General features: G+C 39.5%; 10 protein-coding genes and 3 pseudogenes across 11 annotated transcripts in view; 8 read left to right on the plus strand and 5 right to left on the minus strand.

Moving 5' to 3' along the window:
• Positions 1-1,040: 1,040 nt before the first annotated feature.
• Positions 1,041-2,723, plus strand: LOC143630546 (pentatricopeptide repeat-containing protein At1g08070, chloroplastic-like). The gene is made up of 2 exons (XM_077099532.1): positions 1,041-1,541; positions 1,626-2,723. Exons 1-2 carry the CDS (start codon positions 1,041-1,043, stop codon positions 2,721-2,723), a joined length of 1,599 nt encoding a protein of 532 aa, XP_076955647.1.
• A 624-nt stretch (positions 2,724-3,347) lies between these two features.
• On the minus strand, positions 3,348-6,200 carry LOC143631758 (formin-like protein 5). Its single transcript, XM_077100414.1, has 4 exons — positions 5,925-6,200; positions 5,103-5,583; positions 4,820-5,019; positions 3,348-4,742 (listed from the first exon to the last, which is right to left on the minus strand). The coding sequence occupies exons 1-4, from the start codon at positions 6,133-6,135 to the stop codon at positions 3,730-3,732; spliced, it is 1,905 nt and encodes a 634-aa protein (XP_076956529.1). The 5' UTR covers positions 6,136-6,200; the 3' UTR covers positions 3,348-3,729.
• Positions 6,201-23,496: 17,296 nt separating this feature from the next.
• LOC143630552 (uncharacterized) lies at positions 23,497-24,755 on the minus strand. Its single transcript, XM_077099542.1, has 3 exons — positions 24,541-24,755; positions 24,106-24,460; positions 23,497-24,012 (listed from the first exon to the last, which is right to left on the minus strand). The coding sequence occupies exons 1-3, from the start codon at positions 24,753-24,755 to the stop codon at positions 23,497-23,499; spliced, it is 1,086 nt and encodes a 361-aa protein (XP_076955657.1).
• A 6,850-nt stretch (positions 24,756-31,605) lies between these two features.
• LOC143634624 (histone-lysine N-methyltransferase ATXR2-like) lies at positions 31,606-36,704 on the minus strand. Its single transcript, XM_077102657.1, has 14 exons — positions 36,509-36,704; positions 35,964-36,049; positions 35,666-35,892; positions 34,962-35,074; positions 34,821-34,852; positions 33,869-34,026; positions 33,710-33,797; positions 33,351-33,399; positions 33,155-33,209; positions 33,011-33,080; positions 32,863-32,932; positions 32,671-32,747; positions 32,528-32,584; positions 31,606-31,867 (listed from the first exon to the last, which is right to left on the minus strand). Exons 1-14 carry the CDS (start codon positions 36,666-36,668, stop codon positions 31,757-31,759), a joined length of 1,353 nt encoding a protein of 450 aa, XP_076958772.1. The 5' UTR covers positions 36,669-36,704; the 3' UTR covers positions 31,606-31,756.
• LOC143630562 (pentatricopeptide repeat-containing protein At1g71460, chloroplastic pseudogene) lies at positions 36,693-39,688 on the plus strand (annotated as a pseudogene).
• Positions 39,689-40,358: 670 nt separating this feature from the next.
• On the minus strand, positions 40,359-46,751 carry LOC143634636 (peroxisome biogenesis protein 22-like). The gene is made up of 8 exons (XM_077102666.1): positions 46,550-46,751; positions 44,985-45,209; positions 44,858-44,905; positions 44,703-44,759; positions 41,129-41,230; positions 40,990-41,055; positions 40,802-40,903; positions 40,359-40,567 (listed from the first exon to the last, which is right to left on the minus strand). Exons 1-8 carry the CDS (start codon positions 46,643-46,645, stop codon positions 40,466-40,468), a joined length of 798 nt encoding a protein of 265 aa, XP_076958781.1. The 5' UTR covers positions 46,646-46,751; the 3' UTR covers positions 40,359-40,465.
• Positions 46,752-52,848: 6,097 nt separating this feature from the next.
• Positions 52,849-56,001, plus strand: LOC143634646 (putative zinc finger protein CONSTANS-LIKE 11). The gene is made up of 4 exons (XM_077102674.1): positions 52,849-53,797; positions 53,866-54,081; positions 55,109-55,434; positions 55,710-56,001. Exons 1-4 carry the CDS (start codon positions 53,240-53,242, stop codon positions 55,840-55,842), a joined length of 1,233 nt encoding a protein of 410 aa, XP_076958789.1. The 5' UTR covers positions 52,849-53,239; the 3' UTR covers positions 55,843-56,001.
• An 8,168-nt stretch (positions 56,002-64,169) lies between these two features.
• LOC143634657 (tyrosine--tRNA ligase 1, cytoplasmic-like) lies at positions 64,170-67,081 on the minus strand. Its single transcript, XM_077102680.1, has 10 exons — positions 66,995-67,081; positions 66,208-66,355; positions 65,846-66,135; positions 65,645-65,741; positions 65,435-65,540; positions 64,963-65,045; positions 64,738-64,883; positions 64,564-64,669; positions 64,424-64,483; positions 64,170-64,338 (listed from the first exon to the last, which is right to left on the minus strand). Exons 1-10 carry the CDS (start codon positions 67,078-67,080, stop codon positions 64,318-64,320), a joined length of 1,143 nt encoding a protein of 380 aa, XP_076958795.1. The 5' UTR covers position 67,081; the 3' UTR covers positions 64,170-64,317.
• Positions 67,082-93,765: 26,684 nt separating this feature from the next.
• On the plus strand, positions 93,766-94,604 carry LOC143630573 (uncharacterized). Its single transcript, XM_077099555.1, has 2 exons — positions 93,766-93,838; positions 93,916-94,604. Exons 1-2 carry the CDS (start codon positions 93,766-93,768, stop codon positions 94,584-94,586), a joined length of 744 nt encoding a protein of 247 aa, XP_076955670.1. The 3' UTR covers positions 94,587-94,604.
• A 2,414-nt stretch (positions 94,605-97,018) lies between these two features.
• Positions 97,019-100,608, plus strand: LOC143634667 (SURP and G-patch domain-containing protein 1-like protein; annotated as a pseudogene). The gene is made up of 7 exons (XR_013153900.1): positions 97,019-97,566; positions 97,844-97,964; positions 98,073-98,179; positions 98,445-98,579; positions 98,982-99,288; positions 100,177-100,355; positions 100,438-100,608. The product of XR_013153900.1 is annotated as an SURP and G-patch domain-containing protein 1-like protein (transcript).
• Positions 100,609-101,527: 919 nt separating this feature from the next.
• Positions 101,528-112,643, plus strand: LOC143631769 (transcription factor CPC-like). The gene is made up of 3 exons (XM_077100422.1): positions 101,528-101,648; positions 102,553-102,637; positions 112,467-112,643. The coding sequence occupies exons 1-3, from the start codon at positions 101,594-101,596 to the stop codon at positions 112,552-112,554; spliced, it is 228 nt and encodes a 75-aa protein (XP_076956537.1). The 5' UTR covers positions 101,528-101,593; the 3' UTR covers positions 112,555-112,643.
• A 5,703-nt stretch (positions 112,644-118,346) lies between these two features.
• On the plus strand, positions 118,347-119,184 carry LOC143631780 (uncharacterized; annotated as a pseudogene).
• Positions 119,185-141,626: 22,442 nt separating this feature from the next.
• LOC143630584 (protein terminal ear1-like) overlaps positions 141,627-144,179 on the plus strand; it is a 12,283-nt gene continuing 9,730 nt past the window's right edge. Inside the window, exon 1 of the mRNA XM_077099563.1 lies at positions 141,627-141,634. Coding sequence (XP_076955678.1) covers positions 141,627-141,634 — 8 coding nt within the window. The remainder of the gene's footprint in view (positions 141,635-144,179) is intronic.

The raw sequence follows: 144,179 nt of genomic DNA on the forward strand, positions 1-144,179 counted from the left end.
AAAAGGTCGAAGACATCGTCGTCGACAAATCCGAGCACACCAAACACACCCTCCGATGCTCGTAGCTTCTTCCTGGACGACACGGTCAATTTAGCCGACGATGTTGATATAGACGACGATGAAGAGGTAGAGGAGTTGCCTCGACCACGCGGGAGATCGAGAAAAAATAAGGGGGAAGGTTTGTCGTCAACACGATTCAATACGGAGCCTGTTGAAAAAAACGAGTTGGTCGGTCGTTTGGAAACAAATGTCACCGTAATAGGAGCCGACCTTAGAGCATCCAACAAACAACAAGAAAAGCTGAACCAGACGTTGGAATTAAAACAAATGAAAGATGACTACGAATCCCTCAAAGCGGAGGGGTTTCACGAGGAAGCCGCATTATTGTTTCAACGACGACGTGAAAAAATGCGCGAATATTACGGATATTAGTTTCTTTTTTTTAGTTATGTTTTTTTTTAATTTTTTTCTTTAGTTATGTTTTTTAATATTTTTAGTTATGTATTTTTTTTAGTTATGTTTTTTTGTATTTCTTTTTAATTTTAATGCATTTTTATTTAATTATTAAAATAAATTGGTTTTTATTTAATTAGTTTAATTATAAAAAGAAAATAATAAAAAAAGACACTGTAAGCCCAACTTGTAGCTCCTACACCATTACACCCCAAAAACAAATTTTCACTCCATGCTGACTGGGCGCCACGTGTCACAATTCGTCCCCGATTGTAGCCCCTCCCATACCCTACACATGACCTAAAGATGAATTAAAACATTTATAATCACCTATGATTGGAGATCTTCAACAAGGCCTATAAAACCCAAAAATGAAAAAGACAAAACATATGTTATGCGGTACTTGGTAGTAACTAGTGGTTAATCCTTCTATGAAATTGTCATTGTCGTCGATGATATGTGGTAGGCCGTTTGGTACATAACCAAGTTCACATATATAAGCGCTGTAAAAGAAACTCTTAGACCGTGTGTAGTAAATTAACGCCAATGCCATCACCCTTACGTCCCACTGCACGGTGTTTGGAATCATGAGGCTTGTAGTACGCATGTTCTCTCAACTTCATCAACCCGATAAAACAACTTACACTTACAACGCACTGATACAATCCCATCTCTCAAATTCAAATTCAAATCCACTCCCACAAACAGCTTTCGAAATATTCGTCAAGATGAAAAGACACGGGATCAATTGCGATAATTACACATACCCATTTGTGTTAAAGGCGTGTAAGATGATACGTGGACTGTGGGAAGGAAAACAAGTTCATGCAGAGGTTGTAAAAAATGGGTTTTTTAATTCGGATGTTTTTGTGCTAAACGGGTTGATTGGAATGTACTGCAAGTGTCGCCAGATGAGGTGTTCAAGGGCTGTGTTTGACTGGTTTGATGACAAGGATTTGGTGTCTTGGAATTTGATGGTGAGTGGGTATGTAGAGTGTGGTGATATGGTGGAAGCACACAAGGTGTTTGATGAAATGCCTCAAAGAGATGTGGTTTCTTGGTCGGCTATGATTGATGGGTATGGCAAGGTTTGCCTAGTAATCTTTAACTAAAACAGTATTTTTGTGTTATTTGATACCGATTCATGTGTGTGGTTTCGTGTTCTTTTGCAGAAAAAAGGTGATGTGATGCGTGCCCGTATGCTGTTCGACGAAATGCCTAAACGAGACTTGGTGTCGTGGAACACGATGATGGATTCGTACACGAAGGTAGGCGATATGGTAGCAGCTCGGGAGCTATTTGATGTAATGGAACACAAGAGTCTAGTTTCATGGAGCATAATTATAAACGGATACACGCGTCACCATAATCCTGTAGAAGCATTGAATGTCTTCAATCAAATGCTTTCTTGTAACATAAAACCAGATAAGTTCTGCATTGTGAGTGCAATATCATCTTGTGCACAATTGGGTGCACTTGATCAAGGAAGATGGATCCACATGTACGTCAAAAAGAACAAAATTACATGCGATATAGTGGTTAATACATCCCTTATTGACATGTACATGAAATGTGGTAGCGTTGAAGAGGGTCGGGTCATTTTTAATAGCATGTCTGAGAAAAAATTGGTTACTTGGAATGTTATGATTTCTGGGCTTGGTGTGAATGGTTTTGGAAATGAAGCTTTGACTTATTTTGGTCAAATGGAGGAAAAACGAATCGATGTGGATGATTTGATATATGTGAGTGTGTTATCTGCTTGTAGTCATGGTGGGTTTGTAGCAAAAGGAGTTGAGATCTTTAATAGAATAAGAAACCCGAAAGTTGAACATCATGGATGCTTGATTGATCTTCTTGTTCGGGGTGGAAAATTGGATCAAGCATTGAGCTTTATAGTGTCGATGCCAATGGAACCGAATAAAGATTTGTGGGGTTCGCTTCTTTTGGGGTGTCGGGTGCAAAAGAATGTTAGGTTAGGTGAATTTGTGGTGAATAAGATTAAGGAATTTGGCGGTGATGATAGTGGGGTTTATGTTTTGATGTCGAATATTTATGCCGATAATGGAATGTGGGGTGAGGTGATGAAGATGAGGGTGGTTCTGTTGGAGAAAGGGGTGGTCAAGGAGGGTGGGAAGAGTGTGATCGAGACGGCTGATGGCGGTGTTGTGGAGTTTGTTAGTGGTAAAAATAATCGGTTGGTTATAAATGATGACATGGAACATGTCCTTTGGAGCTTGTCCAAAATGATGGATTTGGATAGGTTACAATAGGTATTTGAAATTGTTTTAACAAGGTAAGAAACTTTCATTACAAATATGTAACTTGGTAGTTTGATTTGATGATGAGCAATTTATTAATCTTGTTTACTTGTCATTTTAAAAAGCTTAACTCAAAACGTAAACAACCGTCCGTTTCAATAACGAAAGTGTTACGCTTGAGTGAATAGTGAGGCCGTAACTGAAATTTCTGTAAACTCGCGATCCGATGAAAACCAGAATGTGACCTACCAATATATGAAAAATTAATAAATGAAGATGTCTATTTTTCTATTATATGGTAAAAATTAATAAATGATTCATTCCCAAGCAATAAATCATTCCATTTCCTTTATGATTGCTGCATATCAAAAGCTACCTTATAGAAATAAGTTATCATACTTGATGTTTAAAAGAAAGAGAATTCTATTAATGTCAATGGTTTTACACATTACATAGAATTTTAGAAAATGTTTTACAAAAATAGCATTTGCACTTTGAACCCTTCAAACTTTCACAACAAAAGACCTTCAACTTTCTCTTAATTCCATTCAAGCCCTCTCAGAATGATCCATTGTTCAGTGACATCCTAAAGACATGCATGAATGTGATGTACATGTACCAAATATTCATCTTCTGTTTTCTTGATCCAAAAGCATGGAGAAGTTCTTGGTTCTTCCATCATCTTACACATTATATTTGCATTATACACCCTTTTGAATATTTACAATGTAGGACCCTCAGCTTCTCTTATTTGACATTCAGTCCCTATATCTAGAACTTTTTCACATTGTATACCCCCAATATTTTATTCAACTAGAAGCAAGAACTAAGGAGAACCAATAACTCTCTTGGTTCTCTTCTCCCATCATCTTACATATTTACATTCACATTGTATACTCTTCCCTTTTGTATATGTACAACGTAAGACCGCCAACTTCTCTTATTTCACATTCAGTCCCTCTACTCTAGAACTTGTTCATATATACCCCGATATCTTTTATTCAACTAGAACCAAAAACTAAGAAGAATCACTATCTTGCGTCGATTCATCCGAACTAGTATAACCCGATGGATCATCTTTGTTAGACGGAAACAACTTATCGCGCCCTAACTGATCTTCTGTTTGGTTTTTCTTTGCTTCCGACGCGGCTGTTCTTCTTATATCATTACACACGGTATCCAAAAGTATCAAGAAATCCTTAACAACAACAAACAAATGTAAACCCTCGTCTTTTCTCGACTTGCCATGAAAATAATCACCAGTGCTCTTCACGAGAGCCATCACTCGCTTCTCCTCTTCCAACAACCACATGATCTCGTCTTCTGCCCGGCCCACAAACTCGGTCAGAAACTTCTGGAACTCACTCTCTTCCTCCAAGGTTTTCATTTCATTGTTTAGGAAATCTTTTGTTTTCCTTAACATATTTCCTAGTTTCAAAACAGCTGATGTTAAGGTTTCACCATCAATAAGTGCTGCCTTTTTAACATTTTCAAGTTCCTCACTTAACTTTGAAACAACCTCTAGACCGTACCCTTGGTATTGTTCCGAGGATGAACTTTTTTCTCTCCGGGCAGCTTTATTTCCTTCTGACCGGATCATTTCTTGGACCACGAACGACAACAATGTGGTCTTGCCATCGGTGCCTCTGACATCTGAGAGCTTTAATAATGTGTCGAGTTTGAATGCCTGGGCCCCACCGCGAAACGTACCCACGTTCATACGGTTTCCTGTTTTGAGAACTGCTTCTAGAAGTTTCAGGAAGACTCTGCTGTTTCTTAAGGTTGTGCAGGCTACCTCTAAAGTTGCAAACGACTCTTTAACGGAAGAGGATTCCTCGTTAAGTGACGCGATAAATAATAAAGCTTCGAGACGTTTGAATGCAAACGGGATATCGACCAGTACTTTAAGAAAACGTTCTGACGTTCCGAGAAGCTCAAGATCCCCGTTATATGACCGGAGTTTAAGTTCTTCGTCACGGGTTGGTGCCATTTTTAACAAAGTTGAAATAAATTCGACCGGAAGCTCGTTACCTGATGCATGTTGTATTAATATTTTATGGAACATCTTTATCGTATATATAACTTGAAGAGGGTTCAGAAAGAGTTACCTTCCATGATGGCATCAGAGACTTCTTGTTTTGTTATATTTAATGCTTTTAAAAGAATAGCCAAATTCTGTGCCTTTTTAGGCTCGATAATCTGAATCAATTTGGGATGGTTTTGTAGTATTGGTGCGGCTTTTCCACTCTCGTTCTTTTGAGGACCCGTACCATACCCGAATAGATCTTCCATCATCTCCTCATTGAACCTGTCCGTTAAGAAGCATAATTAGTTACAAGCCGTAGTTAGTAGATAGTGTAAATAAGTGTAGTTAGTGGTTGAGAGTCTTACTGGAATGATCCGGCTTTGATATCATGCCACACAATTGACCGGTTAGGACTAGTATTGACTTTATCCCAGAAAAACGGTTTTAACTTTGCTTTATTGGCATCAGAATCTGCAGTGTCATCATCTTCATTGGTAGATTTGCCAGGTGGAGGTGGCTTTGCCATTGGTGGATTAGGCACATTAGCAGCCTTCTTGGGTGGTGGTGGCGGGGGTTGTGGTGCTTCAGGGGCGGGAGGTGGCGGCGGTGGTGGTGGAGGTGGAGTTGGAGGTGGCGGTGGTGGAGGTGGAGGTGTAGGTGGTGGTGGGGGCGGAGGTGGCGGCGGAGGTGGTGGCGGTGTTGTCGTTGGAGGTACGGCTCCTCCTGGTTGAAATGGTAATGATCCATCCTCTGATACTTGAGCTTCAGGCATGGAAGCACCTTTGGTTGATACATTGTTTGCCACATCTCTTGTACCTCCTGCTTTTTTAGATCTCCACAAGGAACCTGTAACACAAAATTATTTAAAGGCGCATCCAAACACCCTGTGTTTATTTAAAAACTGGATAGTTTTAATTTCTAGTTGAAAGAAGAAACTACGCCTTGACCTTCTTGACGTCAAACAAACAGTTTTTGGATGTCAAATTTCATGATTATGTTATGTTTCAACAAAGAACAGTCAACAGAATTTAAACTTTATAAGGAAAGTGAAGCATGTCAGTAATTGTTGGCATGGTGAAATAAAAAAAATCAATGCAATTTAAAATTTTTGAAAAGTCATACGTTTGACCTGAAATGTCAAAGTTCATTATAGGAACAAAAGAAAAGGTTTGCAGCTGAGTAGTTACCAGTAGCAAAAAGACCACGCTCCCTGCTCCCATCATTATGTCTCCTTCTCTTTCTTAGTTTAAAGAAGCAAACCAAACACAATGAGAGAATAGCTAAAGCTGCCACTATACTTGAAGATATAGCAATGATCAACAATTTACGCTCTTTGCCATTGTCTTTCTGCGGCAAATCCAGGGACTTTTCGGTCTTTTCTTGGGGATCAGGATCCATATCTATATCTGGTGACGGTTTAGGCACACGCCTTGGAGGTCCAGGCCTACTGGGAGCCCCTGTCGAAGACGGGGCCCCATCATTCCCCCCTTTAGGAGGCAGGGCCCCTCTAGGAGGAGTAGGGGTTGGAGGCATGGCCCGTCTAGGAGGAGTCGGGATTAGAGGTGGGGACCTTCCAGGAGGAGTCAGGATTGGAGGTGGGGTTCCTCTAGGAGGAGACGGGGGCACTTTGGGAGGAGTCGGGGACCGTCTCGGAGGAGTAGGGACCCTTCCGGGGGGAGTCGAGATGGGAGGCAAATTCCCTCTAGGAGGAGCCGGGGTGGGAGGTGCGGCACCTCTAGGAGGAGAAGGGGCCCCTCCAGGTGGAGTTGGGATTGGAGGCGGGACCCCTTTAGGAGGAGTAGGCATTGGAGGTGGAGTCCCTCCAGGAGATGGGATTGGAGACGGGACTCCTCTAGGAGGGGTAGGATTTGGAGGCACAGCCCCTCCAGGAAGAGTTGGGATTGGAGGCGAGACCCCTCCCGGAGGGGCTGGGTTTGGAGGCGGAGCCCCTCCCGGAGGAGTAAGGTTTGGAGGTTGAGCCCCTCTAGGAGGAGTAGGGTTTGGAGGTATAGCCCCTCCGGGAGGAGTTGGGACTGGAGGCGGGACCCCTCTACGAGGAGCCGGGGCAACTTTAGGAGGAGTAGGGGCCCCTCCAGGAGGAGTAGGGTGTGGAGGCGGAGCCCCTCCAAGAGGAGTAGGGTGTGGAGGCGGAGCCCCTCCAGGAGGATTTGGGATTGGAGGGGGGACCCCACTAGGAGGATTAGGGGTTGGAGGTGGGGCACCTCTAGGAGGATTAGGGGTTGGAGGTGGGGCACCTCTAGGAGGAGCAGGGGGGCCTCCAGGAGGAGTTGGGATTGTTGGCGCCGGGGCTCTATTTGGAGGTAATGGGGGAGCGGGGGGCTCCACCACGGAGATGGACCACTAGCCGGCGCTGGCACAGGCGCTGGGACTTCAACCCATGGATCACGGCGGCGTCTCCGCCTACGTCGCCGCCGCCTCTTTCGTCGACGGTATTTTGGTTTAAGAATTCTACCATTCAACCTCCCATATAGCCGTCATCCTTTACAAGAATTCTTCTCAACAACTCTACATGAGAGTCTGTATAATACTTTGTCACTTCTGGTAAATCAAATTTAATATACTCAATAGCTTCTGTAATTTGTTCAAATCCTTTCTTACACAATGCTGAAACTTGTTCACCCTGTACACATACAACACCTTGATTATCATACTCAATCCAAAAAACTAACAAAAACAACAACAATAGTAATAAATAATAATCATATTTCTAACTATGAGGATAGGGTGTATAGAGGAAGTGAAGAATCATAAAATATTATTTCCTTGTATATTATGGTTGTATGAAGCTGCTTTTTCCAGGATTCTGCGGTTACCATCACCGAAATCGGCCACGGATAAAACAAAAAAAGCTACAAAAATACCTAAACAACATAAGCACCTGGCATCCACTGGCTATAAGACTTCTTAATCTACATTCCAGTTCCATCAATATACAATCACCCCATATTAATTTCAATAATAATCCATGGGCCAATTCAACTAACTATCCTCGTTTGGCGCCAATTCATTCAGAATCTCCAAACGAATATTCGTGATGTTAGTTTCATAATGCAAAACAATAAAATATCACGAATCTGAATTAGAATAACCCTTATAATAAGCACGGGAATGTAATTCATGCCACGAATTCGAAGTGATTTGGGACACTTAAATGCTGAAACAGAGAGTCTAGTTGGATTAAATGTAGGTGCAATTGTGACGGATTTATTACGAAATAGCGTGTGAATTTTGAGAGGAAAAAACCTGTTTGTTAGAAGAAGATCCTCCTGAAGAAACTTCGCTCTTGGAAACTATTTTTGGGATGAAAGTGAGACGTGGCAGATTATTTAAATAGGGGTGTAAATTGTTTATTTATTTGTTTTATATGGATTTATTATGCATAAATATCACGGTTAATTTATAATGGTTAGCTTTAAACAAACAACTAAAAATCCATAATCATAATATCTTCAATTTATATTTTTCTATTTTTACTTGTTATTTTGTAGTAGCTTGTTTCTTGGTCATTTGCTTGGCAAGCCTCGTAACCCGAATTTATACATGGGTTACTTTTTTAGCGTGTGGTATCTCATTATCTAATTTTCAATATGCCTTTTGTAACTTGCAGCTGGAAAATAGTGAGCGTCTTGTTTTGTAATTTTGCTTCTATAATCTGGACTAATATGTCTTTGGGTGATGATTCCTCCTCAGGCCTGATCCTCTTCGGTTTTGGAATTTCTAGAATACCCAAACAAGCTACATTTTGACTAAAAGCAATAAAGTCACTATCCAAGATTCCAATCCATCTTTGCCATTACTTTTTGCGGTTTCTTTGGCTTTCAAGAAACGTATTAGTTTTCAATATTATCCCCCCTTGTGAACCTGATCAAGTTGAAAACTATCAACCGGGAGAGAATTGGAGTCGCTTTTTGTTTGCTTTTGTCCTTGTCCGTTGCATTGTACTTGACTCTAGTTCCTAATATATATGGCTTTCAAAAAAAAACCTACAACATCATCTTGACTTGATGGGAGGGTTGAAAAAGCGTGTTTGAACATGACATGATTAACAAGTGTATAAAATATGAATACATGAATACTACCCGTCTAACGGAGCGTGTCATTTACCCAAACATGAACACATGTATGTTAATAAACGAGTTACATGCACCAAGTCACAAAACATTTATCACGATTAAATATAACTTATACAAAAACACGAATAACTCTGTATGACATGACATGAACGAGGTAGAAATCAAAATCGACATAATAATCCGGTTGTTTTCAAGTAAATGCAAAGCCAGTTAATTTGCGGGAATTTGACTGGAACAACCACAATGTTATTATCAGCTTGGTAACACTCCTCCACGGATATCATCTTTGCCACAAATTATAATTCAATTCTCACTTCATTCTTAATTTACTACACAAATCACATCTAAATACTTTTGGGTTTTGTCTTCTTCATTGATCTGAATTGATCCTGATCTAATCAATAATCAAGAAAATTTGCAACCAAGAAAATGCAATCAAATTCGACAAAAGAAACTAGGAATGAGGTCGAGATCTACGAGGTGCATGCAACAGATTACAGATTGGTACTAGCGAGTGGCAATGACTTGACGAGGATGAGAGACTCGAATGTCAAATGTTGAAATGTCTATGGAAATCTCAATTCTGGAATGAAGATGCGGCTAGTTTTTTTTCGTATATGTGATATGATCAATTATTTAGTAAAATTCAAAATTTCATAGTTACCGATCGTGTCATAAACGGGTTAGGTAGGTTGAACGTATTATCATGTCATAAAAGTGTTGACATGTTTATGACACAAATTACCTGATTAAATCAAACCCAAACCAGCTTAACTTCGTGTTGTGTTAACTGGTTTGGATGCCAATCCTACTTGATGGGACTTTGGGTTGCAACTCTTTAGGCTTGGTTCCTTGGTGTGATATCATTGGCGTTCTTACATCTTCTACAAAGATCTACCACATTCTCTACAAAGTACTTTATGATTTTAAACATCCTATGTATGGGCTTTAATGAATTTTATTGTTACTTATGGATCATTGATGGGTTGCTATAAAATATTTAAAATATATACATGTTCATGCTGTAATTGGCTAAAGATTTTATAAAAGGCATGCATGTATTTCTTATTACTTGTAGGTGGCAACCCCCATTTCACCATGAGTCATGTGTTTTGTGACAAGTCATCTATTAGCATTATCATTAATATACAAAATTTACAAAAACTAATTAATTATGCAGTTGGCAGTTTTGAAACTAACATAAGTCTTGATCTGATTTTTATCCCTCCTTCCATTTACAAAATTTTGATAAATTCAGTTAAAACAGTAAGACAACATGGTAGTATCTGTGTTAGGTTTTAGATATTGTACAAAGGTATTGGATTATACATATATGACAGTTGGATTCTAAACAAACTATTAACTACAAGTATGATCTAATTGGAGATTGAAGAGGTATGTACCCGCCTCAACACCGACCAAGGCGGGTCAACCCACAAGATAAAGACATTATGAAGGCACAAAGCCAAAACCTATGCGCATGGCGCATACAAAACATGCTCAGGCATCATATGCTCAGGCACACATATGCTCGCGCATCACATATGCGCGCGGCGCATATCACATGCTCGTGCATATCACATCTGCCCAGGCACACATATGCTCGCGCATCACATATGCGCGCGGCGCATCAGCGCGTGGCGCATATCACATGCTCTTGCATATCATATCTGCGCATGAAATATCTGCGCGTGAGAATAAAGAGAAGACCTCGCGCATCCTCAGGATTGGCGCATATCACACATGCACATAATCGACCTCGTCCTTATCCAAATCAGGATTAGGGCAACCTTGATTGTGCACGTCAGACAACCTTCCAGAAAGCATCTTTTTAAGGAGTAAGAATATGCTGATGTTGACAGCTGCCAAATGAAAGGTCGACAACTCAGCATGACACATGTGCTACCACGTGATTACAACCAACGAGAAAGCGCCAGGTGTCCCAGAGGACACGTGGCGCAGTGCGATTGGAGGAAGCCAACGAGGTTGAGCCTAATCAGTGGAAACCCTAGCACTATAAATACAGCATCAACTCCACTTTGATGAGGACATTCATACTCAATCATTGACAGTTACAGACATTGATTCACATTGAAGCATATTCAATTACATTCACTAACAGGCAGCCCTAGTCAGTTACTTTCTCATACACAGAGAGAATCACATAATCATACAGAGTAACATACAGTATTCAGCTATTAAGCAATACTCTCCCAATTCCCTTACTCTCACATTATTATCTTCTCCTACACATACTTATTCTCACGCCGGAGGGTTACCCCAAAGAGGACCCCTCTGTCCCTTTCTGAGGGGTAAGTAACGGCGCTGTTCATTTTGTAGGTGGAAGAACACTGATCCAGAAGAACCATCGGTGAAATTGTATAATCACACCCGAGGAAAGTAGATCTGCTACCAGTGAGTAGATCCACGTTTCTTCATTGGCGCCATCCACTGTTACAAACGGCAATCAGATCTAATCAGATCTACAAAAAAAAATCAATCACCATGGTTTCTGGCGTTCATAACGTTGATCAAGTTCTGGAGGATATTGAACGTAGGGATGTTAATGAGGGACAGCAGTTCCTGAGGGGGCCGCGTAATTCTACGCGCCCCACCAGTAGCCGTCCCTTCATCACAACTCCTCACGGGCAGACTGAAACTCCTCCAGACGATCTCACATTACAAAATCTTGCCGGCGCAAAACAAAAAGGACCAATGGGTCCAGAAGATGAAGCTAATGATCCTAAAGAATGGCTCATAAGCGAGCAGCGGCGTCTAATGGAAAAGTATAATGAGATGGTCAAACAGAAAAAGCTAGCCGACCAAACACAAAGGCAAGCGTTTGATAAGCAGACTACAAAAAGGGCGCGCGCCCCGGAAGAAGGACATTCTGTTCACACTGCACAGACTGAGTTCAGTGATGAAGAAGTGCATAGCATGAGGAAGACACGGGATACTCATGCAGGAGGCTCACAGCTCCGCGCGCCTGTGAACATGGCGCCTGGAGCCAGAGCAGATCTGGATCTGCACATGCCGTACAGCCCACCGGTCAGAGGGCAAGTGGACGTAACCACACCCTACAGACCAGCCATCTTGGTAAAACACTCAAAGTTTACTACGCGCATCGCGCAGGCACCCATCCAGCACAAGACCAAGATGCCAAGTGGTCTGGGCAAATATGATGGCACAACAGATCCAGATGACTTTTTGCAAGGTTTCTATAACACGGGAAACCTAGAGAGCTGGACGATGCCAACATGGTGTCATATGTTTGCTCGCTGCCTCACGGGCGCAGCGCGGGTATGGTTCGAGAGCTTGCCGACTGGGCAAATTGATGGGTTCGAGGAACTATTAGAAAAGTTCCAAGCCCACTTCGTACAGCAGCGCAGGCACACGCGCGATCCTGATGACATCATGCACTGCGTACGCAGGAATGATGAAACGATTGAAGATTACATCACTCGTTTCAATCAGGAGTCCCTGGCAATCGGGGGTATAACTGAACAGCTCCTGCGCGTGGCCTTTATACAAGGCGCGCGCAGTGATCAACTCCGCCGAGCTCTCGTAAGCAAAGATGGTATGCCCACCACTTGGGCAAAACTAATGGAAGCATCGCGAGTCTTCGCGAGAAATGAAAAACAGATTGCCCAAGATAGGGCAAGAGAAAGAGCGCATCAGGCTGAATCACCGCGCAGCAAAGAGAAGAGGGCCAAACAGAACTCTGTATGGTCCAGGTTGCAGCCAACAAGTTTTTCTTCCGCAGAAAAGCAAGCGCAACCAAGCTCACCCCAGCCCCAAAAAGATGTTCGTAGTCGCGGGGAGGGTGACAAGAGGGAGGGCGGCAGAGATCCTAGCAGACCTCTGCCAAGAATATGGACTTCCCTCACTAAAACACCTTCACAGGTGTTAAGTACTGAGAATGTCCAATTCAAGCCCCCCAAGCAACTACACTACAAGGGACCGCAAAACAGTGGCAAATATTGTGAATTTCACAAGTCCCCGGGCCACAACACCGACGCATGCCATCATTTAAAGGATGCGATCGAAAAGGATGTAAAGTCAGGCAGGCTGGCTCACTTGGTGAAAAACCCAAGAATAGAAGATGAGCAACCGGAAGGAGCCTCTGCCAACAAGAAATACAAAAGAATCTGTGTGGCTGAGGGGGGACGACAAGGGCAGACGTCAAAAAAGAGAAGCGCGCAAATCCACGGAGATTGGCGCGAGCAGCAAGTTATCTTCCCAAGAATCAGGGGAGGCCCTTCAATCAGCAGCCCTCTCGTCATCACCACACACATTGCTCATTACGAAGTGTCAAAGGTCCTGGTGGACACTGGAAGCGAATCTGACATTATGTATGAGCAATGTTTCAGAAAGTTAGACCCGGCAGACCAAGCGCGGCTAGAAATTGTGAACGCACCAATCTGTGGTGTTTCAAATGAAATCATCCATCCCCTTGGTCAGATTCAGTTTGAACTAACTATGGGGGATGATGAGCACAAGCGAGCCGAAGTTGTCAACTTCTTGGTCTTGCCCACCACGTCATGCCACAATATGATCCTGGGTAGGGGAACGATTGCCCAATTTAATGCTGTACCGTCGCCAGCGCACGGCGCATTGGGGTTCCCGACACCAACAGGCGTAACATTTGTTTATCGCGATCACTTGTGCGCAGTGACAAGTACGCCGCGGGAAGGGAGAATGAAACTTCCAATGGCGGACAATGCGCCAGAGAAGTGGATTTTAAACCCAAAATTCCCAGAGCAAACGGTCACAATTGGCGCTACCATTTCAGATGAAACGAGATTGAGAATGAAAAAGTTGCTCACAAAATACACGTCAGTCTTCGCGTGGCAACACTCCGATATGACTGGGGTCCCGCGAGACTTGGCGCAACATTCTCTTAACACGTTCAAGTCGGTGGAGCCAATTGCTCAGAAAAAGAGAATCATGGGGGATGAAAAGGCGAGGGCCATGAATGAGCAAGTTGAGGACCTGTTGCGCGCAAACATCATCCGCCCGATCCGATACCAGACGTGGGTAGCCAATCCTGTGATGGTAAAGAAAAGCAACGGGTCATGGAGGATGTGTATTGACTTCAAGGACCTCAACAAAGCATGTCCGAAAGACTGTTACCCCCTCCCAAACATCGACGCAAAGGTGGACTCCGTGGCGCCATTCAAGCTCAAATGTTTCCTGGATGCCTACAAAGGCTATCACCAGATTCAAATGGCACCACAAGACGAAGACAAGACTGCCTTCAGAACCGACAAGGGTGTTTTCTGTTACACAAAAATGCCCTTTGGTTTAAAGAATGCGGGCGCCACCTATCAGAGACTTATGGATTCGGTTTTCAATGAACAAATTGGAAGAAATCTGGAAGTCTACGTTGATGATTTGGTGATCAAGAGCAGGGAGGAGAGACAAATGCTCAAAGACATCGAGGAAACTCTTCAGCGCCTAACGGAAGTTAACATGAAGCTCAACCCGAGCAAATGTACTTTCGGCGTGGAAGAGGGGAAATTTCTTGGTGTAATGGTCACTAAGGATGGTTTCGAGGTGAACCCTGAAAAGGTGGAAGCCATCCTTGACATGCCTTCACCATCCACCATGAAAGAGGTTCAGAAGCTGAATGGTAGATTGGTGTCAATCAACAGGTTCCTAGCGAACCACGCCAGCAAATCTACTCCATTCGTTAACACTTTGAGGAACTGCTTGAAGAAGAGCCAATTCAAGTGGACGCCTGAGGCTGAGCAAGCTTTCAGTGAGATAAAAGAATGTCTCATAAAGCTGCCCGCGCTCACAGCTCCACTTCCTGGCGAAACCCTAACATTGTACTTGTCAGCTGGAGATCGCGCTATCGGCGCAGTATTATTGGTGGATCGCAAGGGGATCCAAACGCCAATATACTATGTGAGTCGGGTGCTGACAGACCCTGAGACGCGCTATTCCATCATGGAAAGGTTAGTTTTGTCACTAACACACGCGTCGCGCAAACTTCATAGATACTTCAATGGTCATCCTATTGAAGTTCTGACTGGTTACAACATCCAGCAAGTCTTGCGACGCCCCGCGCTCTCCGGAAGGCTGACAAAGTGGGCGCTGGAGTTAGGTGAACACACGATCACCTATAAGCCCCGTCCAGCAATAAAGGGTCAAGTTCTGGCGGATTTCATCACGGAAATCCCAGAGGGAAAGATTGAAGAAGCTCAGCGCGAGGTAGATCCTCCGCGAGCAAATGATGAAGAAGATGTTTGGAGGCTATTCACTGATGGAGCCTCCAACAGCGAAGGATCCGGCGCGGGCCTCAAACTGGTGGACCCTGATAATCATGAATATACTTATGCTATTAGGTTGGACTTCAAGAGTACCAACAATGAGGCTGAATATGAAGCCCTGCTGGCTGGTCTGCGCATTGCGCGCAAGTTTGGAGTTAAGAAGCTAGAGGCCCATGTTGATTCGTACTTGGTAGCAGCACAGGTCAATGGCCTTTATGATGCCAAGGAGAACACCATGCCTCTATATCTAGAGCAGGCGAAAAAGCTCACTGAGCAATTTGACAGCTTCAGAATCATTCATATTCCGCGCAGTGAAAACAAATCTGCAGATGCGCTGAGTAAGATGGCATCAACCAGTTTTGATCACTTTGGCAAAGATGTCAGGGTAGAAGTAATGAGCAACCCGTCGGTGGTAGCGAAGTCTGTCTTGGTAACCCATACAACCCCTTCATCATGGATAACTCCAATAATGGAATTCTTGAAGGAGGGAAAGGTACCAGATGATCGCGCACAAGCGAGGAAGATAAGACACAAGGCGCATAACTATGAACTGCTTGACGATACATTATATCGACGCTCTTATCTTGGGCCGCTCATGAAATGCTTGGATGCTGAGGAAGCAAGCTATGTGATCAGAGAGATACACGAAGGAATCTGTGGAATTCATGCTGGCCCGCGCATGGTGGTTGCCAAGGCAATGAGCGCAGGCTACTATTGGCCAGGCATGTACTTGGACGCTTTAAAAGAGATCCAAAAGTGCAAAGCATGTCAGAGCTATGCGCCAAACACCATGCGGCCAAAGAACAACTTGATTCCGGTAACCTCAGCATGGCCTTTCCACAAATGGGCAATCGACATTGTGGGTCCCCTACCGCAGGCGCCTGGGCGAGTAAAATTTTTGGTTGTGGCAGTAGACTATTTTACAAAATGGGTTGAAGCCAAGCCACTAGCAAAAATAACGGCCGAAGCAATGAAGCAGTTTATCTGGAGCCACATCATATGCCGTTTTGGCTTGCCCATGGAAATTGTTAGCGATAATGGCAAGCAATTCACTGACAAGAAGATTTCCAGATGGCTCAAAGAATTGCGCATTAACCAAATTTTCACTTCAGTCTATCACCCTCAGGGGAATGGACAAGTGGAACGCGCAAATCAAAGTTTGTTAAATGGGCTGAAGAAAAGGTTGGAGGGAGAATCTCATTCTTGGGTCGAAGAGTTACCTAATGTCCTGTGGGCGCACAGGACATTAAGCAAAACTAGCAATGGCGAATCCCCGTTCAGCCTAACCTATGGGACAGAGGCTATGATCCCAGCAGAAATTGGATGCCCATCCCATAGGGTACTCATGATGAGCAAGACTGATAACGAGCGCGAAAGAAGATTGGACCTCAACTTGCTTGAAGGGCGCAGAGAAGCGGCTATCATCAATGAAGCCAAATACAAGAAAAAGATGGAAAAATATTATAATCAGCGCGTTAAAGAATGCCACTTCAAGAAAAATGATTTTGTCCTTCGAAACAATGAAGCTAGCCGCGCTATACCCCCAGGAAAAATGTCCCCCAATTGGGAGGGACCTTATCAAATCTCAGAAGAATTGGGGAAAGGCGCGTATGCTTTAAAAGATTTGAATGGAAAAAAGATACCGCGCGCATGGAATGCAGCACAGCTTAGAAAATGCTTCATGTAAAAATTCAAATATGTAATCAAGGCTTTTAAGCCATCATGAATGATGATTCGCGCTATCTTTCAATATTTGTTCTATTACCTTTGCATACATGTTTCACACTTCCTTTATTAATTTGGAGCAATATGACAACACTATATTGACTTCAAACCAAAATAAAACGAAGTAAAACATACATGCGCGAGCCTTAGCTCAAACACGTTAACGAGTCTTAACTCTAAAAACGTCAGGGCCTTAGCCCAAAACAAAGAGCCTTAGCTCAAAACACTCACAAACATCCATCTTACATCCCGCGCAGCCTGATCATAAAAATCCCTAAACACAACTAAGGCAAAGTACATGCCAAATCATAGTTGTTGAGGTCTCAGGTCGAGGTCGCGCACGGAATAATAGTGGATATCTGAGTAACACATGCTGACATGTAATGGCTAAAACTCATAATTCCATATAAAAAACGCGCGACAACGAGGCGCAAAAAAGGAATAGTGAAAAGTCATCGCGCGTGTCAGCATAAACAAGATACTGCGAAACCACTTACAAAATAGGACTATGGTTAAGTGAATAATTTCCTTACAACCTTGTTCTTATTTTAACGTGCAAGCATATCTTATATATATACAAGCAAACATGAAGAGATGAATGGAAATGCGCAAGATGTGAAAAAGGGAAAACAAATTTCATTCCATAGCGTTGAAATTTACAAGTATGATGAGTTACAAATTACAAATAAAAATAAAAACATGAAGGGCTTCTCAAGTCTCCACGTTGACATTAGCCTCTTCATCATCCTCATCATCGCCCTCGGCATCTGGCGCAGCCTGCTCCTCTTCATCTCCAAACTGACCATAGTCAAGTTCTTCCTCCTCATTGGAGTCTTCTATCACGACGGTGTCAGGAGCAGATTCTTTCGCCGCGCCAGAACCGCTTGCAGGGGCAACATCCCCCGCGCCACCATCATCGCCACCAGCCCCCTCGCATTCATCGAGCAACTTCTTTAGCGCGCCGAGGTCGGGCTGGTCAGCAAGCGCAGCAATCTGCAAATCAATAGAAAAGTATTGAGTACAAAACACTTGGAAAATTAATCAAGAAAAACTCATTAAGGTCAAGGTACCTGAACAAGGATGGGGATGGGAGTACTCATATACTTCTCCCCCACCGCGGCCATGTCCGCGCAGGCCGCGTCGCTCTTGTAAGGGTACTCGGATGGGTTCTTCTTCAACATACCATATTCGTACCCATCCGTAAACCCTTCAGCTCGACCCACCAAGCGCGCGGCAGCATTGCAGTCCATCACAAGGGCCTGAAACTCGCCAGAATATTTCATCGCCAAAGCGCAACGAGTCATGCCCTGTGACACCAGCCATTGGCGATCCTGCGCGAGGCCAGCAACAGACGTCTCGAGGGCAGGAACCTGGGAGTTTAATAACTCCACAGTTTCCTTGGTCTTTTTTAGCTCCTCTCTATCAGACGCTGCTGCCGCCAAAATTTCTTCTTTTTCCGCCTGCGCAGCATCAAGTGCTTCCTGGCTAGACGCTGCCGTCGCCAGGGCCTCATCTCTATCGGCCTGCGCGGCCGCCAAATACTTCTTCAGGCGCGCAACCTCGCTCTCCAGTGATGATTTCTCAGTGATACTCTGGACGATAGCTTGGTCACGCGCCTCCGCCTGCTGTTCCAAGACACGCACTCTCCGCGCGTACTTGGCAACTTCAGCCTCCGCCACCTGCTGCTTCTCCCGCGCAGCTTGGAGCTCATGCCCGCGCTTAATAAAGGCGGTGTTGGAACTTGCTCGGTTTTCGCTGAGCTCCGCCTGGAGTTTCTCAGCTCGTGCGCGAGCATCAGAAAGGTTCCAGGCAGCCACCTTAGCCTCTTGCTGGGCTGCCACAAGAGCATCGCGAACTTTAATATAATCACGATGAAGCTCTTGGGAGGCAGCAAAGAAAGCCGACCCAGCGAAAATGTGATCGTTGAGCAAGTCAGCGCGGGTGCGCCCCTCCTGATACCTCCTTTCAGTAGGAGGCACGGCATGAGCCCAGAAGTCCTCGCATACGCCCATGGATTGGAAGGAACTGTCTTCATTAATATTCCATCTCGGGCGGTAAACGTGGTCACCTTCCTGCATAACACAAGAAATGTTCTAAGTCATAAAAACATACTTATATGGAAGTACGCGCAGCGGAGCAACAAATTAAAACATACCTGCGGGGATGAAGCAGAAAAGTCAGCACCAACCCCACCAGAAGTCTGCGCTGCGAAGTCTTGTGGCATCGCATGGCTGGCGCGGTCTCCCAAGGAGTCCTCAGCTTGGGCCCCCTCAGCCTCCTCATCTTCTTCAATAGGCCTCTTCTCCTGCGACCTGGAGGGCTCCAAACCAGTCTCGCGGGGAGGGCTGCGTGTAGGAGGAGGCGAGGGAGGTCTCGGCGTCGCCATTTCGGCGCGCAATACGGCTTCCTGCTCCTTTGTAATCCCAATATGGGGAGACTCAGCACTAGCAGGAGCAGGAGCAGAACCAGCGGCGCCGGCAACGGCGCCAGGAGTGTCACCAGCAACTTGTACGCCAGCTACAACTCCTATGAACAAATCAACAAGGAAAATTGGTTTATGACTGGATCCAAAAGAAAAAATTCACAAGACAAATGTGCAAAACATACCTTGGCGCAATTCTGTTCGCGCGGTGAACATCGCCATAAAGTTCATTCTACCCTTTTCAGAGGGTAGAACAGGGGACTTCGAAGCAGCCCCCGGCGCAGCCTCAGCACCTTGTGGCGCCTGCGGCTGAACTGCGACCGTCGCCGGTCCTGCAAACATTCAAAGGGGCAAAGGTTTAATAATAATTCAATCAGATGAAGATAAGCAAAGTATACCTGTCGCATGCGCGGCACTGCTTCTCTCTTCAGCCGCGCGAACGGAGGAGGTGACGCCACCATACCTCAAGTGGACAGGAGGTCTGCCCACTTTCATAGGCAGGGAAGCTAAAGAAACCTTGGTAGTAAACACCTGGGTTTCCTTAGGTCCCTTCGTTTGAGCATGGGGATGAGCGACAGGGGTGTCATCTTTCTTCTGTCTCTTACTGCCCCCTGCGCCAGATTTCCCCTTAGCTTTGCGCTTTAGTAGGGGCGCCTCCTCTTCCTCCTCCTCCTCTTCCGCGAGCTCCAGCTCGTAGTTTTCGAGCGCATCTGCAAATACAAACAACAGAACTGTTAATAAACTTTGGTATTCTAAAGGAATGAGCATAAGTGCGAAGGCTTACCAGGCGCGTCGCTATCAAAGTCAAATTCCAGATCCACTGGGATGAACATGTCATCGAAGCGATCTGGGAAACCAACCTCCCCAGCGCCAAGCGCGACGGAGCCACCCTCCACTTGATCATCATAAGCGGCATGGATATAATCCTTGGTGACTGCGCAAAAACAAGTCAAGTGATATCAGCAAAAAGAATTATGTTCGCGCAGAAAAAGAAATAAAGCAATGAAATAAACTTACACAACCCGTCGACTTGGATAACGGGCTCAAGCGCGCTGTCGGTCCACAGCTTACTCATGCCGACCCCCACCAGCGCCTCCTCGCGAATTTTCTTGGCGGGGGATGGTTCGGTGGTCAGTTTCTTAACCCAGGTGCCGGTTGGGTTCTTAATAACATCCGCATCCGCGGGCGCAGAATCGATCGCGCGCATCGTCATGCGGATGGGGATTACACCAGCCCTGATGTAGAAGAACCTCTCAGACCAGTCATGAAGGCTCTTGAATGACACGGTGCTGCACTTAACCTTCTGACTGCGAGGAATAAAGGAGATCCAAGAATCTTGGATCTTGGGCTTGTAAAAAAATTAAAAGCGCCGAGGGGTGGGCTCCTCGCGCTGTGATTTGCACATGAACTCGAAATGAGTCATGGGCACAAGTCCAAACGGATGGACTTGGGATATATGAATCCCGAAAAAACGTAACACCGCGCCTACAAACCTTGTCATCGGAAGACGAAGGTTGCAGTGGGTGAAAAAATGTGTGTACAGTGAAATATAGCCGGGAGGCGGGTCCGCCGCCGTCTGCCCGGCCACAGGCAACATGCAGCCAAACACAGGGGGGAAACCCTGTGACGAGATGAGGCTGTCGAGATCGGCCTGCCTCAACTTGCAGGGGATTTCATTCCACCTTTTCGTGGCCTTGGTCCTCCCTACTTCCTCCGATGTGGTCTCAACAACCCTCTTCCCCTTGCCCTTTTGCTTCAATGTCGACATCACCACAGATTTCACACGGCGTCTTCGAGAGGCAATAGAGGTGATTGAGGGGTTAGAGGAGTCTGAACTATCAGACATACAACTGCAGCAACAGATAATCGAAGATTCGAAACGATGAACACACTCAAATCAGAATATGAAAGGCAGAAATTCGAAAATTAGCAACAATGAAGATGAAGATAAAAATTTTTTCCTAAGGGCCTGCTTTTATAGGCCCAGGAGAGAGAAAAGTGGCAACTGATCGGATTTCACGCGCCCCCACTCGCAGGTGTAAGCCAACGAGGGCGCGGCACGTGTCCCTAACACTGTTGAGGGGACATAAAAACGTAACGGACCTGCCACGGAGCAGAGACGCGCCCCCACTCGCAGGTGCAAACCAATGAGAGCGCGACACGTGTTCCAGACAGCTGTGCGAGGGGACATGAAAGGCAACTGTAGCACCTCGAGCACACGAAACGTCTGACACGTTTACGGCGCACGACACGACCAACCAACCACGTGTTTGGACCCTTCGTTTCAACCAAATGGATAGAACTTCGCGCAACGATGGAAACAACCAAGAAAACGACAAAACCCCATTAAAAAGACCAAATCAGTAAGTCTAATATCTATCTTACCGCGCTAGCGCGAGATAAGACACACATTAGACTGGGGGGGCTTGAAGAGGTATGTACCCGCCTCAACACCGACCAAGGCGGGTCAACCCACAAGATAAAGACATTATGAAGGCACAAAGCCAAAACCTATGCGCATGGCGCATACAAAACATGCTCAGGCATCATATGCTCAGGCACACATATGCTCGCGCATCACATATGCGCGCGGCGCATATCACATGCTCGTGCATATCACATCTGCCCAGGCACACATATGCTCGCGCATCACATATGCGCGCGGCGCATCAGCGCGCGGCGCATATCACATGCTCTTGCATATCATATCTGCGCATGAAATATCTGCGCGTGAGAATAAAGAGAAGACCTCGCGCATCCTCAGGATTGGCGCATATCACACATGCACATAATCGACCTCGTCCTTATCCAAATCAGGATTAGGGCAACCTTGATTGTGCACGTCAGACAACCTTCCAGAAGGCATCTTTTTAAGGAGTAAGAATATGCTGATGTTGACAGCTGCCAAATGAAAGGTCGACAACTCAGCATGACACATGTGCTACCACGTGATTACAACCAACGAGAAAGCGCCAAGTGTCCCAGAGGACACGTGGCGCAGTGCGATTGGAGGAGGCCAACGAGGTTGAGCCTAATCAGTGGAAACCCTAGCACTATAAATACAGCATCAACTCCACTTTGATGAGGACATTCATACTCAATCATTGACAGTTACAGACATTGATTCACATTGAAGCATATTCAATTACATTCACTGACAGGCAGCCCTAGTCAGTTACTTTCTCATACACAGAGAGAATCACATAATCATACAGAGTAACATACAGTATTCAGCTATTAAGCAATACTCTCCCAATTCCCTTACTCTCACATTATTATCTTCTCCTACACATACTTATTCTCACGCCGGAGGGTTACCCCAAAGAGGACCCCTCTGTCCCTTTCTGAGGGGTAAGTAACGGCGCTGTTCATTTTGTAGGTGGAAGAACACTGATCCAGAAGAACCATCGGTGAAATAGTATAATCACACCCGAGGAAAGTAGATCTGCTACCAGTGAGTAGATCCACGTTTCTTCATAGATCAAACTAACGAGTCAGTGATCAGGTTGAACTAACGACCCTGAATGTTGAACTAAAACCAATACACGACTTATCATCGATCAATTGTACTTTAAGTGCAAGTAGAAATTCTCTATCTTTACATGTATACACGACTTATCATTGATCGATAATCCGTCTCTGGTGTATATAGGGCCACAGTCGAAATGATCGATCCTATGGTTTCCTATGTACTAGCTCTTCTTCATGACACGCCCTGATATTGATTTCCATTAAGTTGTACGATGATGAAGGCAATATATCGCAACATTGTCGTCTAGGCGCCTGCAACTGTTCACAAATAACCCAAACATCATGAGTTTTATTAATAAACTCAACTTTTTTATTTTTAAAAGACAAATTTGTGTGTGACCAATTACCACGGGTTACTAACATGTTTGACGTGACAATTCAAAACCTACTTATTTGTGTATCTTATTCTTGTTGTTTTTCAAGTAGCGTCAAGAATTGCCGCATCTAAGTAGACAGGGGTGCTTATAAACCGTTGAAATCAACTAAACCGCCCAAAGTCCCAAACCAAAGAAATTTGGTGGAATATTTGGCCGGTTTGGGGTTCATTTTTTATGGTTTGTCAATTTAATGGTCTTGTTTGTTTTGGAACTTAGAGAGTACATATTATTATTATTATTATTATTATTATTATTATTATTATTATTATTAGATTATGTGGTTATATATATGTATAGTCTATATATGAAATACATTACCTGTTTTATGTCTAGATTCAACTTTTGGGAATATACTTAACTTCTTTGATTCTTCTTGGAGATGACATGCCATATGTGCAATTTTGTTCTTCCATGATTCTATAAATGCTAGTAATCCCATCTTTCGTCGAGTTCACTCTATCCAAGTGAAACACGGCCGGTCTTCTACAAGGTTCGCGGTGATGTCGTCGCATATCAAAATTAAAAAACGTGTTAAAAACACGATTCTTTAGCCACGGTTGAAATGTAACAGGAGTACGAAGTACATCGGGTACAAGAACATGGACCCCGAAAACTTCAATAGCATAGCCCCATGATATCGACACTGTCCAAGAATACCAACGGTCATAGCATACGGTTTGTTGCAAGATCCGATGAGGATCTTGGTTTGCAGCTTCGTATAGATGGCGTAAAGCGTTTGTTTCCGTCATGTTTGGGAAGATCGGATCAATGCGGTCCGGATGATGGAGAGACACCAATGGGTTCATTGGATGTGTCATCAATAATCCAAATGCATCTCCAGTAACATCCATCTAGTTAAGTATAGAAATATAATCATTAAAATATTAAAATACAAGAAAAGCCAAAGTTAACAAAATAACCATTAAAATATAGTGATTGAGTACCTGGCTAACCAACGGGATCATGGTGATTAATAATAGTACCTGATGAAAACCAGGCTCGTTAGTAACCGCAACCCCAAGCTCAGACAAACACGATGAAATCCGACCATCACTACCATACAAATGTGCATATCGCTCCAAACACGAGTCAAGAACCTTTGCCAAAACCTTAGCCAACGGATAACTTATCGCAAACCCCGCCCCACCATACGCCATAGAAAATGAGAAATGTCGATTTTGTACATAACTCTCCGATTTCGACCCTATGTAATACCATAGATTATGATCATATTTCGACAATGTCTTAACGAGATTCTCCGGAAAGAACAATGTATCATCATCCCCAAACACAAACCACCTAAACCAAAACAAAACACAATTTAAAAAATAAAAACATAGATATATATATAAAAAAAAACCTTAAACAAATCAAACTACCTAGCATTTTTATGGTTTAATGCTACAGTCTCCGAAACCACACGAGCCACCCGAATGGCTGACCGGAGGCCACCATCCCACGTGTAACCAAACCGGGAGGTATCATTGGAGATACAAATAGGAGGCATGTCCGAATCATAGTCGAGAAACGTGTCATTGTCTAATGGAGCATCAAGAAAGATGCAACCTCGCATGTTATCATGGTTCCACCACATGTTAACGTATTCTTTTCATCTAGACCATGATTTCGCGGTCGAGGCAATCCCGAAAATAATATGATGAATGGAAGTGGGGTCATTGGATGAAAGGTCATGGTGCATGGAGGGTCTTGTGTTGGAAAGAATTGAAAACAAGAATGAAGAAATATAGAGGATTAAACAAAGAATAGATATAACCAAAATGAGGGTATTCAATCTAGAATTATATGCAATGTTGTTGAATTTAGAACTCCGCATTGTTTAGGGTTGGAGAAAATGTTTGAAGATGAAATGGGTTGAATTGGACATGAGAAAAGGTCTTTTTGATGATCATGAAAAGTCAAAATTGTGATGATATGATTATGATGAAAATAAGGTTTTTGAAGTAGAATAGAATCTTGCTTGATGGAAAAATTAATGTCAAAAACATTTGAAGTAAAGTGGTTAGTGAAATGATTTGATTTGGAGATGAGAAAAATGTTTGACCACAAAGGTGAGAGTTTTATTTGACGATCAACAAAAATCGAACTTTAATATGAGGAAATGATGTGTGATTGACATAGAAGTATTGACATATGATATGAGTTAATATATTTAAAATGGGTATACTTTTAAATCGTCTAAAGTTACTTACATGGTCTATTAGATGTAGGTATATCACTTTTACTTGAAACCCGTATCCGAACTAACTTGACTCGAAGAGCCCGAACCCGAACCGAAGTAATTCGGATTGGTTCTTGGGTTTGATTTATAAGATTTTGTGTTAACCCGAAAAACCCGAATAAACTTTTAGTTTTGAAATTAAATCTATTTTTATGTATAATATGTTATGTCTTAGTCACTAAAGTTATCAGAATCTGTAATTGACTATAGTCATTCTAATTATTATGGATCGATTTCTTATATAATTCTGTTTAATACTAATAGCAAACCGTAATCGAACAACTAAATCACGCCCGATTGAATACGACTATGATTCGAGTTAGTTTTACTCTTCTTTTGAATTGTTTTATCAAGTTATGTTAGTTTATTATTTGATTATTTATGTTATAAGCAAAGAAGAATATGTTGTTTTAATTTCATCATTGTAGTTTTTTTTTTAAATTGGTTGTGTGTTTTTTTTTTCTAAAATACTCGAAACCCGATTAACCCAACCCGAAAAACCTGAACCCGAATTACCCGAACACGAAAAACCCATGAGAGATTTGGGTTGGGTTTCAGGTTAAGATTTAAAACTTTGAAACCCGAAAAACCCGACCCGAAGAAAACGAACCCGAAGAACACCCGAATGGAAACTGTGTAACTAGTGGGACATCCTGAATATTAAGCAGCATTGACTTACGAACATTTTTCATGTTTTTCTCAATATTAATTGATTGTGTTCTGATCATAAAAACATGTGAAACATGGGTTGTTGTTATTATTATTATTATTATTATTATTATTTCACACGTTTAGATGTTTAATTTGAATTCTAGTAATTAGTTTTCGCGTTTCCAAATTTGACAAAATTTGTCAAAGTTAGATATTGTTATGAAAGTATATGATGTAAAAACATATGATAGATACGATAGAACATATATGGGACCATACGATATTGTTATGAAAGGATATGATGTCAAAGTTAGATATTATTGCTGAGTTAATGGGACCATCAAAATGATCCTAACAATGTACCTAATAGCAGCCTTCTATAGCCTTCTTAGCTATAGAAGACACATGTCTTGTAGATCTTATATAAAATTGCTATAATAAGTCGTTAAGACAAAATGCCGAGTAGAGGGTTAACTTCGAAACAAAATCTTTAGTTTCGTAACGTAAATGCTATCATAGGTGAAAGGGTAACACCCTAAATTAGAGGTGCACAAATCGGGTATTAGAAAAACCTGGGTTCGGGTATGGAACCGGGTTCGGGTATGATCAGGTATTGGAAAATCGGTATTAGCAATACCCGGGTCAGGTTCGGGTCCTGGTATTTGCTTGAAAAACCATACCTTGTGTACTAGGTTCGGGTTGGGTATTGAACCGAGTCTTCAATACCCGGGTATTTGAATATCTTATTTCCGGGTATTGAAAAAACTCGTTTTCCGGCTATTTGAATACCCTATTTTCAGGTATTAAAAAAACCCATTTTCTACATAGATAGTTCCGGTCCTTTCGGATAAAATAAAAGCACTAAATCTTCTTCAATGAAGTTGATCGTCTTCATTTAGTCTCTCGGGTCCTAAGTTCTAATCGTCTTTTCAAAAAGTCTTCGACTCGAACCTCTCGACATGATTTCACATATTGATTCAAAATCGTTATTGAATCTAACCTCAATATGAACCACAATGGACGCAACGAGCTTTCGCTGGGCCGGACAACATTTGACATAACTCGAAATGAACCCAAATTGATGATAATCGAGTTGTAGAACTAAAAACAGTGCCAACAGAAGAGGAATAAGTGTTGTGACTAAAACCAAATGTCAACCAACTATTTTGTACTACTTATGGTGTAGAAAACTAGAGATACATTAAAAGCATATTAATGGTCAAAATTCAAAAAGGACACTAACCGCTATTTTTGAGTGGTATTGGAGGTTTTTTTTTTTTTTTTTTTTTTTGGAAAGATGTTGCTCTAAACAATAATATATTGCCCCAAAAAATCCGTTGGAGAATGGAAGATCATCTATAGGTGCACAAACATTAATACCCGGGTATGAAAAAAACCTAATTTGGGTATGCAAAAAACCCGGTTTCGGGTATAACTAGAACAAGGTTTCGGCTATTATTGGGTTTAGATCAAGTTTGGGTTCTGGTTTCAGCATTGAAAGTCATACCCTATCCGTACCTTACGGGTAGGGTCGGGTTCGGGTTTGGGTATTAAAAACCCGGGTTTAAAAAAATCCGATTCCGGCCTTTTTTTTGGCCCGGTTACGAATTCGGGTTTTCTGTGCACCTCTAGACTGATTGTTTAGTCTCAAAGAGTTCAAGTTTGGCTCATTTTTTAAATAATTCTAGAAAGCTAAAAGGCTCAAACTTGGCTTGTTACAAAATTTTCATACTTGCGATAGGCACATAAACAAATATTATATCATGTACTTATACAATAACTATTGTATTACCTGGCGCGTTGCGTCAGGCATGTCGGTAAAACTTAGACGGTGGTAAAATTCAAGCGTTAAGCCGATAATCGACGTGAATTCGGTCGGTTTTGGTGACGTGCGTTGTTGTACCGGAATTAAAACCACATATATAACAAAATTTTCTAAAAATTGAGGTGGACCAATGTGGTGGCGTCGGTCGGTAAAACGTTGGTAAAACCTGACCGTTGTCGATCCGGACATTTAGGCGGTGAGTCACGAAAATTCGGCCGGTTTCCGTCACATTCGTTATGATACCGGAACTAAAAAACAAAAAAATAATGACGCTCGGTCGGTTTTCATTACGTTCGTTATGACGGCGGAACTAAATAACAAAGCAAAATTTGCAGACTAGTTCGGTGACGCCAAGTGGCTCAATAGGGCACTTGCAGCACCAAACTTATTATTTAAGTTGATGGTTTTATTAAAAAAATAGGTTAATCAACTGCCATGTGATCAATATTTCTGATATCAACTATACAACGTATTGTTATTGGCTACTTAAGCTACTATTCGAGTCAGATTTTGTTTTATGGTTTACGACTCTATTAATTTTAGTTACATTATTTGGATTTCTCTTTCATAACTTTAATAATCTTTCAAAAACATCACCTAAACAAAGATCCATTCAAATATTAACTTTTTGACAAATATAAATTCATCTCAGGCTATTTTGTCCAAATTTGACAAAGACATAGTTAATTTGATATTATTTTATTTACTTGTCGCGTCTATATGGAATCATTGACGTACATTATTACTTGTATTTCATTGCATGTTAAAAAAATACAAGCTATAGTTTGAAAATGAACTGAATCAAATTGTTTCCTTGACTGACTTTAGAATGGAACCGAATCAACCTGAACTTGAACATAATTCAAATATGTTTTTTCCAAATCGAATTCGGATTCAATTCAAAATTTTAATATTCGAATAACTCTACTCGACTAACTCTAAAATTGATTCGTTGAACACCATTAAGTTAAAGCTTGTTAACGAATAATATAAATGCATATACTGTTATTTTGAAAAAAAATAAGAACAAAATCACCAAATCCTATTTTCAAATTATAAACTTATACTTCTATAAACATATTAATAAAAGAAAAAAAAAGTACTACTGTAATATTTTTCTTCACTATCTAGTATCTCCATTCTTGATTTTGCTACTAATTGTAAAAAGAAAGAAACAGAGGATCTTGAAATTGAAACGAATTGACGGAATTCGATCGAATAAACGATATGGGCATCCAAGATTTCAAGTTTTAACAAATACCATATCGTAGATTTGATTCTTGGTTCAATGATGAATTGGGTTTGGTCCGGATGGGACTAATCGTTTCGCAATGCCGTATCTTGGATCGATTTCTTCTTGCTGTGGGTGGTTTGGTGGTAGTGGCGGGAAAGGTGGGCCAGGTGGCATGCAACGGTGGAGTGGGGTGGTGGTGGTGATGGTGCAATGTTGAGTATGGTGATGGATGGAAGTTATTGGGAATATTCCGGTGATGAAGAGGTGGAGGAGTAGTAGCGGTAAGAGGATATTCCGGTGAATGGTTTTCATATTTGTAAGTTTTGTTGGAGGGAGATGATGAATGATGAATGTGAAAATAATAAAATAGGAGGTATTTATAAGTAACGATGAATATGTATTGGGTTTAAATTGGGATTTGTTATTTGAGTAATTTATGTTTATCATGTTAGTGTTTGAGTATAGTAAGGAATTTAAATTGTTTACTTTGATTTGATATATTTTATAAATTGTTAGAGATGATAACATCATAACACGATTCAAAATTAAATTCGAATTGGTAATTCAAATTTGTTTTGGTTGAGTTTTGATTTGTAGAATTGTAGTACAACTAAAACAATGAACATAACTCTTAAATTTTTAATTTGTACGGTGTATATATAAACAACATAAGATGCTCTGTTTTGGTTGAATTTAGATTTTTTTAGTACAATTAAAAAAGAACATAACTATATAAACACATTGGCATATTGAAAATACGTATTGTTCAAAATCCATCAAAATCCTTTTAATATTAATCATCTTTATGTAACATGACATTTTCAACATCCATCCACATCAAACAAAATCCACATGTATGAGTAGAAGAGGTGTACATATCAGGTATTAAAAAAACGCGGGTTCGAATATGAAATACAACTAATATTGACGATCATAAAGGGTCTGATATTTATAACTAAACTAGGTCTATCCATAACAACTAGTTTTATACTTGTCCGGTGGACGGGCTGTTTAATATCATAATGACAAAACTACCTTTGTTTGCGTTCTAAATCAAAAACAATATTTGTTTAAGATAAAAGTAATATTTACAAAATGAGGTAATATAACTGGTCTTTTAATAATAACTAAGATAACAAATCACACATACATTGAACCTAAATTAAAAAACAGAATGGTAACAAAAGCTTTTGTAAGAGAAGATTTATTTTTCTTATAAAATAAATAATATAAATTACAATACAAGAGTACATATTACATAAACATAAAATAATAATGTAACATGATTCAAACCATTATCTGGCAATTGATTAACAAAGCTCTACATGCTACCGTGCTGCTTGTTTTGAGCTTACAAGAACCGGGCATTCTTTGAATTATGTCTTTTGTTTTATTAAACAAACCAGCTTGTTTGTTCAAAGAATTAATATGTTTGTTCCTACTATATGTTACCTGCTTCAATCGTACCCCATATGAATTGTGAACTTGGCACGTTCATAAGCTATACAACATTCTAACTGGCCGTTTTTGTACTTGGTCATCACAACCTCAAGTTCCACCCCACATATAAAATTTATGAAATTGACAAAAGAAAATTAACAAACATGTGTCAATACAGAATGCATATAAGTATCCTTAAATAGTTAAATAATAAAAGCTTTAAAATGGTTAAAGGGGAATACAAGGAACCTGTACTTCACCCTTCGCAGCAAGTTATTGCTTCAAAAGATTACCACTGTAAGTTACCTATTTGACTCTTTATACAAGTCAAAAACCAAGTTGACTTGTTCATAAGTAAACATGTTAAATTCTATTATCATCATAGCACCTTGCTAGAAATCATAATCATAAGCATCATCAAATCACATCACCTTGAATTCAAGCTACGAAACTGAAACTTTACCACCATATAAACGACAGGCTGCAATGGTGGTGCGAGGAGGGGAAATGGACAAATAATTTCACCTTTCATTTACAAAATACTTTAAGTGATGATTAATTCTCAATTCAATATGAAGCCGTGCATTTAACAGATTAAAAACATCCAAATACACCCTAGCTTACCTTAGGTGGACGTTACTTCAATTTGCAGAACTGGTGATTAGGGCCAGAACTCATCAATGAAAATAACCTTCGCTTCCAAAAGCATTTTTTGTAGTTTTAAGGGTCCAGATTTCATTTCAAATTGATCTAACGGTGATAGTTCATTAAAAAGTTGGGAACAATAGAATATAATATTATAATTTGATAAAGCCAACTCCATCTTCCATGCTTCCCCCAACCAGTGATCTGCAGTTCATTTTCTAATCTGACCAAGAAGTATATTGTAGCAATCACTAGAACAGACCTTACTCTTGCAGTTAATAAGGCCTGCCAATTCATGGATTATGTTCTTAGAATAGGAGAACAACCAAACTACATTAGTTGAAGAAAATACGTCTAGAAACTTTGGTTTCAAATATGAGTTTGTAAGAATTTAAAAACAATTCTACAATGGATGAAGCAACTACTGAATAACATTAAATTAAATTCCATTCCTTGCCTGAATACAAGACAGCTGTTGTCAAAATTGCTAAAACACTCTCATATTGGCAGAAACCGTTACGATTTCAGCTTTGATGTTATATGAAAATGGATCATTGTGAACTATGCCTCTTCGTCCACACACCTCGGGCATTTACATATAAAACCATAATCTGCAAGCAATGCTCGTCTCTCTTCCAATTCAAGATCTTCATCTATGTATGATATGGTAACCTGCAACGCAAAATCACATTTGTGTTAAACAATCAAATAAAATAGACATCCTTGAGTGAAATGTGAATTATATTATCAACATGGAGTAAAAAGATTGGGAAATTGGAGGTCCAATGTTAAAAGCCTAATAAATTTTTCTTTCTTTGTCATAGGCTAGCAAGTACCTAAAAATAATAATAATAATAATAATAATAATAATAATAATAATAATAATAGCAATTATCTTTACCATGTGTTAGCAAGTACCTAACAAAATTTTCTTAGGCCCATTAATACTAACCAACTTATTCTTGCAAGACTATAGATGCTTATTGTAGACCCTCCTATAGCATAGCAAAACTCCTTCCCCTTTCATTACGTAACATGCAGTCGTTTAGTTACCAATTGAAGTCTCTTTTAAAAGTTTCACTTTATAGTTGAAAGATAAAATTGCCCCTAAAGATAACTTCTCCAATATGATTTAGGTGCTTATGCTTTCAATTCGACATTTCGTCACGTTATATTTGGTTTTTTTTATAAATCCATTTGTAAGTGAGGGTTATAATTACTGTTTTGACTGATAATAAAACATTTTCATTAAGCAATATACTCCTAAAAATATTGAATTTCAAAAAGAAAAAGAAGTAAACAGATATTTGGAATGAGGAATAATAACATCACCTCTTCTCCCTTTTTGATGGGTTTAGTTGCAATTATGGTTGCTTGTCCATCTCTGTCCTGCAAGTGCAACAAATTAAGAATATTAAATATGTTTGAGAAGATTTACTGAAATAAGATAAATATTAAAATTATAAAAGAAGTACCTCTTCTCGTTTAAAAGCCTTAGCATTCGGACAACATGAATGATTCATACAACTCTGAAGAGGGAAAAATGCCGTACCTACCAAGAAAACAAATAATTACAAAAACTATAATTAAAATAACAGTAATAATATAGCTTTTGTAATCATATTTGACACACCAACTATAAAGTGTTTTTGATTAACTGATATTACCATCACAACAAACTGAATAGTCCTCTCCAAGAGCATCAAGAAAAGGTTGTGTTATTTCATCAACTTTTTTCTGCCAAAGGCATAAACAAAAGGATATATAATCATGCAAAATAGAATTTGATATTATTAATTTAAAAAATTCAAACACCTTTTCAGCTTCTGGTAGATCATCTATGTACAAAAAGTAATCCTCCACTGGGGATGCTACAACCAAATCACTGTCACAAGCGAAAGGTTTATTCATACATGAATATATAACATTTTGATATAAATTATGGGTTAAATAACTTACAGGTTATTTAGCTCAAAAATGCCAATAATATTCCCATATATTTTCAAGGAGAACACTTGAAAGGATTAAGGAAAACACTGAATAATATGTGGTGTTTCAAAAGTAAAAGCTTGCAACATGTTTATTGCTTAAAAAAAGTGAGAGTTAGATGATTGTATGAATATATAAGATTAAGCATGTGTCAGGTCAGGGATACATGGCAAACATTCTTCATCCAGTATTGCCGCCTTCAAGAGCTCCAGTGACTAGAAAAGTCAAACTAATGGTCAGCCAACATTAAAGATGATGATGATGATGATGATGATAATAATAATATCAAGTAAACATGTGATGTATGTTGCTAATTGATTGATCATCCACTTCAGTATCAGGTGTTTTCGCTTATCAATTAATACGGTTCATAAGTCGTCAAAAGTGCATTCAAATAATTTCTCAAAGTGAATACCATTTTCACTTTAAAAGTGATGTTTTGAACAGATGTACTAATTGGTATGCTTGAATTTAGAAAAATGTATTAACAAACCAAATATTATTCAGAATATATTTATAGCGAACCTCAAATGCCAACTGTTTTATTTGCATTCTAAATGAAGCTTCATCAGAAACATCAACATCATCTGGCAAAACAATGCAATCCCACCACCTATATATACACAACTTTATAAGTTATTGCATAATTCCCAAGTGTAAAAAAGGAAAATAAGTATCATGTACCTCCTCTTGTATCCCATTAATATAGGCTTCCAAGCCTTCAAAAGAAGACTAAAATTGTGATTACCTAAACCATCAGAAAGTTTATTTTTCTCTCTGTCTTTATCTTTATTACTTGCTGCTTTCAACTTCTTGTATTTTAAAACCGTACAAGAAATCGCCTGCAAATGAAACCCAAAGAATTCAATAATTTGTCACTCATATGCAATAAATAAGTTTATGTACATTAGATTGCCTGCCATAGTAGTTCTTTTGATTATAAATGAACACACACATACATACATATATATAGGGAGAGGCCCATTACAAAAACGCTAAATTATTGCGAGAACAAAAAAGAACAGACTTAAAATGTTTTTTTATCAGTGGTTCATATTTTTTAAAACTTTTACTTCTTACATACAAATGTCTACATTATGTATAGAAAAAACCATTAAACTAATTTGTTCATATGTTTTTTTATTCATTTTTAAGCCCTTACCTGCACATGTGATGTGTTGGAAATATAACCTACACATGATTTGCATGTGTGTAGCTTTTATAAATAAAAGACTTCTGCTTATATTTTTTTTAGATTATTAGAAGTGAATAAAAACTTTTTAAGATAAAAAAAAATGAATGATTCATTTTGTTCTTCCTGTTCTCGCAAGAAACTGTGTCCTGCCTAGAACCCTCCCTTGACAACCAATCATTTTATTTGTTTAATATTATTTAAGGGTAGTTATGTCATTTATTATATGTAATTTTGTGATTACACACACGTAATTACAAATTTACATATGTGTAATAACCAATTTCCATATATTTGTAATAACTAATAACCAATTTACATATATTTAATCATAAAATTGCACACATCAAATGACAAAACTAACCTCAAATATATTATATATATATAACACAAATAAATAAAATGAATTTGCAAAAATGCGATAGACTTTGAGAAGGAACTTACCTTGGCAGCAAGGATGAAAATATCATTCGTCTCTGATACGAAATAATGATAGAAAGAAATAAAAAACTTAGAAATCAAGGAGAAGAAGGAAAACATAGGACAAAATATGTGTACAAATGGTTAATTATGTTACACCCTTACCATTAGCATGTTGTATGAACTTTGAAAGTGCTTTACTGCTTAATGATTTGGATCCCTCTCCAGTACAAAGTAAAGAATGACAAGCATCCCAATCAGCGTCTGCACATGATTTGCTACAAATAAGTGGAATCTAATTAGCTCATCTTTAAAACAGCCTATTACTTGCAAAAACTTGAGTTTAAAGTTAATCGGGCAAATGATCCAACATGAACAATTAAACGAACAGATATTTCTCGCTCATTTCCGTTTGTTAAGAAAATGAGTGTGTTCTTGTTAGCTCGTGCTCATTTGTTAATAACATAATGAATGGTTCACAAAAACAAACGAGCAACATTTACATAACTTAACATAGATGAACGAAGATAACGAGCGAACAACAATTAAAGGTAAAGGTGAGCATTGGGCTGTAAATATTTATTAAAAGTAAACTACATAGTAACATGTGATATATTAATTTCATATTACTAGGCTAAATTGTAATGAGCCAAATACATAAAATGAATGTATAACAAACAAAGTAAATTAACAAGCATAAATGAAGTAAACGAATTAACATAACGCACATTGACCCATTTTTTCAGATAAGTGATATTTCATATTTTCATCAACTTCGATTGATTATTTTTAAAGAAATAAAGACATGAATGTATGATGATGTAACTAACTGATAATGAAAATAAGACCAAATCAAGTTACCAACTCACCTACAATAATAAACTTCTTTACATCCACCAGGGCAATTTATAACCGCAGGCAATGGAAACTTCTTTGAATGAGGCAATTCTAATCTTTCACTCATTAATAATTCTAATTTTTCATTAAAGCAAGCATCTTTTGAACTGCCTAAATTCTGCAGATACAATTTTCTTCCAATTTGAACTTCTATTGACCCGATAAAACGGAAGCAGCAACCACATACAAGACAATCTATCTGCAGCAAAGTAATAAAAAGGTAATGAAAATGAATAAATCATAAATGGTTGAATATTAAAACTGAACCACCTTATTTGAAGAATGCTGCATACCAACCAGCATTTGGTCCTTCAAAACAAGGTCCTCTTCTTCAAAGTCCATGTCAGCAAAAACACCTGTATGCTTAAATAGTTAAATATAAACACCCTTTGCTTATTAACAGTACCTAATGCTTATTAACCGAGCGGCTCGGTTCGTTTGCACCCTTAAATATAATGTTCAGTTGCATGCTCATTATGTTAGACGGAATTAACATAAAAGAAAGTTATAAACATCACGAAGTAGCTGGAATTGAATCACAAGTGAGGAAGATTGAGATTAATTGATAATAATCATTTGTAATAATTTGAGATTAATTTCCCTACATGTGACAAGATTGATGACATCTGTACCCTAAAATTAAAAAAAAATGACATTTTTTGTCTCTGAGGCAATACATCAAACACCTGGTGTGCAAAAGATTGATATAAACACCCTTTGCTTATTAACTGTACTAGACATTAAGACGCACACAAATAATGAAATGGGTTGTTTCTAAACAGTATTAAGTTGCCTAAAAGGCATAAAAAGATTACCTTTTCCATGGTCGTTGGTGGGTTTGACTTGAATTCCTTGAAACTGTTTACGTGTCGTAAGCTCATCAAAATACTCCTGAACTTGTAGAGGTGAAGGTGGTTCGAGTAGAAGCGAGATTTGCTGGGTGAACTGAGCATCTATGGGGCAAACCACCTCCATTACCAATAAGCTACTGCTTCTGTAATGCCTTGTTTGGGTTTTGGAGGCTCCAAGGGTTTAAGTTTTTGTTACACTAGTCGCCCCTTCCGAATATTAATTATTATTATAATTAAAATATAAACAAGCCTAATTTTTTCAAACAAAAGTTATTGACTCCGATCTAGGCTTGTAGCTTCTACAAGATTATCAGTTCGGATTCCTATTTCATCCTGTGTTAGGTTATAAAGTTTTGTTTTTGTGACGGCACAGTCAATTGCCGGCATGGTTTGTAAGGGAAGTGGACCCGGTTAAGAGGGCATAGTCTGATTCGAGTGGGACATTGGGGCTCACCAAATTTCGAGTATAGTAGCCTAAATACAAGAAAGACGGCGTTATAACTCCGAGCACGAGCCATGTAATTGTAAGCTTTACCTTTCTTGAACTTAAGGTACTACCACACAAGCTTGATGTCACGTATCAAATATTTAAAGATCGAAATACTTGTATTGTGCTTAACGCTTGAATTTGCTAGGCTCGTCTTGGACTTCAGTGAGCCCGACCTCAGCGAGAAAGGAAGTGTACATACCTAGTTGCGTTTGCTCGACGAACGCATCGCTGGTAAGGAGTTGTTGTCACTTGTTTGATGAGTCCAAGGCATGACGAAACAAGCAAACCCCAATTATAAACGGACCGATTAGCTGTCCTTTAGGCGTCACAAAGAGTGAGTGACATTGAGCTCATTTAAGTTCTCCTCAAAATATAAAAATAATCATAATAAACAAGCTGAATCCCGAGTTTCAAAAACCAACTCAATAGCCAAACTCGAACTTTAGCTTTCGTAAGTCAAAACGAGCCGACCCAAACCCGCAACCATGACAAACTATTTATCTTGTTAAAACTGATCCCTTAAGGAACCAAAATGGAATCACTCTGCAACCTCTTCCTACCTTCTTCTTCTTCAACCATTCATCTCCACCCGTTCCCGCCAAACCCACTAACCATTCAAACCCACCCCACTTTCAAAATCAAATCTTTCACACAAATCCAATCTCAGTTCCAAACACCCACATCAAAAACCCGCCGAAAACAACCAAAATTCGAAGAAAAACACGCATTCCCAGCATCCATACCACTCCACACCAAGAACCCTAATGCCATTTACAAAGACATTCAAAGATTCGCCAAGCAAAACAAGCTCAAAGAGGCTTTAACCATACTCGATTACTTAGACAAACGTGGGGTTCCTGTAAACACAACCACATTCTCTGAACTCATTGCTTCAGTGGTTCGACTGAAATCGTTGTCTATTGGGAAAATAATTCACACCCACATCCGAATCAACGGGCTTGAGAATAATGAGTATTTGAAAACAAAGCTTGTGAATATGTACACTGTGTGTCAGTCTGTGGAAGATGCACACCAGGTGTTCGATGAAATGCCGACGAGAAGTGTTTACCCTTGGAATGCTTTACTTAGAGGTTATGTTATTATGGGTGGGAAGAAGTATCAGGAAACACTTAAGACGTTTTCGTTAATGCAGGAATTAGGGGTTGAGTTGAACGTTTATACGTTTTCGTGTTTGATTAAAAGTTTGGGTGGCGCGTCGGAGCTTTTCCAAGGTTTGAAGACACACGGGTTGTTGATTAAGAACGGGTTGATTGATGATTTGATTGTAACCACTTGTTTGATTGATATGTAAAAGTGTGGGAAAACGAGACTTGCACATCAAGTGTTTGATGAAATTAGTGCGGGTCAAAGAGATGTGGTGTTATGGGGAGCCATGATTGCCGGTTTTGCACACAATCGGCTGCAGATCGAAGCACTTGAGTATCTAAGATGGATGGTGAAAGACAAAATACGCCCAAATTCGGTTATTATAACCACAATCCTTCCTGTTATTAGTCATGTTAAGTCCAGAAAACTTGGTCAAGAGGTTCATGCTTATGTGATCAAAACAAAAGAATACTCAAAACAGCTGTTTATTCAGTCGGGTTTGATTGATATGTATTGCAAATGTGGCGACATGGGGTCGGGTAGAAAAGTATTTACGGGTCAACAGAAAGGAATGCGATATCTTGGACCGCGCTTATGTCGGGATATGCTGCAAATGGTAGGCTTGAACAGGCGTTAAGGTCAATCGTTTGGATGCAACAGGAACGGTTTAAACCCGATGTTGTCACGATTAACACGGTTATCCCCGTTATTGAAAAGCTTAAAAGTTTAAAACATGGTAAAGAAGTTCATTGTTTTGCTGTTAAGAATAATTTTATACATCAAGTGTCTATAACTACATCATTGATGATGATGTATGCAAAATGTGGTTGTTACAGTTATTCCGTTAAACTGTTTGATAATCTAGACCGTAAAAACGTGATTTCTTGGACGGCTATGATCGAATCATATGTTGAAAACGGGTGTTTTGAAGAAGCGATGGGTGTTTTTCGGTCAATGGTGTGGTCAAAGCACCGCCCAGATTCGGTTACAATTTCAAGAATGTTGAGTGTGTGTGGTGAGATTAACGCGTTGAAGCTCGGTCGGGAGATTCACGGGCAGGTTTTGAAGAAAGATTTGGGGTCGGTTCCGTTTGTGTGTTCGGGGATCGTGAGGTTTTACGGGTCTTGTGGTGATGTAAGCAAGGCAGTGAGGGCTTTTGGGATGATTAATGTGAAGGTAACGATGACGTGGACCGCAGTTATTGAGGCGTATGGGTGTAATGCTCGGTATCAAGAGGCGGTTGATCTTTTTTATGAGATGATTAGACGCGAGTTTGTTCCAAATCGATTTACGTTTAAAGTGGTTTTGGGTGTTTGTGAGGAGGGTGGGTTTGTAGATGAAGGCTGTAAAGTGTTTGATTTGATGTTAAAAAGGTATAAGTCGGAAGTTAATGAAGAACATTATTCGAGTATTGTTAGACTCTTGACTAGCGCTGGTCGGACAGATGAAGCTGAAAGGTTTAGCCGATTGATGTCATGTTCATAGGATTTTGTTTATTTTACAGTTGTATAATTTGATATTGTTGTTAGTTACTATTTGATACTTATAAAAAATGTATACAAACGAGCTAATTCACCGAGTGACAAAAGTTGGCTCGAGTCGAATAGAAACAGGTTAAGTTACCTGGTTAACAGGTTGAACCCGAGTACCCGACAAGAGTAAGAAAATTGTGTCACATTCATGAAGAGCATGAAAGCAACATATGTATTGGCAGGTTGACATCATCCGTTTAATCCAAGTACGAAATTAGTTAAGGTTTTTTTTTGCATACTAAGGTTTTTTTATAAGTAATTATGTTAATGTTTAAACTTCATCAATTATATTTTGAATCTTTAAATTTTGACATAAAATAAAGTACAAAAAGCAGTTTTAAGTTATTTACATAAAACACATTTTGAAAAAATAAACGATTAAAACAAGTCAACCCATAGGCCACGACCCATCGGGTTGACACAAACACGACCCGAGCCATATAAATTAAACCTAAACATATAAATTTCATGTTACATTCATGCTGCGCCATCTGCGCACTTAAAATCTTTAATAACTGATTAGTGTGTAAATATTAACTAATTCAACGAAATTGACTTTATTTTCGTTTAACCATACATTTGGCGAATGGAGATATTTATACGGATTGACACCTAATACTTTTTTAATCAAATCCATTTAACATGTTTATAATAATATATATATCAAGAAATGGTAATAAATAGTTAAGCAGAACTACTGAACACACATCATCTCTCATGTATTATACTTATACATTGGAGCTGCACAGCTAAAAGAGAGAGATACATATTTGCATCATTGACTCCCAAAAGTCAAACGCCAAAGAACTGTTCCAATGATGAAGAACTGAAAACATTAGAAGCAATCCGTTCGGTTTCGATTGGTGAAATGTGAAGCTGACATTTGATGAACCTCTGTCATTAACAAATACAACAATCATGTTAGAAAGAACAGCAAATGCATATATCAATCAGCATGTTGACTTTTGAAAGTCAAACCTTATATTAATAAGAACCAAACAGTTTCTACCCTTACTACATGTATAGTCTATTGGTATGATTATATTTATTAAAACTGGAAATGTAAATGTAGTGGGCTGACTTTCAAAAGTAAAAAGTGGACAGGATTTAATAAAACAAATAATATACCGCTAATTGAAAATTAATTTCGTGATTTGAATCTATATGCCAATCTGGTTCCAATTGCCGAACAAAAGAAGTCCGTCCAATATCTGTGCTACAAAAGAGTACCTGCAACAAAATTACAATAATAATTATTCTCCAAACAAGGGTAATTTGGACACTTTACAGTTGATTATATAATAGTACTGTTTGACCTTATCTTTGACCAAGCCACCAGACGTGAAAACCCCAGCATTTTCCAATGCTGTTAAAACCCTCTTCTGCAACAACAATTAGTTCATGAGAAAATAGAGAATTAATAATAATTGAATAAAGGGTAAAAACGTGACATACTTCACTTTCATCATCCAGAACGGTTTCCATGAGATAAAGATCACATAATTTGGTCATCTCCAGTAGAATCTCCAAAACAGAGTATCTAACAGTTGCTTGATTCTACCACAGTACCACACACAAAAATTAAAGATGATGACAATAATTAGGCTTGTAAAAAAACACGAATCGAGAATGTTCGTGTTCGATTGTTTAACTTTAACCGAGCAAACGATTAATTGATCAAACATGAATGGTGTTTTCTTGTTCATGTTCGTTTGTTAAGAAAATGACCATGTTCGTGTTCTTTCGCTAACAGTATAAACAAATGGTTCGCGAACGTAAATGAATGAACATAACTAAAAGCTAAGACAATGCGTTGAACTAAAAGTTAATAAAACAAAAGCTTTTAAAACTAGACTAAGCTGTAATAGGCCAAAAAAAAATTAAATGAAAACGAACATAAATGAAAGGTGAACAAATGAACACACACGAAATTAAATGAACAAACGTAAGCAAGTGGCTTTTGCAGCCATCTCCACTTTGGTGGGATGGTAAAGGCTTTGGCCTTTGGGTGAGAGGTCCGGGGTTCGATTCCTGGCAATGGTTGTATATTGAAAATAGTAGGAGGAAAGCATTAACATTCAAAAAAAAAAAGTGGCTTTTGCAGCCTCTCTATCCCCATGGATAGAGGTTAGATTTGCCTACATCCCACCCTACCAATAGCTATTGCTATTTGTGGGATTTATTGGGTACGACTGTTGTTGTTGTTGTTGTTGTTGTTGAAAGCATAGTCACATGGATCGCGGTACGTTCCGTACGTGGTACGAGAACTGGTACGCGGTTTGTGCATTTCTAAAATTCGGTACGAGGGGGGGTAGGTTCATTTGGAACGCCAATTCGGTACGTGATACGGTGTACCGTATAATCTGGTACATCGTATCTGAATAACACTACATATTATATATTTTATAAATAATAAAAAACCATAATATATATAGATATATATAATATGTATATATATATTAAATAAATATTTAATATTATATTTAATAACACTTAACAATCAATTTAATTAGTTTAAATTTAAATAGACAGCATGATAAAGACAAAGTAATACGTTCAATGATGCTTTAAAATATTAGTTAATTTTCAGTCTATTTGGCTTCCCATATACGTTTCCTTCACCAATTACGATGTATATTAGGCTGAGGGGTGCGGAGCGCGAGAAAGGGCGCAAGAGGCGAGACGCTCGCGCCCCGGGGCGCGAGGACCACACCACCGAGGCGCGAGAGGGGCGCGAGCGCGGAAAAAGAGGCGGGCGCGGGTGGGGTAGCGGCTGGGGGGAGCGTGAAAGATGTCTGGGAATGCGTGAAAAGAGCCGTTGGGCTCGTTTTTTATTAAAAAAAAAAAATTTAACAACTCTATATAATTACATACATTGCAACCAATATCAAACCAAACCAACACCCGATTTTTTCTCTATATTCAACCTATATCAAACCCAAACCAACACCAATATCACATACCAATATCACATACCACACCCAAAACCCAGAATCACCCCATCTTCCAAACCTTTTTTTAAAAACATGGCTGGAAATTGGTACCCAAACCTAGATTCAGATTACAGTTACGAGGATTTATGGTCGGCATCGGACCAAGCGATGTTTTATTCGGGGTCGCAACAACCATCCGGCTTTCAACCATCCAACATACAACCGTCTCCTAACTTTGTAGTTCCGGAGACACAAGAACCAGAAGGTGAAGCTGCGGGACAAAGAAGACGCGTCCACCGGAAAAAACAAATTGCAACGGACGGGTCGGGTTCGGCTTCGACCGGAAGGACGAAACGGAAAATCACTCCGTGGTCATCAGATGAGAAGGAAGCCCTGTGTCGGGCTTGGATAGTCACTTCTGAGGATCGGCGTTGCGGTAATTGTTTTAACGTTTTTAAAAATGATTTTTAATAAAAAAGTTAAATAAAAAAGTTAAATGACTTACAAATTTATTTATGCATTTTGCAGCGGACTACCAAAAGAGCAAGGTCTTTTGGACAAAGGTTAGGGAGACGTTCTATTCGCTCGTTGGGAGTACAGAGCGGACCGCCGATATGATTTCGGGTCGGTGGACCGAAATCAGAAAATTTGTCGGCTTGTTTACTAATCTGTTCAACAGGAACGCCGGTCGTATGAGACCAAGTGGCAGTGACGATTTGGCGGTTTATAATTTCACTGTCGAAGAGTGGAGGCAGGAGTGCCTGCGGAGGTATGGGACGGTGAAGACGTGGGACGATGTAAAGGTGTGGGAGAGGTTGAGAAGGTGTTCTAAGTGGGTTGAGCTGGTGGCGCCGGACGTTGATGCGGAAGTAGGGCCGAAACGGACTAAAACTAGTTCGTCTGGAGCGTACAGCACTTCCGCCGGGTCGGATTGCCGGGTTGGATTCGACCTAAACGTTGCGGGGGAGGAAACGTCTTCACCGCCGAGAAGGCGGCCATTGGGAAGGGACGCCAGGGGGGAAAAACCGGCTGAGGGGGAAGCCGTAAACATCAACGATCTTGTTGAATCCCTCAATAAATTCAACAAAACCATGGAGGTGGTCTCTAATGACAAAAAGGAAAAAAAAGAATGAGAGATTTGGAATTCCTTACAAGAGACTTCAGTAACCTAAATCCGGTCGACCAAATGCTGATGGAAAAACAAAAGGAACGTATCCGGAAGAGGTTGATCGAAGAAGACCAAGCCGAAGAATAAGAATAATGTTTTTTTTTAGTACTTTAATTTTTTTTTAGATATTAATGTGTTTTTTTAATTAATGTGTGTTTTTTTAAATAATTTATGAGTTTTTTTAATAATACGTTTTTTTAATACATTTATAAAAAAATAAAAAAAAAACCACTCGCGCCCCCTCTCGCGCCCCTCCACACCATGCCCCGGGGCGCGAGCACCACTACCAACACCCATCTTATCAAGTTTCTCTCTCTGCCACACGTCACAATATTGTTGGCTGGCGCCCCCACTCGCGCCCCCTCTCGCGCCCCCCACACCCCTCAGCCTTATGAAACTATTTATTTAACCAATGCATATTAAAAGCAACTCATCTTAAAAAATCAAAGTCACCACCGGAAAAATTGAAAACACCGTCGGAAAATGCGAAGCCACTTCCGGAACGCGATCTTTAACGTTCACAAACGGCGATATCGTTCACCGGGAACGCGAATCGGATTAAAGTAGAACAATTCGTGCAACAATTGAGAACTTTCAATTCCACCGATCCGGATCGCGCACCATCGGCGATCGGTACGATTTTGTACCCGTTTCCGGTACGGGCGATCCGGAATGAAGATCGCGGGTGATTCTACGTTTCCTGTGACTATGGTTGAAAGTAAGTGAATGTTCATGAACATATATGAACGAATGAGACATGTCTTCACGTTCGTTCGTTTAACTAAACATACAAACTTCTCTGTTTGATTTTATTAACGAACTACCAGCCGAATGGTTCACGAACTGCTAACTGGACGTTCAGTCATTACAGGCCTAAGTGCCTAACAACAATATTCAGAATGAAAAAATGTAAGAAATTAACCACAACCTGAAGCTCCTCTGGAGTGCTTTCCTCAAGTATAATACCAAGCAACCGACAAGTTACCTTCACCAGAAAGAATAACAAACTTTTATGGTTTACTTTTACATTTAGAACACAATCAATAAGATAAATATGAATAGTCATATACAATATTGATATACCTTCCTTCCATCAGTTAACCTTTGTCTGATTATTTGTCCCAAAGTGGGCTGCAAAAAAAGTAGTAAAATTACTAAAATAGTAACACGAACCGATTCAAACATCTGTTTTAAAAAAAATGTACTTCACCTTTACATGTTGTAACGACTCGTTGATAACAGTTGGTGTTGAGTCTTCAATTCTAGATGGTAAATTATTTGCATTTGGTTGACTGTTGTTGACTCCAGAATTTGGTGGTGTGGAAGTTTGAACTTTGCGTTGTCTTCTTTGAGGACCGCTAGGGGCCCACAACAGTCTACATGTAAAGATTAAAGCAGCAACAAGAACCCCTAAACTCCAAATAGATGGTAAATCCTGTAACCAATTATATTGCTTTAACACGTGTTTTTTTGTTGTTGTACAAGTAACAATCCAAAAAATTATAACGAGATAAACATATCACATTAAGATACTTGTTATAGTCTTTTTATACTATTTATTATATTGTTGATAAGATCTTTCTAGAAGTAAAGTATAATTGTACAAACAAAGAACTGCAGAAAGGTATCAAAATTCTCTTTTTCAAATCTTGTAATTTCAAGTTTAAAGCAAGATATATGATACTTGTAATAACATTATTTCATTTTGATAACTAATAATTCAATCTACAATAATTTTTCGAATAAAACTTGCATCGTAGATAGCAGTCAGAGTCAGTACGCTTTCTATTCTCTTTATATTATATATGAAAATAGATAAGAAAGGAGGGCTCACTTTTGATCCACAAACATGATTAGAATCATCAAGTAATGTATATGAGATAACAACCGAGAGCAAAATTTCATTTTAACACGTAAAGTACATATGATCTGAAAATATGATACTTCGTAAGATTATCCGGTCATTGGTAAAGCTGTAATGAACAAAAATAACATGATAGCAAAATGATTATGTTAACTTCAACAAGTAGAAAAACTTTCCTCAATGGCTCACATGTAGTTAGCCTCAGACGATTGCTGTGCCACTCATGCGATAATAATAATAATAATAATAATAACAATAATAATAATAATAATAATAATAATAGCAACAACAATGATTATAAACACTGAAATGTTATGTCTCGAATACAAGCTCATCTAGTCAGTGTTGTAAAAATCGGGACTAGTCGGCGATTAATCGTTACTCGGCCGGTGACTGATTAAATTTTGGGTATATATAAATTATATATAAAATGGTGTGTATATGTATATAAAACTAAAAATTATATATAAATATTCCAGTCCGATTAATCCCGACTAATCCAATCCCTAGTCTCATCTCGATTTCTACAGCACTGCATCTAGTTCATTTCTTTCACTATTTGTTTGTTTTCTAAATGATGCAAACATAATACATACATACATATGATATTCAAGGAGATGATGGCATTGACTAACCTTGATGATAAGTATATTAACAAAAATAATGATCTTCAATTAGAAACTAAGTAACTTAAAAAATAATTTGTTTATATAATAATAATTCATATACAGATTGAAAGAAACATAAACAAACCCTAATAATTTATTGCCCTAATCAAAGTGCAATTATCTTCACAAACATCAAACTTCCACCAACAGCAAACCCAGATTTCAATTGAGCTACAAACTAAATAAACATAATCAAGATCAAACACTGAAACAACCCAATAGAGGAAATTAAGAAAGTGGCACCTGGGTGTTTAATAATTCGGATAATTTGGCGGATACAAATGACCCGATTCTCTTGATGAGCTGTGAAAAGTCGTCGTCTTTCAAGTAATCATCCATGGATATATTAAACAACAATACCAAATTTTTATGCTTTATTTAATTATAGATCCGTTTGTATATGATTCTTGAGCGATAGATTTGAAGGCGGAGGATGGATCTTGACGTCAACAAGGGGGTTAATTGATATCGACGATATGGCAAAAGAGTCCTTTATGTTTGTAATTTGCAAAATGGTTTGTCCTTTTCTTTTTCTTGTTAAATCCAGTCATGTGCACCTCATGTGATGGTAATTTAGTCTTTTTACCCCCGAGTGTAATTGACTTAAAAATTTTGGTATTTGAATCAATAAACATTTTTTTCTTTTTAACCGTCATCTTTATCCCCCAAGCATTCATAAACACCACAACCACCCACCGTCACTATCAGCCACCATCATCATCATTTCAGAAACCCTCTTGTCGTCGGCATTTTTCGACGAGAGAAACGAAAAAATCCATCCACCATTCCACTACCTTCCTTTTCTCTCTTTTCCAAAACCAACGTCACCAACCAACCACTACCACCACCTTGACCTCCACCACCGTCACCCACCTCTGCTATCAACCACCACCACCACCACCGCACCTCCACACAAGACCAACAAAACAACTGCATCTTCACCACCTGGAACCCTAATTTTACATCGAAGCTCATGATTTTTGGTCAATGCCATAGAATCTCCGATTGATGAATGCCTCAAAGATTAGCAGCTGAAAACCGAGGTTCCTTTTTTGTTTGGAGGATTTCTGGTAATCTGAAAACCCTAGATCTATGTTATACATCCAGAAATTAGAAAAATCAAGATTAGATCTGAAAACCCTAGATCTATGTTGCGGCTGTTGAGAAGATGATGTAATCGAGTGTACAAATTATGTCAGTTATCGGGGTTGGAAACACATCTGTTAGCTCGATCGAATCAGCTAACCACCTCCAATACAGTCATCGATCTTCTTGTCGGAAAACCGGCTGTGGTGGTGATGATGATGTAGATGACGTGGAGGCAATCACGACGGGTCAGGTTGCAGGTGTTGGGTATATGGTAGAGGCGTGGTGGTTGATTTGGTGCGGTGGTGGCGATTAACATGATATCTGATGGATGTTAGTGGTGTGGTAGTGGTTTAAATAGAGAGAGAGAGAGTCATACATATATAAATCATTTTAGTTTTAACTTTTAAAAACAAAATAGCAAAATTAGTCAATTACACAAATAACCCCTGAGAGGGTAAAAAGACTAAATTGCCCTCACATGAGATGCACATGACTGGATTTAACGAGAAAAAGTAACCCTCGTTAGTGAAAAGTAGGAATCATGCAACGTTTTTTAAACATAAAGGATGTTTTCTGTCATTAAGTTTGCCAAAGGACGTCAATTGAAAAACCGTGTAAAATAAGAGACGTTTTTAGCCATTTTGTCATTGATATTCATGTATGATGAATTTTTATTTTTTTATCAGCCAAAGGGGGTTTAATTTTGACGCATGATGTCATTTTATAGTTGGGTAACTACGAAATTTTAGCCGAGGGTATTATAGATTTGGGGTCATTTTTTGTAATTATTATTACTGATTTGTTATAATATGGGGTAATGGAATAGGCGATGGATGGAATGAGCGAGATAATGGAATGAACGGGGTAGTGGAATTGATAATTACCATTCCATTGACATGTTTGGCTATTATGTGGGAATGACATGAATTATTAATTTTTATTTTTAGGTAGGCTAGAAAAAGTCGGAAAAATAAAAAATGGTAGTGAGTGACGGTGGGATAGTGGTGGTGAGCGGCGAGCAATAATGGTGGTGGTGGTGGGCAGCGGTGGCAGTGGCGATGGGCGAGAGCGATTGGTGGTGGTGATAGTGGGTGGTGGCGGCGTTGGTAATAGAAAGTAGCGGATGGCGGGCGGTAGTGATCGCCAGGAGCGATGATTGATGGTGGCGGTGGTGGGCGACAATGGTGGGGTGGTGGGTGGTTGGTGGTGGTGAACAACCATGGTAGGCGGTGGTGGGTGGTTGGTGGTGGTGTTGGGCGGCGGAGGCTGGTGGTGGTGGTGGCCGGCAGCGGCGGAGGCGATGGTGGATGGTGGCGGGCGACGGAGGCAGTGATGGGTGGTGGTGAGAGGACAACGGGTAGTAGTGGTGGAGGTGATATATTGTTAAAAGGGGATGAAATGAAAAAAAAACAAGAGGGTGAATGAAATAAATTTGGGGTGTTTTAGAGATAATGAAATAAACATGGTAATGAGTGATTCCATTCTATTAACCAACCAAACAATTTTTTTTCATTCCATCATAATGGTCCATTCCATTACGGCTCTCATTCATGCATATAAGACGCTATCTAAGTATTTCAAAAGGAATCATTCTAGAAAGATTCTCTTTACCCTTCCTCTCCAAATTTTTACCATAATTAGTTTTTATCCTAAAATTTGCTCTTCATGACATATTTTATTAAACCACATTCATATTGTATAAAATATAAATATAAGAATCCTCGTTCTCTTCTCTCATGTAATTAAAATCTCTTAACAATTAAGCCTTTGTGCATTATTCGCCTTTTAGTATTGTTCTTATGCTTTCTTTGCTTTCTATGTAGTTTGTTATTGTGTTCTTAACTTCCTCTTGATTCTTGAATATTTTGCGTATATACTCTCGTTATGATCATCATATTTTGTTAACAAAAAACTTAGTTTTGCTCTAAAGATTATAACGATTGTGTTATTCTAAGAAACTACATGTATATTTTCAAGGTATTGGATTAAAAGAAAAGCTTATCAAGTATATTGATTACTCAATAAAGACAACTCGAAATAGAAATGCCATATCATCAAAATTTGAATAAAGTTACAAGTAGATAAATTATAAAGCAAAAAAGATAGATCAAAACTCCAAGTCCAACAAGTCCACTAGCCTTCAACATAGTAGCAAGGGGCCAATGACCTAGCCTCTCTTGCAGGTAGCATCATACACAATCTCATTGTTAAGAAGTTGATCACTCCTTATCGAGCTATTGGGTGTCGGGGCTACAAATTATCCAATTGGGCCTATGAGTTCTCCAAGGGAGGGGGGAAGGAGTTCTCATCAGACGATACTAACTGATTGGGCTATAGCATGGGATGGAGGGATCAAAGGTACATCTAAATCTTCGAGTGCGATGTAGTGCTCCAAAGGTGGCATGCTAATAGGTGACCGTGGAGGAGTTGGCGGAATCGAAATACATGCTACAAAAGGGAAGTTAGTACATTTAATAGCACATAATTTCAAACTAAGGGACTCCTTGACATAGGTCAGTTACTAATTTAAGACGATCAAGGCTTTGATACCAATTTGTCACACTCCTCGCCCAATGACGGAAACGTCAGAGAGTATGTAGATTCTCACAAACTATTTTTTAGTTGACACTCTTATATTTCTTCCAGATAATGGAAATTAAGTGTTACAATATTTTTTGATGACTCACATAAAGGGGAAGATGAACCTATAAGAATTTAATTAAATTATATGTTATGTTTTGATATTATTTGAATATTTCTTGTTTGAAAACGTGTTTTTTTTAATAAAATTTTCTACATTTAATATTATATTATGCTCATGATTTCAATCTACATAACCCTTGTTGTTTCCGCCACCAGTCAAAGGGTGCGACAAATAGTACAAAGAAAAGTAAAAAACAAATAAAACGAACTTTACTATTTACCTTCCTAACATTATAAAAAAAAATTATTTATGAGAAAGTACTTTAGGATCATTGTATACATTATCTAAACTCGATGAGGTCCTAGGAGAGTCTTAGGCATCATCCCATCAACTAAAATATCGAGGCTAAATATCCTTAAGGATGGTGATTCCATCACGTACTCGTTATATTGCACTTCCTATTTCATCATCTACTAATTTTAACATATGATACCGATTTCCTTGAAGTCAAGTATACAAGTGGAACATTCTAAAGTTTATCAATGTCTTGCAATAACATTACGCGTGAAATGTATAAGTTATATAAAATTATCTAAATTTAAATTGGTTTTGAGCAATCCACAACTAACAATAGTTTAACTCCGTTAATGTGATGATGGATGACATACCTTGCCAAAAATTCATTATGTGGCATAAAAGTGGGCCCAATCCACACCCTTCATTCCTTCACCATACCACCATCACCATGGCAGCACCCCCACCACTACACCATAGTGATATGTAGTGATGGTGATGCCTTTGTAAGTTGTTGACTGCAAATATGACTTAAGTTGCGACAGCTAACAGCCAACTCGTTAATTGGCACTATTATTTATCAATAATTTATAGTTTAGATTATTTAAACCTAATTTACCTCAATAAAACCAATATATTTGGGTTAATCATACGCAAATTATTGGATTATGAAGAGAAAAACAAAACACATTTTTTTATCCACAACTAGGATTTTACCCGGCGCGTTGCGCCGGTCAAATTGGTAAAATCTGGGTGATGGACTGGAACTAAAACAAAAGGCGGTGGCTTTACGCGAATTTGGTCGGTTTCCTTCTCGTTCATTACGGTACCAGAACAAAAATAAAAAAGAAAATTGGCGCCCGATTGGTTTTCGTTATGTTCGTTATGGTACCGGAACTAAAAAAACAAATGGCATCAAAACTCTAGCATTGTCAGTCCCGAACGTTGATGAAGTGAGTTTACACGAATCCAATCTGTTCTGTTACGTAAACAAAAACTCTCGTTACATTCATTATGCTTACATTCGTTATGTTACTAGTACTTAAAAAGAAAATCAAAATTGTATGGATAAGTTTGGTGCCGCCATTTGGCTAGTGGCACCAAACTTCTCTTTTATATTATATAATAATGAGATGGAAAAATTATGGGAAAGTTCTTAAAATGGACATACTTAGGAAAGAGATTCCACTTTTGTCATTCAAATTTTAGAATTCCAAAAATGTCTATTTAACTCATATTTGACGATGTGTTAGGAAGTCTAACGTATCTTTGACGACATGTTTATAAAACACATCGTCAAAGATGCGTTAGACTTCCTAACATAGTGTTAAGGATGCGTTAGACTTCATAACACATCGTCAAAGATGGTTAGGTATCCAAACACACGGTCAACGGCGTGTTAGCATCTAAAACACATAGTCAAAGAGGTGTTACCCTTTTGTTTGTTTTCTTTTTAATATTATACTAATATAACTAATTCTATTTATATTTGTTTTTCTTATAACTTTTAATATATAATGTTTTATATTATTTTGAATATACTTATAGGACATGCTTATTTTTATCTATGTACCGATATAAATAAACTTGTTTAAACCCGAGTCGTGTCAAATTAATATCGAAATGTTCATAAAATTTGACCCTGAACGGTTTTAAATAAAATTTATGAAAGCATATAGATAAAAATAAGCATGTTTTATTGCTATATTCAAAATAATATAAAACTTTATATATTAAAAGTTCTAGAAAAACAAATATAAGTAGAATTAGTTATATTAATATAATATTAAAACGAAAACAAATAAGAGGCTAACACGTCATTGACCATGTGTTTGGATACTTAACGCATCTTTGACGATGTGTTAGGAAGTCTAACGCATCTTTGAGACTATGTGTTTTACAAACACGTCGTCAGAGATGTTTTAGATTTTCCAACACATGTTATAGGGGGACATTTTTGGAATTCTAATATTTGAGGAGACAAAAGTGGAATCGTTTCCCAAAGTAGGTCCATTTTAAGAGTTTTCCCTATTCAAAATCATATAAAACTTTTTTATATTAAAAGCTATAAAGAAACAAAATATAGGTAAACTTAGTTATGATATTATAATATTAAAAAAAAACAAAGAAGAAACTAACAAATCTTTGACAATGTGTTTGTATGCCTAGCACATCTTTAACTATGTGTTTGGAGGTCTAACATATCGTTAATTATGTGTTTGGAAACGTATCACTGACTATGTGTTAGCTAACTCGTCGCCAAGACCACCTAATATATCGCTCGTCAGCGATGCATTAAAAGAGTGACAAATCTGAAAAAACAATTTTGAGGGGACATATCTAGAATATTTTACCATTAAAAGACTATTCTAAGAATTTTTTCAAAAATTAACACGTGGACAGTAGAACCATAGAGTGACATGGCAGTTGCTGACGTGGCATCTGAATTCCTCCCCCATTTTACCCGCTCTTCACCAACGACCATTAACCGTATATAAGTAACCTTGAGTTAACAGCACACACACGAACTTGACACGTCACCCTACATTCATGCAGAGAAATATGTTCTGTTACACCCGCCGTTTGAAAACCTTAACATCATCGAAAACTCGCAGCTCACGAATTCGCCATGGAAAGAGGCATCCGACGTGGATATTATTATTATTATTATTATTATTATTATTATTATTATTATTACCCGCTGACGTGGGATTATGAACCATATTTCGTTATTACAATTGTATCCTTTTGATCATGTAATTTGACCTAATTCCTTCATCTGATCGATCAATAAATGCTGATTTATTCAGAATCAATACCCATTAGGTCCAATTACAACCCCTTTTAATTAATTTAACTAATTTGATCGGATCAAAAAAACCCCAAAACAGGGGTTTTACCATTTAATGGAGGCTTTGTGTGATCTTTGTAAAGTGGCTAGAGCAGTCGTGTATTGCAGCTCTTATACTGCAAGATTATGCTTCCAATGTGATCACTGTGTCCACTCTGCTAACCCATTATCACGAAGACACCCGCGTTCTCTGTTATGTGATAAGTGCAATTACCAGCCTGCGGTTGTCCGCCAGGTGTTCGATAAAATGTTTCTGTGTGAAACTTGTGATTTGAATAAGGGTGGGGGGTTATCAGGGAAAGAATGTATTGAGGAGGTGAGTTTTTACACCGGGTGTCCTTCAAGTGAGGAGTTTTTGAAGATTTTGTCGCCCGAAGATCAGATGATTAGCCCTCGGTTCGGTCCGGTTAATAGTTTGAATGGTGGTGAGAATGTTGGTAGTGGTCAAAGGAATGATCAGCAAATTGGGTTTGTGGCTTCGAGGCTTAATGAGTTGGCGTCGTCTATGAAATATGAGTCGTGGATCCCGAATCCGTCTTCGTTTTTGAGCTATTTGACACCTTGTGAAAAGGATCCAAACCCTTTTTTCCCTGATGGATCAAATCTGAATAAGGTATTATTTTTATCGGTCTTTGGTTAATTGACACTATTTGTTTTAATTTGCTTTTTATGTAAATGTAGGATGTGCCAAATTTGATCAATCTTGGAATTAATAATAATGTTGAAGGTTTATCTGATAATGTTGCTTTGAATTTTGATGGTGGTTTTGGGATGTTTGACTGCATTCCTTCGGGTCAAACTAAGCACCCGTCTGAGGATGGAAGTCTTGACTGTCTTGTGATGGAGAAGAATTTATCGGTTACTGAATCTAACAGTCATGCAGAAAACACAATTGAGGTTTGTAATGTTAGATGGATGATATAGGATTCATACGTTTAATAAGGTGTTTGAATTTGTGTTTTGAAACTGATTACTTGATTATACCACTTCAAACAGAATAAGCATATACGCACACTATTTTTTATGGTTTGATTCTCATTATGTAATATTAAGTTATGTAGGTCTGTAAACGAACTGAACTCTGAATGAACCGTTTGACAACAAGTTGGTTAAGTGAAAGAACATGAACATTAAATTTTGTGAACATGAACACATGTCTTGTTTATTTATCTGTGTTTATAAACGTTCGTTTATGTTTGTTAATTTACTTTTTTATGTTTGTTCATTTACGTTCACTAGTTTACATATTTATTTACTTATTTAATCCTTATTAGCAATGCTAATTGGATCATCATGCATCAACCCATCACCTAAATCAAATTTTAGAACCAAATGTTGGGTTATTGACTAATGAATTGAACAATCGAACAAAACACATTCATTTTCTTCGTTAGTTTAAGTTCGTTTAGAATACACACAAATGAACAACACACGTTCATTTATGTTCGTTTATAAATACCAGTATAAAAGAACGAACATAAACGGGCACGGACATGTCCCTTTTTTTAATGCACGAACTCCATTGTTTAAAAATGTGTGTGCTTGTTCTGTTAAAGTTAAACGAACAAACAAGAACAAGCCACACTCGTGTTTGTTTGGTTCATTTACACCATAAAAATTTAAGTACCTAACTTTAAATGCTTACAAGTTACAAACTTTGTCAAAAACCCATAAAAATAAACGAATTTTACTCTCCTGGTCAAGTTTGGGTTAACTCGTTTATTTTTCAGGTCGTGTTTCGGTTAACCAATTTAACAATGAATTATGTTTGTTAATCCAAAACCTAATCATCTATCATATTCATAACTAACTAAACTTCACCACACATTAAACACATGTGATCACTCGATCATACAACTTCAAAAACTATATTCTTGATTCTCATAATCTAATGTCAAATCATCTTTTCTTTATACTTTTTTAGGCAACATCACAAGATTGCACCACATTTCCAACGGCACAAGTGGCGGGATCAGCTAATAATGTGATGCATAGTATGAACGGTGGGATGCTTTTGAATCCAAATGCTATGAATCTGGGGTTTCCTAATGCTCAAGTTCATTCAAACATGTCACTTTCAATATCCAATATTACTGGAGAAAGTAGTGCTGCTGATTTTCAAGATTGTGGTTTATCACCAATGTTTCTAACTGCCACCGGTGAATCACCATGGGAGCCGAATTTTGAATCGAGCCCACAAGCGAGAGATAAAGCTAAGATGAGATATAAAGAGAAGAAGAAAACACGAACGTATGTGATTCTAAATCTTTAAAATTATTTGCAAATTCTGGAACGGCTCTGATCTTATTATATTATTTCAACAATAATCTGTTTGTTTTTTAGCAATAAAATAGTTTAGGAGTTTTATGCATCAAAAATACTCTTTTGGTGACTTTCGCGAAGTTTCACTCGTTTGACCCGTCAAAGATTTTTTTTTTTTTAATGAAAAAACTACTTTTCTATTAAGGGATTAGCTATATGTTACTTAATTTACGGTTTGAATTCATTGTATTTATTATGTGTAGGTTTGGTAAACATATAAGATACGCTTCTCGTAAAGCTAGAGCCGATACTAGGAAGCGTGTAAAAGGTCGATTTGTGAAGGCCGGTGAAGAGTATGACTATGACCCTCTTGTCACAACAGATGTGACTTCTTGAGGTATTAACTCGTTAATTACTCCCTTAATTCTATTTTAGCTAATTTGGGTGTGTGATTTGATACCCATTATCTATCTATCTATCTATCTATCTATCTATTATCATATCATCAAAATCAGATAATCAAGAAAATAGTGTTTGGATGTGATTATGTTTACATATGTGTTAATTTCACACATTTATTTTTGACTAACCTAATGCTGTTTTAGGTCATGAAGATTTGGACCAATTTATTAAGTTTTTTTATAAGTGATACATTTTTGAAGTCAAGTTCCTGATAAAGGTACGTGTTGTGTTGTACACGCGTGATCAGTTTTCATAAGAACACGATTGATATTATTTTTCTGTGGATTTCGTAGATTAAGAAACTGAATACATTGGTTTTCAGCTTTTGCAGGGATATGAAGGAGAGGATATCAATTTGCAGGGATATGAAGGAGAGGATATCAATTTTATTTTTTTTTGAAGTTTTTGAGATAAGCATCTTCATTTTTGAGTTTGATTAGATTTATAGGTTTATTTTTTTTATTTATAAAAACATTATTTGTTTTTGAGGCCAATAAGGGTTAGAGTGATTGAGTTGTACTTGTTTTTTTTCAGATACATAGTTTCCATTATTTTTAATAACAAATAAAAAAAACCATTCTTTTGTTATGTAAGGGTACTTTTGTAATTTTCTTATTAATCGCAGGGCACCCGAGTTTTATGAAGATGAAAGCTAACTAAAAATATAAACTCCCTTCAAGGCTCCAACAGATTTTACTTTTTTCCTTGAAAGCTTCCTACCATCGGGTGGTTTGGTAAATTCACGTGTAATACGTGAAACGAAGGGTATTTTAGTAATTTTACATACGGATAACGGATTCTTGTTTTGCACTTTGTTTCTCTAACAAACAGTCGTGTTTGCACACAAAAGCAACACAATGCAAGTAAGAAATCTTCAACTACAAATTATATTTGATATTAGATCATTCTCATCATCATCATCAATTGAAGCCTAGACACACTAAGTAGATAATAATTCTAATAATCAAATAAAACATTTAAAAACAATTAAAGAACAAGAAAGGACATGTTACGTGAATCTTTCTTGGTGCATCCATCATTTAGCTTTAGTATTAGATTGCTCGGAAACTCGAACCTCAACGAGATACCGATGTGTGGGCCTCGAGCAAGTGGTGCATAGCATACATCTCACGTGCCTACGAGCTAGAAAATTGGCGCTATGAACGTATTTATCGCATTTTCGACACAAAAACGCGTCGTCGGCTTGGCAATAAAGCGATGCATTTGAATTACAAAGTGCACAACTTGTGATGGTGGTGGGATGATGATGTGAAACCATCAAATGTTGTTGTTGTGTGCCTTTGCACATATTGTTTGATGGTTTCTTGAAAGTTAGAAAGGTTTTAAGAGGATCAAGAGAGAATGTGAGCCCAAATTTGTATGTGGAAAGTTAGGTAACTAGTGGTTAGAAATTTCAAGTTTAGGGGTTGGCCCACTATAAAGTTGGATGGATGTTTTAAATGGTTATTATTTCCAAGTTGGTATGAAATTCAAGATAAGTGTGACTAAAAATGATATTTCTTCTAACTTAACCTATTAAAAAGTTTTTTTCTTTTTATTATATAAAAGAAATGTTTGGTCAGAAGAGAAACATAGAAATAAAACGTGATTCTCATGTAAAATCTTATTATGATCACAAAAATTATATATATATTTTTAAACTAAATCAACTAAAATTTACAAATTCGAAAAGATTAACCTATGAACAACCAAATTAGTTTTTTTTCGGGTCACTTTAGGTTACAACGAGGTAATAGCTAAATTAAATTTACTAATACATTCATCTTATAGAATCACGTAGATGTAGGTTAAGCGAAGATTATGTTCGCTGCAACGTTTCGATATATATATATAGGTATATTCAGAAGGTTTGGTTAAGTGAAGGTTATGTTCGCTGCAACGTTTCGATGTTCATATGATGGGTATTTAGTACACATTCAAATTCTCCTATTTTCTTTTTTTATAATTCACAAGTTTCAATATTCCAAAACTTCAAATTCAATGGTACTTTAAAAATCTTTTAAGCTGGACTTATAATCAATTCCTTGGTAAGTAGATGCCTTCTTTCATGACCATATAATAATCAGTATAATTTGTGATTAGTCGTTGTCACGCTTGTGGAGTTGCGTGACTTATATTTATGTTGTTGCTTTAATAGTACTGTCTTCATAATTGTTACATTATTGGTTTGTATGCCTCAAATCATAATAACTAGTTGTTGGAATTGAATCGTATATTGTTGTTTGTACATACTTTCCCTGGTGCAATAATGTAAATGCGGTTTCCTTGTCTTCTTCTCTACAGTTGGTGTATATTTTGAGCATGAGCACTTATAAATAAATTTAGTTCTTTTTGCTTTGGGGAGAAGATATATATGTGGGTATAAAATGCTTAATGATATGTGGTAAATATGTTACATGTTGCATATTTTTTAATATTAAGAAAATATAAATATTGTTAGTGTATGCATGATCATATATACGTCGTAACACTCCTTATTTTGAATACAATACAAAAATATAACATTTAATACAATGTCTAAACTCTGAATAAAACACTTCATATTTGAAATTTCTCGTAGACTAATACCAAATATTAGAGCTTTCACAACTAGCTTCGGTCCCTAGGTCCGGATCTACATGGCGAACAACAGACCAAGACAAGCAAAGTCCACCGTTGTGGAGGGATGTCCTTGGGTGGGAAGCTTGGCACTGCATACACGAAAATGGCCAATGAGGTGAGACTCTCTCTCTCTCTCATACACACACACGCGCGCATATATTGTTTTTTACATATGTTATATATATATTACATATGTTGTTACATTTAATACAAAACATCGAAAAATTTAAAAAAAAATTGTTTTGCTATTTTTTAACATTTTTTACTAAATTTTACATATATTTTCAGGAGTGAAAAAAAGTTATAGTTATCTTTACATTTTTTATTAACTTTAATTGTGAAACACAAGATTCAAATTTTAACTAAAAACATGTGGTTGGAAATCACACACGTGCATTATATGTGTATAGATTTAATAAATTTTAATTGGTTTGTTGTTGTGAAAAATTATGTAGCTTTAGAGAAAAGTTTAGAATCTGATATGACGGTTTGTGCAGATTTATTGTTGTAGATGCTCTTTAAAGATTATGCCTCATGAGAAGCCAGAATTGCGCATAAAAGTGATCAGTCGAAAATATTTATCAACTCAAATAACTAAGTTGGCATAGAGATAAGCCTAAACTCTAGTTGACAAAAATAAGATAGAAAAAAAACAAATGATCGATGCACAATCTAATTGTGAATGGAACATAGACATGGATGATTTGTTAAGTCGAAAAGTGTTGTCATCTCCAACTAAGTCCAATGAACTTCAACGGGTCAACTCCAACAATCCTATGGAGCTAAAAATGTATGGAAGTCGTTACTATTGGTCTTACATAAACTATTAGTATAAAAAAGTTACAATTATTGCTTTCAGGAAATGAAGTTTTGGGCCATAAATTCTTGCTATTTTCTTAGTTGAGTGGTTCCCAAGTCAATTTATCTAATTGTTGACACAAGTTGGGTTTGTATGGTCTAGAATTAAAGCAAAACTTGTGTCTTCTGCCCCCACTGAATTATACTCATTTCTTTACTATTTTCTTATGCTATCAAGATGGTGTCTTCTATATGTGTTATTGAAATTCAAATTATTCCTACAAACACTAGTTAAGAATAAATTAAAAATAATTATGGTTTTTAAGATATAATATTGAGGTTGGAATATTTGTTTTTTTTTCTTTTCATTGTTATATGATCAAATGACTTACACAAGTCATGTCAAGTTATCTTTCAATTGACACAATTTTATAAAACAGTCATTCATTGAATTTGTCCATCCATTTTTTTAGTTGAGGTTGGAATATTTGTTTTTTTTTCTTTTCATACGTCGACTATATATAAGCTGATATTTCTCTCATGAACATCTTATCAAACATATAAATCCCTTCACTAATTTGTATTTGATTTCTTGGCTAGGCCTTAAATCTAGGAAAAAAAGGATACAAAAACAAATTATTTTGTTTTTTATTGAAATGATTTTAAGCTAAATTATAGACTAACTTATTTTATGAAAATTTTTACTATTTATTATAATTTTATCCATAGATAAAACTTTGAACCGGTTTATCTTGAGCCATATAAGGAGCAAACTTCTAATGAGGTTTCAGAGGGAGTTCCTATCCATCTATATCTTTCCCTAGTCGTCTGTTGAATCGATGCAATTGATGTCGTATCTCGAATATAAAGAAGATATTCGGAATGTAGGTTTTATGATCCTACAAAGAATCAAACTTGCATAAATATCTTTGTTACTTTCTCTTCGTATTTCTTTATCTGAACTAAAATATTTAGTATATATGATAATATGAATATAACATGTCAATCCGACAAAAGTGTTTGTTTGTTTTTTTTTACGATCATTTTTAGTTCTTGTATCTAGGATAATTGTATCAAACAAATATGACTCCTCACAATAAGAAGCTCTATTTATTTCCATCCCACAAATTATAGTTGTTATTTTTTACTTCTTGATATAAATAATGAATTCGCTTATAAAACACTTGATAAACTAAAAGGGTGAAAATGAACGAGCAACATTCACGGTCATTATGACCATCCATTTTATGAGCCGTGATGAAAGCCATTACCTCTTTTGAGTAAAACTGATTTGTTTTGATCATTTTCAAATAAGTTGGATGAATGACACATGACATGATATATGAGTGATAGGTGAGATGAGTGGTCTCTTTCAAAGTGTTTAATGTGTCTGTTGCATGATGTTGTTGAAAGATAGTCCACATGTATGGTTGTGGCTTCCTAGTGTTTGATGGTCTAATGCTTGTTTGATTCTCTTTTCATATTTGGTTATCAGCCCTTAAAATGTTCAAACCACGTCACATCAATTCTTACTTTCTTCCAAATTCTAGATTAAAAAAGTCAAGAAATAATAAGTTGACACCTAGTTTCAAATTATGTTTAAATAAAAAAAACTATATAATTTGCCACCTCATACTTAAAATTTTTGTTTAAATCAAGAAATTATATGTTTTAGCACAACATAACAATACACCTTTATAACCTTGATATCTCATTTTGTCCTGCAATAAAATGTAACATCCTTAAAATTTCGATCTAAATTTAACAATTTAGGAAAGTTGAGGGATCAAAAATAATTTCAAGATAAGTAATTAGAAAATATTAAATAAGAAATAAAAATATTTCCTAAGTCAAGTTACTTACATGAAAGAAACACCATCCCACATGGAAAGATGTAAGAAAGTGGAAGTCTTACACCAAGGTATAAATAAGGGAAATGGAATCCATCCCACATTGGAAGTGGTAAAGAAATGGAAGCTCTTTATAAGAGATAGAATTCCCATAGTTATATTCTTTTATGAATATTATGCACCAAGTGGTCCTAGCGGAGCACCCGACGCGCACGCGCAACGGGCTCGAGCGACGGGCGACATGAGCCGCTTTAAGAGCCGCCTTAGTATTTTGGACAACGAGAATTAGACCTGAAACGACAAGCTACAAAAGATGAAGGACTAAAAGTGAAAAATATTATCCAGGGACCCATCGCGCTACACGATGAGTCCAAAGAGACGGCCATCGTGGTACGCGATGGGCCGTGATGACACATCACACACGTGTCACGTCCGGGTGACACGTGGCAGCATGACATGACACGTGGCAAAACGTGTCAGGCCACATGGCAACACGTGGCGAGACCTCAGAAACAAGTCGGTCGCAGTACGCGACGAAGCCAGGAAAAGGACCCATCGCGTACCGCGATGGGATCCAATTTCAGCTATAAATAGAGGGGGGTCACGGCTCATTTGCACACACACTCCCACTCCCTCTCTCTAAGTTACTTTCTCTCTCTACCTCGGTTTGCGTACTGAACACCGTTTTGCGTGCCACCAACCCGACAATATCACCTCGAAATCCATGCCAAATACCTGGTGTTTTCCTCGAAGTGCGTGCCACCCAAAAGTAACCCAACATCCGCCTCGAAGTACGTGCACGACCTGGCGACACGTAAACATCGCCTCAATTTGCGTGCCAAGGAAGGTGGATCAAGAACGTCTCGATAAATGTGCGTATAGAGTAGAAGTGCTGCCCGTATAAACTTCGGAATATCTAACTCCGAATACCGTGCAAGGTAAGGGGTTCTGCCTAAGTTATTATTTTATTATTATAAATGGCTTAGACCATAGTCAAGGGTATAGCCCGAACCTTGATTACGATTAAGAATAATATAACTTTTCTTAAACAAAGGTTATAGTTAAAAATAGTATTTTTTTATGACTAAGAAATATAAGAGATTATTGTTAAGAAATTAATGTTTCTTCTTGAAGAAGAAACGCAACATTTAATAGGTAAAATAAAGGAAATGACTAAATGTCCAAATGTTTTATATAAACAAATGATTTTTATCAAGGTTGAAGTTATACCAAAATAGACTAAAGGTCTAAAGCTAGATCGATGATCTAGTTATTTATACACATGTTATTCTCGTACTATAGGTCCGAGATAACAAAACAAGAAGAAGAGAACAGAAAATAGGAATCAGTATCATAAATTGATTATAAACAGAAAAGGTGAATACGCCCCAAACCTTTTATAATGAGTCTGAATGTTTGCATAGGATTTACGAATCCTTAAAAACTTTGTGTACAATAATAAGAAACGGACACTCTGATTAAGAGTATACATGTGTCTGGATCCAAACATACATGGTGACTCGGCATTTTCCCGAGGCCATGCAAATCATCAACATGTCTCCAGAAGCTTGATGAGAAATGATTTGTGTATATAATTAATTGTACAAGGTACTTAGGGTAATTTGAACCCAATTTAGTTGGGTGCCTAATGAGTAGTCACAAAAGTATTATTGTTGGTTTCACAAAGGTATTGAAAAGAGATTTTAGAGTCAGCGTTATTCATCAGCTTTGTGCTGACGTATTTTCCCATCCATGTTACAGGAAAACAAGAAAGGTTAGAACATACAAGCAAGAAGAAATAGAAGATTGGAGTTATAGTCATTAGATGCTATCTGATGGCTCAGATATTTTATTTCAAAATATTACAAAGAGTTATGTTTTCTTAAAAAATGTATTGTAAACGATGAACGGGTATTTAAACCCGACTTTTTAATAAATTTTCAAAGTAATAATATTTTATTATAGACTTCCGCTGAAATAAAACCCGCAACTCTGATTTATTTACAAAACATATACCAACTTATGGTCACACGCCTAGGCCCTAAAGTGGGGTGTGACATAAAATCACATGGACACAATAGGTTCATTTTGAATTTAAGAGACTCAATGTGGTCCCGCTCTCAAACCACATAGTCGCAAATAGTAATTTCAGATTAAACCATTTGTGCGCTGACAATTGATTTAATCGGATAAGATCAAGAAGAAGTTGAAAACAAGAACCTGAATTGAATTGATGATGAAGTAACCAGTGCCTCACGAATTCCTTTTGTTCGTCTGAATGTCTGTATTTTGGTTCGCAATACGAATTGCGTATATATGCCCAAACAAACCATCGATCATATATACATATTCAACTTTATACCCCTTCAGTTATTCCATGCTTCATAATTGGTCTAAAACTTAACTAACATTTTTTATATATATAATTATAACGTGAATATGTATATTTAGGTATAAGCAAATATTACTAAAATTCCAACCATTTTTTGGCTTTGAGAAGAATAAGAAGAAAGTGGGACGACACGGGGATGTTTGAGAAAACGAGAAAACATGAAAAAACGTAGAAAAAGCTAATATGTCAGACATGATAAAATGGAGAAAATGAGACCATTTGGGAGAACTTCTCTTTTAATAACTTAAAAGATGTTTATTAGGATTTATGACATTTAAAAAAAAGTCATGAATTGTTTATTTTTGAAAAAAAAAAACAAATATTTAGTGTAAGAGTATACCTATTCGTTGACAAAACACTATGAAAAATTCAAAGCAAGGTTGAAGGTTGTTGACTGGTAGGTAAGTGGTACGCCACTTCAATGTCACACATGTTGAATCTATATCCACAAAAACAACTTATAAACAATATACCAATAATCTAAATGTTATTAATTATTAGTGTGTAAAGAAATAATAAAATGTAATTGAGGAATTGTAATTTTCATCATAAAAATTTCATATTCAAAAAACGAAGCAAAAAAAAAAATTTTTACGAGATGTAAGACAAGAAGTATTTGTAATTTCTCAATGTATCAAAAACAAGCTACTAGCATCTGTGACATAGTATAGCACAAAGGATACACCAATGATCTAAATTTGTGAACCAGAACTCAAAACAATACAAATCACTTAAGGGCAAAAATGATCATTTTGTGACTTTATAACCCTGCAAGCAACAAAAAATAAATATAATTACATAAGCCAGTCAATTAGTTGTTCAGTATAAAACTACAAAATTTAAAACCACATACCTTCACCCTCTTGAGTAATGCCTTAGCATTCTCATCATTCTTGAAGTGATCGCGAACGGGCTGCATTTCATATTAAATATCTTTCATTTACATCACACAAAAACTTATAATAAAAACAAAAAATAATAATAAAAGCAAACCTGTAAAATCCTGTTTAAGGCCTTTGATAGGGCTGGTTTTAGGTCAGCAGGATGCAAATCCCCTTTTTCATAATCACCAGCTAGCTCTTCATAACTTGTAAACGTCCTATACATACGTACATACATAAATATATACACAACTATCAACTTTAAAAAAAATATAATAAAACTCACCTTTCTCCTCCGTTTTCGGGTTTTCTTTCAACCTTGAACTCGTTAAACCACGGAAATACGATGTACTTTATGTACTCAAGACATGGGTTCCCGACAACAACATTTGGTGGACAGTATGCCTTTTTAATCTTCAAATTAACGCCAGCCTGTTACATTTACCATGCGATATAAATTATGAACAAGTATTTCATAAGCAAAATTTAATATGAAGTAGATTATAGATGCCTCCTCATCTTCCATAAAAACGGCAGAAGAGGGATCAGATTTTGACATTTTTTCTTGTCCTTGCAACAGTCCGGAAAGCATGTCTGCACACACCACATAACAATCACAAACAAACATATACACACATACATATATGTATACACATGTATACACACACACAAATAGACACGCATTACATATATACACACACATATATATGTACACACACACACACACACATATATAGAGAGAGAGAAGGATTATAGGCATAATTAAGTTTTTTGCGAGAACATGAACAAAATAATTATAGTTTAAAGAATCAAATGTTACGTGGGGCTAGTGACTAAAAGACGTATTTGCCCCTTGAAAGTCTTTTTAACCCCATGCAATAAACCTTGTACAATGAGCAATAAAACATGTAAAACTTAATTTTTAGATGCCTCTCCTTTGTGCATTATATATAGTATAGATAGGATTAAGATGTGGGTCTTACGATGTGACAATATGATAGGCTTGTTTTTCCTCTTAGAATCATCACAATACTCCCTTGCAAGAACATTCACTTTCCTTTGATCCATTCCTAACTGACAGATGTCAGCCTGTTTCAACAAACAAACCAGGATTACTTACAAATAAAATCCAAAATGCAAGTCAGCACAAGCAAAACTAACTAAAAACAAGCAAAGCCTATTCAACAACAGACCTTAAGAAAAAATATATCAGCACATTGCATGCACGGGTAAAATATCTGAGCAGCCGTCAACTCATCCTGCTCATTTCGCCCCATAATTTGACAACACCTACAATCAGTCAATCATTCATTACTCCTAACACAAAGATACTATACAAAGACTTGTTGACATTAACGTTTAATACTTTCCACGTGTGTAACTAGCTTTTTTACCTCATTATACGAGGAAGTTTGTTCCTTCTAGCAATGTCCATCACCAGAGGCCAGTATTCATGTGCCCGAGAGTTAATTTCCTCAGACGACCACAAAAACTCCACTTGTCCACCTTCTAGATTCATTCCGGTCGCTTTCCAAATTTCAATAAGGTACTTACCAACAACTTGAATTTTGTTTAAATCTCCACCCATTTTGTTGTTCAATTGGGCAAACCAATCAGCTATCCAAATCTTCACTTTGCAACCAGCAGATGTCAACTTATTCACATTAATGGTTTTCATAACACCCTGTAAGCAAAATCGAGTTATTTGTGAGGAAAGATATGATCGATGATAAGCAAAAATGTAGACCAAACATACTTGTGCTATGTGCATTCGGCCAGATGGTTCAAACCCGTCATAGCAAATGGGTTGGGGTTTCTTGGTAAGAAGATTCAAGAGTTCATCTTCTTGAATACACTCTTCACCAATACTCCTTATAATCCTATATTTTTCCTCCACGCTCATCCTTGACACATCACACCAATAAATAAATAATTTAAATGACAACTGAGAGATACAAACAACTAAATCCTGTTTCAATCCAAATTCAAGTGAGCAAAACACTCGTCTTAAAAGAGTGCTTTTTTGTAACTTTTTTTTATTGTGTAATGTTGTCAACAAAGTGTTTTTAATCTATTCACACGTATCAATCATTATATCTACTAGGGGTATAAACAAGCCAAGCCGCTAATGAGCTACTCAAGAGCAGCCTGCTAAAATTTCGAATCGACACAAGCTAAAACATGCTCAAGCCTTAAAATAAGCTTGTATAATAAACGAGCTCAAGTTGGCCCACGAGTCAAGAGCAAGCTTAAAAACCAACTCACTGGCCAAGCTCAAGCTTTAAAAATAAAACTAGAAACAATACACGCTCGAGCTTGGCTCGTTTACACCCCTAGTATCTACAAAGCCTTTCATGACAAGCATCAAATCATGCATGGCACATTGACTACTAAATTGCTTGCAAGCCTATTACTAAACCGTACACAAATTACCAGTAAAATAAATGTCTTTTGTTCAACTGAACTCCAGTAGAAAAAAACATATTGGATAAAGGATACAAATGAACAATCATGAATTACACTTAAATTAGCAATTGACTTACTGTGTAGTTGATGAATTTAAAGATTGCGACTCATCTTCTGATTTCAAAGAAAGTGATTCAACTTCTTTAACTGGAGGGTTCTCCATTGACAGGTGTTTCTCACTCGGTTTCCTTCAGTTATTCGATTTTCACTTTCTGCTGGTATCAATAAGCAGAGAGTAAACTTCATTGAATTAAGATAATCAAATTTGGTAAAACAGGCTCCGATTATTATCCTTTTTTATTCATAATCAACATAATCATACTTGAAAAGAGAATATTAAACATAACTAACTGACCGTTCATAATATTAATTACATTACATCTAGTTTAATTCTAACTTTTTGTTACAATAATGATTTCAAAAATAACCATTCAAACTCAAACTTCAATTCCAAAACCATGTTTACCGCATCAATTTTCTACTTGAACCAAAAAAAAAAACCTAAACACTTTTGGTTTCACTTTCAGATGTAACTAATCTGGTATGAATTGGAAATAGTAACAGAGCAAAAAACAAAAAACACAAACGATGCCAACTTGCAGCTTTATTGATAAAAAAACCTACTCAAAAAACCGATTACATAATCGAGTATATATAAGAACTAGATAGCTCCTAATTCTACTCAAACCCAAATACAAACTATCTTTATAAAATTAATAAATAAATAACAATAATAATAATAATAATAATAATAATAATTCTTAAATAGATAAACCAGCAAGTTTATTTATTCCTTAATACTAGAACGAGTTTAATTATAAGCCGAACTCTCGGTTTGGCAGATGATAATATGTATGCCCAAATTCCACTTGTTTAATAATGAAAGGATCTAATAACATCAAATCCTAGAAATCAAGTGTGTTGCTAATCTAATAGTATTAGAGAATTCCAGTGCATGCAATAATTCAAATGATCTAACAATAATAATCTCAGTGGTACAATAATAAAGTTTGCATTACATAGAATAATATCCAGATCCAGCTAAATCGAGTGATTGATGCACAGAAACCCTAAGGTATTGTCGTAAAATAATAATGATAAGAAGCTATATATAATTGATTCGTAAACAGATAGATGAAACACAATAAACTGGAGAAATTAATGAGCAAAGGAACCTGGAATGGGAATACAGCTGCTGCCTGCTGAGTTTGACGAACGAAGAAGATGTTAGTTGCGAGAGATAGATGATGATGACGAAGGAATATTCAGGGTTTTGGGGGTTAATTTTGGAATGGGCTTACATTACATGTGTCACATGAGCTGGGCTTTTAACTGCATTATGGATAATAATAGACTATTCAGATAACAGACCGCCCAATTCATGAGTTTCACAGACCAGTTTTAAAACTGAAATAGTTTCACCAATATAGGGCCGTTCAAAAAGCTCGCGGCTCGTGGTTCGCTCGAAAAAAGCTCGAACAAAAACGGCTCGGTTTCGAAACGAGCCGAGCCCGAGCCATGGTCGGCTCGGCTCGTTGGCTCAGCTCGTGGCTCGGTGGTTATATATATATATAAAATTAATAATGTATATATATGTATATATTAATTATTATATATTTATCTCTTATATGTTGATTTGATTTGGACATCTATCTATTTGGTTGAACCTTTTTTGCATATGGTTTATTAAATTAAATATTATATGTTAAGTTAAGCTATTAAACCTAAAAATTTCATTATTTTTTTGTATTTCGAGCCAATTCGAATCGAGCCGAGCTGGCTCGTTTTAAAACCGAGCCGAACTCGAGCTCAGGTTTTCAGCTCGATTTAGAATTTGAGCTCGAGTCGAGCCAACTGGATCAAAATTCGAGCCGAGCCCGAGCCAGCTCTGGTTCGAGCTCAGCTCGGCTCGTGAACACCCTTACACCAATAACTGATTTTGACTTTAGTTGACTTATAATGAACCGGTTTAGGGCCGAAAGAAAAACGAAAATTGGGTTCCTTTTAAGGTGAATGCGGTTACTAGGAGGGTCTTTTATCCTTTATAAAAAAAAGTGGCTTGGTTGTTTTATTTATGTTAAAAATGTAGTTTGGTTTGTTTATTTTTGTTAAAAAAATGTGGTTCGGTTTGTCTATTTTTGTTAAAAAAAATGGTTTGGATCATTTATTTTTGTTAAAAAAAGTAGCTGTTGACCACACAGGCTAATCTTATAAAATGATATTTGACCACTGAGATGCATTTTTGTTATTATATTAGGTTTACGTGTGAAAAAACGACTTTGCACCTGACCACGTTATTTTTAACCGTCAAACAAACGGCTGGGATCATTTGGAAATGACAATTGTTAATCTGCAAAAAAAATACATCACATGGTACAATTCTGTAAAATGGTGGTGACCACGTGGATGGGTACACTTAAAACTCAATGAAAAAAGTGTTATTTTATTTGAAATTTTAAAAAACTATAAAATTGTTAAAGGTAGGGTGGGCAATACAAGAGTCGACCATTTAAACCCGTTTACCTGACTCGCAATACCCTTATTTAGACCCGAGTATATAATATGGTTCGGGTTAAGGGTAAAAGGGTTTAAAGGGCCCGACCCTTATTCAAACCTTTGACCTTTTTACTAATTTCTAGATATACATTAGATCCACGACTCATTTAAAAATTTAGAAGAGATTTGTATTTCATATATGATTCATTCGAAATTTTCCAATTACTAAAAAAAATATGGTTATACTACTGACTGGAAACAAATATATGGGAACCACCAAATTGTTCTCTTCATATAATTTATGAATGTGAATATTATTTGTATCAGTTCAAATGGTTGATAAACATTCGAAGTTATATTTTACTACATTTACTAAATGAAAGAATAACTGTTCAAGTATCCATATATTAAAGTTATGTATGAGATATGCAAATATTAAACGAAGAAAATAAGATGTTAAAACTGTCTCAAAGGGTAAGTACGTTGGACCCTTGAAACCCTTATTTATGCCCGACCTTTTTATCGTTTAGAGGGTATGGTCTCAGGTCTACTTTTTCCTAAAAAGGTAAAGGATCCGGATCAGATAATGGGTAAAAGGGTCCGGTCTTACCCTTTGAACAACCCTAGTTATTTGTTATTGTTATTTGAGTGAGCTTTTAAAACTTGCTTATTTGTTATTTGTTTGTTGAAAAACAAAAAATGTTTGGTAAAGATCCTTCAAAATCTTCAAAATAAAGCTTTTTAAAATTGGTTTTTGTTTAAAAAAGCAAACAAACAAATAAGCAAATCTAACATCCAAACACCCCCTAAAGGGGGCTAAATTGTATTACAAAAATCATCCGGTATACATTCAGGCTTTCTTCTTTGTTGCTTGGGATCAGAGCAAAAATCATCACCAGAGTTTTCTTTTAACCCTCCGGTATTTCACAATTCTCAATCTAAAGTTTTTAACGTTTTAATGATGCAATTTCAGTTGGATGTCAAAAATAGTTTTTTTTTGCTTAAAACTACTTGTCTAGTTGATGACACAATTATGAAGATTAACCTTAAAATAATTATTATAGGGCAAATGCACAAGTATAAAAGTAAGTAAGTTTATATAAAGATTAATTTGAAATTCACTGACTATGATCAATGTAGTTGTAACTATTGAGCATCAATGAGAGTAATCAGCAAGCAGCAAATAAGCCAGCTGGAAAGCAGGTTCCCTTTGCACTGTTGATACCGGTTATAGAATCACAACTTGATAAAGATAGACTTATGCAACTTCAGGGCCTATATGTTCGATTCAAGGTATGGTAATTTTTTTTAATGTTGTTCATTGTTTTATATGTTTTATGTTTTATGAACCTATCTATAATTATGCTAAATGTGTATGTTATTCTCAGAACAATAATATTAATAAGGAAGAATATGTTCGGCTCATGCGAAGTCTTGTAGGAGATCATATGCTTAAGATGGCAGTCTTTAAATTACAACAAGGGCAAGTAAACAACTCTTACTTTCCTATGATCAACAGATGAACAGAAGCCTAGCAAACTTGGTGGTTCGGGTCACAAGTCAAAACATGTTCGAGTCAATATGGGTCCGGGTCATAACGGTTCATTTTAAAAAACATCAATTTGGTTCAGGTGAAAACGGTCAAAATGGAGTCGGGTTGAAATGAGTCGTTTTAGAAAAAGTATAAAAATAGGTTCACCCTTTGACAAATTTAAGGAAACCCAGATGGATCCGTTAATTGATTTTAGATGACCCAAATGAACCCATTTACAATTTATTTTTGTCCAAATCAAGTAGGGCTGTAAGTGAACCGAACCAAACCAGACGAGACCGTGTCCGTGTTCGTTTGTTAAGCTTTTTTCGGACAAACGGACGGTTCATGAACACCCTACCAAACGTGTGTATCCATTTGTTAGTATTGTAAACGGACGCTAACGGACACTAATGGACAACCAAACACTAACCGACACTAATGGACACTAATGAATGTTAATGGACAAACAAACATAAGCATATCAAAATACTTAACATAAACACTAATGAACATTACACCACATGATATCCAAAATTACTTAAAACTTAACATAGTAACCAAACACATAATCACATCAAAATAATGTTTTGGTGTTCAAAATTCACAAACTTCTAGTGTTTCACGAGGAAACAAGCTTCAGATTCTTCATTCTTCAAGGAATATCAACACACACAACACTATTAAATGGACGTTCACGAACACTATCGAACGAACGCGGTCTTTGCCCACGTTCGTTCGGTATGCTTACCAAACAAAATTTTTCTGTCCATGCCCGGTTCGTTAATTAAACGGACGAACATAAACAGACGAACATAAATGAACTTCCCACTGAACGGACAACCAGGCGTTTGGTTCGCTTACAGCCCTAAAATCTGTTGGGTTTTATATAAGATTATCAAAGTTCAAGTTAACCATATTTAACATGAAAACGCAACGGAAGCTTAGATTTTAAATCTAGTTATAAACATACCATTATGTTAAAACTAAAACCCAAAGACAAGGATCAATATTACAAGAACAATATGCTTACAAAATGTAAATGGTACCTCTTCTACCTTTAGAAGAAGATGTAGGTGGATGAAGAAGATGATGACTTTGAATGGCAAGGTTGCAAAGGAGAAACCCTCAAGCTTTGTATACCCCAAGCTTATGTAGCAACAACACCAATTTGTGCTAGGATTTGAACACCAACTCCAAGCTCACAAAACTCCCAATTTGAGGCCAATATGGCCGTGAGTTTTGAGAGAGAAAAGAGAGTATAGAAAACTTCAAAATTACTTGAGAATACAAAAGGGACAAGACCAAGAATGCATGTAATGTGAATGGAGATAAATAAGAGGTGGTCAACACAAAAGGACAAAAGATTTGATGGGACCAAACCCTCCACCCACATGGGGTGGCCGGTTTTGATATATTTTTTTTTTTTTTTTTTTTTTTTTTTTTGTGTTTTGTTTTAACCATTTTAAAACCATCTCCATTCATTTTATAAAACTTAATTTTATAAAATGTACATGCATTTACATAATTACTTAACCAATTAAATAATTAATTTATATAAACAAATTATCCAGATAATTTATTTAAATCCTCAAGTGTGTTTGTTTAGAAAACCAATTTTCTAAACACGTAGTGTTCGGTATTCGTTTAAGTGATCAAATCATTAAAGAATACATTTGGTGTTGTCTAGCTTGTTATTGGGTATGACCCGACTTGGATCAAACACAGTTAGCCACATTAGTTTAAGTATGTGTCTCGGGCATACGTAATTCCAACAATCTCCCACTTGCACGAGATACATAGAAAATTAATGCAAGTGGTGAATACCGCCTAACAACAGTTCACCACCCCTAATGTGTTTGACGAAGTGCCATTCAATAACATCATCCCTTCAAGTCCATTACTTGATATGATTTAGGTGAATCTATCATTATATCTCTTTGTTACTAGATGTCATGTTGGATCTAAGAGACATAGGTGATCATTCTCTTTACAATTCAACTTTATCAGGCCTTAGACATCTAAACTCTCAACACATAAGAGGAACAAATTCCATCTTGACTGTATACCCCTCTCACTATCATTTTATACTCCACCCGAGCTCATCCTTATGTACCATCTTTTACGAATAGCGAAGGGGAGAGTCAAAGTGTAATACTCGGTGAAAATCAAGGCCCAGTATACATCTCAGGTCTAAGGATAATATGAAATTCTCCTTTACTCAAAATTACTAATGATCAGGTCCATCGACTCCATGTAGTAATATTGAGAGCGGGTCATTCCAATATTTGTATCCCACAAATATCTATGAACCTTGGCAGCAAACCTATGCTCCATATTCATTCCTTATGAATATCCACCAATCCTAGTTCATAATAGTCTTGCTTCATATTTGTTCCCACAAATGTGATCGACTACGGACTTTTAGAATAAGATAACTTATTCATGGATTAAACATGCAAAATTAGAATTTAACTCAAGATTCCATAATCATATAAAAGAGTTAAATTACAAAAGTCTTTTAAACGTAAATACAAAATAGATCAAATCCAATTACTAGAATAGCGAAGTCCTAAGCCACTCGCATGACGCTCATGTTTCGGTCTTTCTAGGAGCTTCGTGAATGGATCCGCAAGATTTTGATCAGTTCCAACTTTGCGAATACATATCTTTCCCTTTTCAACTTCATCTCTTATGTAGTTGAATCTCCGCTCTATGTGTCTAGTCTTTTGGTGCGAACGAGGTTCCTTGATTTGTGCAATCGCACCCTCGTTGTCACAAAAGATTTCTAGAGGGTCTTGAATGGAAGAGACCAACCCTAGATCAGTAATGAATTTCTTCAACCATGCAGCTTCCTGAGCTGCCAATGAAGCGGCGATGTATTCTGATTCTGTAGTGGACAATGCTACCACTTCCTGTTTTGAGCTCTTCCAAGAGACAGCTCCTCCATTAAGTGTGAACACATACCCAGATTGTGATCGAGAATCATCTCGATCAGTTTGGAAGCTCGCATCCGTGTAACCTTTTATAGCGAGTTCCTCCTCACCAGATCCATATATCAGAAACATATCCTTAGTTCTCCTAAGGTATTTCAATATGTTCTTAACAGCCATCCAATGACTGTTTCCTGGATTCTGTTGGTATCTGCTTGTCATGCTCAAAGCGCATGACACATCCGGTCTAGTACATATCATCGCATACATGATGGATCCTATAGCAGAAGCATATGGGATTTGTTTCATCATCTCTTGCTCATCCTTTGAGCTTGCACATTGAGCTGAACTCAATATAGTCCCTCTTTGAATAGGTACAAAACCTTTCTTGGAGTTTTCCATCTTGAACCTTTTCAAGATCTTATCAATGTATGTACTTTGGTTCAAACCTATCAAGCGCCTTGACCTATCCCTATAGATCTTTATTCCCAAAATATAGGCAGCTTCACCAAGATCCTTGATGGAAAATCTACTTCCAAGCCAAGCCTTAACGCTTTCCATGGTTGGAATGTCATTTCCAAATAGTAGGATGTCATCGACATACAATACTAAGAAGGTAATTATACTCCCACTAGCCTTTTTATACACACAAGCCTCATCAGCGTTCTTGATGAATCCAAAATTTTTGATTTCTTCATCAAAACGATGATTCCAAGTTCTAGATGCTTGTTTCAATCCATAGATTGATTTCTTTAACTTGCATACTTTATTAGGATGTTTCGGATCGACAAAACCTTCAGGCTGAACCATATAGACATCTTCCTCAAGATATCCATTTAGGAAAGCGGTCTTGACATCCATTTGCCAAATTTCATAATCATAATGTGCAGCTATGGCAAATAATATCCTAATAGACTTAAGCATTGCCACAGGCGAAAAAGTTTCATCATAATCAACCCCTTGAGTTTGAGTGAAACCTTTAGCTACAAGTCTTGCTTTATAAGTATCCAAGTTTCCATGCATATCAGTTTTCCTTTTGAAAACCCACTTACTTCCAACAGCTTTGGAGTTGAGTGGTGGTTCAACCAATTCCCAAACTTGGTTGTCATACATGGATTGCATCTCAACGTTCATGGCTTCAAGCCATTTGTCACAATCATTCTTGGACATTGCATCACGGTATGTGGTCGGTTCATCCGAATCTACCACGTAGCAACCTTCTACAAAAAATCCATATTTTTCAGGTGGATTGCTAATTCTACCAGATCTGCGAACGTTTTGTGTGTTTTGATCAACCACTTGATCACTTTCAACAACCTCTTGTTGAGTGCTAGTATCAACCAATTGTGTATCATCTTGTGATTCTTGATCCTCATCAAATTTCACTGTTCTACTATTAGTTCCTTCCTCAAGGAACTTAGTTTCCAAGAACTTACCCTTTCGAGCAATAATAACATTTTGCTCACTAGGATCGTAAAAGTAATATCCTAAATCATCTTTAGGATAACCTATAAAGATACACTTAGTGGATCGGACTTCTAATTTGTTTGGGGTGTATTGCTTTACATAAGCTTCACAACCCCAAACTCTTAAGAATGATAGCGATGGAGCTTTTCCATGCCATACTTCAAAAGGTGTCTTCTCCACTTTCTTGGTTGGAGCCATATTCAATATGCGAACAGCGGAAAGTAAAGCATAGCCCCAAAATGATAGAGGTAAAGTGCTTCTAGCCATCATCGATCGAACCATATCTAATAGGGTACGATTTCTCCTTTCAGACACACCATTATGTTGTGGTGTTCCAGGTGGAGTAAGTTGTGAAATAATTCCACAACTCTTAAGATGATCTTGAAAAACACCACTTAGGTATTCACCTCCTCTATCACTACGAAGTACTTTGATTGTGGTCTTGAGTTGTCTTTCTACTTCAGTTTTGAAGTCTTTGAACATTTCAAAAGCTTCATCTTTGTGTTTCATTAAGTACACATAACCATATCGACTATAATCGTCAATAAAGGTAATGAAGTATCTTTCACCATTCCTAGTCATTGGTCTAAAAGGACCACATACATCCGAATGTATGATACCCAATAATTCTTTTGACCTTTCAAAAGTTTTATTAAAGGGTTGCTTTGTCATTTTGCCTTGTAAACAAGATTCACATACATCAAATGAATCATACTCATTTGTTTCTAGAATACCACTCTTGCGAAGAGTTTGCATGCGATTCTTGCTTATATGTCCAAGGCGACAATGCCAAAGATAGGGATCACCCAAGTCCTTCTTGAGTTTCTTGGTGTTGACATTATACATTGAACTACTATGTGATATACCACTTTGATCTATTTCATATATACCATTCATGGGTATAGCTTTAAAATAAAATATGCCATTCATCAAAACATGAATATCATAATCCATAAATTTAAAATCAAAGCCACATTGTTTTAAAAGGGACACGGAAATAATGTTTCTCCTTAACTTAGGAGCATACAAAACATTCTTCAAAATTACTTCCAAACCACTTGGAAGCTTTAACAAGTAGTCTCCTTGGGCTTGGACTTCAACTCTTGCTCCATTGCCCATAAAGAGACTAATGTCCCCTTTGTTGAGTTGTTTACTTCTTTTGAACCCCTGCAACAAATTGCAAATGTGAGTTCCACATCCGGTATCAAGTACCCATGTATTTGAAGAAATAACATTTAGTTCAATATGTATAGTAAAGATAATACCTGAGGTATGCCCCGCATCCCTCTTATCTTTTAACGCATTGAGATAGGTCGGACAATTCCTTTTCCAATGACCTATCTCTCCACACTCAAAGCATGGATCTTGCGCCGCAACCTTTTGCTTTTTTTCCTTCGGTTTGATGGGCGTGATGGCTTTCCTCTTTCCCTTTCCTTGGACGTGGCCCTTGCCCTTAGCAACACTTGCTTTGGGGTTGGAGTTATGTCCCCTTTTTCCTTCATTGATTGTTAGAACGGGTAAAACCCTTTTACCCATTCCCGCTTCGGCCGTTCTTAGCATTGCGTGAAGCTCACCAATGCTTTTGTCCCATCCATTCATGTTATAATTCATGACAAAGGTTTCAAACCTTTTGGTCAAAGAGTTGAGGATCAAATCCGTAGCCAACTCATTAGATACGGGACAATTCAACCTACGAAGCTTTTCAATGTAGCTTTTCATTTTTAGGACATAAGATGAGACGCTTTGGGTTTCCTCCATACGACATGCATGAAACGCTCGAACCGTTTCGAAACGTTCCGCTCTAGCTTGTTGAAGGAACATTTCCTTCAATTGAGTTATCATGTCGTATGCCCCATGATGCTCGAAATCCTTTTGGATTTCGGGAATCATAGTCCCCAACATGAGGCAAGAGGCTTGCACCGAATCTTTGGTGTACTTGACCCAATCGTTATACGCCTCCTCATCTTCCACGTTAGGCTCGTCGGGAATGGGATCGTCTAAGACATATGATATCTCTTCTTGTTTGAGAACTATTCTCAAGTTGCGATACCAATCCATAAAGTTATTATGGTTTAGACGATCCTTTTCAAGGATGGTTCTTAAGGATAGGTTACGGGTGTTATGGGTAGAGGTGTTTGCATTGTTAGCGGCCATCTACAAAATTTAACAAAGTTTTATTTTAGTATTACAAACAATTTAATTATTAATACCCTTTTATTCCAAATTTTAAAATAATAATTAAATTCTAGAATCCAACGATAAATCAAATTTCGGTTAGGTGACCTTTATCCCGTTATTTGATTTAACAAGGTAGTCAATCTTGACAATTGCAACCCTTTGCAACTTCTAGAGGTATGGGACCATTCGAAATCCTTATTTCGTGTTGGCATGTTTATCCCATCAACACCATTGGATCCTATGCTTAGGTGACCTTTATCACATGGTTTCCAATTCAAGTCGTCCTACTTGTATAAACATGTAAGGTTAACATACAAGTGGTTAGGTGACCTTTATCCCACAAATATGTTAATATTACCCTAAGTATATTAGTTTGCTCAAAATGGTTAGGTGACCTTTATCCCATTTAAAGTTCCCTAATACGTTAAGTGTCATACAAAAGGATGGTGTTAGACTTGTTTCCTTGGTAATTTTGAAAAAGGGATTTTTAAGTTTTCCAATATTCTAGTTTGAAAAACATTATGCCATATCCTAACATGCATTTAGTAATATGGCGATTTTGAAAACCAATTTTCAAGGTTCTAGTTATAATAAAACCAATTTTATTATAGGTGAGTAATCGCTTAGTTTTAATAAACCCATTTAATTAAACTAATTGACGCGATATTACCAAATATATATTAGAACCCGTTTTATGCTTGTTGTCGTTCCTATGTGACGGTTTGGATATCCTAATATCTATCAACCACACATTACAATAAGTAAAACAAACAACCAAGCAAACACATGCAAAATATAGTCATAACCGAGAACCGCTAAGTTTGACCATACTTGTTAGCCGAAACAAGTATAGGTCATAAGTCACACCTAAGGGACAAAACATGACACAAGGATGGAATGTTGACTCCCACTTGACCTTGCATCCAAATGCTTCAAGTATCCTTTCCAAGTTGTTGTGTTCTTGTTGGGCTTGTTAATGGGCTCCAAACTTCCAAAAGTCTTCTTGGGCCCAAGAGTGAAATTTATGGGCCTAATGGGCTTGAATCCCATGATGGGCCGGTGAGGCCCAACAAGCCCAAAATTTCGGTCCAAGGCCCAAATCCACCAATTCTTGCATCTTCAATTTTTACAAAATGTATCCTAATACATATTTTTCTAAAAAAAAGAAAATGCAACTAATCTATTTATTACAAACCAACTTATGAATAAATAAATTACACAAGCCTAAGATTATGAATTATTACAACCATATTGAATAATAAACATAATCAACATACACAAACAACAATCAACACATCCAAGGTCTAGGTTTCGGTTATGACACATCCAAACATACCAAATGTTCTAAGCATGCAACCTAAGCAACCAATGCCCAAAATCACCAAATAAAATCGGCCCCCCCCCCCAAGAGGCTACGGCCCAAATTATTATTATTATTTTTTTTTTATTTTCAACATCCAAATGTTATTAATGGTTTCCTAAGATCTTTCATGCATGTCAAGATCTTACAAATCCATGAGGGGTAAAATCCACCCAAATTTCGGACCCCTTTTTCACCCATGAAAAACCCGAAATCTATGAACATGTAAGAAGCATAAGTCCTTGTAACCGGCTCTTGATGCCATTGTTGGGTTTTATATAAGATTATCAAAGTTCAAGTTAACCATATTTAACATGAAAACGCAACGGAAGCTTAGATTTTAAATCTAGTTATAAACATACCATTATGTTAAAACTAAAACCCAAAGACAAGGATCAATATTACAAGAACAATATGCTTACAAAATGTAAATGGTACCTCTTCTACCTTTAGAAGAAGATGTAGGTGGATGAAGAAGATGATGACTTTGAATGGCAAGGTTGCAAAGGAGAAACCCTCAAGCTTTGTATACCCCAAGCTTATGTAGCAACAACACCAATTTGTGCTAGGATTTGAACACCAACTCCAAGCTCACAAAACTCCCAATTTGAGGCCAATATGGCCGTGAGTTTTGAGAGAGAAAAGAGAGTATAGAAAACTTCAAAATTACTTGAGAATACAAAAGGGACAAGACCAAGAATGCATGTAATGTGAATGGAGATAAATAAGAGGTGGTCAACACAAAAGGACAAAAGATTTGATGGGACCAAACCCTCCACCCACATGGGGTGGCCGGTTTTGATATATATATTTTTTTTTTTTTTTTTTTTTTTTTTTGTGTTTTGTTTTAACCATTTTAAAACCATCTCCATTCATTTTATAAAACTTAATTTTATAAAATGTACATGCATTTACATAATTACTTAACCAATTAAATAATTAATTTATATAAACAAATTATCCAGATAATTTATTTAAATCCTCAAGTGTGTTTGTTTAGAAAACCAATTTTCTAAACACGTAGTGTTCGGTATTCGTTTAAGTGATCAAATCATTAAAGAATACATTTGGTGTTGTCTAGCTTGTTATTGGGTATGACCCGACTTGGATCAAACACAGTTAGCCACATTAGTTTAAGTATGTGTCTCGGGCATACGTAATTCCAACAAAATCAACCCATTTATCAAAGAATGTCGTCCTAAGAAGTTTTTTGCTTTCAAAAAGTCGAAAGCAGGTGATGGCTCGGTTGGGCGCGGGTCTGTTTTTGTGCATTTTATTTCTGAACTTGATGAATCTGAGAAATCTTATCTAAAAAATGGTAGTACCAAAAGTTCCTTCTGTCTATTATTTTCTAATATTGATACAATATTACAAAGCCAAATAAATAAAGGAGAAAACTAAAGACACATAGGCAAAACGCAATGTTGTAAAAGTAGGTTTACAAGGCCGAGTACTCCCCGAGTACTCGCTACAAGGTATTTCGCTGAGGCAAGTTTCTTTTACTCCGCCTAGTTACTACGAATCGGTCAAAGGTGGTCAACCTCAACCAAAATCACATCATATCGATGAACTTGAACCGATTTTGACTCAAAAAAATAAAACATAATTCGTATTTCTATAATATTAAAGAACAAATGTTCTTTTTTTAATTAATAATGAGCTACATTTAGAATATTCTATTATTTAAAAATGTATTTCTCTTATTGATATTCACCTATTTTGTTATAAATGTTAGTAAACTTATGATATTTGACATATATATAACATCCAAAAATTAATTTTCTTTATATTTACCATGTCCGAGTACTCTCTGAGTACTCCGAGTACACCCAACTCCTCAGTCGACTGCCTAGGATCCGCCTAGCGACTTTTGCAACCTTGGCAAAACGTAAAGATAGTCAAAAGAGTGAATAAAGGGTGAAATATATGGTAGGAAATAAACTTCAATATCTTGTTCCTCTTTGTCAAACAGTCAAAGCTAACTAGACAAGTCGCGAGTGGCATTGGCACGGGTGCGGCTGGGAAGTCGGTGAGCGGAATAGAACATGAAGAGAAGGTTGTGGGTAAGGGAGATGTTGAAGGGCCTATGGTTGCGGGAGGTGTGCTTATTGGCTCTAAAAAACCAGGTGAACGAAAGCTGGGTGCTACTAATGAAGAGGTAGGTCCCAGCAGAGACCAGTTGGTCCCGCAAGACTCACCTTGAACAGGGTTGTCTGCGCAAAGGCCATCTGCTCCCGCAGGACCCACCATGCTCATAGAATCTTACGCGCAGTACGCAAGCTGTACACACAGGGAAAGCCTCCCAATGGTGAAGTACCCCGCCTGTTCCCGCAGTTGCGGATACAAGCCATCAGGGAAGGCTACCCGCAGACAGCAGGGCTACACGTACAAGACTAGCTACTTCAGCAGTCACGTGAAGGCATGAGCAAGGCGGGAACAATCCCGCCCAAATGAGCCAGTCTGATTCTGAAAGATCTTTTGTACCATACCTACCAAGGTATGGATAGGACAGACGATCTGACCAGAACAGCCCATGAGCCAATCACAGGGTGACAGCTCACCGACAACAGTGCGAGGAGGAGCACCCTCTAGTACTGTTTGTCACTATTAGCCGCTGCCTACTCACCAACCCTCACTGTGGAGCAGGCGCAGCCTACAGTTGGTGGAATAGTATTACTGTTGGCCGTAACCTATTCACCAACCAGCATGGCCTGCGTACAATCCACAGTCAGTGGGACGTGCATGGTCTACAGTTGGTGGAATAGTGCAGCCGACTTTATTACTGTTGGCTGTAACCTACCCACCAACCAGTATGGCCTATGCGTAATCCACTGTTGGTTGAACAGGAATACTATTCAGCCGGCTGTACCTTCTAGAAAACCTACCTTCGGCTATAAATACTCCAATATCTTGGAATGGTAAGATCATCTACAATCTCGTATAACTTACTTGATAACTGCTCTTATAGTATTCATATACTTTTATATTCAAAGAGCAATATAGACTGATTCTCACGCCGGAGGGTGGTCACAAGGAGGAACCCCCCCTTCTCAGTGACGAGCTTACGGTGTCTGTTTTGCAGGTTCCCTGAAGTACAACTTACTCTGCTGGACCTAACCTTCGTGGGAAACATTACCTGGCCCCCAGATTACCTATAATCTGCCCGGGGTTACTTAGTGTTTCTTCATTGGCGCCATCCGTGCATAAAGCTAGAACTACATCCTTCTCCAGTTTTTCAAAACTTCCAAGATGACTAGAGAAATTCCGGTAACCACAACCCCAGCCACTGGGGTAAACACCGGCAACACAATGTTTACAAACACTACCCCAGCCACCCAAGCTGGGGCAAGTGAAATACATTTTACGAACACTACCCCAGTCACTCATGTAGGGGCAAGTGGAGTAAATATTCCACTGGGATTCACTGATGCCCAGCTGGAAAAACGACCTCGAGCCCCTCGCCAAACACTTGATCAAGTGAAGGCATGGGCCGAGGCACGTCAAAGAGAATTTCAGGCTGAGTTGGACGAACGCTTGCGTTCAGTCCAACAAGCTGAGGAATTCGGTAGTACTCGCCAGCACCTCAACATGAGTAGTGAGTACGAGTACTCAGACGGCGAGGGGGAAGACTCCGACACCGACGCGAACCCTCGCCATAGGACGAAAGGGAAGCGTAAGGAAACGGATCCCCAGCCAAAAAGGAATTTTGGGGAAGCATTCCAACCAGTCACAGAAAAAAGCGAGCGTGACTTCTCCAAGGCCTTTAGACCTACTGCTACAAACGCAGGAAGGTCAAAATTTGCAAGGGACATTGCAGAAGCAATCGCCCCGAGGAGTGCCAAACAAATGTCCAATATTGGCACATACGATGGTCTATCCGACCCAGATGACCATCTGAACAGGTTCATTGCGGGGGCAACCGTCAGTAACTGGACGGAACCCACGTGGTGCTACATGTTCCAGATGACTCTGGTAGGAGCAGCCAGAGCATGGTTCGACCGTTTACCGGTCCACCACATTTATGACTGGGCAGACTTCCAGAACAAGTTCAGTCAACAGTTTAGTCAACAGAGGAAACACACTGAGGAGCAGTGGACGATCCTCAACTGTGTCAGAGAAGAGGATGAATCCTTACTGGACTTCATCGCCCGCTTCAACTCCAAGAAGGTGAGTCTGGGCAACATCAGTGAAGACCTCGTTCGCGCCGCTTTCATTCAGGGCGCTGAATACCCAGAACTCATCCGCACTCTGACGGGTAAAGACGGTATGCCATCCACGTGGGATGCCATAATGACGGCAGCCAAGCGCTTTGCCGAAACAGAGAAACAGCTGGGAAGAGATCTCCCCCACAATACAAACCTCTACACGCAGAGGACAAGGGAGAATAATGTAAGAACCGCCCGGCTAAACAAAAAGAGGCGGCAAGGTATTTGGCAGTCAAGGATAAACTTTGACGCCCCCTCAAGCTCTCGCCCTCTGGTTGGCGGAAGGGACAAAACGCACCCTTTGAACCGGAAAAACCGCTGGACGCCACTCACCAAGAGCGTCACGGAGATATTTGCCACGGAAAAACTGCCATGGCCAAAAGCTCCAGTGATCCGACAGAAACCCAATGCGGATCAAAGCAAGTCTTGTGACTTCCATGGGACAAAGGGCCATAGCACTGAGGAGTGCACATCCTTGAGGGACATCGTCGAGACATTCGTCAAGGATGGGAGGCTCGCACACCTCGTGGCATCTATCAAGAAGGGAGGAAGGAACGACAACAGGTACAGGGGTAACGGACGGAAGCCCGTCGACATTAGCATCAACATGGTCCATGGTAAGGTCAGAGGAAGAAAGAGACCAATGACCGAACCATGCGCATGGAAGGAAGCAGAAGTGCGCTTCCCGCGAGTGCCGGGAGGCCCAAACAAAGAAGGCCCCATTGTCATTAAAAGCCAGCTGGGGCACTACATCACCTCCCGCACCCTCGTTGACAATGGCGCATCGTCGACAGTGATGTACAGGCAGTTCTTCGACAAGCTCGATGATGAAGACAAGGAACGCCTGGAGACGGTCTACGCTTCAATGGAAGGGTTTGACGGCAGCATGAACACTCCCTTGGGCATCCTATCTTTCCCCGTCACTCTCACTGATGGGAATTATTCACGCACGGAGGATGTGGATTTTGTTGTGATGAAAAAACCACATCATACGTATGACATCCTATTCGGGAGAGACGGGATGGCAAGATTCAACGCTGTGGTATCCTCAGTCCACGGCATGATGGGATGGCCAACAACTGAAGGCGTAGCGATGATCACGGGCATTCCCCAGGTATGCATCGCATCTGTCTCCTCTAAACCCAAACCGAAGATGGCCAAACAAACCATCACTGAGCCTGAACAGTGGGCATTCAATGGGAAATATCCCGATCAGGCCGTTACCATTGGCCCGACAATTGTTGATCCAACACGCACCTTACTCAAGCGCTTACTGCAGCGAAACGCAGACATCTTCGCGTGGACACCAGCCGACATGACTGGTGTACCCCGGGGAAAGGCAGAGCATAAGCTCAAATGCGATCCTGCCGTAACGCCGATCGTACAAAAGCGCAGAGTAATGGGGCCCGAGCAAACCAACGCGTGCAGAACCCAAGTCAAGGAACTCCTTGATGCGGGCATCGTGCGCGTTAGCAAATATCAAACATGGGTTGCAAATCCCGTAATGGTACCGAAGAATAACAAACAATGGCGCATGTGCATAGATTTCAAAGATTTGAATAAAGCATGCCCCAAAGATTGTTATCCGTTGCCAGAAATTGATCTCAAGGTGGATTCGGTGGCACCATTTCGCCTTAAATGCTTCTTGGATGCGTATAAGGGGTACCATCAAATCCACATGGCTGTGGATGACCAGGACAAAACCGCCTTTCGGACGCCCGATGGCACATTTTGTTATAAAATGATGCCGTTCGGACTTAAGAACGCGGGGTCCACGTACCAACGACTAATGGACAAAGAGTTTCACGCCCAAATTGGGAGAAACTTGGAAGTCTATATGGATGATTTGGTCATCAAAAGCCCCGAGCCAGAGACGATGTTGAAAGACATTGAGGAAACTTTCAACACGCTCAGAAAGATAAACATGAAGCTCAACCCGAGCAAGTGTTCATTTGGGGTGGAAGAAGGGAAGTTCTTAGGGGTCATTATTACTAAAGATGGCTTCAGAGCGAACCCTGAAAAGGTCGAAGCCATTGTCAAAATGGAATCACCTACCACCATAAAACAGGCTCAAACACTTAATGGACGACTAGTCGCGCTTAACCGCTTTTTGGCAAACCATGCGGATAGGTCGTTCCCTTTTGTGTCAACACTAAGAAATTGTTTAAAGAAAACGCACTTCCGCTGGACACCAGAAGCGGAAGCAGCTTTCCAGGAGATTCGATCACGCCTGATCGAACTCCCAACACTCACAGCACCACAAGCGGGAGAGGAGTTAATCCTATACCTCTCCGCGACAGATAGAGCAACCGGGGCAGTCCTGCTTGTAGAACGAAAAGGCATCCAGATGCCAATCTATTATGTTAGCCGCGTGCTGGCAGACGCGGAAACCCGGTACTCTACCCTGGAAAAACTGGTCTTGGCACTTATACACGCTTCACGCAGGTTGAGACGATATTTCCAGGGTCACCCAATCACTATTCTCACCAACTTCAAACTCTCAAATGTTCTAGGCAAACCCGAGTTATCGGGACGCCTAGCCAAATGGGCAATTGAATTGGGAGAATATGCGATTCAATACAAGCCGAGACCAGCCATTAAAGGCCAGGTCCTGGCTGATTTTATTGCCGAAGTCCCCGCTGCGCGGGAGAAAGAGTGCCAGGAGGAGGTTCAACCCTCCCCAGCACACGAAATCGATGAGGTCTGGCGACTCTATACTGATGGAGCAGCTAGTAACGAGGGTTCAGGCGCAGGGTTAAAATTAACAAACCCAGCAGGCCAGGAATATACTTATGCTATTCGGCTGGATTTCCCAAGTACGAATAACGAAGCTGAATATGAAGCATTCCTGGCCGGATTGAGGATTGCGCGTAAAATGGGTGTAAAAAATTTGGAAGCCCATGTAGATTCCATGCTAGTGGCAAACCAAATAAACGGGACGTACACGGCTGTAAATGACACAATGGCCCTGTACCTTGCCCAGGCCAAAGCCATCATGCGCGATTTTAACGATTGTAAAGTGATACATGTCAAGCGCAGCGAAAACAAATCTGCGGATGCGTTAAGCAAGCTTGCATCACTGGCCTTCACCCACTTGGGTAAGGACATCCGCGTGGAACTCCTCGAAACACCATCAGTCCCGCACAAGGAAATTTGTGTCATCCAAACCGGTACAGAAACATGGATGACCCCAATAATAAAATACCTTGAAGCAGGAACGTTACCAGAGTCGAAGTCACAGGCAAGAAAACTACGCTGTAAAGCACTGAATTATCAGCTGGTCAATGACACCCTTTACAGACGTAACTTTCTTGGCCCATTGTTAAGATGCGTGGACAACCAAGATGCTGACTACCTCCTAAGGGAGGTTCACGAAGGCATCTGTGGAGTACACGCAGGCCCCCGCGCTGTGGTAGCCAAGCTAAACAACGCGGGATACTTCTGGCCGGGTATGCATATGGACGCGTTGGCATACATCAGAAAATGCAGATCTTGTCAGCTTTACGCACCCAACACGCATCGCCCGAAAAATGAACTTGTTCCTGTCACTTCCTCATGGCCATTTCAGAAGTGGGCCATTGACGTGACAGGCCCATTTCCAACAGCAGCTGGGAATGTTCAGTTCCTAGTGGTGGCCATTGACTACTTCACCAAATGGATAGAAGCGAAACCTTTAGCCCAAACAACCGCAAAGCATATCAAAAAATTTATTTGGGAATTTATTATTTGTCGTTTTGGACTTCCACAGAATTTGGTAAGCGACAATGGCACCAACTTTGCTGACAAGAAGCTACAGCAGTGGCTGAAAGAACTTCAAATCACCCACACCTTTACCTCAGTGGCACACCCGCAAGGTAACGGTGAGGTAGAAAGAGCAAACAAGAGCATCGTCGAAGGCATCAAGAAAAGACTCTTGGAACACAGATCCGGCTGGGTGGACGAGCTTCCGCACGTCCTTTGGGCAAACAGAACGCTGAAGAAGACCAGTACGGGAGAAACCCCGTTCAGTCTCACTTATGGCACTGAAGCCATGATCCCAGTCGAAATCGGTTTACCCTCACCAAGGGTCTTAATCCAACCAGAAGACAATGATGCGGAAAGACGGTTAGACCTTATGCTAACCGAAGAGCGCAGAGACTTAGCCGCCGTGCGTGAAGAAAACTACAAACGACAAATGCAAAAGTACTACAACACGCGGGTAAAACTCTGCAACTTCAAGGAAGGAGACTACATACTGCGTAACAACGAGGCTTCGAACCAACAACGCCCAGGAAAGTTGGCCCCGATTTGGGAAGGGCCATACATCATCAAAGAAGTTCTGGGAAAGGGCGCGTACCGGCTCGAAAGGCTCGATGGCACTCCCATCCCTAGAACATGGAATGGAGCTCAATTACGCAAATGTTATATGTAGATCAATTCCAACTTGTAAAGAAAAGGCCTAGAGCCACTTCTAATGGAAATGATTCTCCTTTCATGATGTATTGATAGCTTGTAACCTATGAACTTCCCTTACGGGAAGAAGTAGTTGCGTGTGGAAGGCGGCAATACCCGCATAAACACAACGCCAAAATGTTAAAAAGTTCTAAGGAAAACCTACACGCAGGTCAGATGAAGGTAAAGTTTAGACATCCTTGTAAGTGCAAGTGACGGTCTTACCCGCACAATCACGAACAAGGAAGCCAAACTTAACTTACCATCTACCACGTTAAAAGGTTAACTTATGAACACTTAAAGAAGAAAAACCTACACGCAGGTCAGATATAGGTCTGAAGTTAAAGCCATCCTACTAAGTGCAAGTGACGGTTACACCCGCACAATCACGAAAGAGGAAGCGAAAACTTTAGTCCATTATCAACCACGTTCAAAGGTTTAACTTAATGCCTTAGAAATTTCGAAAAGGAAACCTACACGCAGGTCAGATAGAGGGTAAAGATTAGCCATCCTACCAAGTGCAAGTGACGGTTTTACCCGCACAATCACGAGGGAGGAGGCGAAACTTTAACCCATCATCAACCACGTTCAAAGGTTCTTATTCTAAACACTTGGAAAATTGCTAAATCAAACTAAGTATGCAAGTCATAAGTTTATAAAGCAAGGAACCCAAGGAAGGAAATAACAATCTTATACGCAAAGAGATTAATATTTCACAATCAATTACAAGAATGGCTGGGTAACTACCCGCCTAAAAGAAATCTATACAAAGCTAAGTCTATCCTAGCAGCGGGAAGGGATCTTCAGGATCAGGCTTCAGGGCCACCTCCGCTTGGGCCAGCACCATCAGAGCGCGGCTGCCCAAGGAAAGCCTTAAGGATGTTTAGCCCATCATCAGCAGCAGCGACTTCATTCACCTTCTCCACCACTGGATGCGGGAAGGCAGCGTACTGATTCACAGCTTGGTCATAAGCAGCTTCAGTATTAACATTGAATAAAGGGAAGTTGGAGGGCGGAAAGCCTCTCTCAGCAAACCCTAGACCAAGCAGGAAGCCAGTCTTCTGCCCATCCTCATGAGAAGCGTTGAGGGCTGCGCTCATTGCATCGTCGTAAGAGGTCTCTGAGAGGACCTGACGCACAACCTACAAAAGAATACTTAGAACATTTTCTAATTACGAGCAGAAAGCGTAAAGAAAAAGAGGATACCTGAGGCAACGCTTCTCGAAGCAACCATTGGAGGGTAGCTTGACTTTCTTTACAAGCACGTTCGGCTCCGCTTTTATCAAGGTTGGCAAGTTGAACTTCCTTGGCGGCAGCTTCTTCGACGCTTTTGAGTTTCCTTTCAGTACGGTCAAGCACCCCCCTCTGGTCAAGGATCTCCTGCAGCTTCTTGGCATCTTCCATTGCCAAGGCGTCATGAGCATGCTGAAGAGCCTTTAATTTGCATTTAAGCTGCTCATTCTCTTCGCGAAGTGGCTCAGCAACAGCTTCAGCCTTGGCAGCCCTCTCAGTTGAGTTTCGCGCAGTCTCCTTGGCCAGCCGAAGCTGTTCATTCACAGCTTGGGCAGCCTTGGAGCGGGCCTCGAGTCGCGCCTGGACTTCAACCTCAAGGGCCTTGAATGCCTTCTCCTTCTCGGCTGCGGCAGCGGCCAACTGCCGGTTCTCCTCCCGAAGAGCCCGCGCTTCAGATATATCTTTGGCGCGAGCTGCTTTTAACTTGTCGTTTTCACGACAAAGCAGCTCGACGCGGGGCTGCGTTCGGGCCTGGAGAACCCGAAGCTCATTGGTTAGCCTACCCTCTTGGTAGCTAGCCATGGCTTCCCCCAACGCACCATGAGGAGCAGCGTGGCGAGCCCAGTCCACGCACTCCACAGGGGTGCGAAGGGTTGTTCCTCGGCGTATGTTCCATCTTGGAACATACACTTCATTGGAATCCGACACTGCAAAAGAAACAAAGGCAGTTAGGAAAAGATGATAAAAATATGTAAAGGAAAAAGAACCCTACGTACCTGTAGGGTCAATAACAGGCCGATAGCCGCCAAACCCATCACCTGAACCTAAAGGAAATCCATCCAACAGGTCAGGCAGACGGGAAGGTGGCATAGATCGGCGGGAAGCCTTGCGCATACCTGAAGGTCCGGCCGTCGGTGCCGGTGGCGCAGGTATAGTGGCAGCCGCTGTGGTAGCCATGGTTGGCGCCACCTCCTCAGCAACAGTAACCGCCGGCTCCGTGAAAGATGCTGTAAAAATTGCACTCACGGCCGGCGGAGACACCTTCTCAGCTGGAACAGCCTCAGGAAGGCTGGAACCAGCGGAAGCAGGCGTAGACGCCTGGGTCGATGCCTCGGGAAGGCTGACCGAGCCTACCGTCATTGGCGGGGGAATACTTGCTCCAACTCCACCCTGGAATGCGTCAACATCCACACCTACACAAGCAAAAGTGTTAGAAAAATTTATGTTAAACAACAAATCTAGACAAGAATTATGGGGGTACTTACGGGGTTTCTTGAGCTTGAACGCACGGACGAGCGGGGGCGAACCCGATGGAGCCGGCCTCTTGACACCGGTAACCGTCGTTGCCGCTGCCTCCTCGGAGGTGACACCTGCAGCCTCCGGAGCGGTGGTCTCTTCACCACCGGGCTTCCCCGCCACCTCTGCATTATCTGACTCCGAGTCAGATAGGACTACCGGGTCGGCCGTAGAGGCCACCTTCTCCTTGCCCTTCGCGACGGCAGCCTTTCTCTTCCGCACCAGTGGAGGACCTTCTGCGGATTCCTCAGAAGAAGAAATGTCATGAACTCCAGCAGCAGGCACAGCTTTGAGAGGTTCAGGGTAGAAGATAGGCTTACCTGGCCGACGGTGGCTCAGGATCTCTTGGCCTGGCGGGTAAACCTCCACGAACCGACCCGCAGTCTGCTCGAGGATGGGCAACTCGTTCTCGTCCAGAGCACGAGTACCCATCCGCGCAGGACCATCTTCCTCCCGCGGATTCAGGAGCGACTGAAGATCGTTACCCTCTGAAATCAACAAGAAAGTTAGAAAAAATCGTAGTCAGCAAAAAAGAAACAAGACATACCATAAGGGGTAGAGTTCGAACCATATTCAAGGACGATCGGAACCTTATCCGCATTCGCCGCCTTCCACACCCGGCTCATCCCCAGCATCACCATCGCCGACTCCGGAAAACGGAAAACCGGGGACTGGACCCGGGATATCTTCGAAAACCATTCCGCCTCCTCGTAGTTAAGGGCGGGAAGGTTCGGAAGCGCCTGGCCATTCTTAAACTTCATGGCGATGGGGACGGCGCGAGCGGATATGAAGAAGAACTCTCTTCTCCATGAGCGAAGACTCCGCTCGGTGGTACAAATCTTTAAACCCTTTATACGGGTTGTAAGAGTGTACCACCCCTGGATGCACCTCCAAGTGTAGAAGGTCATCAGACGGTCAACAAAGGGCTCAAGGCCCAGTATCCGGCACACCCACTCAAAGTGCCGGACCTTGGCAATGGCCATGGGGTGCACCTCTGTCAGGTGCACACCGTGCCTCTCCAGGACACGGTACACAAACTTTGTCAACGGAAACCTAAGGTTTCCGTAGACAAAGAATGCAGCATAAACCCCGATCTTGCCACTAGGGGCATCGTACACAGTATGGTGGGGTTCAGGAAACTCAGGCTCGAGAGACTCGAGCATGAACTTCCTGACGATATACTGGTACAGATCGACAGGAAGAGAACACTGGCATTCGCCAGCAGTCTTCTGATCATCAGTATCATGAGAAGACATGGTGGAAAAAAGAAAAAGATTTCAGAGTAAGGCTTTACTGAACAGAAAAATTTGCCGGAAATTACTTGAGAAGAAGAAGAAAGGTGAAAGTGTGAATTACAGATAACTCTCTTCCCCTTTATATAGTAATCGCAATTAATGCGGTGAATTTAATGCGGAGGAGAGAGAAATCAAAGGTGCAATGAAACTATGACACGTGGCAAAAAGCAGGCTGGCAACAGCTGTTGAAAGGACGTGTGCCAGTAATTTCGCGGCCACGCGCCAGAAAAATCACGCCCACGCGCCTGAAAAAGCGACTGGAATGACCATGTTCTGTCACGTCACCATAACTTCCTGCACGTCCTGACACAGTCAGAAGAAACTGTCGCGCGACGTTTCAGAGGTTTGGACTGTTCTTATCTTTTCACCAACTCTTCGAATTTCAAAATTCAAAATTCGAAAATATTAAAAAGTAAGCGGGAAAATCCCCCCTTACCTTGGCAAACAAGTAACCGTAAGACGGATGCGGGTACAGTGTTAAGGCGAAACCCTTCACACACCTAGCACCCGCAGGGAATTGAAGCCAAGAAAACCTTGGCAAACAAGTAACCGTAAGACGGATGCGGGTACAGTGTTAAGGCGAAACCCTTCACACACCTAGCACCCGCAGGGAATTGAAGCCAAGAAAACCTTGGCAAACAAGTAACCATAAGACGGATGCGGGTACAGTGTTAAGGCGAAACCCTTCACATACCTAGCACCCGCAGGGAATTGAAGCCAAGTATTCCTCGGCAACCAAGTAACTATAAGACGGGTGCGGGTACAGTGTAAAGGCAAAATCCTTCACATACCTAGCACCCGCAGGGAATTGACGCCAGGAATACCTTGGAAGTAAAGTAACCGTAAGACGAGCGCAGGTACAGTGTTAAGGCAAAACCCTTCACATACCTAGCGCTCCGCTGGGAATTGAAACCAAGAAGGATCTTCTGGGCAATGCTTGCGGAAACGGAAATAACATCCCCGCATAGCGGGAGCGTCGAGAACTACGTTGTTTGAAGCTCCAAGATGGAATTGGTGGTCTTAACATAATTGATCACTATGTTCGAAACTACCAAAACCTCATGGAAAATACATACAACTGGGACTCAATGCTCCTGACTTGCGAGGAGGTTACAGACCTACCCGCATCATACCCAAAGACCAAGCAGGAAACTCGGGCATTTCTGCAAGTGACAAGGACTTCCCATGGAAAACCTTACAAAACCCTTTTCAAAACCCTTTGCTTAAGTCCAAAAGTTCACCTCACTTTATTAAACACGCATGAGAAGAACATTGGACTGGGGGGACTTGAAGAGGTAGGTCCCAGCAGAGACCAGTTGGTCCCGCAAGACTCACCTTGAACAGGGTTGTCTGCGCAAAGGCCATCTGCTCCCGCAGGACCCACCATGCTCATAGAATCTTACGCGCAGTACGCAAGCTGTACACACAGGGAAAGCCTCCCAATGGTGAAGTACCCCGCCTGTTCCCGCAGTTGCGGATACAAGCCATCAGGGAAGGCTACCCGCAGACAGCAGGGCTACACGTACAAGACTAGCTACTTCAGCAGTCACGTGAAGGCATGAGCAAGGCGGGAACAATCCCGCCCAAATGAGCCAGTCTGATTCTGAAAGATCTTTTGTACCATACCTACCAAGGTATGGATAGGACAGACGATCTGACCAGAACAGCCCATGAGCCAATCACAGGGTGACAGCTCACCGACAACAGTGCGAGGAGGAGCACCCTCTAGTACTGTTTGTCACTATTAGCCGCTGCCTACTCACCAACCCTCACTGTGGAGCAGGCGCAGCCTACAGTTGGTGGAATAGTATTACTGTTGGCCGTAACCTATTCACCAACCAGCATGGCCTGCGTACAATCCACAGTCAGTGGGACGTGCATGGTCTACAGTTGGTGGAATAGTGCAGCCGACTTTATTACTGTTGGCTGTAACCTACCCACCAACCAGTATGGCCTATGCGTAATCCACTGTTGGTTGAACAGGAATACTATTCAGCCGGCTGTACCTTCTAGAAAACCTACCTTCGGCTATAAATACTCCAATATCTTGGAATGGTAAGATCATCTACAATCTCGTATAACTTACTTGATAACTGCTCTTATAGTATTCATATACTTTTATATTCAAAGAGCAATATAGACTGATTCTCACGCCGGAGGGTGGTCACAAGGAGGAACCCCCCCTTCTCAGTGACGAGCTTACGGTGTCTGTTTTGCAGGTTCCCTGAAGTACAACTTACTCTGCTGGACCTAACCTTCGTGGGAAACATTACCTGGCCCCCAGATTACCTATAATCTGCCCGGGGTTACTTAGTGTTTCTTCAACTAAGGACTCTTCTGCAGGCGCTCCTGATACAAGCAAAAGGGAGCTGGCTTTTCGTTCAAATTCGTCTGAACATAAAAAGAGGAAAGTGGCGGACACGATGCAAGACTTCAAGGAGAAGAGAAAAATCAAGCTAGCGCCAAGAGCAGCGGCGGGTGACGTGCAGCTTACTGGTGAGCGTTTTGTCCACTTTATTTTCTTTCTTATTTATATGTGCTTTATATGCTATCTAATCGTTTTTCTCTTCTAGGTGATCGTATGGTCATGGAAGCAGATATTGTGAAGCCTGATAATCTTTTACCTCTCGCGGCTGGAGAGAGAGTTGGACATTCCACTTGGGTCGATATGACGGTGGCACATGGTAATAAGATGGAGATGATTGTAGACGACCATAAGGTTAAAGAACAGAATTTGACCAACGAACTTGATGTCTCTCGAAAGGAATTAGAGGAGAAGGATGAGCAGTTAAAGGCTGCTGTGACTAGGCTAAAGCAGCGTGAGGCGGATCTGGCCAAGATGGAAAGGGATTCTTCCTCCACCATTGGGGCGCTCACAGGGGACGTCGCCTGTTTGAAGGAAGAGAGACGCTGGCTGATAACCGAAGGAATTCCTCGATCATTTGAGGTAATTCGTGGAAGCGTGGAATTCAGGAATGCTATTGCTGAGTTGGCAGCATCCGCGGATTTTGTTGGCCGTCAAGATGGTATGAGGGACGGCATAAAACTTCAACGGTCTGGGAAGCGGATCGAAGAGCATGAGCATTATAAAGTTGATGCTGAGGGTGATTTGGCCAATGCGTATCAAACTTTTAGTGACGTTAGCTTTCCCATGATGGAGGAGCTAGTCTCGACCGCTGATCATGAGGACTTGGATACTTTGAAAGCTTTACTTGCTAGCCCCATTCATGATGGGTCAGAATAGGATTTAGGAACAGGAAGTTGCATGCAGATGATAATGATGGTGGAGAGCAAAAGGAGTAGTCTTTGTTGTTCATTTGTTTACTTGATTTAACTCTCCAACCATATGCAGATGTTGATCACTTTATGTAAGCCACCAGACCAAAAATTACAGTTTTTTTTTTGTTTTTTACTTTTGTGGCCAAGGAAACAAGATGACTTTATATTTGACTTTTGTGGTCAGATGAATTCAGATAATGCCAAGGTTGATGAAACTGCTGGCACAGTTGGTTGTGAATTGTGAAACTGCCATAAGATGGTCAAAAGTTGGATCTAGATGATGTTACTCACAAACCGGCTCATTTTTCTTGGGTGGAGTCTTTATCTTACCTCTATTCTCGAGCTATAATCAATCAATCATACATAGTAGAGATTTCACCAGTAGCACTGCTATTAGTAGGGTCTGAAGAGAGTGAGATGTATGCAAACCATACCCATATCACATATGATAGATTGGTTGGTTCCAATAAGACCATTAGCTCTAAACCATAATAATCGAGCTACAATCAATAGTGCACCCAAATGGGACCCACAACTTGAAAGTTCTGGTGCAAATCTTGGAATAAGGACAATTCAATAGGATTTTTGCACGAGTTTTAAAAGTTCATTTTGTTAATTTAATTTAGAATTGCTAATGTGATTTTCTAAAGTTGTAATGGGTGGATTATGAACTAAGGAACGCATATGCGAGGAACAGGATAACTGTCCCATAAGTTTATATAAATATATTGTAGAAATAATGCTAGTAATCTTTGTTTAAAACGTTTATAATTTGGCAAAAAGATTGTAGCTTTACATATTACATATATTCACTTTTCAACAAGTTTAAGATAAGCAAATTATGACATTATGTGACTATTTTTTAAATAGGTCATTGAATAAGTTTGTAGTTTGATTTGGCTCCGCCCTCTACTTAAACCACCCGTAGTGGGCCATCTTCTACACCCAAAATCCCCCCTAAAACGCCGAGAACAACCCCCCCCCCCCTCCACACACCCACCACCCACACACACGGGGGGGGGGACATAGCCGCCTAACTTTCTACATTTATTCAGGGTTTGGGGGTTAATTATGGAATGGGCTTACATGACATGTATTTTCACATGGGCTGGGCTCCTAACTGTTATATGGACAATTCAGATAAAACATGGCCCAATTCATAAGCTTCTCAAACCGGTTTTGATAATGAACTAGTTTCATTTCACCAATAACTTGTTCGGTAGTCTCTTAAAAAATTCCATTAACAGACTAAATCTAACTCAGTAAGAGTAACTTACATTTGAATCCGTCAGAGGTTGGTTCACTTCAAATATAGAGCATTCTCATCTCATTCCCTATAATTATGTGAGAAAAGTTTGTAAATTATAGTGTGAGGTTGTGGGTGTAAATTATAGGGTTGTAAATTTAGGAAAACATTGTTTCCCCTATTTATTTTTTAATATTTGTTAGATTGGTTGTGAGTAGAGGAGAAAGAAAACTGTAATAATAAAGGTATAAAAAAATATTATTTAATTGAACATAAGAAAGAAATTTAGTGTTTTTTAGTGTAATTATAGAGACAGTGATAGAGAACGGGTTGTGAATGCTTTTAATAATTTGTGTAACCTTTTAATGCCAACACAAGATTACCAAACAGTCCCCTTACCAAATGTGCATCTCTATTCCAAATAACATAGAATTATTTGACTTTTACCGGTATGAATGTGTAACTAACTTTTAGGGGTTGTTTGGCCTAGCTTATATTTTTGTGCTTATGCTTATATCTTTTTGAAGCTTATCGCTTATTTTATATCATTTGATAAGCCCTATTTAAGTGTTTGGATTAGCTTATATTCTACAAGTTGATTACACATCTTAATAAGTTGTTAAATCCATCATTTTTAATTTGTTATAGTAATAAGTTACTTCAATATTATTAATCCATCGCCATTTAAAGGCAAATGAGTAATTTACCCCCTTAAACAAATAAGCTTCTTCAAATAAGCTAAATAATCATCTTCAAATAAGCTTTTATAAATTAGCTTATATAAGCTTATAAGCCTAAGCTAAAAAAGCTAAACCAAACACCAAATAAAGCTTATTTTATAAAGAAAAGCTAAAAAAAGCTATAAGCTTTGTTAAAAAAGCTAGGCCAAACACCCCCTTAACAAATATAAGGTCACCAAATTGTCACAAATTACAACTACACCATCCGATCTTCCTGCTCGTGTATTGTTTTCTTTTCTCAACAAGGTACGTTTTTTGATTATTGATTCATCAATTTGATCCTCAATTAATCAATTCGAATTAAGTCATCTGTCTCCGATTGATCACCCAATTAACGTTTTTTTACCCTACTTATTATAATTACGTAATTTGGACCTTTAATTGATGCACAATTATCCATTTATACAGAAAGTTGATCGATGTGATTGTGTGTTGGTGACCTAATTTTGTTATACACCTTTGTTATTATTATAATTAATAATAATAATAATCTGATTTTGATCATTAAGCATCCAAACATGCTCTTAATTAATATAAGTGATGATTTGCATTTGGTTTATTGAATAGTTTGTAAGCTTACTTGTCAAGCAGTGGTTTCTATAACACAGCTAAACCGACATTGTCTCGTATTCTCGTTGCAATGGAGAAAGGAAAAGCTTCTAGTCTGTTTGTTAATGATGGTTCATTTATGGAGAGATTCAAACAACTTCAAGAAGATAAACAAAAGACTGTCAAACTAGAACCTAAGCCTGTTATTAGTATTACTACCCCAGAGTCGAAGCCTAATGGTTCTCGCAAGCGTTTGCCAGCCGGCAAACTTGCGTTCAGCCTTAAACAGAAATCAAAACTTGTGGCACCTGCTGTCAAGTTAAGTGAAGATGAAGAAGAAGAAGAAGATGAGAGTAACGTGTCGGTTGATGAACCTACTAAGAGGCAAAAGTTGGAACAGAATCGTGTTGGTAATTGCTTCTCTTTTGACTACCTGTATATCTATATCTGCATGTGTATGAACCATGAACATATATGTATATGTATCTTTACGTTGATGACATGATGGACAAAAGGTTATAAAAGCCTGTACCTTTGCAGTGGTGAGAAGAGAGCAAAATATTCTTGAATTACTTGTGTCTGATGAATGCAGCTTATACATTATACCTCTCTGTCAACATTGGTGGAAAGAGATGTTAACAGATTTGGGATCTTGGTTTTAATCAGTTATTTAAGTGACATATGCAGCACCACCGAGTGACCCCATAATAAAGAAGGCTGCTGATAATCTTGCAACTTTTGTGGCTAAAAATGGAAGGCAGATTGAGCACATCACTAGACAAAAGAATCCTGGTGATACCCCTTTCAAGTATGCCCGTTGTAATTACAGTTGTTAACATAATATATACACACACACACACACACATTTAGAATGTCTGTTTTTAAAAGCGATTACATGATTTTGATTTGCTTGCAGGTTTCTTTATGATGAAAGCTGTGCTGATTACAAGTATTATGAATATCGGCTTAGTGAGGAGGAAAAACTTTTGAGTCATTCTGTGAATACTCAAGCATTCCCGACTGGTAATGAATTAAATTAAACTTATACTAACTATTACTGGAACATAATACTAAGTTTTTATCTTGTATAAAAGATAATGAAAGTTGTAATATAAGCCGTAGATGTATTTATATATCTTCTTCATTCAAATTTATATTACTTTAGTAGTATGCTTTTAGCATAATTAATATGGCATGTTCCTTCAAGTGTAAAGTTCTTGGAAAATGACACTTATATCCTTTATGATTTTCACTTATACTCTTACTAAAGTATGCAAATTTGTAATAGGAACTGGAAAGAGTAATGCCGCTAATAGGTCTCAAAGTTCACATCAGCAACAATCAGATTATCAAATTGCTGCTTCTGCTTTATACGAGCCTACTGACAATATACACGTATCGTCAAGTGAAATATCTACTTATGGTAATTAATTTTAACTTACTTTTAGTTGTTTTGGTAAAAGTCTTATGCTACCTTAAAGGCGTAAACATATAGACGTCTCATAAATTGCACCAATATGACTAATAGTAATGCTGGTAACTTAGCATTTGTAACATGTGTTTTACCAGCCAAATATAGTCATTATTTGCACCAATGTTAAGTTGCATAAATTGAAGTTAATGGAATTAGTATCTAGTTTTTACATTTTAATCATAAAGATGTGTAAAATTAGAAAAGTGAGGGTAAGTTGGCCATGTATTGAAGTTGTTTATAATGAATTGGGTATATTCAATATTTTAACTACTCTGTAAGGGCATATATGATATTTTTAGCTTTTTGTTGGCATATATGATATTTTCTATTTACTAAATTGTACCCTCTTAGGGGAATCAACTGCCGCGTCAGCATCAGATCCGATAGCAATGATGGAGTTTTATATGAAGAAGGCTGCACAAGAAGAGAAGAGAAGACAGCCGAGGCATTCAAAAGACGAGATGCCGCCACCTGTATCGTTACAAGGCGATATTAAAAAAGGTCATCATATGGGAGATTATATACCTCAAGAATAAATTCATGGCTATTTGTAATGATGCTGCTTCACAAAAAGCAGCAAAAGAAGCTGCACAAAAAGCAAGGATTCAGGCTGATAATGTTGGCCATAAACTCTTATCCAAAATGGGTTGGAAAGAAGGTAATTAGTTAGTTTTACAGGTTTTATTAGAACTAAGTTATATAAAACTGTTTATATGTTTTAAAAGGGCGTACATTTAGTGAACTGTTCATTAGGAAGTTCTTGGTCAAAGTTGAGTCTGTAGGAGGCTGACATGTAAAAACAACCAAAGGAATTAAAAATTTTATGAATGGTATACTTAGGCCTGTAAACTTAACAAACATTTAGTGAACCGTCCGGTAGGAAGTTCATTTATGTTCGTTTATTTAATAAACAAACCTGAACACATGTCTTGTTCGTTCATTTATGTTTGTGAATGCATGCTTACGTTCATTCATTTAATTTCGTTTATGTTGATTTTATATTCATTAGTTTGCGTTTGTTAATAAATTCATTTCAAGTTTTTTCGGCTCATTATAATTTAGTCTAGTTTTATTAATTTTTTAGGTCCAACACGGCAACACATTGTTGTTCGCATTTAATTTTAATTTGTTAAATATCAGTTATGTTTGTTCGAGAACCATTCGTTTATTATACTGTTAATGAACCAACATAAGCGAACATGATTTGGGCAAAGAATAAATGTAATGAACACAAACCATTTGGTCTTTTCTATTGAAGTGGCCTGAAAAATCGAGTTCACTGGAAGAACGTTAGGGAATATGAAGTGGTTGTGGGCCCACAATAAGTTTGCATTTGAGTGTTTATTACTCGGTTGGTCCCCCATGGTTTGCTTTGCTCCATATGGGTATTTTAGTCATTTCACATGCACTTAACTTGAAAAACTAGCGCACATCCATTTCGAGCTTAAGGACCAAACTTGCAATATGGACGAACCATAGGACCAGCCGAGTGATTAGCTCATTAAATAATATATAAAATTTATATACGTTGATATGTTAATTGCAGGTGAAGGGCTTGGGAGTTCGAGAAGCGGGATAGCGGATCCAATAATGGTTGGGAATGTGAAGAAAGATAATTTGGGTGTTGGTGCTTCTAAGCCGGGTGAAGTGACACCTGATGATGATATTTATGAGCAGTATAAAAAACGCATGATGCTCGGTTACAAACATAGACCAAATCCACTTGTAAGTGTATTATTGGCTACAGTTGTTTCTACTTTTATTAGGTTTGTTTCAAGTGAAATAATAAGCCTTGCTGACGTGGCAGGGGAACCCTCGGAAATCGTATTACTGATCAACGAAATGTGGAAGATGAAGGGTGTAATTACTTTTTATATGCACTTTGTTTGTTTCAAATGTTTGTTATGACTTGATTTATTTGTGAGTCTCATTTTCAACAATGTATATTTGCTTTTTATGAATTGGGTATTTGGCAGTAGTTGTTTGTTTTGTCATAGTTCGAGTAGATTGGATCACTAGTTCAGTAATTGGGTTCGGGTTTATGGACATCCCTAATGCGCAAAATGTTTGTAGTAAAGTGTAGATTCGGGAAAAAAACAAAAAATAATTGTTTTTTTGTTGTTTTTTTTTTGTAAAGGGTGGAGATTTTGACATGACACTACCAAAATAAAACTAAATCCATTTTTGTTAAGAGTAGAGATTCAACAAATTAAATCCACTCTGTTTTAAGGATGCAACCTAAAGAAGTATGAAAATATGTTGACATTTTTATCTACCTTTCAATTTTCCTACGTATGTTCTTATATCACTTTCAATTGATTTTCTTACGCGATAACTTGATGTGAAGCTTTCGTTAAACAGAAAAACATTTAAAAATTGTTCTACTGATCGATTGACATAAACGAAAAAACATAAACTATTTTGATGATCTTCTACTATATTATTATTAAAACTATTACATAATTTTGATGGTTTTTCAACGACGAATTTTTTTAATCTTTGTCGTCGTAGGACTTTAACCCAAGACCTCCTCCTTCCAAACCCAGATGTTTTAAAGGTTTTATCTTTGTCAACTTACCAACAATCCGATTGATACATAATTTTGATATAACAAGTCAATGTTGATCTTGTAATCATTAGTTATCCACGTATCCATGCAATCAATATTTGCCAACTATATTTTTAGATAACATGTCGTTCTCTAGTGTACCGCTACTGGTCCCCGGGGCCTAAAACAAATATATTTCGATCTTGTGATGAGGACAAAAATTCTTGACAGTTTATCATTTATTATGGAACAAATTATAATTAGTGTTTGTTATCTACCCACCTAGTCACCTACCATTCTTACTTCACCATACATTCTTCTAACTAAAACATTCCAAAACCCATGAATAAAAAACGAATTTTGGCCTTCTATTAATACAATAACTCAAGGGCCTCAAACTCACTTTCACACACTAATGGCTAACTTGGATAGGTACTCTACTTCCGTTGATGCTTCCATTCAAACCAAAGGTATACATATATAGATCTAATATATTATTATATTATCACTATTACTACTTACTTCTACTATATTATTACTATCACTATCAGGGAGGCTCGTAGGGTGTACGAGCCGCACCATTGACCGGGGCACATAAGATTCAGGGGCACATAATTTTTTATACATATTACATATATATGTCTTTTGGTGTTTAAAATAAGGTTAATTGCAATAGTTTATGAGATAATTAAATGATCAGAATGATTTTTGCTTATAATAAATCGGTCGATAAAATTTTTATCCATGTATGCTAGACAATAAAAAAATTTCGTTAAGGCCTACGGGCCTTTTTATTTTGGCTTGGCCGAGGTATTTAAATTCTCGGATACGGCTTTGATCACTATTATAATAAATTACACACACACACATGGTTTTTTTTTGGGGAATGGCGAATTTCATTAAAACTAGCAAGAAGCTAGAAAACCAAACAAATAAAAAGTTACAAGTGAAAGTTACACCAATCTTTTCACAAGTTTTTGAAAGATGTGCGGTTTTTAATCCATAGAAAGCCTAACGATTTGATATCCTCAACGGTTTTTGAAAGACAAGTCGGCTTGTTAGAGAAATTGACCTCATTTCTGGTCTTCCAAATGCACCAACACGTCGTAAGAATAATGCCATTTAAGACCTTGTTTTTGTGAAACCCCAAATTGGTATCATGAATTAGAAGGTCACGCACCGTAAAAACAAAGATAGGGTCTGTTTAAAAATAAACATCTAGTGTATACTTACCGGTGAATAAAATGGGGAAAAAAAAAAGAAACCGTTGCTTCTCATTTGAACCTAATTATGGTGTGTATGCGCAACACACGTTAGCCAATTTCACCTTTTGTTTGAGAATGCTTTAGTTTTATGTTGAGTTTCTTGAAACAGATTCATCAAATCAAGAATCTAGAGTTCATTTTTCAGAAGATGAGAAGACCTTGATAGCCAGGATGTATAATCTTGTTGGAGAAAGGTGAATTTTGAGATATATTTATTGCGTATTCATTAAACTAACTAACCAATGAACCACATTTAGTGATTTTTGAGGTAATTAAATGCTTAGTTTGGTATATTATAAAGTTGATTATATATAGTTATTTAGTACTTGCTATGTTTTGTTGTTTTAAAGATTTTAATCCCCTTCATTGGTATTTATAACAACACCTTTTATACCATGACTGAAGAAACACTAACCGGACCCCGGGCAGATTACTGGTATCCTGGGGGTTAGATAGATGTTTCCCACGAGGGGTTAGACCCTGAGAAGATGGTTCTTCTGATAACCTGCAAAACAGACACCGTGAGCTTGTCACTGAGAAGGGGGGGGTTCCTCCTTGTGACCACCCTCCGGCGTGAGAATCAGACTAGATTGCTCTTTAAATATAAATGTATATTAAGAGATTGCTAGAGCAGATATCAGGTATAATATGATGATATAAGATGAGATATGATAAGATGAGATGGTCATACCATTTGTGGTATTTATAGCCGAAGGTAGGTTTCCAAGGAGGTGTGGCCGGCTGCAACAGTATTCCTGTTCCACCAACAGTAGCCTACGCACGTGCCCTGCTGATAGTTGGTGGGTAGGTAGCGGCTGATAGCGACCAGGCCTGCTGTATACTATTCCTTTTCCACCAACTGCTGGCTACGCACGTGGTATGACAAGAGTTGGTGAGTAGGCAGCGGCTAATAGTGACATACAGTGTAGGAGCATGCTGCTCGCCATACCGTTGTCCATAAGCTGTCGTATCTTTAGTCAGATCTTGTTCCCATACCTCGTCAGGTACAGTACAGAAGATCTTCCCGTATCGTACGGACTGGCTTATTTGGGCGGGAGTATTCCCCCTCCCGCCACTGTGCGGGATTGTTCCCGGCTTTGCTCATTCCTTCAGGTGACACTGAATGATCGAGAGCTAAGTGCCTTGTGCGTGTAGCCTTGCTGCGCGGGTGGCCTTCCCTGATGGCTTGTATCCGAGGCTGCGGGGACAGGCGGAGTCCTTCACCATTGGGAGGCATTTCCTGCGGGAACAGCTTGCGTACTGCGCGTAAGGACGTCACGTCTCTGAGCATGGTTGGTCCTGCGGATCCAGTTGGTTTCTGCGCAGACGTTTCTGTTTAAGGTGAGTCTTGCGGGTCCAACTGGGCTCTACTGGGACCTACCTCTTCAAGTCCCCCCAGTCCAATGTTCTTCTCATGCGTGTTTAATAAAGTGAGGTGAACTTTTGGACTTAAGCAAAGGGTTTTGAAAAGGGTTTTTTTAAGGTTTTCCATGGGGATTCTTCCCGCGGAAGTCCTTGTCACTTGCAGAAATTCCCGAGTTTCCTGCTTGGTCTTTGGGCATGATGCGGGTAGGTCTGTAACCTCCTCGTAAGTCAGGAGCGTTGAGTCCCACTTGTGTGGATTCTCCATGAGGTTTTGGTAGTTTTGAACATAGTGATCAATTATGTTAAAACCACCAATTCCATCCTGGAGCTTCAAACAACGTAGTTCTCGACGTTCCCGCTATGCGGGGATGTTATTTCCGTTTCCGCAAGCATTGCCCAGAAGATCCTTCTTGGTTTCAATTCCCAGCGGAGCGCTAGGTATGTGAAGGGTTTTGCCTTAACACTGTACCGGCGCTCGTCTTACGGTTACTTTACTTCCAAGGTATTCCTGGCGTCAATTCCCTGCGGGTGCTAGGTATGTGAAGGGTTTTGCCTTTACACTGTACCCGTACCCGTCTTATAGTTACTTGGTTGCCGAGGAATATTTGGCTTCAATTCCCTGCGGGTGCTAGGTATGTGAAGGGTTTTGCCTTAACACTGTACCCGCATCCGTCTTACGGTTACTTGTTCGCCAAGGTTTACTTGGCTTCAATTCCCTGCGGGTGCTAGGTATGTGAAGGGTTTTGCCTTAACACTGTACCCGCATCCGTCTTACGGTTACTTGTTCGCCAAGGTTTATTTGGCTTCAATTCTCTGCGGGTGCTAGGTATGTGAAGGGTTTTGCCTTAACACTGTACCCGCATCCGTCTTACGGTTACTTGTTTGCCAAGGTAAGGGGTATTTTCCCGCTTACTTTTTGATACTTTTTAATTTTGAATTTTGAAATTCGAAAGGTTGGTGGAAAGATAAGAACAGTCCAAACCTCTGAAACGTCGTGCGACGGTTTCTTCTGACTGTCAGGACGTGCAGGAAGTTATGGTGACGTGACAGTTCATGGTCATTCCAAACGCTTTTTCAGGCGCGTGGGCGCGATTTTTCGGGCGCTTGGCCGCGAAATTAATGGTACGCGTCATTTCAACAGCTGTTGCCAGCTTGCTTTTTGCCACGTGTCATAGTTTCATTGCACCTTCGATTTCTCTCTCATCCGCATTAATTTCATTGCATTAATTGCGATTAGTATATAAAGGGGGAGAGGGTTCTTTGTAATCCACACTTTCACTATTCTCTTCATCTTTTAAGCGATTTCCGGCGAATACTCCCCTTTTCAGGCAAGCATTCTCCCGAAATCGTTTTCTTCTTTCCTTCACAAGATGTCTCGTGATGTTGAATCCACAGCCGATGACAAGAGTACTGCTGGCGAGTGCCAGTGTGCTCTGCCCGGCGATCTGTACCGGTATGTTGTCAGGAAGTTCATGCTCGAGTCTCTCGAGCCTGAGTTTCCTGAACCCCATTAGACCGTGTATGATGCCCCCAGAGGCAAGATCGGGGTTTATGCAGCATTCTTTGTTTATGGGAATCTTAGGTTCCCATTGACGAAGTTTGTTTACCGTGTCCTTGAGAGGCATGGTGTTCATCTGACCGAGCTGCACCCTATGGCGATCGCCAAGATTCGCCACTTCGAGTGGGTGTGCCGGATTCTGGGCATCGAGACCCATGTTGACCGCCTGATGACCTTCTACACTTGGAGGTGCATCCAGGGGTGGTATACCCTGACAACCCGTATCAAGGGTTTGAAGATTTGCGCGACCGAGCGCAGTCTTCGCGCGTGGAAGCGGGAGTTCTTCTTTATCTCCGCTCGCGCCATTCCCCTTGCCATGAAGTTTAAGAATGGGCAAGCTCTCCCAAGCCTTCACGCCTCCAACTACCAGGAGGCGGAATGGTTTTCGAGGATATCTCGGATCCAATCTCCGGTTTACCGGTTTGCGGAGTCCGGGATGGTCATGTTGGGGATGAGCCGGGTCTGGAAGGCGGCGGACGCGCAGAAGGTTCCGATCGTCCTCGAATACGGTTCGAACTCTGTTCCTTACGGTATGCTTTCTTTCCTTTTGTTGATTTTAAATTGCTTCTAACTTTTTCCCTGTTTATTTCAGAGGGGAACGACCTGCAGTCGCTCCTTAACCCGCGGGAGGCTGACGGTCCCGCACGGCTGGGTACTCGCGCTCTGGACGAGAACGAGTTGCCCATCCTCGAACAAACTGCGGATCGGTTCGTGGAGGTCTATCCGCTAGGCCATGAGATCCTTAGCGCCAGGCGGCCAGGTAAGGCGCTCTTCAACCCTCGACCCCTCAATGTTGAAACCTCTGCTGGAATTCCTCTAATCGTCTGTTCTGATGAGGAATCCGCAGATGGTCCTCCGTTGGTGCGGAAGAAGAAGGCTGCCGGCGGGAAGGGAAAGGAGAAGGTGGCCTCCACTGCCGATCCGGTACCTCTGTCTGACTCGGAGACTGAGAGCGAAGAGGTGGCGGGGAATCCCGGTGGTGATAAGACCACTGCTCCGGAGGTTGCGACTGTCACCTCCGGAGAGCCCAAGAAGACGACGGTGACCGGCGCAAAGAGGCCGGCTCCATCGGGTTCATCCCCGCCCGTCCGTACTTTCAGGCTCAAGAAAACCCGTAAGTACAACTTCCTTCAGCTTTTATCTTAGTTTAATATCCTTTTAACACTTATCTTCTTTACGCAGGCGTGGATGTTGACGCATTCCAGGGTGGAGCGCAGAGGAGTACCTCTCCGCCAATGACGGTAGGCCCGGTCAGCCTACCTGAGGCGACGACCCAGGCGGCTGCGCCTGAGCCCGCTGGTTCAGTTGCTCATCCTTTGAGCCGACTGTTCCAGCCGAGATGACGTCACCGCCGGCCGTGAGTGCGATTTTTACAGCATCTTTCACTGAGCCGGCGGTTACGATTGCTGCGGATTCCGCGGCAGCGACCGCGGCGGCTGCTACAATGCCCCCGCCATCGGCAACGACGGCCGATCCATCAGGTACGCATGGGGGTTCTCGCATCTCTCCGCCACCTTCCCATCTGCCTGACCTCTTGGATGGATTTCCGTTGGGTTCAGGTGATGGGTTCGGCGGCTATCGGCCTGTAATTGACCCTACAGGTGCGTAGGGTTCTTTTGGCCCTTTTTTTTTTTTTGCATATATTTTTTATCATCTTTTCCTAACTGCTTTTTGTTTTTTGCAGTGTCGGATTCCAATGAAGTGTATGTTCCACGATGGAACATTCGCCGAGGAACAACCCTTCGCACCCCTGTGGAGTGCGTGGAATGGGCTCGTCACGCTGCTCCTAGTGGTGCGTTGGGGGAAGCCATGGCTAGCTACCAGGAGGGTAGGCTAACCAATGAGCTTCGGGTTCTCCTTGCTCGGATGCAGCCGCGCGTCGAGCTGCTTTGTCGTGAAAACGACAAGTTAAAAGCAGCTCGTCTTAAAGAAGTTGCTCAGGCGCGGGCCATCCGGGAGGAGAACCAAAGGCTTTCCGCTATAGCTGCGGAAAAAGAGAAGGCCTTCAAGGCCCTTGAGGTTGAAGTTCAGGCACGACTCGAGGCCCGTTCCAAGGCTGCCCAAGCTGTTAATGAACAGCTTCGGCTGGCTAAGGAAACTGCGAGGAACGCAACCGAGAGGGCCACCAAGGCTGAAGCTGTTGCTGAGCCTCTGCGCGTGGAGAATGAAGAACTTAAAGCCAAATTAGAGGCTCTCCAGCAGGCTCATGATGCCTTGGCGATGGAGGATGCTAAGAAGCTTCAAGAAATCTTGGACCAGAGGGGGGTGCTTGACCATACCGAGCGTAAGCTAAAGGGCGTCGAAGAGGCTGCGGCTAAAGAAGTGTTGCTTGCCAACCTCAACAAGAATGAAGCCGAACGCGCCCGTAATGAAGCTCAAGCTGCCCTCCAAGAGGCTCTGGTTGCCAAGGAATGGCTTCTTCGAGAAGCGTTGTCTCAGGTAAGTCTAACTTCATGTCTTCACGCTTTTCCTTATAAATAGAAAAGGTTCTGACACTTGTATTTTTCTTTGTAGGTTGTGCATCGGGTCTTCTCAGAGACATCTTACGACGATGCTATGAGCGCAGCCCTCAACGCTTCTCACGAGGATGGGGAAAAGGCCGGCTTCCTGCTTGGTCTAGGGTTCGTTGAGAAAGGCATCCCGCCTTCCAACTTCCCTTTATTCGATGTAGATACTGAAGCCATATATGACCAAGCAGTAAATCAATACGCCGCCTTCCCGCATCCGGTGGTGGAGAAGGTAAACGAAGTTGCTGCTGCTGATGATGGGCTAGCTATCCTCAAAGCTTTCCTTGAACTGCCACGCTCTACTGATGGGGCTGGTCCAAGTGGAAGTGGCCCTGAAGCCTGATCCTGAAGATCCCTTCCCGCTGCTAGGATAGATTTAGCTTGTATAGATTTATTTTCTTGTAGGCGGGTAGTTACCCGGCCATTCTTGTAATCAACCATTGTGAAATATAAATCTTTTTGCGGGTAAGACCGCTACTTTCGTTGGGTTCCTTGCTTTGTAAACGTTGTATGACTTGCATACTTTAGTTTAAATTAGCAATTTTCCAAGTGTTTTAGAATAAGTTAACCTTTGAACGTGGTAGATAGGTGTGAAGTTTTGCTTCCTCTTCCGTGATTGTGCGGGTAGGACCGTCACTTGCACGTAGTAGGATGGCTAAACTTTACCATCTGACCTGCGTGTAGGTTTTCCTCATCTTTTGAGGATAAGTTAACCTTTGAACGTGGTAGATAGGTGTGAAGTTTTGCTTCCTCTTCCGTGATTGTGCGGGTAGGACCGTCACTTGCACGTAGTAGGATGGCTAAACTTTACCATCTGACCTGCGTGTAGGTTTTCCTCATCTTTTGAGGATAAGTTAACCTTTGAACGTGGTAGATAGGTGTAAAGTTTTGCTTCCTCTTTCGTGATTGTGCGGGTAGGACCGTCACTTGCACGTAGTAGGATGGCTAAACTTTACCATCTGACCTTCGTGTAGGTTTTCCTCATCCGTTAGAAATTGTTTTGAACCGTTCGACGCGCGTCTGTCAATAGGTTAGTGTTCAGTTCCCTTTTTCATGATTCATGCGGATAGACCGGCACTTTCATTTAATGGGAGGACTGAACTTTTCCCCTTCGACTGACCTGCGTGAAGGTTTGTCGTTTATTGGGTTTATGCGGGTTTTGCCGCCTTCCCCACGCAACGACTTTCCACGTATTTATGCGGTCAAAACCGGCATATTCGTGTTGAATAAATTAACCGTTCGACGCGCGGTTGTCAATAGGTTAGTGTTCAGTTCCCTTTTTCATGATTCATGCAGATAGACCGGCACTTTCATTTAATGGGAGGACTGAACTTTTCCTCTTCGACTGACCTGCGTGAAGGTTTGTCGTTTATTGGGTTTATGCGGGTTTTGCCGCCTTCCCCACGCAACGACTTTCCACGTATTTATGCGGTCAAAACCGGCATATCCGTGTTGATAGTTCATAAAAATGTAAAATAATCAGCGTCAATGTTTTATGGAGAATCGTTTCCATTAGAAGTGGCTCTTGGCCTTTTCTTTACAAATTTGGAATTGATTTACATGCAAACTGTGTAAATGAGCTCCCTTCCATGTTGTTGGGATGGGAGTGCCATCGAGCCGATACGCACCTGGTTCGGGATCTCGTTCTTTACGCAGCATGTAGTCTCCACATTGTAGCTGGAATTTTATTCGTGTTTTCCCCAGCTGGGGTTCTACACGCATCAGCCTGCTCAGCGTTCATTGCGCCACGAGGTGCGCGAGCGTCCCATCTCTGACGAATGCTTCGACCATGTCCTTCACGTCTATGCATTCTTCGGTGTTGTGGCCTTTTGTCCTGTGAAAGTCACAGTACTTGCTCCGATCAGCATTGTGGCGATGTCGGATTATTTGAGGCTTTGGCCATGGGAGCTCCTCGGTGGCGAATATCTCGGTGACGCTTTTGGTGAGCGGCGTCCATCTGGAGTTCTTGTTGGACTGTACGTTATCCCTTCCGCCTAACCGACGCTGCAAGCCGGATGAGGTGTCAAAGTTTACCCTTGACTGCCAAATGCCTAGCTTCCGCTTTTTGTTTAATCGGGCGGTGAGAACGTTGTCCTCTCTTGTTTTCTGGGTGTAGAGGTTTGTGCTCTGTGGGAGATCTCTACCCAGTTGCTTCTCAGTTTCCGCGAAGCGTTTAGCTGCTGTCATGATGGCATCCCATGTGGATGGCATGCCATCTTTACCTGTTAAGGTGCGGATGAGCTCTGGGTCGTTCGCGCCCTGTATGAAAGCAGCGCGAACAAGATCTTCGCTAATGTTACCCAGACTTAGCTTCTTCGAGTTGAAGCGAGTGATGAAGTCCAGCAAAGATTCATCTGTCTCTCGAACGCATTTGAGGATTGTCCATTGCTCCTCTGTATACTTTCTTTGCTGGCTGAAGTGCTGGCTAAACTTCTGTTGGAAGTCTGCCCAGTCGTAGATGTGGTTGACCGGTAGACGATCGAACCACGCTCTAGCAGCCCCAACCAGTGTCATTTGGAACATGTAACACCACGTAGGTTCCGTCCAACTACTGACGGTTGCCCCCGCTATGAATCTGTTCAAATGATCATCGAGGTCATATATACCATCATATGTGCCTATGCTTGACATTTGTTTGGCACTTTTTGGGGCGATTGCTTCCGCAATGTCCCTTGCAAATTTGGACGTTCCCGCATTTGCAACGTTTGGTCTGAATGCTTTGGAGAAGTCACGTGGACTTCCTCCTATGCTTTTTGGTTTGAAGGCTTGTCCAAAATGCCTTTTCGGTTGGGATTCCGTTTCCTTACGCTTCCCTTTTGCCCTATGGCGAGGGTTTGCGTCGGAGTCGGATTCCTCCGAGTCATCTAAGTATTCTTCGAATTCGTCTGCCTGTTGGACGGAACGCAAGCGTTCGTCCAACTCAGCTTGGAATTCCTTTTGTCGTGCCTCCGCCCATGCCTTAACTTCATCGAGAGTTTGGCGGGGGAGTCTTCGTTTCTCTAACTGGGTATCCGTGAATCCCAGTAGGCGATCATTTACTGCACTTGCCCCAGCTTGAGTAACTGGGGTAGTGTTCGTAAAATTTACTTCACTTGCCCCGGCTTGGGTAACCGGGGTAGTGTTTGTAAAAACTGTGTTGCCGGTATTCCCCCTAGTAGCTGGGGTTGTGGTTACCGGAATTTCTTTAACCATCTTGGAAGTTTGAAAAAACTGAAGAATAATAAAGTTCTAGCTTTATGCACGGATGGCGCCAATGAAGAAACACTAACCGGACCCCGGGCAGATTACTGGTATCCTGGGGGTTAGATAGATGTTTCCCACGAGGGGTTAGACCCTGAGAAGATGGTTCTTCTGATAACCTGCAAAACAGACACCGTGAGCTTGTCACTGAGAAGGGGGGGGGGGGGTTCCTCCTTGTGACCACCCTCCGGCTTGAGAATAAGACTAGATTGCTCTTTAAATATAAATGTATATTAAGAGATTGCTAGAGCAGATATCAGGTATAATATGATGATATAAGATGAGATATGATAAGATGAGATGGTCATACCATTTGTGGTATTTATAGCCGAAGGTAGGTTTCCAAGGAGGTGTGGCCGGCTGCAACAGTATTCCTGTTCCACCAACAGTAGCCTACGCACGTGCCCTGCTGATAGTTGGTGGGTAGGTAGCGGCTGATAGCGACCAGGCCTGCTGTATACTATTCATTTTCCACCAACTGCCGGCTACGCACGTGGTATGACAAGAGTTGGTGAGTAGGCAGCGGCTAATAGTGACATACAGTGTAGGAGCATGCTGCTCGCCATACCGTTGTCCATAAGCTGTCGTATCTTTAGTCAGATCTTGTTCCCATACCTCGTCAGGTACAGTACAGAAGATCTTCCCGTATCGTACGGACTGGCTTATTTGGGCGGGAGTATTCCCCCTCCCGCCACTGTGCGGGATTGTTCCCGGCTTTGCTCATTCCTTCAGGTGACACTGAATGATCGAGAGCTAAGTGCCTTGTGCGTGTAGCCTTGCTGCGCGGGTGGCCTTCCCTGATGGCTTGTATCCGAGGCTGCGGGGACAGGCGGAGTCCTTCACCATTGGGAGGCATTTCCTGCGGGAACAGCTTGCGTACTGCGCGTAAGGACGTCACGTCTCTGAGCATGGTTGGTCCTGCGGATCCAGTTGGTTTCTGCGCAGACGTCTCTGTTTAAGGTGAGTCTTGCGGGTCCAACTGGGCTCTGCTGGGACCTACCTTTTCAATGACTGTGTGTTTTCTTTATTCTGTGAGAAAACATATATATTCATAGCAAGTTTCAAATTAAAATAACAATAACTACCCAAACCATAGTAAAAAAATCATCAATTATATTATATTTCAATTTTCTTTTACTTACTTATGTAATAAACTAGATTATAAATAATCGCAATCTTTTAAATTGCTGTTAAAATAAACACAGAATACTAACTTTTATGTTAAATGCGTTATGATATAAATGTATAAATTAAAAAGGTTAAAATGATAACAACATAAGATAAATTTAAATAATGATTATCTTACATACTCTTTAAATAAAAGCCATTAACCGGGTGTGATGATGTTGCTAGATGGTCCTTGATTGTTGGAAGGATTCCTGGAAGATCTGCAGATGAAACTCAGAAATACTGGACTTCTAAAAGTTCATCAAGTAACTGATCAGATATGAAGGTGACTCGATCTCTCGGTGTTATGGTAGTTATAGTAGTTAGAAATAAAGGAGCTATTATGTAAATGTTCTAAGTCAAAAACATGTATAATGATTAATATCTCTTAATGCACGTTTGATCATGGGATATTGGTTTTTAATACTTTCTGTCACACCTCGATCAAAGGCGGCGGAACATGCCGTGGTGCAACGGATTGCCCAAGAACACAAGACACTATTAAAGTGACAATATTTAATCAACTCATTAATTTCATTCAATCATCAAAGTAACATATATTGTTTATACAAATAAACACCAAAATATAATAAATAGATATTGTTCATTATTCTAATAATCTAGCGGTATCAAAATAGAATGACGTCTTCGAACTCCAACTCAAGTAATAATCAAACCTGTAACAATGCATAAAATAATATTTGTCAAAACGTATGTTGGTGAGCAATTTCATAGTTTGAGTATATATAATATGAGCGAAATCCACAAACGTATATGAGACTATAAATAAAAGCATCAATCGTGGTATATAAAACATATGTAAATGAGGATCCTTTCTAAATGGTAACAACCGACATACTTGGATAATGAGGCCCTATTCTGCTAGCACAAGGATAAGTAGTTAGAGGAGCGTATGATCATACTTAATGAGGCTCAACAACAACATAAAAATAAACACTCGTGCACGTAAAGCATATGAGACATATAACACACAAAAGAGCAAGTATTCTAAGTATCATACACCCTAAAGTTTGTGGTTTGAGAAATGTGTATAATAAATCATTATTGTTTTGAATAAGTATGCATGTTACCCCCAAAATATAAAAGTGAAAACGGGGGATGAAATGTACTCACGTTAACTAAGTAACTTGAAAGATTGATTCGTGAATAATCGAAGATCGGGTTAACGAGCAAGACCTAGATTAAACGGGTCTTAAGTTAGTATGTAGTCTTGGAAGGGTTTAAAGTAAAATATGACAAGTAAAGTAAACAAATGAAGTTTATGGTTTATAAATGTAAATATTTGGGAAATTAAAGACGTGTTCTAAAAAGTAAGTTTACTCGAAACCGGGTCTTGGTATTTCATTCATAAATATTACCCAACCTATGTTAAGTAACTTATGTGGGTTATAATGAACTATTGCAAGACCCTTGGTTATATAAATACCAAAACAAGGTTTTAATCGAGTGTTCGGATTCGTCAATTTGGGTCTAGATTATTAACTAAACTCAAAGTCAACTTTCCAAAATGTTTTGAAATAACTCAATAAAATCAAAAAGACTTAACCAAGTATATAGTTCTATTATGAAGAACCTTAACGTCCGTTAAGCGAGTATTTGGTTCACCAGTCCAAACTTGTTATAAGATCAAGTTGGATTCCGACACACCAATTATGTTGATAAAATAACTTGAAATTAGTTTAAAATACATTCTTGAAGCAAAGATGAGTTTCGGTAGCCAAAAATGTCACACCCCCGACTTAGGGCCTAGGCGTGTGACCACAAGTTGGTACCTGTTTTGTAAATATATCAGAGTTTATGGGTTAATTTTAGCGGAAGACTTTAGGTTGAATATAATATTAATTTACATTGAAAATTTACTCGGGAATTAAATACCCGAGTATTTGTTTACAAAAGATATGTTTTCATATTACAAGGATTTTATATAAAAAACGGAGTCATCTTGTACGCGCTTCTATCTTCAATAAGACTCCAATCATTGTTAACGCTACTTATGCTTAATTACCTGCAATGGTTTGGAAAAATACGTCAGCTATATGCTGGTGAACACGTATGACTCAATAAAACATTTGAATGACAATATAATACAAATATAGTTTTCTTTACAAACTCAGCAGAAACATTTCCACTTCTGGTCTATGTACCACTGCCCTACACACACAATTGTTCCCGAGCCACGTAGCTTTTACTGGGAGACTAGTTAGGACCATTAGCCCGCGGCCACGTAGCCTTAGAATGATTAGGCTGAACGGTTATGTTTGGATCCAGACACATGTGTATTCGGTCTGAGTTGCTTTTATTTTCTATCTTGTATTATAACGTTTTAGAGATCACATAATCTCATGTAAATATTGACTGACTCGTTAAGACAAAAACCCGTTCATCTTATCGAGTATAAATATGTTTTGACTGATTGAAAAGGTTAACGTATTCACCTGTACCGTCGGTGTTGAAAACCTCAACTGATTGATTGATTGTAAATGATATTTAACCTATACATAAATAGGTTCGTATGAATGTTTTGAATGATGTTAAGCTATGATTGTAAGCTTAACCTTGAAATCGTTTATCTTTAATTGTGAATGAAAACACTTATTTTATGTGACGTTTGATATAGCATGCTTTAGCCTAATAGGTTCTATCATGTTGGTAAGTTTCTCCAGGTAAGTAAACGGGTCCCTCGGTTGATTGGAATTTATACGAATTACTTTTCCTTAGGCAAGAAACTTACTACTAGTGATATCCCCCTTCCAGTTACTACATGCCCGTCAAAATATATCTTTCGTTTAACATTACTTCATCATGAAGTATCGTTTATGAAAACATGATTGTGAATATTTTTATAAAATACGATCAAGGTTAAAGGCCATAGCCTCGATTGATAGTCTATGCTATAATTCAAATAACCTAAACATAACTCCTACCTTAATTCGGATGCTTAGATTGATAATAAGAAAAAGGCAGGATCTTGATCTACTCATTTCGAGGTTAAGTGTGTGAAGATGGAGGTGTGTTTGGGATGAATGGAGCTCATGCCCGTCACTCCCCTTTTATAGGCGATTCTGGACACCATCGCGGTACGCGATGGGTTCCTTGGGACCTGTCGGGCGCCGCAATATTACGCCGCCTTATGCGGTGGTAACACGTGGCCTGTCACAACGTGCCACGTGTTGACACGTCGTTGGACACGTGTCCACTGACTCAGCAAGCCCATCGCGCTACGCGATGGGTTGATTGTTACCTCGTCGCGTACCGCGGTGGGAGAAGATTTTCATAATTTACACTTTTGGTCCCTATACTTTCTAAGTTAGTATATTTAGGCTTAAACTTACAGGGTAAAAGTCGCGGTGTTACAAAAAACACACTTGTGTGTCTTAAGCAAGTGAACTCGGTTTAGTTCGGTTTTGGTTCGGTCCTTGATTCGGAATGATACCGAGGATGGTTGCCACATACCCAAATACCATAGAACTATAAAAATGATTTTAGAAGTTATAATATTCAAATCTTACGTAAACATGTTTAGTTAACTATTTTAAACAAAACTAGTAAACGAAACTATTTAAAAAAAAACTAGTAAACAAGAGTCCGGTCTTGGTTCGGTTCTAATCTCGGGATAAAACCGAGACTAATGACTTCATACCCAATACCATGGAACTCTTTAAACATGAATTAGAAAACTAAACTACTTACAATATAAACAAGACTAGTAAAGCATTAAAGGAAAATAGTATAATCAAAAACTACAATGAGTCCTCCATGAAGCCTTGCCTTGTAGCATATCACCTCAACCGACCATGGCCGGAGAAGATAAAAGCCGAAGGAAACAAGAGGTGCATATTATATATATTTTGTACCACAAGATTCAATTAGTAAGTAACAAAACAAAATTTAAGAAGGTTGTTGTTTGATTATTAAGAACCTTGAAGGTTTGAGATGGTGTTCTTAGTTTGAGAGAGAAAAAAGATGAAATGAGCAAGAGGAAATGATGAGGATAAGCTTGTATATATAGGGTAGTAGTCAAAGTTGTTTTCCATGGTTTATATCAATACTTGCATGTGTTTAAAAAAAGGTTTAAACAAGTCAAATAATACAAACAAGTAGCAAAATCCAAAAAGTAAGAGATTATTATGAAACATAAAAACTCATTATTTTATATTATTGAAAGACTCGGTTTACAAATCGGGTCGGGTTTTGATACAAATATAAATACAAAAAGAACCGAAAAATGACGAATGCTGCACTTTCAACTTTCACTCGTTGGAGTGTTGGACAATAACACTCCCAACTAACAATTTGTCTTCCACCACTCCCAACTTGTAACTTATTTTTTTCTATTACTCCCGAACTCAACGGACCTTAACTCCTTTAGTTTTCTTTTGTTGACGTGACATTTTTTCTGATATAGCGATTTTCTTAAAAAATTGTGGATCCATGTCTCCAACTCATCATCTTCTCAAAAAAAAAACCTTAGCAACACACCCAAAAGGCCACCTACACCAACACTCACCCACCCACGTCACCTATAACCATTGCCGGTAACACCGTAGTACCACCATTTCCTTTCCGACATCTTTATTATGGTTGTAAAAATCACGCCTAGTCGCCGAGTACTCAACGAGTAATCCCCGCCTAGGCCGAGTCCTCGGCGAGTACTCTCCGACTAAGGCCGAATACTCCCCGACTAAGAAGAGTACTCCCAACTCCCCAATCGACCGCTTAAGGTCCGCCTAACAACTTTTGCAACCTTATTATTATTATCATTACCACTATATCAACAGCATGGGGAAGGTTCATGTGCATTTTAATCTTAGCATGAGAACGTAGGAAATAATAATAATTTATAAAAAAATGAGATCGTAAGAAACAATACCAATCTACATAAACAATGATTTGTAATAACAAAGAATAAAACCTAAAAAATACAACAAAATAATCAAAATCAATAACAAAACATTAACAGCAAATACCAACAAATACTTATAACAGCAAAAGCAAAAGAAAAAATCTAATAGTAACAACAAAATATAAATTAGCAAATACTTATAACGACTCATAATCGAAAACTAGCAAATACGAACAAAAAATAACAACAAACACCTATAAAAATAAACCTAATAATAACAACAAATTGATTCTCGCTGTTTTCATGTTAAGAATAAAATGTATTTAATCATGTTTTTCAACGGCATTGATATTTGGGAGAACAAAAATACTTTCAACCAAACGGAGTCAGAGGTACGAAAACACAACCTCTCATTTTAATACCACTTTATCATGTAGTAAACAAACAAAACAACATTCTCCCTTGATTTCACCCCCTCACATATATAAACAAAAATGTTACATATCAAATAATCCACACACAAAGTTCACATTGATGCATCAAATATAACAAAAATGCATTGGCGGATCCAAGAATTTTTTTCGGGTGGTGCACTACTTTAGATGTTTCAATTTCATAAAGTCGGGTAAAAAATTTCCGGGTCGGTTTGAGGTTCGGGTCGGTTCGATGGTTCGGGAAAAAGTTCATTACATAACAAAAATACGATAAAATAATAAAAGAAACTAACAAAAACTAACAAACTAACAAATTAAAACCAACAATCTAACAAACTAAAACTAATTTTAGCAAATAACTTAACAATTAAGTAGTTAACACTTAACAATTAAGAACAGTTAACATTTAACAACGAATCATGAATGTAAACTTACCTTCAAAGTGGGAGGATAAGAGGATTCGAGTAAGAGTAGGCAATGGCAGGAGGACGGGGACGGCTAAGTGGCAGACAGAGACGAGGTTGACGGCGTTCCGCGATGGTCGGAGTGACGGGGACGAGTGGCTGACCTGACGGAGTGAGGCTGCCGGCGGTCAGGAGTTGAAGAGGTTCAGGGACTGGGGCGGACTGTGGAGGCTGGAGAGGGGCTCTAATCGTGGGCTGGTTATGTTTGAAACCCTAACTGATGTTTGGGTAAGTTATTAAAAAAAAAAGAAAAAAAAAGTTTCAAAACCGGAATCGAACCTGCGACCTCTGGGTTACAAAACCAACATGTTACCATCTAGACAAGCGCTTCAAATGTTTATAGAGTGATTCCTTTCTAATTTATAAGGTGGTTCCTTTATTATGTTCTATATATAACTACACTATTATTTCAAAACTCGGGTGGTTCCGAGGAACCACCCGTTAACACCGTAGATCCGCCCCTGCAAAAATGGATACTACAAAAGGAAGATCATCACGAAAATGTCTCAAGATATGTTGCGGGGTGACTGTCGCAGCAATCATCGTCTTCATGGTGGTTTCCATCGTCTTATATTTCACGGTCTTTAAACCGAAGGACCCACATACCGACCGTAAGCATAAATGCAACCCTAGTTCTAACCTTGACGATTAATAACCGCAACTATGGGAGTTTTAAGTTCAAGGACTCGATTGCATATGTTTATTATCGAGGCATGTTAATAGCTGAGATTCCAGTGCAACATTCAGAAGTACCCGCTCGTGCTAGTCTTACCACGACGGTGTATGCAAATATCACCGGGGATAAAATGGCCACCGATCCTAACTTTTATAATGATGTCGCGACGGGTCTTCTAAATTTCACCTCTACTTCGGTTATGCATGGGAAAGTAGGTGTTTTGAAGATTATAAAGGTGGGAGCAAAGGTTGATGGCGTTTGTGATATTGTGGTCAATATTTTGACACTAGAAGTCGACCCAAAATGCCACTCGAAAGTCGATTTGTAATAATTTTTTGTTTATTATGTTTATGTGTAACTATGTTATTAAAAAATCGAATCGAGTATTTTTCATGTGATGAAACTGAAACTATTTTATGACTGAAGCTAGGACGATAAAAGAGGGCCTTGGAAGTAAAATGGATGGTTAGTTCAAAGGCGACATGGCTTAATTAAGAACGTGATAATTACTCTAAACTAACTGCAATGTGACATGTCCCAAGACACGTGTGAAATCATTTAAAACAACTTTGTTTGTTGCCAAAGTAAGATTTTATTAAAACGAGAAAAGAAATTAAGCATCATCCAACATATCCCAAGTTAATAGTAACAATACCTAATATAATGTAAGAATATAAATTGGATGTGGCTTAATGGTAGAGCACTTTATAAGTGAGGGGTACGGGGTTCAAACCTCACTATCATCAATTTATATGAGAGATATGAGGGATGACTCGGTTTACCAATTGTCAGGGTTCGAGTCTTGATCTCACCCGGTTTTACCGGCTCATTGCTGTCGTGCCATTTGGCGGGCGTGGGGTCGGGTTTTATCCGGTGAATCCCTCAATAGGTGGACCGCTAGGGGCTCCGTCCGTCCGGACTAGTGGCCGGCTCGGGCTACCTTTAGCCAATGGGGGCCGCGTACGAAGTACCCAGCGTTACTTAGTTGCTCGTTCAAAAAAAAAAAAAAAACCTATTGATGGTTGACTAATGTAATATGTATGCTTTAGTATTTGTATCATAAGCATTAAGCAATTAATTTTGTGAACCAATAGTAGACAAACTTATTAATTGTTATGCATAGAATTCTCTCCTCAAATTTATTGCATACAGAAACATAACGTTGTAGCACCATGTTCCATTTAAATTCTGTCTTAAAACAATTTATAAACATTATTGGAACTATATTCACATGCATAATTATGCCATAATGATGTAAGACACAATTAAGGATCCCCCATCGGATTACATGGGATCATTACAAAATCATGCAGTTTTTTCTTAAGGGAAAATTTCTAAATGTCCATTTTCACGAGAGTCTCCAAATATGTCACTAAATTTCAGTAGTTTCCCAAATGTTCTCTCTCAAATTCGTTTTCACGTTTAGTTCGAAAGTCTGCCCCCCCGCGTTTCAAAAGCCAATCACAACATGACACCTATAGCTTGTCTTTACGCTTAGTTTGCACACCAAACACGTCTTCGCACTTATTTTAACATTTTATATTATTATAATCAATTTATTAAACTTTTAATGTATAAGGTTTTGTAAAAATTCGAATATACCATTTAGAGGTACTTATTAATATTATCTACGTGCTAACAAAAAATTTATTCAAAACCAAGTCGGACCAAACTTTACTGAACATTTCAATATAAATTCTTATATCATTTTCTCGGGTCTAGCTTCTTGCTAGTCCCCCACCGATATTTTAAATTTTAATATATGTTAGCCATTCCATAAAGAAGTTAGTGAATTTACACTACATGGCACAATAGTGTTGGTGATAATGGAACTATAGAAGTATACAATTTATGCCTTTATCTGAAATAGCTAAGAACTAAAAAGATCCCAGATCAAAGCTGTTTGATGGATGCATCTCCAACTGCGTGCTTTATCCATATATTATTAACCAATGGTCACAGGAAAACCACAGCCAGTCAACAAGTAAAACTGTAAAAGTAAAAGACTATCCGAGAGTATACATACAAAAGTCCACTTACAAGTTAAAAACACACAAAGGTATCAATTGCACGAAAAGAGAAACAAACAGCAAGAACAAGGCTCCAGCAGCTGAAAGTAAAAAATAGCACCATTTTCAACTTCACCAGCTGCATTTTATTTTATATATATCCTAAAAAAAGAGACAGACCAGTTTCTACATCAAATCTTTTTCAACATTTAAGGAAACAAGATGAGACAAAGATATCTCAACCACACATCGGATCCCGAAAACCTTGCTGATCAACCCTAAAACCCTGAACGAAAATATTGCTTTTTCAGAAAATAAAGGTTATTGAAAGTGACTGAAACCCAAGATAAGTATCTCAAGGATGTTGAGATTCCACTGTCCCTTTGTGTTTAAAATTCAACCCGAAGCTAACTTATTATATTTAAGATTCAATTATCTTGTTTCGTCTTTGACCTAAAAATTTTTAGTGATTGTCATAGGGACTCTGTAAATAATTATATTTATCTTAAACTAATTATTTTAGCGTATTGTAACTGTTTTTTACTATGTAGAGGTGGCAAGTGGATTGGGTTGGGTCGATCGAGTCATTAGTCGAAACGAGTCATGGGTCAAAACGAGTTTGGGTCAAAACGGGTCAAATAAAAAAAGGTTCTTTTGGTTTGGGTAGGAATAGGTTAGGGTTGGAACGAGTTTCTTTTTTTTTTGTGAACAAGGATAACGGTCGAAACATTTTAGTTTTTTTAGATTTTTTTTATTTATATTTTGAGTTATATATATATATATGGAAATTTTTTTAGGGGTTTTCTATTAATAATAATAAAAAGCCCTACAAAAATATTCAATAATAAGAGAAAATCATAACTCAAAATATAAATTATAAACAAAAAAAGTAAAAACACTAAAATGTTTCCTCCGTTGTCATCGTTCCATAAAAACAACAAAAAAAACTACCGAGAATCGAACCGAAACCGAAAAAATCGACGAAAAGGAAACAAAACGCCAAAACCGAACCAAATCAATCGAAATCAAAAAAATCAATTAAAAATAAACTAAAAGAATTCAAACCAAACAAAAAAGAGACTTAAAAAAAGGCTGAAACATGTCTTGTACGAAAACTAGTTCTGATCCAAAACCTGCCACATTTCCTTATGACACCAACCCACATCGACCCATTTCTTTGAATGTGTCAACCCATTTTGACCCGAAAATAACAATATGGAATTTCAAATGACTCATCTTGACCCATTTAGTTAAAATCTTTTATCCAAACCAGCCAATTTAATTTTTAAAACAACCTAAATTGATCTGTTTGAAAGGGTTTTGGTCAAGGCTGGCACCTTAATACAAAGTGAGTATATTTAAATATATAATTAGGGTGTGGTTCAAATACATAGTCTTCTAAAATTAGAAAGTTATAAAATGGTATCAAATGTACTACGATTGAACTCAAAGTAGTAACAATGGAACCGTCTCATTGATCCCTATGATGTTAGATTTTAGGTTTTTTGCTTTTCGATATCTAAGTTGTAAATTTTAGATTTTTTCATTAGATCATGGTGTCTTTTTATTTACATTGTGATTTTTTTTCTACGACATTGTACGTGTTATATTACTCGACATTGTGTTATACTTTGATCGGCTATGTGTTATATTTTGTGATTCATTGTGTCATTATACACTTCCAGAATTTAGGAGACTCTATATTAGAACTTAATCGTATGTAATTGATATCACATAAATCATTTCACACACTATATTCGTCGTGATATCAGGGTTGGCGGGTTGGGCCCTAGATAGCCTTCTCATTAAAATATTGGATCAAAATCGAATGGTTAGTGTGGTCTTCAAGTGACTTGCATGGTGAAGTCTGTGTGTTAAGTCATTGTAAAAATATAATTATGTTACATTACATATTTTCAACAAGATACCCAATGATGTTGTAGATCCTCTTTAGATGGATCTAACAACCTTACTCAAATCAATCCGTGTTGTTAGTTAGCAAAAATCACTAATAACACTCGGATCTCGGATCTTAGGGGTGTGTAGCCTAACTTTTATATTTTTGCTTATGCTTATATTTTAAAATAGCTTATAACTTATTTTCTAATATTTGATCAGCTATTTTAAGTGTTTGGATTAGCTTATATTCTACAAGTTAATTATGTGTCTTAATAAGTTGTTAAATCCATCATTCTTTAATTTGTTAGAGTAACAAGTTTTCTTCAATAACTACTAATCCACCACCATTTGAGGACGGATGAGTAACTTATACCCTTACACAAATAAGCTTTTTCAAATAAGCTAAAAAACAATCTTTAAATAAACTTATTTAAATGAGCTTATATAAGCTATTAAGCATAACCTTAAAAAGCTAAACCAAACTCCAAGTTAAGCTTCTTTAGTAAAAAAAAACTAAAAAAACTATAATCTTGGTTAAAAAAGCTAGGCCAAACACCCATTTAGTTTAAAAAAAAAAACAAAAACAAAAAAAACCCTTGGTTTTAAACAAAAGATAGAAAGTGAGGCAGGTGGTTGAGATAAAAGTTTCTCTTTTATTTCTTTGGAGAGTTTATTTCAAAATGAGCTTTGGAGAGTTGCTGGGGAAATGGGTTAAGTGATCCTGTTATAGGGTCCTTATTTCTACAACTTTTACATTTCCTTCGTACAAAATAAACATACCGAGTACGTAATACACCGACTATTAGCAAATAGAAAGACGTACACAATCCTACTAATAATATAGAATATTAGCCATACAAATTTAGTATTATTATGAGTAACAACAATCGAAAAGGCATAATAACTAATTAAAATAAGTAGGTCATTTAAAGAAAAACTGGATTTAAACGATCTAAATTATCTACCAATGACAAATTCAACTTTCGATATTGTCACGAATAACAATCCCAGTCTACTTGTCGAAAATATTCCGGTATGATCGAAATAGATCTAGATAATTACACAAGACTTCGAGGGCGTGGTCAAAGCGTATGAAAGCTGCTTCGTCCGTGCACGTCTCTTCCAGTAGCTCAGATGCTTAACTAAGAATCAACCTAAACGTGGTCACGCAAGAAGATAAAGAACAACTACCAATGATGATCCGGAATTTAGAGGCAGCATTTTTAAATATCGAGTAGTATCGTGACAATGACGGGTGATAAAATTTCTGAATAAAGATTAATGAAATTGGACTTTTTATAAGGGCTTTAGCAACATAAATTTAAGTCGCCAAGCAGTATTTGAAAAAGAAGCGTCACTTCAAATAAAAAAAATAATAATAAATAGAAAGAGAAAAAGTTAATTTTTTTTTCTTATTTTCTAATCCACAGTATTACAAAAAATATGGCAGTAAAATAAAAAAAAATAATTAAAAAAATAGAAGATACACTTCTTGAATAGCATAATTACTCTTGATGTCATGATGAATATGCATGCTCATCATATACATGGATGATAGATGTATTAGGCTGAGGGGTGTGGGGGGCTCTAACGGGGGCGTGAGTGGGGGCTCCAGCCAATAATATTATGACGTGTGGCAGAGAGAGAAACTGGATAAGATGGGTGTTGGAGCCCCCGCTGGAGCCCCTGGCCCTGGTGTGGAGGGACACGAGCAGGGGCTCCAGCGGATTTTTTTTTATTTTTTTATAAATATATTCAAAAAACGTATTATTAAAAAAACTCATAAATTATTAAAAAAAACACACATTATTTTTAAAATTCAAATTACAAAAAAAACATACTAAAAATTAAACAAACAATAATACTTAATATCGTTAGCACCCGATCGATCACGATCACGAGGTGGTGCTCTAACCCTCGGGAGTCGAGGTTGATGGGCTTGATTTTGCAAGAGATTGACCACGGTTGCGGTCAAAACTCCCCCTACATGAAGAAGCAAATCATCCTCTTCGGAGGAGTCGGAATCAGACGAGTACGACGACATTATTTTTTAAAAAAAATTATGAAGATGGGTTGATTTTGGGTTTTTTTTTGAAGTTGTGGTAATTGATTTATATGAAATTGGTTATATACAGGAAGAAAAAACTTTTTTTTTTATTAAATTATGAGCCCAACGGCTCAATTAAATGGTCCAACAGCTCTTTCACGCACTCCCAAGCCACCTTTACGTCATATGCCTCCCGCGACCCACCTTGCACCCGCCTTGTTTTTAGCGCTCGCGCCCCTCTCACGCCTCGGTGGTGTGGTGCTCGCGCCTGGGGGCGCGAGCGGAGGGGCTCTCGCGCCCCCGCTGAAGCCCCACACCCCTCAGCCTTACTTGGAGTATATTACACACTCACTACAACATAGATACTGTGAAAGCCATCAAATCAATCTTATACTTTATCATACTTAATGATTTTTAGTGTAAAAAAATGTTTCATTTGAAAGTATATATTCATAAACTGTTTACTATTTTCAACCGTTGTAAACAATTTTTATTTTAAATCTTGTTTCTGAGAAATAACAAATAGAAAACCAAATTAGTTCCCTAACCAATGTTGTAGCTTTTGTTCACCTCATATGTGGTAAAACTACAAGATGGTTGAGTCGGTGTGATATTCTAACCAAGCCTAAATGGTTCGAGTTTTGACGGCCAAGTGAACCTCTTTCTGTTTTATGTAATTTATTTATAGTAAATAATATATGCAAATAACAATAATTTTAAAACAAATAAAAAAATAGGAGAAAGTTAACGTATAAATAAAATTAACGTGTAAGTGTCGTAATTATATATACAGGTAGAGTAATTATGTAATTACTCTATGATGTAATTTCATAATTATTATATTTGTATATATATATATATAATTACGTTATTTGATTCTCATAATTAACACGTTAATTTCATTTGTATTTGATCATACCTTAAAAAGATAACTATTAAAAGTTTTCGCAGTTAATCTACTGATCCAATAGCACGGATATAGTTCCAAACATTGTTAAAAAAAGATACTAAAGTTATAAACCAAGATTCACGACTGAAACATAAAACAATCAAACTCAAACAGTAAATCAAAATATACCGCGAAGGGTGGTCTCTTGTCATTTTTGTTTTTCTATATTACCTTGGTAGTACCACACGGACACAATTATGTGGGATCAAAACATCAATAAGTTTAAAATCTTTAAATACAATATTTACTTGTATTAATGATTTTAAAATGTTTTAAAAAATTATGTAAAAATTAATGCATGCATCATTGATTTTCGAATGCAATATATCGGAGAAAAAGATGTAAATTCATCACCATTTTAACTTTAATTGGTAAGAAGTTTGTTGATCGATTCAAATGTGTTATTTTGGTGAACTAAATATTCAATTTTTTTGGTATTTTATAACGGAATGAATGATAAAATGCGATTGGCAAGGTAATAGATTAAACAAAGAATGAAATGGATTATTATCGTTTTATCGTCTTGTTTGATTAACATATGAAAATGGAACAAAACGTTACTTTCTAGGTTGAAAGAAGGGTTGTTAGAGCATTCTCAATTCATATTTCATCTTCATCTCCATAATTACATTAAAAATACCATCTTTTCTCTCATTTTTTAATTAAATTATACTTTTTATATTATTATTATTATTTTTTCTCTCTCCTTCACCCACCACTACTTTTAAAAAAATTATAAAGATGAATAGTGTTTTTCCAAATTTAACCATAAATGGTAACACTCTCTCTTCTTATCTCACAATCACTATTAATCATCTCTAAAGTATAAACTCCCTCACATAATTTGAATAATGGAATGAGAATGCTCTTATATTTCAATGTCTTGTTTGTTTTTTCATGAAGAGACGAATGAATAAAATCCAATTGATGGTGGGTGATGTTGGGCCGATGGCAATGCTCGGCGGGCGGAAGTGATGTAGGATAAAAGAGGTGTTGGGATAAAAAAACCAAATTAAACATCAAATCCGGACATGTATCAACTACATAGAAAACAACACATTACCGTTGACCACACAATGGCAATGGAGGACCGAAACACCCTCCCATAACCACCCGGTTCAGGTGTTCATGTCCACCACCCTACTTAACACTACATACACTACACTACTTCACATATTATTCTCATACCCTAAAACTTACTGTAGGGGTATGGTACTAAAACCCGGTTCTACGACCCTAAGTCTATTATGTTTGGCTTATTTTATTACATGGACTAATACAATGTTATTGGGCTGAGGGGTTTTGTGGAGGTAACCCTAACTGGGCTAGGCCCATTAGGGTATCATGATGGTGGCCATGAGGCTCTCTATATAAGGAGGTCTTCACCTCCTTATTAGGGGGTCATGCTCAATAAGAGCCACCACCATTTTTTTGTGTCTGTAAACAAGAGATCTCAGGATTTGTTAGCAGTCACCTCCACACCTCCAAAAAGCCATCGCAGGTCTCAAGCACAGCCGCAGAAGAAGATCAAGACGTGGTTCGTTCATCTCGAAAATCCGTGGAAACATCGTCATGGATCAGGTTAGATTCATTTCGTGCTTCGACATTGGCGCCATCCGTGGGACGGCAACGAACTACCCTTCGATCTTCATCTCGGCTGTCGGATCTCTCCCAGGAAAAACCCAGATCTGGAAGTTTACAGAAAAAGGCTTCAAGGCTTGTTCTATTAAAGCTCAAAAAGATCCATAGATCTAAAAGGAGGCTTCCAGATCTGGGCAAGAAGAAACGGCCTGATTCGAATGATCAGGTCTCCGGATCTGTGATGGTTTTAAATCTGCTCCGGGCTTCAGATCTGTCCAGATCTGATTTACAGATCTAGGTCTAGATTACAGACCTGGATTTTAGGTCTAAAGTTGCAGATCTGACTCTAAAATTGCAGATCCAGAAATTACCAGACTTCCGCCGCCATGTACGCACGCCCGCGGATTCTCACTCCGCAGCCGTGCATGTGCCGCCGCGGAAACAACATCTGGGTTTTGCGCAAGAGACCTCCGCCATGCACGCACACTCACGAGTCACCACTCCATCGCCGTGCATGCGCGCATCAAGCCACGCGCCAAACTTCAAAGGTTGGGAATCCTCATAATATCCCACATGGCTACGCGCCAAACTTCAAGGTTGGGAATCCTCATAATATCCCACATGGCTATGAGCCAAACTTCAAGGTTGGGAATCCTCATAATTTCCCATATGGCTACGCGCCAAACTTCAAGGTTGGGAATCCTCCTAATATCCCATATGGCTACGCGCCAAACTTCAAGGATATGGCTACGCGCCAAACTTCAAGGTTGGGAATCCTCATAATATCCCATATGGCTACGCGCCAAACTTCAAGGTTGGGAATCCTCATAATATCCCATATGGCTACGCGCCAAACTTCAAGGTTGGGAATCCTCCTAATATCCCATATGGCTACGCGCCAAACTTCAAGGTTGGGAATCCTCCTAATATCCCGTATGGCTACGCGCCAAACTTCAAGGTTGGGAATCCTCATACCACATGCTCATGCACCACATATGCTCACGCATCACATATGCTCACGCATATTACACATGCTTACGCATCACATGCTCACACATATCACTGTCTACGCGCACGCGCATGCAACATCTACGCGTGGCGCATAACACAAAACCAAAGTCTACGCGCACGCGCATGCAACATCTGCACGTGGCGCGGGACATAAAGTAGCTCGTAAGACGCCTCGCGCGCAAGCTTTTATTATTCATACAGCTCATAAGACGCCTCGCGCGCAAGCTGTCATTATTCTTATAGCTCGTAAGTCGCCTCACGCGCCAGCTTCATTATTATCATAGCTCGTAAGCCGCAACTCGCGCCAGCTTCATTGTTCTTACAGCTCATAAGACGCCTCGCGCGCAAGCTGTTACTATTCTTATAGCTCGTAAGACGCCTCACGCGCAAGCTTTTTATTATTCATACAGCTCATAAGACGCCTCGCGCGCAAGCTGTTACTATTCTTATAGCTCGTAAGACGCCTCACGCGCAAGCTTTTTATTGTTCATACAGCTCATAAGACGCCTCGCGCGCAAGCTGTTACTATTCTTATAGCTCGTAAGACGCCTCACGCGTAAGCTTTTATTCTTCATACAGCTCATAAGACGCCTCGCGCGCAAGCTGTTACTATTCTTATAGCTCGTAAGACGCCTCACGCGCAAGCTTTTTTATTGTTCATACAGCTCATAAGACGCCTCGCGCGCAAGCTGTTACTATTCTTATAGCTCGTAAGACGCCTCACGCGCAAGCTTTTTATTGTTCATACAGCTCATAAGACGCCTCGCGCGCAAGCTGTTACTATTCTTATAGCTCGTAAGACGCCTCACGCGCAAGCTTTTATTATTCATACAGCTCATAAGACGCCTCGCGCGTGTCACACCCCGACCAAAGGCGGATTATACATCGGGGCGCCACATATTGTTTCATTACCCGTGACACTATTGGGTGTCAATATTTATTAATACACATTTATCGCGCGCGCGCAGCGCAACACAAGATAACATAAATCAACAAAAATCATTATATAATAAAGCAAAGTATTCGATCAACATATACTTGTCTTGATACATTTTAATCTAGGTCCAAAATAAAAGAAAACTTCCTACGTGACCTCAAGCTCCAAAACAGCTACTGCAAACCTGAACATGTGTTAAAATAAACGTCAAACACTTGCGTGTTGGTGAGAAATCAAGTTTAATGCAATACAGTAAATCTGCGCGCAACACGTGTATGTCTAGAGTTTAGCAAGGGTGTAATCAGATTGTGATCAAGCCTAAGATAGATCATAGCTCATAGTTCAATCCGTGCTCCCAATTGAGCACAAAAACGAGAAAACATCAGTGCAAGTGTAAACAAAGAAAAACCGTAAACGATAGGTCTCCCGTGTTCATCCAATGGATCCATGAAAACTTCGGAATAGGCCGAACAAAGCGGTTAATGATACACACATACAAATAACAGCCAAGTAAACATCCTCAACACATGGGATACTGCGCGACTAAAGTTCATAAACAGTTTAAGACTCTAAGTTTGTATGAACACATGAACATCCCAAAACATTAAAAATAAAAAGGGATTAGGTACGAGATAACTCACATGATAAACGGTGCGATGAAGATAAATAAAGCAAGAACCAAACAAGCAAAGTTAACCTATAAATAAGATTATCGGTTTAACGATTGGTTTTAGTGTCTTGATTATAACTAACCATAGGTAATATGCATCGATTTACTTAAACAAATTATAAACATTTACTAACCGAGATCTGGGCAGAAAAGAAGAGAAAGAAAAACAGAGGCAAGGAGAGCTGGAGTTATGTTGACGGCTGCGCTGCGAGGATCTTCAGCAGGGAGAAGGAGAAGAGATTAAGTGTCTGCGTGTGAAATGTTAAAGAAAATGGCTGGGTATAAATAGGCAAACCCTAGGGAACATAATCCCGGAAAAAGGGGAAAATATCTCACCAAATCTAAGCAAAAGATATGGCAGCAGGAAAAGGGGAAAAAGCTGTCAGGTTACTGTTCACAGCACATGGGATATGTCAGGCAAACACTGTTCAAGATAAGGAAAAGAAGATCTCAAAAGATATTGTCAGTCACCTTTTTCTGTCAACCAATAGGATTGACGCGCATGCTGCGCCGAAAGTAACTTTTCAGACACAAAGCAAGTTAGGTCAACAGCCCAAAAGATAAGATATCACCAAAGGTAAACGGCTGGATAAATCAAGATAAAAGACACAAGACTTAGCGCGAGAAAGCTGAGTGCGCGAGCGCGAAGGCACACACAGAAGGCTGACACAGACAAACCTTAGCGCGCTGCGGGAAGAACCACAAATCCTTAGCGCGTCGCGGAACGAACTGAAATCCTTAGCGCGTCGCGGGAAGAACATAAATCCTTAGCGCGTCGCGGGAAGAATTACAATTCTTAGCGCGCTGCGAGAACTACAAATTTACAGCGTGTCGCGGGAGGATCTACAATTCTTAGCGCGTCGCGCGGAGAAGTATCATTCTTAGCGCGCCGCGGGAAGAACTATAGTTCCTAGCGCGTAGCGCAGGAACAGTCAATCTTCACGCAGGCTTCCTTGTAAGGAGTTTAGCGCGTGGAGCTGCGCAGACATCCTTAGGCGGGAAGAGCCAAAGGACAAGCAAGGAGTTAAGAGAAAAAGGGGTTCAAGGCTCAAGGGTTAAACAAAGGGGGGGGGGGATGGCGACAAGAGAAAAGAAGGCGGGACGGCGGAAAGAGAAGAAGAGGAAGGAGAGGCGGAAGAAACATTTTAAAAATATATATATACATAAAGATTTATTAAAGGTTAGATTTATAAAGATTATAATTAATTTTTAAATCATAAAAAGAATCGGATCAGAAAACGGGTATCTGGGTCGGGTCGGATTCGGGCAGATGTTACAGTCTCCCCTACTTTAAGAAATTTCGTCCCGAAATTTATCTCGAAGTAGGATGCGCAAAGAAAAGGTACGGGGATAAGGTCGATCAAAAAAAAAAAAAAAAAAAAAAAATCGTTTTCATTAAGGTTAAGCGTGCAATCCATGATTATAAAGTTTATTAAAATAGTTTCGCCATTAGCCAATTCAACAGAAGTTTTCCTTAAGTTAATGCGCGGTCGCGCGAGCTTCTGCTCAAACGCGCGAGAAATAAAACTTCTATCGGCACCAGTAACAAAAAGTATAGATGCATAATGCCCGTTAAAAAAAATGTACCATTAACTACGTCATTAATCGCTTGCGCTTGGTGCGCGGTTATATTAAAAGTTTGTCAGCGCGTCACTTGGTTCGAAATTTGGTTCACCGGATTCGCTTGCGTAATCTGTACTTGTAGCCTCGGGCACGCGTTCCGGAAATGACTGGGATCACCGCAGTTAAAGCACGATCTTGGTTGGGGATTCTGGTATGTTGGTTGTGGGTTCTGCGGGTAGGTTGGTGGTGTTTGCACAATTGGGTTGGCGGGAGGGACTCTACAGTACTCAGCAGAGTGACCAGCGCGGCCACATTGGTTACATTGCCTACACGAGGCTTGAGTTGGGTGATGAAATTTACAGGTTGGGCAGAAGGGCTGATTTCCTGTGTAGGGTTTCTTAGTTGGCGGGGTAGGGAGTGCAGGATTAGTTAAGGCATAGTTATGGACTACAGGGGGAGTTGGGTAGGTAGACAGTGGGTTAGGCGCGTATACTGGAGGTTGGTAAAGGGGTTGCTGGACAACGAGTGGGTTAGTAAGCGCGTAAGCTTGATGATTGGTTTTGCGCCTTCGTTTATGGTTTGAGGGTTCTGGCTTGGTTTCTGTTGGTTCTGGGTCAGTCTTGGTGGGTTTGGTCTTTTCAGTTCCCCGCAGGAACAGGGTTCCTGCTCTGACATGGTTGTCGCTGAGCACAGCGGCCAACTCGATGGCGTCAGAGAGGGTTACTGGGTTTCTCGCCCATACAGAATCTTGAATTTCCATGGGAAGACCCCCAAGAAATTTTTCGATGGCTCGGCGGGAAGGGGTAACAAGGTGAGGGACAAGCAAACTTAGTTCGTGGAAGCGCGTCGCGTACTCGCGCGCTTCGCCACTGTACTGCTTCAAGTTCCAGAATTCCTCCTCAAGGCGCTTGACTTCGTTGGGAGGGCAGAATTCTCGCGTCAGAAGTTCCTTGAATTCCTCCCAGAGCATGCTAGAAGCAACCTCTGCGCCACGCGCATGAGCTACTCCGTTCCACCAAGTAAGCGCTCTAGATTCCAGGACACTTGAGGCGTATAAGGTTCGTTGGTTTGGAGGGCAATGGGTATGGAGAAAAGTGTTTTCAATTTTCTCGAGCCACTGGAGCATTATGGTGGCTCCTTCAAGTCCTTTGAATTTCGGAGGGTTACCCGCATTAAAGGATTTAATATTGTAACCAGAGTGGTTGATATTGTTTTGGTTTAAGGCTTGGGCTATCGCGGCGGCCATTTCCTGGGAACGTTGCTGCCTACGTCTGCGCGCGGCTTCTCTCCTCTGATAACGAGCTGATAGTGGAGGCATTCTATAAAAGTTCTAGTTTTAGTTAATATCATGTTATGAGAAACCGTTTTAGCGCAAAGTATAACCTTGTTAAAGCTTGTTTCGCGAAGTTAGTTGCTAACAAAAGTTAAGGTAAAGTAAATGACTTTATATGCAGACTTAATAAAGGTAACAAATTCGAATCGAGAATCGACAATTCATGTATCACCATGACCTTCCGAATTCTCAATTTAAAAAAAAATATACGAGCAAACGGGTATTGGAGATTGACGATTCATGTATCACCATGACTTTTCAATCCTCAATATAAAATATACAAGTAAATAAGCATTGGAGATTGACAATTCATGTATCACCATGACTTTTCAATCTTCAACTTAAAAATATAAAGTAAATGGGAATTGAAAGTCAACTATTCATGTATCACCATGACTTCTCGGATTTTCAATTCCAACAAACGAACATAAATAAAAATCGAAAGATCGCGGAATAAAACATAAAATCATATACTGCGCAGGCGCGAGCATATTTATAAATAACGAGTAATTAACAATAAGCGCGCAAACACGAGATTTCTCTCATGCGCGAGAGGGGACTTAAGTTTTCTAGGTCGTTACGTCTAACCACCTATCCTAAAGTCAACGAGCTCTGATACCAATCTGTCACACCCCGACCAAAGGCGGATTATACATCGGGGCGCCACATATTGTTTCATTACCCGTGACACTATTGGGTGTCAATATTTATTAATACACATTTATCGCGCGCGCGCGCAGCGCAACACAAGATAACATAAATCAACAAAAATCATTATATAATAAAGCAAAGTATTCGATCAACATATACTTGTCTTGATACATTTTAATCTAGGTCCAAAATAAAAGAAAACTTCCTACGTGACCTCAAGCTCCAAAACAGCTACTGCAAACCTGAACATGTGTTAAAATAAACGTCAAACACTTGCGTGTTGGTGAGAAATCAAGTTTAATGCAATACAGTAAATCTGCGCGCAACACGTGTATGTCTAGAGTTTAGCAAGGGTGTAATCAGATTGTGATCAAGCCTAAGATAGATCATAGCTCATAGTTCAATCCGTGCTCCCAATTGAGCACAAAAACGAGAAAACATCAGTGCAAGTGTAAACAAAGAAAAACCGTAAACGATAGGTCTCCCGTGTTCATCCAATGGATCCATGAAAACTTCGGAATAGGCCGAACAAAGCGGTTAATGATACACACATACAAATAACAGCCAAGTAAACATCCTCAACACATGGGATACTGCGCGACTAAAGTTCATAAACAGTTTAAGACTCTAAGTTTGTATGAACACATGAACATCCCAAAACATTAAAAATAAAAAGGGATTAGGTACGAGATAACTCACATGATAAACGGTGCGATGAAGATAAATAAAGCAAGAACCAAACAAGCAAAGTTAACCTATAAATAAGATTATCGGTTTAACGATTGGTTTTAGTGTCTTGATTATAACTAACCATAGGTAATATGCATCGATTTACTTAAACAAATTATAAACATTTACTAACCGAGATCTGGGCAGAAAAGAAGAGAAAGAAAAACAGAGGCAAGGAGAGCTGGAGTTATGTTGACGGCTGCGCTGCGAGGATCTTCAGCAGGGAGAAGGAGAAGAGATTAAGTGTCTGCGTGTGAAATGTTAAAGAAAATGGCTGGGTATAAATAGGCAAACCCTAGGGAACATAATCCCGGAAAAAGGGGAAAATATCTCACCAAATCTAAGCAAAAGATATGGCAGCAGGAAAAGGGGAAAAAGCTGTCAGGTTACTGTTCACAGCACATGGGATATGTCAGGCAAACACTGTTCAAGATAAGGAAAAGAAGATCTCAAAAGATATTGTCAGTCACCTTTTTCTGTCAACCAATAGGATTGACGCGCATGCTGCGCCGAAAGTAACTTTTCAGACACAAAGCAAGTTAGGTCAACAGCCCAAAAGATAAGATATCACCAAAGGTAAACGGCTGGATAAATCAAGATAAAAGACACAAGACTTAGCGCGAGAAAGCTGAGTGCGCGAGCGCGAAGGCACACACAGAAGGCTGACACAGACAAACCTTAGCGCGCTGCGGGAAGAACCACAAATCCTTAGCGCGTCGCGGAACGAACTGAAATCCTTAGCGCGTCGCGGGAAGAACATAAATCCTTAGCGCGTCGCGGGAAGAATTACAATTCTTAGCGCGCTGCGAGAACTACAAATTTACAGCGTGTCGCGGGAGGATCTACAATTCTTAGCGCGTCGCGCGGAGAAGTATCATTCTTAGCGCGCCGCGGGAAGAACTATAGTTCCTAGCGCGTAGCGCAGGAACAGTCAATCTTCACGCAGGCTTCCTTGTAAGGAGTTTAGCGCGTGGAGCTGCGCAGACATCCTTAGGCGGGAAGAGCCAAAGGACAAGCAAGGAGTTAAGAGAAAAAGGGGTTCAAGGCTCAAGGGTTAAACAAAGGGGGGGGGATGGCGACAAGAGAAAAGAAGGCGGGACGGCGGAAAGAGAAGAAGAGGAAGGAGAGGCGGAAGAAACATTTTAAAAATATATATATACATAAAGATTTATTAAAGGTTAGATTTATAAAGATTATAATTAATTTTTAAATCATAAAAAGAATCGGATCAGAAAACGGGTATCTGGGTCGGGTCGGATTCGGGCAGATGTTACAGTCTCCCCTACTTTAAGAAATTTCGTCCCGAAATTTATCTCGAAGTAGGATGCGCAAAGAAAAGGTACGGGGATAAGGTCGATCAAAAAAAAAAAAAAAAAAAAAAAATCGTTTTCATTAAGGTTAAGCGTGCAATCCATGATTATAAAGTTTATTAAAATAGTTTCGCCATTAGCCAATTCAACAGAAGTTTTCCTTAAGTTAATGCGCGGTCGCGCGAGCTTCTGCTCAAACGCGCGAGAAATAAAACTTCTATCGGCACCAGTAACAAAAAGTATAGATGCATAATGCCCGTTAAAAAAAATGTACCATTAACTACGTCATTAATCGCTTGCGCTTGGTGCGCGGTTATATTAAAAGTTTGTCAGCGCGTCACTTGGTTCGAAATTTGGTTCACCGGATTCGCTTGCGTAATCTGTACTTGTAGCCTCGGGCACGCGTTCCGGAAATGACTGGGATCACCGCAGTTAAAGCACGATCTTGGTTGGGGATTCTGGTATGTTGGTTGTGGGTTCTGCGGGTAGGTTGGTGGTGTTTGCACAATTGGGTTGGCGGGAGGGACTCTACAGTACTCAGCAGAGTGACCAGCGCGGCCACATTGGTTACATTGCCTACACGAGGCTTGAGTTGGGTGATGAAATTTACAGGTTGGGCAGAAGGGCTGATTTCCTGTGTAGGGTTTCTTAGTTGGCGGGGTAGGGAGTGCAGGATTAGTTAAGGCATAGTTATGGACTACAGGGGGAGTTGGGTAGGTAGACAGTGGGTTAGGCGCGTATACTGGAGGTTGGTAAAGGGGTTGCTGGACAACGAGTGGGTTAGTAAGCGCGTAAGCTTGATGATTGGTTTTGCGCCTTCGTTTATGGTTTGAGGGTTCTGGCTTGGTTTCTGTTGGTTCTGGGTCAGTCTTGGTGGGTTTGGTCTTTTCAGTTCCCCGCAGGAACAGGGTTCCTGCTCTGACATGGTTGTCGCTGAGCACAGCGGCCAACTCGATGGCGTCAGAGAGGGTTACTGGGTTTCTCGCCCATACAGAATCTTGAATTTCCATGGGAAGACCCCCAAGAAATTTTTCGATGGCTCGGCGGGAAGGGGTAACAAGGTGAGGGACAAGCAAACTTAGTTCGTGGAAGCGCGTCGCGTACTCGCGCGCTTCGCCACTGTACTGCTTCAAGTTCCAGAATTCCTCCTCAAGGCGCTTGACTTCGTTGGGAGGGCAGAATTCTCGCGTCAGAAGTTCCTTGAATTCCTCCCAGAGCATGCTAGAAGCAACCTCTGCGCCACGCGCATGAGCTACTCCGTTCCACCAAGTAAGCGCTCTAGATTCCAGGACACTTGAGGCGTATAAGGTTCGTTGGTTTGGAGGGCAATGGGTATGGAGAAAAGTGTTTTCAATTTTCTCGAGCCACTGGAGCATTATGGTGGCTCCTTCAAGTCCTTCGAATTTCGGAGGGTTACCCGCATTAAAGGATTTAATATTGTAACCAGAGTGGTTGATATTGTTTTGGTTTAAGGCTTGGGCTATCGCGGCGGCCATTTCCTGGGAACGTTGCTGCCTACGTCTGCGCGCGGCTTCTCTCCTCTGATAACGAGCTGATAGTGGAGGCATTCTATAAAAGTTCTAGTTTTAGTTAATATCATGTTATGAGAAACCGTTTTAGCGCAAAGTATAACCTTGTTAAAGCTTGTTTCGCGAAGTTAGTTGCTAACAAAAGTTAAGGTAAAGTAAATGACTTTATATGCAGACTTAATAAAGGTAACAAATTCGAATCGAGAATCGACAATTCATGTATCACCATGACCTTCCGAATTCTCAATTTAAAAAAAAATATACGAGCAAACGGGTATTGGAGATTGACGATTCATGTATCACCATGACTTTTCAATCCTCAATATAAAATATACAAGTAAATAAGCATTGGAGATTGACAATTCATGTATCACCATGACTTTTCAATCTTCAACTTAAAAATATAAAGTAAATGGGAATTGAAAGTCAACTATTCATGTATCACCATGACTTCTCGGATTTTCAATTCCAACAAACGAACATAAATAAAAATCGAAAGATCGCGGAATAAAACATAAAATCATATACTGTGCAGGCGCGAGCATATTTATAAATAACGAGTAATTAACAATAAGCGCGCAAACACGAGATTTCTCTCATGCGCGAGAGGGGACTTAAGTTTTCTAGGTCGTTACGTCTAACCACCTATCCTAAAGTCAACGAGCTCTGATACCAATCTGTCACACCCCGACCAAAGGCGGATTATACATCGGGGCGCCACATATTGTTTCATTACCCGTGACACTATTGGGTGTCAATATTTATTAATACACATTTATCGCGCGCGCGCAGCGCAACACAAGATAACATAAATCAACAAAAATCATTATATAATAAAGCAAAGTATTCGATCAACATATACTTGTCTTGATACATTTTAATCTAGGTCCAAAATAAAAGAAAACTTCCTACGTGACCTCAAGCTCCAAAACAGCTACTGCAAACCTGAACATGTGTTAAAATAAACGTCAAACACTTGCGTGTTGGTGAGAAATCAAGTTTAATGCAATACAGTAAATCTGCGCGCAACACGTGTATGTCTAGAGTTTAGCAAGGGTGTAATCAGATTGTGATCAAGCCTAAGATAGATCATAGCTCATAGTTCAATCCGTGCTCCCAATTGAGCACAAAAACGAGAAAACATCAGTGCAAGTGTAAACAAAGAAAAACCGTAAACGATAGGTCTCCCGTGTTCATCCAATGGATCCATGAAAACTTCGGAATAGGCCGAACAAAGCGGTTAATGATACACACATACAAATAACAGCCAAGTAAACATCCTCAACACATGGGATACTGCGCGACTAAAGTTCATAAACAGTTTAAGACTCTAAGTTTGTATGAACACATGAACATCCCAAAACATTAAAAATAAAAAGGGATTAGGTACGAGATAACTCACATGATAAACGGTGCGATGAAGATAAATAAAGCAAGAACCAAACAAGCAAAGTTAACCTATAAATAAGATTATCGGTTTAACGATTGGTTTTAGTGTCTTGATTATAACTAACCATAGGTAATATGCATCGATTTACTTAAACAAATTATAAACATTTACTAACCGAGATCTGGGCAGAAAAGAAGAGAAAGAAAAACAGAGGCAAGGAGAGCTGGAGTTATGTTGACGGCTGCGCTGCGAGGATCTTCAGCAGGGAGAAGGAGAAGAGATTAAGTGTCTGCGTGTGAAATGTTAAAGAAAATGGCTGGGTATAAATAGGCAAACCCTAGGGAACATAATCCCGGAAAAAGGGGAAAATATCTCACCAAATCTAAGCAAAAGATATGGCAGCAGGAAAAGGGGAAAAAGCTGTCAGGTTACTGTTCACAGCACATGGGATATGTCAGGCAAACACTGTTCAAGATAAGGAAAAGAAGATCTCAAAAGATATTGTCAGTCACCTTTTTCTGTCAACCAATAGGATTGACGCGCATGCTGCGCCGAAAGTAACTTTTCAGACACAAAGCAAGTTAGGTCAACAGCCCAAAAGATAAGATATCACCAAAGGTAAACGGCTGGATAAATCAAGATAAAAGACACAAGACTTAGCGCGAGAAAGCTGAGTGCGCGAGCGCGAAGGCACACACAGAAGGCTGACACAGACAAACCTTAGCGCGCTGCGGGAAGAACCACAAATCCTTAGCGCGTCGCGGAACGAACTGAAATCCTTAGCGCGTCGCGGGAAGAACATAAATCCTTAGCGCGTCGCGGGAAGAATTACAATTCTTAGCGCGCTGCGAGAACTACAAATTTACAGCGTGTCGCGGGAGGATCTACAATTCTTAGCGCGTCGCGCGGAGAAGTATCATTCTTAGCGCGCCGCGGGAAGAACTATAGTTCCTAGCGCGTAGCGCAGGAACAGTCAATCTTCACGCAGGCTTCCTTGTAAGGAGTTTAGCGCGTGGAGCTGCGCAGACATCCTTAGGCGGGAAGAGCCAAAGGACAAGCAAGGAGTTAAGAGAAAAAGGGGTTCAAGGCTCAAGGGTTAAACAAAGGGGGGGGGGATGGCGACAAGAGAAAAGAAGGCGGGACGGCGGAAAGAGAAGAAGAGGAAGGAGAGGCGGAAGAAACATTTTAAAAATATATATATACATAAAGATTTATTAAAGGTTAGATTTATAAAGATTATAATTAATTTTTAAATCATAAAAAGAATCGGATCAGAAAACGGGTATCTGGGTCGGGTCGGATTCGGGCAGATGTTACAGCGCGCAAGCTGTTACTATTCTTATAGCTCGTAAGACGCCTCACGCGCAAGCTTTTTATTATTCATACAGCTCGTAAGACGCCTCGCGCGCAAGCTGTTACTATTCTTATAGCTCGTAAGACGCCTCAAGCGCAAGCTTTTATTATTCATACAGCTCGTAAGACGCCTCGCGCGCAAGCTGTTACTATTCTTATAGCTCGTAAGACGCCTCACGCGCAAGCTTTTTATTATTCATACAGCTCGTAAGACGCCTCGCGCGCAAGCTGTCAGTATTCTTATAGCTCGTAAGACGCCTCGCGCGCAAGCTGTTACTATTCTTATAGCTCGTAAGACGCCTCACGCGCAAGCTTTTTATTATTCATACAGCTCGTAAGACGCCTCGCGCGCAAGCTGTCATTATTCTTATAGCTCGTAAGACGCCTCACGCGCAAGCTTTTATTATTCATGCAGCTCATAAGACGCCTCGCGCGCAAGCTGTCATTATTCTTATAGCTCGTAAGTCGCCTCACGCGCCAGCTTCATTATTATTACAGCTCATAAGTCGCCTTGCGCGCAGGCTCCATTATTGTTATAGCTCATAAGTCGCCTTGCGCGCAGGCTCCATTATTATTATAGCTCGTAAGTCGCCTCACGCGCCAGCTTCATTATTATCATAGCTCGTAAGCCGCAACTCGCGCCAGCTTCATTATTATTACAGCTCATAAGTCGCCATGCGCGCAGGCTTCATTATTCTTATAGCTCGTTAGTCGCCTTACGCGCAGGCTTTATTATTCTCATAGCTTGTAAGACGCCACGCGCGCAGGGCTTCATTATTCTCATAGATCCATAAGTCGCCTCGCGCGCAGGCTTCATTATTTTTACAGCTCGTCACCATCATGAAGAAAAATCTCCCAAAACTCAAAAGACAATAAAGACAAGGCCAAAGAAAAGGGAAAAAACCGCCTCACACCTTATAAAGTCCAGCGCTCCACCGACGCTTGCGCGCCCAGGAGCAACGCTGGACTTGGGGGGCTTGTAGGGGTATGGTACTAAAACCCGGTTCTACGACCCTAAGTCTATTATGTTTGGCTTATTTTATTACATGGACTAATACAATGTTATTGGGCTGAGGGGGTTTTGTGGAGGTAACCCTAACTGGGCTAGGCCCATTAGGGTATCATGATGGTGGCCATGAGGCTCTCTATATAAGGAGGTCTTCACCTCCTTATTAGGGGGTCATGCTCAATAAGAGCCACCACCACTTTTTTGTGTCTGTAAACAAGAGATCTCAGGATTTCTTAGCAGTCACCTCCACACCTCCAAAAAGCCATCGCAGGTCTCAAGCACAGCCGCAGAAGAAGATCAAGACGTGGTTCGTTCATCTCGAAAATCCGTGGAAACATCGTCATGGATTAGGTTAGATTCATTTCGTGCTTCGACACTTACCCACCACAAACATTTTGGTTCCAACTTCACCAACACCATGTCTTGCCGGTGAAAACCAGACCGGCATGTCTTCAACCGAGCCAAATGCAAAACTCATAGCCTCACAGTTCTTAATCAAACCTTCTTTACCCTAAAGATTATACAAATGTTATAATAATAATAATAATAATACCCTAAAGATTACACAAAAGTAATAATAATAATAATAATAATAATAATAATAATACCCTAAAGATTACACAAAAGTAATAATAATAATAGTAACAACAACAATAATAATAATAAAATCAGTTACTACAAATTAATGAGTAACGTTTGATAAGTACCTGAATCCTGGCTCTTAATATCTCGGCAACCTTTGAGCTCTCAAACATGTTCCAACGCTTCCCATTAAACGCATCTCAAAACCGTAAAGCAGCGTCATGACTTGTAAAGTTCACAAATGCAAACCCAGCGTTTGAGGGCTGACTGTCACGCGAACAAACACATTTACACCAAGAACACATGGTAAACAGTAAAAAAATAAATAAATAAATAAAAAACCTTACTTGAAATCAATGGGAAGGTAAACAAAATCATAAGCAGACAAAACACCACCATCTTCAACCTTCCAGTTCTCAGCATCACAATGGTTATCCAGAGTCTGAATCAACAACTTCCGACTGCAAATAAAATAATATTTTAAACATTTAAAAAAAGTAACATTAAATGCAACTTAATAATAAAGAAATTATGGTTTTAAGTTTACTTGTATTTATTAGGAATGTTCTTGATCATTAAAGTTGTCGGATCATCTTCCTAGGGCAAACTCTCCTGATACCCTCTCCAATTATTCTTCCACCTCTTATTAAAAAACCTTGGCAGCTTTACATCCACCACCGGTGGTGACTTGGGCACCCACTTTGTTTCCTTAACATCAGATTTAGCCAAACGACGTCGTTGTTGTTGTTGACTTTTAGCGTTAGGTTTAGGGTTTTTTGGACCGGAGGGGAGTTGGGTCAGTTTGAAAGTGATCTTTTTCGCTGGCGGTGGAGTGGGTGGCCGCAGATGGATGTAGTACGTACAGTACGGTGGTGGGATGTGGTACGGTAAGACGTAAACGTAGAAATGTGGTGGGTGGTGTGGGTATGGAAGGGCGTTTGGGTTCAAGGGTTTGTAAGGCTGAGGGGTGTGGGGCGCTAACCTGGGCGTGAGAGCCTCTCCGCTCGCGCCCCCAGGCGCTAACCCCACACCACCGGGGCGCGAACCGGGGCGCGAGCGCGAGCCCCCCGGCAGGCGTGAGTGTGGTCGCGGGAGAAGAGAGAGAAAGAGCCGTTGAGCTCGCCCAAAAGAGCCGTTGGAGCTCCGAATTTTTTTAAAAAAAAACCTTAAAACCTCTATATAATACCCCAAATTACTCCCATTTCAACCATATCAAAACACAATTTCACCTTACAAACCCTTATATAATATCTCAAACTCCTATATAATACCCAAAAATGTCTGGAAATTGGTACCCAAACCTAGATTCAGATTATATTGACGACGATTTATGGTCGTCACCAGACCAACCGATGTTTTATTCGGGGCCGCAAGAAACATCCGGCTTTCAACCATCCAACATACAACCGTCTCCTAACTTTGTTGTTCCAGAGACACAAGAATCACACGGTGATGCTACGGGAGCAAGAAGACGCGTCCACCGGAAAAAACAACTTGCAACGGACGGGCCGGGACCGGCTTCGACTCCGAGGACGAAACGGAAAACCACTCCGTGGTCATCGGATGAGAAGGAAGCCTTGTGTCGGGCTTGGATAGTCATTTCTGAGGATCGGCGTTGCGGTAATTGTTTTAACGTTTTTAAAAATGATTTTATTTTTAGATCCGGTCGATCTAAAAATCCGGTCGATCAAATGCGGTCGATCAAATGCTGATGGAAAAGCAAAAGGAACGTATCCGAAAGAGGTTGATCGAAGAAGACCAAGCCGAAGAATAAGAATAATGTTTTTTTTAGTACTTTTATTTTTATTTTATTTTTAGATATTAATGTATTTTTTTTAATGTGTGTTTTTTTTAATAATTTATGAGATTTTTTAATAATACGTTTTTTGAATATATTTATAAAAAAATAAAAAAAAAATCTGCTGGAGCCCCTGCTGGAGCCGTGGAGGGCCTATATGCAAAAAATAAACTTTTTGGACTAAATTCGTATTATTTACCAAACCACAAGGACGAAAATGACACATTACTCTTTTTATATAATATAGTTAATGGTCTTAAAAAACATAATATGGATTAACATATTTTTTACATTTATTAGCTCCAAAATTCATAAAATCCATCATTATCGAAAATAAGTTATCCGTATATCAATACTATATATAATATACAAGAGATGGGCAAATTAAGACGCTTAAGTTTTAAGTAATTTACAACATAATCAACATATGATACAACTACAAAGCATAATAAATAAGGGCAAAATAGACTTTCAAGCATAAATTCACACGTGTTGTAACTTGTAAGTGAGGATTGAACTTGAGTTTTATTAAGATCCGATACTTCCTACCACTATAACACATCGAAAAATACCTACAAGGATACTACTACTCACTGCATGCTATAAAAGTTTTAATATATTATTATTTTATTTTGTATAGGTGCAAGTTATCAATTTAAACGATTGTGAAAACGACTCGAGTAGCTAGCAGTGTGTGTTAACTTAAGAATATCAACTAATTATACAAATATCCACTTTGAACATTGAATGCTAAAATATGTTGTTTTCAATTTGTAAATGGATTGAATGGATTATAATTGTATACTAAGATAAAGCCCACGCTGAATGAGTTATAATTGGATACTAAGATAAAATCCGTGTGTTACTAAGATTGTTAAAAAGATAAAACAAAAAAAAAAGTTAATAATATACATAATAACATATTTTATGGATTTATAAGATATATATAAATAATTTTTTAAAATACATAAATTAGTAAAAATAATTTGTATTTGTATTTTAAAAAGAAATAAAAATGAAGGTTGAAAATTTATATCAATTAAGAAAAAGAGAAGACAAACATCAATTTATCGTAGTTAAGTTGGTAACTACAAATATTTTAAAAACAATG

The sequence above is a fragment of the Bidens hawaiensis genome, unplaced genomic scaffold (assembly GCF_021521415.1).
Source record: "Bidens hawaiensis isolate Kalapana, Puna unplaced genomic scaffold, B.hawaiensis_p1.1 tig00000512_1, whole genome shotgun sequence".
NCBI classification, from domain to species: domain Eukaryota; kingdom Viridiplantae; phylum Streptophyta; class Magnoliopsida; order Asterales; family Asteraceae; genus Bidens; species Bidens hawaiensis.

Coding starts and splice junctions, on each gene's coding strand:
- LOC143630546 (XM_077099532.1), top strand. CDS start 1,041: ATGAGGCTTGTAGTACGCATGTTCTCTCAACTTCATCAACCCGATAAA. Junction 1,542..1,625: donor TGATTGATGGGTATGGCAAG/GTTTGCCTAGTA, acceptor GTTCTTTTGCAG/AAAAAAGGTGATGTGATGCG.
- LOC143631758 (XM_077100414.1), bottom strand. CDS start 6,135: ATGGATCCTGATCCCCAAGAAAAGACCGAAAAGTCCCTGGATTTGCCG. Junction 5,020..5,102: donor ATCAAAGCCGGATCATTCCA/GTAAGACTCTCA, acceptor CTTAACGGACAG/GTTCAATGAGGAGATGATGG. Junction 4,743..4,819: donor CTCTGATGCCATCATGGAAG/GTAACTCTTTCT, acceptor AACATGCATCAG/GTAACGAGCTTCCGGTCGAA.
- LOC143630552 (XM_077099542.1), bottom strand. CDS start 24,755: ATGTGGTGGAACCATGATAACATGCGAGGTTGCATCTTTCTTGATGCT. Junction 24,461..24,540: donor TTAAACCATAAAAATGCTAG/GTAGTTTGATTT, acceptor GTTTTGGTTTAG/GTGGTTTGTGTTTGGGGATG. Junction 24,013..24,105: donor TGATCCCGTTGGTTAGCCAG/GTACTCAATCAC, acceptor ATACTTAACTAG/ATGGATGTTACTGGAGATGC.
- LOC143634624 (XM_077102657.1), bottom strand. CDS start 36,668: ATGGAGGTGGTTTGCCCCATAGATGCTCAGTTCACCCAGCAAATCTCG. Junction 36,050..36,508: donor CACCAACGACCATGGAAAAG/GTAATCTTTTTA, acceptor TTAAGCATACAG/GTGTTTTTGCTGACATGGAC. Junction 33,400..33,709: donor TAAAACAGTTGGCATTTGAG/GTTCGCTATAAA, acceptor TGACTTTTCTAG/TCACTGGAGCTCTTGAAGGC.
- LOC143634636 (XM_077102666.1), bottom strand. CDS start 46,645: ATGGATGATTACTTGAAAGACGACGACTTTTCACAGCTCATCAAGAGA. Junction 40,904..40,989: donor GTGGCTTGGTCAAAGATAAG/GTCAAACAGTAC, acceptor ATTTTGTTGCAG/GTACTCTTTTGTAGCACAGA. Junction 40,568..40,801: donor AAATTAATTTTCAATTAGCG/GTATATTATTTG, acceptor TGTTAATGACAG/AGGTTCATCAAATGTCAGCT.
- LOC143634646 (XM_077102674.1), top strand. CDS start 53,240: ATGGAGGCTTTGTGTGATCTTTGTAAAGTGGCTAGAGCAGTCGTGTAT. Junction 53,798..53,865: donor ATGGATCAAATCTGAATAAG/GTATTATTTTTA, acceptor ATGTAAATGTAG/GATGTGCCAAATTTGATCAA. Junction 54,082..55,108: donor ATGCAGAAAACACAATTGAG/GTTTGTAATGTT, acceptor ATACTTTTTTAG/GCAACATCACAAGATTGCAC.
- LOC143634657 (XM_077102680.1), bottom strand. CDS start 67,080: ATGGAGAACCCTCCAGTTAAAGAAGTTGAATCACTTTCTTTGAAATCA. Junction 66,356..66,994: donor TTAAATTCATCAACTACACA/GTAAGTCAATTG, acceptor TGATGTGTCAAG/GATGAGCGTGGAGGAAAAAT. Junction 65,742..65,845: donor AAACTTCCTCGTATAATGAG/GTAAAAAAGCTA, acceptor GACTGATTGTAG/GTGTTGTCAAATTATGGGGC.
- LOC143630573 (XM_077099555.1), top strand. CDS start 93,766: ATGCAAGACTTCAAGGAGAAGAGAAAAATCAAGCTAGCGCCAAGAGCA. Junction 93,839..93,915: donor GGGTGACGTGCAGCTTACTG/GTGAGCGTTTTG, acceptor TTTCTCTTCTAG/GTGATCGTATGGTCATGGAA.
- LOC143631769 (XM_077100422.1), top strand. CDS start 101,594: ATGGCTAACTTGGATAGGTACTCTACTTCCGTTGATGCTTCCATTCAA. Junction 101,649..102,552: donor TGCTTCCATTCAAACCAAAG/GTATACATATAT, acceptor TTCTTGAAACAG/ATTCATCAAATCAAGAATCT. Junction 102,638..112,466: donor TATAATCTTGTTGGAGAAAG/GTGAATTTTGAG, acceptor TGATGTTGCTAG/ATGGTCCTTGATTGTTGGAA.